This window comes from Chiloscyllium plagiosum, unplaced genomic scaffold (genome assembly GCF_037043375.1).
Source record: "Chiloscyllium plagiosum isolate Xiang-an unplaced genomic scaffold, Cpla_swu_hap1 HiC_scaffold_35, whole genome shotgun sequence".
In the NCBI taxonomy this organism is placed as follows: Eukaryota; Metazoa; Chordata; class Chondrichthyes; order Orectolobiformes; family Hemiscylliidae; genus Chiloscyllium; species Chiloscyllium plagiosum.
This window is the reverse complement of record NW_028270173.1, coordinates 35,438,933-35,583,111: the sequence shown is the minus strand read 5'-3', so window position 1 is coordinate 35,583,111 and position 144,179 is coordinate 35,438,933. Positions and strand designations below refer to the sequence as shown.

Sequence of the window (144,179 nt, the reverse complement as noted above, 5' to 3'; positions counted from 1 at the left end):
AACCAACATATTCCTGAACACTATGGGCAATTTAGCATAGCCAAGTCACCTAAACTGAAGGTTTTTTGAACTGTGGGAGGAAACCCGAGCGCCCGGAGGAAACCCATGCAGATATGGGGAGAATATGCAAACTCCACATATCAGTCACCCAAGGCTGGAATAGAACCTGGGTCCATGGCACTGTGAGGCAGCAATGCTAACCATTGAGCCATCATGCTGGTTATTTGGAGCCTAACTTTCTCTGAGGCATCAGATACTAAAACTGTTCAAGAGTTGATGGATTTATTGAAGGAATATTACAACACCAGGCTCCTCTAATTCTGAGATGCTATCAATTTTATTCATCTGTTTGAGAAATGAGGGAATCCATATTGAAACTTTTGACAAGGTTAAGATAACTGGCAGAGGTTTGTGATTTTGGATTATCCTGAATGAGATTCCGAGCGACCATTTGGTATATGAGATTAATGACATAACCATGCAAAAGCACCAATTAGCTAAAGCCTAATTGGCCTTCAAACAGGCACTACAACTAGCTTTATCATCAGAAAGTGCAGCAAGTGGAGCTTATGAGTTACAGGGTATATCAATGGAAGTGGGCAGCCTCACCCGTCCAACTGAGTCAGGGGAGCACCTTGAATGTAGGCAACCATATAGCCTCATACATGACATAACCTGATCAGGGGGCCCCTAGGTCAGGCCACAGCAAAACCCCAAAGCAAAGCCAAACCTTAGTCAAATGGTCATAATCTTCTTCAAGTTCTGGGCCAGCACGCCACAGCAGCTGCTGCCAGAATGTGGACTCGAGACAGGAATGAGGTCCTGTGATGTCTGACTTGAGTGAGAGAACTCTCAGGCTGACATTCAGGAGAATACACATTCTGGAAAGTCCCACCCACAGACGATTTGGAACAGTTACATTGCTTAGCAACATCCAAACCAGAACTCGTCAAATAAATGTCTGCTTAAATGGTCACCCTGTTCCCATGGAGGTCATTACCTGTGCAGCTGTATCAGTGATTTCAGAGCGTTTCTTTAACAAGAGACGCTCTTGATTCTAACCCTTAAGTTTGTGCAAGACCTTAGCTAGACTGAAAACATATACAGGGGAACCGTTACAGATTAAGGGTATGACTTCTGTTCCGGTCTCCTATGCAAAGAGCATTGGTTAGGCCACTTTTGGAATACTGCGTGCAATTCTGGTCTCCTTGCTATGGGAAAAATGTTGTCAAATTTGAAAGGGTCCAGAAAAGATTTACAAGGATGTTGCCAGGGTTGGAGGGTTTGAACTATAAGGAGAAGCTGAGTAGTCTGGAGCTGTTTTCCATGCAGCGTCGGAGGTTGAGGGATGAACTTATTGAGATTAATAAAATCATGAGGAGCATGGATTGGATGAATAGACAAAGTCTTTTCCCCGGGTGGGGAAGTCAAAAGCTAAAGGGCAGAGGTTTTAGGTGAGAGCAGAAAGATTAAAAGTGGGCAACTTTTTCTCCCAGAGGGTGGTGTGTGTGTATGGAATGAGCTGATAGAAGACGTGACGTAGCCTGGTACAATTACAATATTAAAAGGACACCTGGATGGGTATATGAATAAGAAGGGCTTAAAGGGATCTGGGTCAAATGCTGGCAAATGGCACTACATTAATTTAGGATATCTCATGAGCTCTATGACTCTGTGATTCTAAAAGACGTTACCACTTATTGTAGTAAAATGCTCGAGCCGAAGCCTATTGGTCCTGAATTGGTTGAGAATGATTCACCTTCATTGGCTTAACATTGATCAATTACAAAATGGCTGCCTGAGTGATGTCCTAGAAGCTTTTTAGGAAGGTCTCTGGATGAGCAAAGGAGCCAAGACAAACTTATATGTTGACCAGGAAGCAATGCTGCAATTTTGCAAGGCCTGCCCAATGCCATATGCCTTACAGACAAAAGTAGAGGCAGAAATCAGGAGGCTGGAAAGTGAAAGAACCTTCAAACCAGTATAGTTTGCGGAATGAGCAGCACCGGTCATACTGATTGTGAAGCCTGACGGGTTAGTTCTCCTTTTTAGGGATTTGAAGCAACAGTAATCTGCTTCTCACAGCTGAATGAATACCCAATGCCTTGCATAGAGGACTTGCATGCAATGCTGACAGGCAACCTGTCCTTCACGAAGCTGGATATGAGCCACACCTACCCATAAGAGTTTATACCAATATACAAGACAGCCATTCAGGGCACCTTCGGACTGCGCCTTTTACCAGCAGGCAAAAAAAACCCCAGGTCTACCCTGGTTTGCCAGTTATCCGGATGACGTGCTAATTACAGGGAAGACCAATAAACACTTGGAAGACTTGGACATAGTGCTTAAATGTTTCTCCCAGTTGGGCAGTCACCTTAGAAGGGGACAATGTATCATACAGCCACCCCAACTGACCTACTTGGTCAACAGAGTCAACAAGATTGGGCTTACATCAGAGTGATGCTGGAAAAGCACAGCAGGTCAGGCAGCATCTGAGGAGCAGGAAAATTGACGTTTCGGGCAAAATCCCTTCATCAGGAATAGAGGCAGGAAGCCTCCAGGGTGGAGAGATAAATGGGGAGGGGGGTAGGGCTGGGGAGAAGGTAGCAAAGAGTACAATAGGTGAATGGGGGTGGGGATGCAGGTGATAGGTCAGAGAGGAAGGTGGAACAGATAGGTGGGAAGGGAGGTTGACAGGTCATGAGGACAGTGCTGAGCTGGAAGGGTGGAACTGGGGTAAGGTCGGGCGAGGGAAATTAGGAAACTGGTGAAGTCCACACTGATGCCCTGGGGTTGAAGTGTTCCAAGGCGGAAGATGAGGCGTTCTTCTTCGAGGCTCAGGTGGTCAGGGAGCGATGGTGGAGGAGGCCCAGGAGCTGCATGTCCTCGTCAGAGTGGGAGGGGGAGTTGAAATGTTGGGCCACGGGCGGTGGGGTGATTGTTGTGGATGTCCTGGAGATGTTCCCTGAAGCACTCTGCGAGGAGGCGTCCAGTCTCCCCAGTGTCGAGGAGATTGGGCTTACGCCTGTTGGAAGATAAACTGAGGATGATCAAAGGTGCCCCAGTTCCCATGTCCGTGCTGGAGTTTAGGTCCTTCCTCGGATTGGTGAATTATTATGGAAAATTCATACGTAACCTGGCCTCCATATTGCAACCCTTACACTAATGTTGAAAAAGGGTCAGACGTGGAAATAGTCGTGTCACCAAAAAGTAGCCTTTAGGAAAGTGAAAAAGCAGCTATCATCATCTAAGGTGTTGGCCCACTATGACACCAAGTGAGATGTAGTGCTGACATGCGATTCCTCCCCATATCCGGTTAGTGTTGGCTAACCAGTGGCCCAAAGAAAACGAATTCCCGACAGCGTATGCTTCCCAGACTTTAGCTGATGCTGAATACAAATACACTCAGTGTCACAAGGAAGTTTTGGTGGTCATTTTTGGTGTGAGAAATTTCCACCAATGCCAACAGTAGTGGACCACAAACCCCTTTTAGAGTTACTTAAAGAAGACAAGGCCATACTACCTGTAGTTTCAGGTTGAATTTGACAGTGGGTCCTTATTTTCAATGCATACAATTACAAGTTGGAACACTGTTGACGAAGGCATGTGGCCTTGAACCGCACCCCCTTCCCCCACTGCCAACAACAGAATCCCTACAATGTGGAAACAGGCCCTTCGGCCCAACAAGTTAACACTGACCCTCTGAAGAGTATCCCAGCCAGGCCCATTCCCCTACACTATTACTCCACATTTACCCTGATTAATGCATCTAACCTTACACATCCCTGAACACTACAGGTAATTCAGCATGGCCAATTCACCCTGACCTGCACATTTTTGGACTGGAGAAGGAATCCGGAGTGCCTGGAGGAAACCCATGCAGACACAGAGAGAATGTGCAAACTCCGCACAGACAGTCGTCTGAGGCTGGAATCAAACTCGTGTCCCTCGCATTCAGTGCTAACCACTGAACCATCCGTCGTACAACCGCTGGAAGAATCATTTAAACTTTCTAGACACCCTTCCAGTCACCACTGACAATATCCAACTGTGGGAACAAAAGGATACCATCCTGACAAAACTAAAACAGCAGGTGGTGATGGGGAAAATAAAAGGGTATTCACAACCAGAAATGAAGCCTTTACATACCTGGCGAGACCAGACCACCGTAGAGGATGGGGAGCAAGTGTGATGGTCCTAAGTAAAGGTCACTGCCAAATACTGACTTAATTCCATCAGGGTCATTCAAAAATGAAGATGTTGGTGAGAAGGTATGTCTGGTGGCCAGGATTGGATACCAACATAGTTGTATTAGTGGGACAGTACCCAAAGTACCAACAAGGGCAAGACTTACCACCAACAGCTCCCCACATTCATGGGAATGGCCGAGTAAACCCTTGACTCAGTTAAATGTCGAGAATGGAAGAGCACAGCAATTCAGGCAGCATCCGAGGACAGGCAAAATCGACGTTTCGGGCAAAAGCCCTTCATCAGGAATAAAGGCAGAGAGCCTGAAGCGTGGAGAGATAAGCTAGAGGAGGGTGGGGGTGGGGAGAGAGTGGCATAGAGTACAATAGGTCAGTGGGGAAGGAGATGAAAGTGATAGGTCAGGGAGGAGAGGGTGGAGTGGATAGGTGGAAAAGGAGCTGGGCAGGTCGGACAAGTCCGGACAGGTCAGGGGATCGAGTTTCTGGAGGTTAGAAGCTAGGATGAGGTGGGGGAAGGGGAAATGAGGAAACTGTTGAAATCCACATTGATGCCCTGGGGTTGAAGTGTTCCGAGGCGGAAGATGAGGCGTTCTTCCTCCAGGCGTCTGGTGGTGAGGGAGCGGCGGTGGAGGAGGCCCAGCACCTCCATATCCTCGGCAGAGTGGGAGGGGGAGTTGAAATGTTGAGCCACTGGGCGATTTGGTTGATTGGTGCGGGTGTCTCGGAGATGTTCCCTAAAGCGCTCTGCTAGGAGGCGCCCAGTCTCCCCAATGTAGAGGAAACCGCATCGGGAGCAACGGATACAATAGATGATATTAGTGGATGTGCAGGTAAAACTTTGATGGATGTGGAAAGCTCCTTTGGGGCCTTGGATAGAGGTGAGGGAGGAGGTGTGGGCGCAGGTTTTACAGTTCCTGCGGTGGCAGGGGAAAGTGCCAGGATGGGAGGGTGGGTCGTAGGGAGGCGTGGACCTGACCAGGTAGTCACGGAGGGAACGGTCTTTGCGGAAGGCGGAGAGGGGTGGGGAGGGAAATATATCCCTGGTGGTGGGGTCTGTTTGGAGGTGGCGGAAATGTCGGCGGATGATTTGGTTTATGCGAAGGTTGGTAGGGTGGAAGGTGAGCACCAGGGGCGTTCTGTCCTTGTTGGGGTTGGAGGGGTTGGGTCTGAGGGCGGAGGTGCGGGATGTGGATGAGATGCGTTGGAGGGCATCTTTAACCACGTGGGAAGGGAAATTGCGGTCTCTAAAGAAGGAGGCCATCTGGTGTGTTCTATGGTGGAACCGCTCCTCCTGGGAGCAGATACGGCGGAGGCGGAGGAATTGTGAATACGGGATGGCATTTTTGCAAGAGGTAGGGTGGGAAGAGGTGTAATCCAGGTAGCTGTGGGAGTCGGTGGGTTTGTAGAAGATGTCAGTGTCAAGTCGGTCGTCACTGATGGAGATGGAGAGGTCCAGGAAGGGGAGGGAGGTGTCAGAGATGGTCCAGGTAAATTTAAGGTCAGGGTGGAATGTGTTGGTGAAGTTGATGAATTGTTCAACCTCCTCGCGGGAGCACGAGGTGGCGCCAATGCAGTCATCAATGTAGCGGAGGAAGAGGTGGGGAGTGGTGCCGGTGTAATTACGGAAGATCAACTGCTCTACGTAGCCAACAAAGAGACAGGCATAGCTGGGACCCATACGTGTGCCTTCACCAACACATTCCACCCTGACCTTAAATTTACCTGGACCATCTCTGACACCTCCCTCCCCTTCCTGGACCTCTCCATCTCCATCAGTGACGACCGACTTGACACTGACATCTTCTACAAACCCACCGACTCCCACAGCTACCTGGATTACACCTCTTCCCACCCTACCTCTTGCAAAAATGCCATCCCGTATTCACAATTCCTCCGCCTCCGCCGTATCTGCTCCCAGGAGGAGCGGTTCCACCATAGAACACACCAGATGGCCTCCTTCTTTAGAGACCGCAATTTCCCTTCCCACGTGGTTAAAGATGCCCTCCAACGCATCTCATCCACATCCCGCACCTCCGCCCTCAGACCCAACCCCTTCAACCCCAACAAGGACAGAACGCCCCTGGTGCTCACCTTCCACCCTACCAACCTTCGCATAAACCAAATCATCCGCCGACATTTCCGCCACCTCCAAACAGACCCCACCACCAGGGATATATTTCCCTCCCCACCCCTCTCCGCCTTCCGCAAAGACCGTTCCCTCCGTGACTACCTGGTCAGGTCCACGCCTCCCTACGACCCACCCTCCCATCCTGGCACTTTCCCCTGCCACCGCAGGAACTGTAAAACCTGGGCCCACACCTCCTCCCTCACCTCTATCCAAGGCCCCAAAGGAGCTTTCCACATCCATCAAAGTTTTACCTGCACATCCACTAATATCATCTATTGTATCCGTTGCTATCGATGCGGTTTCCTCTACATTTGGGAGACTGGGCGCCTCCTAGCAGAGCGCTTTAGGGAACATCTCCGAGACACCCGCACCAATCAACCAAATCGCCCAGTGGTTCAACATTTCAACTCCCCCTCCCACTCTGCCGAGGATATGGAGGTGCTGGGCCTCCTCCACCGCCGCTCCCTCACCACCAGACGCCTGGAGGAAGAACGCCTCATCTTCCGCCTCGGAACACTTCAACCCCAGGGCATCAATGTGGATTTCAACAGTTTCCTCATTTCCCCTTCCCCCACCTCATCCTAGCTTCTAACCTCCAGAAACTCGATCCCCTGACCTGTCCGGACTTGTCCGACCTGCCCAGCTCCTTTTCCACCTATCCACTCCACCCTCTCCTCCCTGACCTATCACCTTCATCTCCTTCCCCACTGACCTATTGTACTCTATGCCACTCTCTCCCCACCCCCACCCTCCTCTAGCTTATCTCTCCACGCTTCAGGCTCTCTGCCTTTATTCCTGATGAAGGGCTTTTGCCCGAAACGTCGATTTTGCCTGTCCTCGGATGCTGCCTGAATTGCTGTGCTCTTCCAGCACCACTGATCCAGAATCTGGTTTCCAGCATCTGCAGTCATTGTTTTTACCACCTAAATGTCGAGAATGCCAGTCCATTCATGGGCTCTGTGTTCCCAGACATTGTGGATGGATGAACACAGAGTTCATTTGTCAGGCGCAGGGATGATGATTGAAAAGCTTCAATGTTCACTTGCAATAAGCGGATTCCCGGAAGAATTGGTCACAGATAATCGGAATTACCTACCTGCAACGAGTTTGAATATTTCCTAAAGTCAAATGGCATTTGGCATATAAGGACAGCTCCATACCATCCATTGTCCAATGGTCTAGTGGGAAAGAGCCAAAAAGAAGCAGTTTACAAGCTTCACTCAATACCGAGCTCGAGAGTGTAGTGCTGGAAAAGCACAGCAAGACAGGCAGCATCCGAGGAGCAGGAAAATCAACCTTTCAGGCATAAGCCTGATGAAGGGCTTATGCCTGAAACGTTGATACTCCTGTTGTTCGGATGCTGCCTGACCTGCTGTGCTTTTCCAGCACTACGCTCTCGACTCTGAGTTCCAGCATTTGCCGTCCTTACTTTCCCTCAATACCAAACTGCCCTGTTGATTATAGGACTGCCCCTCATGCAACTATGGGGATAGCTCCAGCAGAGGTGCTGATGGGAGAAGACTCTGCACCAGGTTAACGTTAACTCGGGTTTCTCTCCACGGATGCCACTGAGCCTTTTTAGCAACTTTGGTTATTGTTTCTGATTTCCAGCATCTGAAGTCACTATTTTTTTTAAATTTGGTCTACTTCTGATTCTATTTCATATATTCATATATAGGTTTTAAGGCCAGTCTTAGGAACAGAGAAAGCTAAATATTTGGAGTTAGCTGGACAATTCAAAACCAAGACTGATACCATCTTATTTTCTGTGTATTTTATGCATTACAGAACAAAGGTTATTAAATGGAATTAGACTGCAGGTCAGCAATGAACAAATTGCTGAGGGGAGGTAATGGCTTTATCACTGGACAGTTAATCAAGAGTCCTAAGTAATGTTCTGGGGACCTAGTTTCACATCCTACCATAGCAGTTGGTGAAATTTGAATTCAATAAAAATCTGGAATTAAGAATCTAATGATGACCATGAATCCATTCCAATTGTCAGAAAACCCCATCTGGTTTGCTCATATCCTTGAGGGAAGGATACTGCCAACCTTACCTGCTCTGACCTGGATGTAACTCCAGACCCACAGCAATGTGTGGTTGACTCTCAACTGCCCTCTGGTCAATTAGGAATGGGCAATAAATACTGGCTTAGGCTGTGACAGCTTCATCCTGTGCATGAGTAAAGCGAATTGCATCAGAGATGAATGGCCTCCCCCTATTCCCATGCTCTGACGTTGTTAGTGGGATCTTGCTGTGCACAAATTGACTGCCATGCTTCCTATATCACCACACCAATAGCACTTTGTTTCCTCGTCATCGCTACATGGCTCTGTATAAAGAAAATGCAAGCCTTTCATTTTTTTTTAAATGAGAGAGGATTGCCTTAAATTCACAAACTTCACAAAATTCCCCAGTCTGTCGTTTTCAGCTGAAACCCTTCATTTTCTGACACTCAAGTGAATAGAAATGTATCTGTGGTTAAAATGTCAGATAGCTCTTTGTCATATTTATTGCACTTTTTCTGCACGGTGACTCTTGTGTTGGGAAACCTAAGAGACCGAATGGAATCTGTGAAGCTATTAATCCTGGGCTGACACAGTCTCTGAGCAGGTAATCGTCGCCCAGACCATAATACCAGCCTGAGATAACAGTCTCCCGTAAATAAACCGCAAAACTCATGCTGGCTGTTAAATAATGGAAAGGGTCATTAGAAACTGTGAAAGAAGGCAGAAACCAGCAATAATTTCTCCCAATTATTAAAGGGAAAGTTGTGACAAAAATATTAAAGATCTTGCACTCACTCACTGAGGAAAATAAAAGGTCGATCGCAGGAGAAATTGAATCATCAGTGATTTGACTCACAATCATCGCCTTACTGCTGTCAGCGTCTGGGTAGTTTAATAGAAACATGGACTCAGGCAGCAGAGGTACAGGCAGTTCGGCCCATTGTTCCTGTTTGAAACAGCTGTCCATTTGATCCCAACCACTTGCCCTTCAGATCCTTCTTCTCAAGTCCTGGCCTATTCCAAAAGTTATCTGACTTATCTTTCAGGTATTTTCTATGTCAATCCAGCTCAGAGATGTTATGACACATCTCTGAAACTGAGCTGAGGCCTCCCAGTTCAGATGTAGGGATACCACCACTGCACCTCAGGAGCCCACTCCTCAACCCCTGTTCTCTTTCAGATATTTTGCAATCAACTTGTTTAAAGATGTTACAACACAACCCTGGAGCAGGTAAGATTTTAACCGGCGCTTCCTGGCTCAGAGGTAGAGACATGACCACTGCCCCACAAGAACCCCTGTTTAGATTAGATTAGATTACTTTAGATTACTTACAGTGTGGAAACAGGCCCTTTGGCCCAACAAGTCCACACCGCCCCGCCGAAGCGCAATCCACCCATACCCCTACATTTACCCCTTACCTAACACTACGGGCAATTTAGCATGGCCAATTCACCTGACCTGCACATCTTTGGACTGTGGGAGGAAACCGGAGCACCAGGAGGAAACCCACGCAGACACAGGGAGAACGTGCAAACTCCACACAGTCAGTCGCCTGAGGTGGGAATTGAACCCGGGTCTCTGGCGCTGTGAGGCAGCAGTGCTAACCACTGTGCCACCGTGACGCCCCTCTAATTCTCTTTCAGTAATCATGTTTAGAAACAGCATTACACACAGCTAGAGTAGATGGGACTTGAACCCAGTTTCTTCTGGATCAGAGGTAGGGACACTACCAGTGCGCCACAACAGCCCCTCACATTCTCTTTCAAAATGTCATCATCAGACTGTGTTTGGCATCCTTTTCAGCTGATCACAATAGCTCACTGTATGCTTTGTGTCTCTTCTGCTCCTTTTGCTAATTAGATTCAATCTCTATCCTCTGGTTACTGAGCTTGTTACCATCCGGAAACAATTTCTCCATATTTACTCCTTAATAATTTTGAACATCTCAATTAAATCTTCCCTTAAGTATCTCTGCTGTCAAGAAAGTTATCCCAGCTTCTCCAGTCTCTCCACATTAGCTGAACTGCCTGCTCCCAGTTACCTCTTCACCCTCTCAAAAATTCTGCTATCCTTTGTACACTGGTCTGTAGCGTTGGACATAATCTTCCAGCTGGTCTGAACTAATGATTAATGGCATGTAAGAGAAAGGTACTGAATATTAACCCTAACAATGAATTCATAGCATGTAACAAAAACGGAAGTAGACATTAACCATCATTATTAATTCTAACTGGAGCAGTGCAATCACCCAACGCACTGGTTGTAAATCAATATTCACTAATGAGCCGTGGATCAGGCATTGTCAGAAACAACATTGTCTTTTACTGATCGATTCGGTGTCTGTGAACCATTATATAATCACACATGGGCACACACACACACACACACACACACACAAAAGGAGAGAAAGCTCCAGTAACCTTCATCTTCGTTTTTCTACACATCTGTGAGTCTGTCTCAGACTGAAGCTGCTCATGACATATTTCATCAACAATGCGCTCAGCCCCATTAATTGTTGCTTTATTGAGACAGCACAAGGCACTTACTGACTCTTTCAACAACATCAAACCTCCAGGTACCAGCTCTTTCCAACACAGGAATATCAGGATTGATTGGCGGAGCTGACTCGATGGGCTGAGTGGCCTATTTTCTGCTCCTATGTCTTATGGTCTTGTAGAGGCCATTCAGCCCCTCAAGCCTGTTCCACCATTTATGGGAACAATAGGAACTGGAAGAAGCCAAACCTATTAAGAATATAGCAATTGCTAATAAGCCAAACTAGATTTTAGGTGACACATCTTACTTAGAGAGCAGACAGAATGCAGAATTCATTACCACAGGGACTAGCTTGCATGAGTAAAATAGAAATACTTAAGGGGAAGCTGTATTAAAAAATCATGAGGGGCAAAGGAATAAAAGGATATGCTGATGGGTGAAATAAAGAGGGATGGGAGGGCATTCATGAGGAGCATAAGCCACTTGTGCTGAATGGCCTGTTTCTTTTCCGTAATTTCTGTTCTGTATATTTGAATGATTCAAGCACACCACTCATTCCCTAAGGTGTCTACAATCAGCCACGGAATGATGATTGGAAGTGGATTTATTCATAAACCATACTGGAGAATGTAATCAGCTCACACAAAATGCGGCTGAACATTGAAATATATTCACAGGAGAAAATGGAATCATACGTCAACTGGGGGAAGAAAGATTGTGCAAAGTATGTTCATTCCAAACTCCAGACACGCTCTGCAGCCTCTAATCAGTGCTCAGCCATGTAACATTATCCTGTCAGTGTTATTACATGGTTCATTTTAATGGATAAAATAGTGTTTTAAACTGCACTCCAAGATACTTTATCTTGTACTTGAAGCCAATGTTGCTACCTGCATCTTGAGATACCAGTCTGTTGTATCTCGGCTGTGTATATCTGCTTATACACTGTCTCTAATGCTACTTGTTCTTTATCATGAAGTAAGACTCTTCAACTTCTTATGTACAGTGACATTCCTTTATTTATGTATATACTCAGTAGGTTATCAAATATAGCTCTCTAGTGTAGTATCTAATAACTCTCCCTTCACATATTTATTCAAGACGGATAGTTTATCTTACAGATGTGAAAATCATATGGTTAATGCGGCATCATGCTTAACACAAACTTCATGAACCTGCATTTTCCCCCAAGTTTCTCTCCACTTGATCTATTTTCCTTCTACTTACTTCGATAGCTTTGTCGCCATTAAAATCACCACAAACTTTATCATCACATTTATCAATATTACTATCACCACTACAAGTGAAACCCATTCCCCTCCCAACCCCCACTCCCCTGAGTCTGAATCACACAGCTCGAAGCAGTCTAGAATTCTGACTGGACACCCTAATTTTGGTTCACTTGAGTTCAACATCAGAGTGATGATATCTGGAATAGTTGGACTGACTCTGTAAACTGTATCATGTAGTGTAAACATGGTAGCCCCACACTCCATCATTTCTTGGCTTCAGTAAGATCATAACCTTCCTGTTCCTCTGAAATATTCTTTCAGGCACTCTGGCAACATAAGATCTCAGCTGATTAATTTTGGCTGATGATTGCAGTTTCTGACTTCATGTCAGCCAGACACTGTATCCAGGTTTCAAGGCAGCAGAATTCTCTCCCTTCATCTAGAATTGGACCGACTCTGCAGATGTTTGCTGTGGTGCTTCTTTCAGAGTTTTATCTTTCTGTGGTCTTGAGAGGTTATTTTTGGCTTCTGGCTGTGTTCTCAACTTGTTTCCCTTCAACCCCACTGGCAAGCAACCACTAGTCAATGATATTGCCCTGGAAATAAGCAGAGCTCACTCCCAGGCTTGAATATTGTGCGTGAGTGACTTCACAATCTTGGCTTTTTCTGCCTGTCCATTTGAATGAGGATGAATTGGAGATCTTGACATTTATTTGATTCGCTTGCTGCCAAACTGAGCCTCATCAAATCTTCATTCATGAATTGAAGTCCTTCGTCTGATATTAATTCTTCAGGAAAATCATACCTTGCAAAGATTCTTCTCAACACTCAGGCCACTGAATCTGCTGTACTTGGATGGAGTGTCCCCAGTTCAATCCATCGTGGATAATAGTCACCTGGGCACAAATTAATTTTCCCTCTAAAATCAAAGAAATCTGTTGGTAGCCTTTCCCATGACCTTTCCAGAAATCTCAATGACACAATTGAAGAAGGGGGATCAAGGGCAATGGGGAAAACACAGGAAAGTGGTATGAGGAATGTCAGACTAGCCATTATCTTATTGAATGGTAGAGCAGGCTCAAGTGGCTGAGTGGCCTCCTCCTGTTTCTATTTCTTATGCTCTTATGGACTTTGTAGCCATTAGGTATGACAAAATATAACTATGTATGCGTTTCAAAATACATGGCCACCATACCTACTGTTGACCATTTGTTATGCATTTCCTAATATCGAGATGCTCCCCATGAAGTTTGTACAACATTTCTTTTCACCAGTCTTAGTATAAATAGCCTAAGATTGTGAACCACTACATCCTCCATGACTGTCAAGTATAGTTTTATAGAATCAATAAAGTGTGGAAAAAGGCCATTTGGCCTATCACATCCACACCAACCCTCTGAGGAGCATCCCACCCACACCCCTACCATTTCCCAATAACTCCACATTTCCCATAGTTAACCCACCTTGCCTGCACATCCCTGGGCACTGTGGGCAGCTTAGCATGGCCAAACTACCTTATCTGCCCATCTTCAGACTGTGGGAGGAAATCCACACAGATACAGGGAGAATGTGCAAACTCTACACAGACAGTCACCCAAGGTGGAATTGAACCCAAGTCCCTGGCACTATGAGGCAACAGTGAGCCACTGAGCCGCTATGCTGTCCTAGTTTTATTCTGTGGTGCTTTATCAAGACTTGGCCTGCTAGGTTATATTCCAACAGGAGAGAGTTGTCTGTCCTTTGTGAGCTCCTTGTCAGATTTTTGTGTTGCACAAATTTTGCTCACAGTTGCTGAGGAAGTGTTGATTGTAACCATGGATAGAACTTTGCTTCCTTGTTGAGAATGAAATCTTTTTCCTCTTCTCAAATCATTGCTGCCTCAAGATTGTATTTGCTTGTACCTTCCACAGAATATAAACTGCTATATAGTCATGTCTCATTATTTTAAGATTGTATCTTTTTTAGACTTTTTTTATCAATGTAAATAATATTGAGCAAGGCTCGTGTTCCATTCTGACTCAGTATTTCTGTTTGTCTGTGAAGCTTTCTTTCTCTATGGTTTCATATTTATGCTCAGTCTCCATCAAAACCCTTGACATAAAATAGATTGGTTTTCATGTTCCACCAATTTGTCCTCAAATAAGGATATCTCTTTGTCCTGTGGATGGTACATCTTTGGCTTCTACCTGCAGTGAATAAGACTGGATTGTCATGTGCTAAAACATTGTAGAAAGTAACTTCTCTGTGATCATTTTCAAAGCTGCAGTCTGTTCTTGACTCCAGTACAGTTGTTATTCTTTCTTCAAAATGTCTCCTACAGGTCATGTACTACATGATAGGTTGAGATAAAAACTTCCACTTGACTCGCATTCCTAAGAAATGCTGTACATCATTTACACACTTTGATGCCAGACATTCATTAATGGCCTTCTGTTTTTTTAGACTCTTTTCAATTCATCATTCTTGCATCATGTATTTTAGAAATGTAATGGTCATTCTAGAGAATTGATATTTATCATTTCGTGTAAGGTGTTGCCATGCCTTTAATAGATCACTGATGCTCTGGTAATATTCCTTCTTTCCTTTGTCGTAAATTTGGATGTTGTTCATATGATGAATGGTTCACAGTTTCCCTTCCAGATATCTCAACATTGCCCTTTGGAAACTCTCCTGGTTGAGAGGTGATTTCCATGGTGGATGGTTGAAACAATACATACAAATTGTGTATTAGATGTATTCAACAATCTCAGCCTAGGTGTAGGTGTATATGCCAGAACACCTTAGTTGCATCTAGTTTTAAGAAAAGAAATCCATCTTGCCAATTTTGCAAAGCTATCATTGACTGATCAAATTGAATGGATTTCCCTGCTACTTCTTTAGTTTAAAGGGGTGGCATGGTGGCTCAGTAGTTAGCACTGCTGCCTCACAGTGCCAGAGACCTGGGTTCAATTCCCACCTCGGGCAACTATCTGTGTGGAGTTTGCATGTTCTCCTTGTGTCTGCATGCGGGTGCTCTGGTTTATTCCCACAGTCCAAAAATGTGCAGGTTAGGTGAATTGGCAGTGCTAAGTTACCCGTTGTGTTAGGTGCATTAGTCAGGGGTGAATGTGGAATGGGTTTGGGTGGGTTGCTCTTCGGAGGGTTGGTATGGACTTGTTGGGCCGAAGGGCCTGTTTCCACACTGTAGGTAATCTAATCTTAAACTGAGGAATCCACATTAATTCTCTATTTATCTTGGGAACAGTTATGAGGCCTCAGCTCCATTGCGTCAGCTCTGTCACTGGCATTATCATCCCATTTCTTTCTAACTAAGATTTTACTTTTCCCATCAAAGGATTAGAATCTTCCTGGGAGCAGTTTAGCGAATGAGTTTAGATCTTCTTTCAGGTTAGTATGATACTCCTGCTTCAAGTTGCCTAATTCTTTGAACAGTTTTGGAAATTCTTGCTGAATTTTCTCTCCTATTTTCATTCTGAAGTATTGTATTCACTCTCTCGATGAGACTGAAAGAAATACATGTACTTCTGCTCAATAGTGAGGTCTTCTGATTTCTTGGCAGATGTCATGTATCTATCCTGAAGCTTTTGTGTTAATTTGCCCACATTACTTGCACCCTCCTCCAAATCTTGGAGTTTTATACTTGCTGGTTTAACTCCACAGACCTCAGCCATTGCAAAATATTTGACAGCATGGAAACAGCTATTGCAATGTCGAGTTTAAGTTCTATGTTAAAGCTGTGTACCTACATGATGATAGTCTAGAATATTTTAAACTGGTTGTGAACTCAATTATGAATGCAGTCTTCACATTTTGTTCTGGATTTTTAAATGGTTGCGCTTTCCCTCAGTTGTGTGAATCCCATTTCTCCGAAAAGTTTCCTTTTGCAAGACCTTGTCATTGTTTTTGAGGCAGTGAATGCACTGTTGATGTAATATATTTTCCAAATTGCCCTACCTGGCCACACTTAGACCACTCAGCTTCCCTCCCTCATGATTCTGTTTAGGGTATATCATACATCGGGTATAACCTAATTTGTTCAATTGCAATGATTCCAATTTGGTCGGCATTTGATCCATCTCTCGGGTGGGTCACACTTTGACATCTACCCATCCAACTGTGTCAGAAGACTCCCAGATATTTCCACACAGAACTGATTGATTTGGAGCCGTCATTTCTGCCAGCTCAGCAATTCCCTGTTCTGTCATTGCATCGTATTTGCATTGAAAAATGTCAAATGCATCCCCATCGTTCACATCAAAAACTATACAGATTCTAAATAATTTATCTTCAAAGCTCTGCACCCAAAGCATCCTGCATGACAATGCAAAACCATTACAACATCTTCCATTATTTTCCTGAGTGCTGATATCATTGATCAATTCTCGCCTATTCTATCAAGAATTACTTTTGGTGGTAATGTATGCATTGAGTGCATCATTCTACTTAGTAATTCCTTTCATGATTTATCGTACATGAGCAACTTCAGTTACTGGACATAAAGCACATCAAAACAGATTGACTTTATGGTGTTGCCCCTTCATTGATAAGCCTGGAACTGTTCAATTTGCAGTTTTGAGAACTCCCAATTCTGGCCTCAATTTGAAACTATTGCCTTTTCAAATCTCCCCTAACACTGGGCCTGCACTCCTCATGAGAGCACTCTCCCCCAATACTGCACCTGCACTCCCCCATGAGTGCAGTCTCACCCAATACTGGGCCTGCAAACCCCCATTAGAGCACCTCTCCCCCAACACTGGGCTTGCATTCCCCCGTTACAGCACTGTCTCCCCCACACTGGGCCTGCAATCCCCCATTACAGCCCTCTTTCTCCCCCACACTGGGCATGCACTCTCCACGAGAACACCATCTTCCCCCATAGTGGTCTTGCACTCCCCATGAGAGCACACTTTTCCCCAACTCCCTCATTAGAGGACACTCTTTCCCCCACACTGGGCATGCACACCGCATGAGAGCAGCCTCTTCCCCCACACTGGGCTTACACTCCTCATGAGAGCACTCTCCCCTCCCCCGACACTGGGCCTGCACTCCCCACAAGAGCACTCTCTCCCCTAACACTTGTCCTGCACTCCCCATGAAAGCACCCTTTCCCCACACACTGGGCCTGCACTCTCCATGGGACCACCCTTTTCATCGCTGTGGCCCTCAAAGCCATTCTGGCTCACCAGCCATTCGCCACCAACCACCCTCCAGATTATCTGTCCAGAGTCTCCAGCTGCTTTGCTGCCATGTGTCAAAGTCCAGCTCACCCCAGTCACTGCCACACCCTGTATCCTAATGCCATCATCTCCACTACCTCTACCACTGAGCTCTCTCCAGAAGAGATTGGAAAAAAGTCCTAAAACATTTTGAAAAGAGGAAATAGCCTGAAAGAATTGTGAAAAAAGAGGAAATTAGACAGCGTGGCACGGTGGCTCAGTGGTTAGCATTGCTACCTCACAGCACCAGCAACCTGGGTTTGATTCTAGTCTAGGGTGATTCTCTGTGTGGAGTTTGCACATTCCCTGCATGGGTTTCCTCTAGGGGCTCCTGTATCCTCCTACAGTCCAAAGATGTGCATTTTATGTGAATTGGCCATGCTAAACTGTCCATAGTGTTCAGGGATGTATAGGTCAGGTACATTAGTCAGGGGTAAATGTGGAGTAATAGGGTAGGGGAATGTTTCTGGATGGGTTTCTCTTCAGAGGGCCGGTGTGAACTTGTTGGGCCAAATAGCCTGTTTCCACACTGTAGGGATTCTATGAATGAACAAGCCCCAGGCTCAAAAGCCTGGATGCTGCCTACTCCATTGCTGCCATCTTGAATTTCAAGAATTTATCTCTTGCTGCTGCTATGCTTTATCTTTCTCTTTCAGTCAACACTGGTACCTTCACCGTAAAATGTTAGTCTGGAGTAACTCGGGCTATGGGTATCTGTATTCATTGTCCTGAGAGTTCTTGCTCCATTTCACTGTGTAAGGGTATCCAATTCTAAATCTTGTGTGACAATCCTTTGCATACTACTGTGTATGATAGTTTATCAAAAGCAAATTTCCAATGGAATCTCAAAGACCTCTCTCTCTTAACATGATGACTTTATAGAGTGTTGTTTTCTTTCTTACCGATGTCAGAGTAGTCTGATCAGTTTCACCATGATGATTTCCTTTGAATCTTAGAAAACCAAATTGACTTGTTCAGTTAAGGGTCTCAGAGTCACAGTGACAGGCCCAATAAGAACCTTACTTCTCGGATCTTATTTCACCCGTCGTCCTGGCCAGAGGCTTGAAGGATGCCTACCATTTCCAGCTCTGTTCAGAATCTTCATGTTTAACCAATGGACCTCAATCAGAAGCTTTGTGTAAAGGATAAAACAAATTGCCACAGAAGAGCAGAAGTTTGAAGTGAGCCAGAGATGAAGCCCACAGTTACTCTGTGCATGAATTTACTGTAATGTTAACTGCATTGAGAAATATGACATTGCATGCCTGGGTTTATTTTCTGAGTAAGATCTCAGCATTACTTCTAATGATTGGAATTGGCCACTCACAGGAAATAACATTTTATTTATAATTCTGCGTATAAGCAAAATTGTTTTTTTATCTCCATTGTAAGCTTTTAGGTTTGCAAGTTGGTAAAATGTTACATAATGTAATTGTAAGGTGATACAATTGTAATGGAAACTTAGAATCTTAGAATGATACAGCATATTAGGGGAGTATTCATTGCGGTGTCCTTTGCTTACTGACTCTTGTGCTGCCAAACATTGTTTTTCTTCTCTTTTACAAAGAATTCCTCATGATTTTGAACACCTCTGTTAAATCTCTTCTTTACCTTCCCTGCTCAGTGGGTGGCATGGTGGCTCAGCGGTTAGCACTGCTGCTTCATACAGCCAGGGACCCCACCCATGAGAGCAACCTCTCTACTGCACTGGACTGTGGAGTTCGCATATTTTCCTTGTGGATCCCCTCCAGGTGTTCTAGTTTCCTCCCACAGTCCAACAATGTGTAGTTCAGGTGGACTAGCCATGCTAAATTGCCCACAGTGTCCGGGGAATGTGTAAATAAGGTGGATTAGACATAGGAAATGCAGGGTTAAGGGATGGTCTTTAGAGAGTTGGTCTGGACTGAATGGCCTGATCCCATACTGTAGGGTTTCTAAGACATCAGCTCAGTGTTTTCAGTCTTTCTATACTAATTGAAGCCCCATATTCCTGGTTCCATTCTTATAAATCTCATTTGTAACCTCTTCATAAAGTGCAGCTCCCAGGATTGGACAGAATCATCCACCTGACATCTAAGTGTTGATTTGTAATTATAATCTCATCTAGTTTTAAAGTGCACAGCAAAAATAAGTAGAAACAGTTTCCAGTGGCAGAGGGTCAGTCGCCAGGGGGCACAGATTAAAGATGATTGACAAAATAAACATTAGAGTCACAAATTCATAGAGCCATACAATGCAGAAACAGACTCTTCAGTCCAACCAATCCATGCTGACCATAATCCCAAACTAAACTAGTCCCACCTGCTACGTTTGGCCCATAGCCCTGGGGGCTATGGCATTGCAAGTTAATTAGTAAACACTGCTTAAAAATTATGAGTGTTTCTGACTCAAGCATCCCTTCAGGCATTGAGTTCACCACCCGCTGAGAGAAATAAATTATCCCTCCAAACAGTTATTATTCAAGTATATATCTAGTAAATGCTTTAACTGTATCTGCATCCACCATTGCCTCTGGACGTTCATTCCCATATGAGCTACTGGCTGTGTAAAAAAAAATTGCTTCTCATGTCTTTTTTAAAAGTCTTTCTCCTCTCACCTTAAACATATGCCTGCTAGTCTTGAAGTCCACCATTTTAGGGACATGAGATCTGCTATTCACCTTAGCCATTCTTCTCATGATTTATAAAGTCATCTCTCAACCTCCTATGTTCCAGCGACAAAAGTCCCAGCTTATCCTTACAACTCAAACTCTCTGCTCCAGAGTGAGAGACTAAGAATTGTTTCTTTGCAGTGAATTGCCATAATTTGTATTAGGCTGCCTGAAAAGGCAGTGTAAGGAGATCAGTCGTAACTTTCAAAATGGAATGGGACAATTTATAAAGCTATATTTTTTTAAGTTATAGTTAAAATTACAGAATGTGGGACTAATTTCATCCTTTCTAACTGGCATAGGCAGGATCATCAAATGATCTCCTTCAAGCTCTGTCATTCAATGATTCCATGATAATATTTTTGTAATGTAATTGAATTATTAAACAGACTGTGGAGAAAGAGCAGTAATTGTTGAATTGGTTGCTGTGGCAGTGTGATATTTTAAAATCCTGTTAACACTGAGTTCTTGAAACTGAACAAAGCATTTGGGTGGCTCAGTGGTTAGCACTGCTGCTTCACAGCACCAAGGACCTGGGTTTGATTCTTGCCTTGGGTGACTGTTTGTGTGGAATTTGCACATTCCCCCCCCCCCCCCCCCACCCCCCCATGTCTGCGGGGGTTTGTTTCAGGCACTCTGGTTTCCTCCCACAGTCCAAAGATGAACAAGTTAGGTGGATTGGCCATGCTAAATTGACCATAGTGTGCAGGTCAGGTGGGTTAACCATGGTAAATGTGGAGTGAATCTGGGCAGGATGGACTTCAGAGAATTGTGCCTATTGGCTTCTTTTTGTTCTGGCAGGATGCTTTTAACATCAGGGGCTCATTTTCAACATGCAATCTAGGCTGAAGAGCTCACTTTGCATACCTGAAGCGTGTGAATTAGGTTGCAGCTTCTACTCCCTATGCTGGGAAAAATATCATCAGTTGAATTCAATGGAGCAGTGTTGAATTGTTTGTCGCTATGGATACTGGAACACTTGTGATAATATTGTTAAACACTCCCCCGAATCTAATAAAGCTCTCTCAGAGTCAAGTTTGTCTCCTCTCCTGCTTTTGTGCCTGGGGAATGTTTTGCTGTTTTCTGTGTTGTTTTGAGTGAGATTCATTCCCTCAGCTTGAACTGTCTGTCCCCACTATACACAGGGTGAGATCCATCCCCTCAGACTGTGCTGTCTGTCCTCTGTATATGCAACCTGTGAATCAGTTAATTTAATCCTCACAATGCTTCAGGAGAAATTCTCCCTGTCTTGTCTGGAATGTTTCAATAAACACAGATTACAGATCAAGTCAACACCAGCTATCAAGCCTGTGACTTTACTAATCTGCAAATATTTGAGCACAGAAACAAAGCCGGTTCAGGCCTAATTAGTAGTTGGTTGAGTGGCGACTTGGTAATGGCGACCCTGCACATTTTTAGGAACGTGGTATGCAGTCAGATTGTTCACATGCCTGGTGCAAAATAGTTATCTTTCAGTCCCCTTCCCCCACCACCGCTCACCTCTCCCCCCCCCCCCCCCCCCCCCCACCCCACCCCACCACATTCCTGATGAAGGGCTTAGGTCTGAAACATCAATTCTCCATCTCCTCGGATGTTGCCTGACCTGCTGTGCGTTACCAGCACCACACTTTTCAACTCTTCAGCACCTGCAGACCTCACTTTCTCCTGGACCAAAGTGTCACAGGTTCAACTTGCCCCCAGAGTAGGAGGTTGGAAGAACGCAGCATCAGGTGGTGGAGAAGTCAATGTTTCAAGTTTGACCTTTCTTCAGGACTGGGGATGGGTGTAAGGGAAGCTGCAGATAACAGGGATGGGGTGAAGCAGGGGAGTGAGGTGGGGATAGGGAGAGGGCACTGTTACAACATGCCCGGTGAGCCCTTCTGCTAATTAAATCAAAAGCCCAGAAAAGTTCAACTCGCCCCATAGTATGTTAAAATATGAGTGATAGAGAAATCTCAAATTCCACTATTTAAAGAAAAATAGTATCAATTTACTATTTCACTTGCAAAGTTAAAATTGAACAACTCTATTCACAACTCTAAGCCCCACTTTCTCTTAACTGCTTGTTATCTGCCTCCAGCTGTATAAAAATGTACTGTTCCAATAAAAATCCATATTAAAATTAAATCAACTTAATTTCAAAGCCACACAAAGGCTGTTGTCTCTGGTATCCTTCTGCTTTCGGCTGAAGATCTCTCTGTGTCATCTTCTGTCTTTGACTGCAAAGATGTGTCATATGAAAAAGATATGTTTAATAGAGAGTGTTTTTGAATGGCAGTCTTTCTTGATGGCAGTTACTCTCTGTCTGACTTTCAAAATGCCTGTGTTTTTTTATACCCCAAACATCGAATTGGTTCAAGGCTGGCAAAAACAATTGTTATGAAGGTGTAGGGGGTACTGTACCTTTAAGAGAATTGAAAGCTAGCAAGGACTTAAAGAGGCGCAGAGTGTATGGAACAAGTTAACAATGTAATGCTTGGTCAGAACAGCTGGCACTGGCTGGGTTGCTATGAGACAAAAACAATTCAAATTTGGCCAGTCAGTTCAAATTATGCCCTCATGAGACCGACCTCTAATCAAGTTTGAAATTGCTATTTTGACAATATTGAAAACCAGTGAAATGATCCAATGTTTCCAGGTATAAAACTGGAAAAAAATTGAACAGTTGAGAGAAAACTGCCAAAAGACCAACAGCTGTAAGCTTCTCATAAGAACTCTCTGAGAGGTACCTGTCTGGAGGAGGGGTTTGCACAGGAAAAAAACATCGGCACCGAGTTGGAGAGCAAATTTACAGGTGCTAGTAAGCCGTCATGCAAAACAGCATTCACTCTCTCCTAAAGGTACAGTACACGCCTTCAACTTCAGAACAGTATGACCTGGTTAGTCGACGGGAGGAATTAGTCCTCCTTCAATGCCACGATGAATCAAACTAAAAATTGGATGAACAATAGCTCATCTTCTACCTGGCAGCCGACAGCACAAAGGACTCGACATTGAGTTCTCCAATTTGAAGTAACCTCCCTTCCCATCTCCCGACTCCCTTCCCAGCCCCCCCCCCCCCCCCCCGCCCCCCCTTCTATTGCTCTCATTGACCCTTCCTTCCGGTGACCAACCAGATTCATTCTTCCCATCATCCAACAGGTTGTACCTTCTACCTGTTTTCACCTAAGCCCACTTCACCACCCTGCCACCCCATCACCTTTATCTGCAGCTCCCCTTACACCCACAACCCGTTCTGAAGAAGGGTCACACCCAAAACATTGACTTTTCCAACTCCTGATGCTGCCTGGCTTCCAGCCTGCTGCTTGTCTAGCTTGGATTACAGCATCTGCAGTTTTTTTGTCTTTACCTGAGTTAGGTCTAGTATTTTTGCGAAGTATTTTTAATATCCAAATATTAAAAATCATCAGGAGCCAACAATGACAGATTAATCGGGGCATAAGATACAACATAAATGCTCCCAGAAACAGTTATCTGATAATTTGACAAACAAGAGTAGAATAGATATGAAGGAGGTGTAATCAACTTGTTGAAATATTTTAATGGAGTAATGAAAGGGGAACCCTTCCCGCAGATGAACATGTCCTTGAAAGCTCACCTAACATTATCATCCAAAAGGGAGTCGAACAAATACTCGGAGAGGAAAGGATTTGCAGGGATGTGAGAAAATGGGGAAGGGTGGGACGCAGTACTGATTGCTTCAACATTCTAACATAATGGACTGAACGGCTTCTGTCCTGCATAGTTCTGTGATTTTCAGTCTCCACATAATCATCACATCAGTGAGCAGTTGATGAATGATTTCTGTAATTGCGTCTGCCACAGTTTGGGGTTTTTTTTTGACACAAAATACTGTCTGTTTCAGTGGTGGTACTGTCCCCTGAGTGGCATCGCTGCCCCCTACTGATCTGAGGGCAGTGTTCTGCTGAACATTGAATTGAATGAACAGCAGAACTTTGTGCTGGAGAAGAGATGACAACAGGCGAATGGATCCATTTTTAAAAGGGAGGAACTGAAATTGTCCATTATGAGGCAGCAGGCAACTTCAAACCACCACTTTGTTTAGTTTTCACAAAATATATGAATAAAAAGATTATTTTTACAATCAGGAAGAAGAGAGAAGGATGGAGGAAAAATCAGAATGGGAGACAGACAGTGACTAAGCAAAAATAGGGGGAGAGTTGAGGAAACAAAGGGAGGGACAGAGTAAGGCAGCAGGGCAAGGGGAACGGTGAGAGTGAGAGATAGATGGAAATAGAAGAAGAAAGGTAAGAGTGGACAGAGAGGCAGAGCAGGAAAAAAAAGATGAAGACTGAATGACAGGCATAAATGTAGATTGAGAAGGCAAGCAATGCAGAGAGGACTCTGCAAACTGCTGTCAGTTTGTGATTGGTGGCATTCAGCTGCCAACATTCACCACTGCCTTGAGTGATAATCCTCTCCACTGGTGTGGAAGAGCCACATCCCTAATTCTGTGGCACCTCCCTTGCTTCACTGGGAGACAATGTCATCAGGTGTCCATTCCCTCAGTTGGCCCTCCCCCCATCCAGTCTCTTGGCTGGTGATGTTACAATGTACCCAGAGGCAGGAAAGCCTGACTTGCCCCATTTCCTGTCACAGGATAAAGCGAAAACCATACCATTCTGTGTCCACTGATTCCAAGGTATTTCAAAAGCCACCAAAATCAGATTAATGATCTTTAAATCATTGATGTTGATGGTATCTTACTGTTCACATACTGGCCGTCAGTGGTTTCTACCTTATGACATTAATACACCTGTGAGGTACTTTGGGAAATTCTACCATCATCAGCACCCCACCTCCCCACACCCCTCCCCACCACCACCATCTCGGGGGATAATGGTGAGCAAAATTAGTCCAGTTGAAGGAATGAACAATCTTGTCATGCCAAAGAGTGGTCAACACTGTCAGGAATACAAACACAAGTTGCTGGAAAACTCACCATGTCCAGCAGCATCTATCAAGAGAAAATGGTGATGCAAACAGCCACAAGCATCAACAAGCATTGACTTCCTCCACCATCGACCCTCATACAAGATGCACTGCAGAAAATCAGCAAAGGTCCTGAGGCAGCCCCTTCCAAACACACACCCACTTCCATCTAGAAGGACAAGGGCAGCAGATACATGGGAACACCACTACCTGCAAGTTCCCCTCCAAGACACTCACCATCCTCACTTGAAAATATATTGCTGTTCCTTCACTGTCACTGGGTCAAAATCCTGGAATTCCCTCCCTAAGCGCATTGTGGACCAATCCACAGCAGGTGGACACAATGGTTCAAGAAGGCAGCCACCACCACCTTCTCAAAGGGGCAACTAGGGACGGGCAATAAATGCCAACCTGCCAGTAATGCCGACATCCCACAGATGAATAAAGGAAGTCTACTGACACTGTCCTGGCCAGTGATGCTTGAGTTCCAAGAATGAATGCTTAAAGTGCTCAAAACATTGAAAAAATTATCACATTGTGAATGTTGGCATGAAATAATTGATTCTGATTCCCAATTGACAATGAATATAGAAATGATTCTACTAACACCTGATAAATTTACTCTATATTCCAACGTCCAGGGAGGGAGTGTGTGAGAATCTTTGATCAGTCTACAGGAGTGGCACGGTGGCTCAGTGGTTAGCACTGCTGCCTCATAGCTCCAGGGTCGCAGGTTTGATTCCAGCCTTGGGAGACTGTCTGTGTGGAGTTTGCACATTGTCTGCGTGGGTTTCCTCCAGGTGCTCCGGTTTCTTCCCACAGTCCAAAGATGTGCAGGTCAGGTAAATTGCCATAGTGTTATGTGCGTTAGTCAGAGGAAAATGGGTCTGGGTGGGTTACTCTTCGGAGGGTCAGTTTGGGCTGAAGGGCCTGTTTCCACACTGTAGGGAATCTAATCACAAATATTTTACACACAAATCCAATGTTCAGTTTAATGGGTGGGTGAAAAATGTTCTGTTGAAGGTCTTAGCCTTGCCTTAGCCTTGCCTTAGTACATGTAGCAGTCTTATCTCAGAATGTAAAGACTGTGGGTTCAAGTCCCAGTTCACAGGCCTCAGCTGATGATTCAGCCATCATTCCAAGTGAAGTAATGAGGGAGTGCTGCATTGTCAGATGGTCAGTACTGGGAGAAAGTCGCACTGTCAGAGGGTCAGTACTGAGGGATTGCTGCACTGTCAAAGGATCAGTGCTGAGGGAGTGTTGCATGATCAGAGGGTCAGTTCTGGAGGAGTGTTGCACTGTCAGAGTGTCAGAACTGAGGAAGTGGTGAACTGAGGGTTACTATTGGGAGAGTGCAGCATTGTCAGAGGGTCAGTACTGAGGGAGTACAGTTCTGTCAGAGGGTCAGTACTGAGGGAGTGCTGCACTATCAGAGGGTCAGTACTGGGGAAGTGTTGCACTGTCAGATGTTCAGTACTGAGTGAATGTTGCACTGTCAGAGGATCAGTACTGAGGGAGTGCAGCATTGACAGAGAGACTGATGGAGTGCCATACCATCAGAGGGTTCAGTACTGGGGGAGTGTTGCACTGTCAGAAAGTAAGTACTGAGGAAGTGTTGCATTGTCAGATGGTTAGTAGTGAGGAAGTGCAGCATTGTCAGACGGTCAGCACTGAGGGAGTACTGCACTATCAAATGGTCACTACTGAGACAGTGCCGCACTGTCAGAGAGTCAGTATGGAAGGACTGCCGCATTTTCAGAGAGTCAGTATTGAGGGAGTGTCAAAATCAAAAGAGAAAATGCTGGAAAATCTCAGCAGGTCTGGCAGCATCTGTAAGGAAAGACAAGAGCTGACGTTTCGAGTCTAACTGACCCTTTCACACGGTCAAAGGCTCACTACTGGGGGATCGTTGTACTGTCAGAGGTCTGTACTGAGGGAGTGCTGCACTATTAGAGGGTCAGTGCTGGGGAAGTGCCGCTCTGTCGGAGCGTCAGTATTGGGGGAATGTTGCACTGTCGGACAGTGAGTACTGAGGGTATGCTACGCTATGCAATCATTTGGATGAGCGTTAGATCAATACCCCATCGACCATTTCAAATGTGTTAAATATTCCATTGTCACTATTTTGATGAAGAGCAGCAAAGATCTCTGCTGTGTCCTCAGACCAATATTTATCTCCCATTTGGCATCTCGCTAACAGTTACCTTTAGACTTAAATGTTACTCAACCAATCGACTGTATGGTGCTCCCTGAGCAATTAGTGTAAGGTTAAAATATTATGGTTGAGATAAATGGAGCAGACCGGATAATGATGTGATTTGATATATTCTGGAATATAAATTCACCATTATAGACTTTGAGTCCAATGGGACTGTGGAGAATAAAATCAGAGATAAAGTGATTGGCGCAGTTAAGTCAATCAGGAAAATGAAACTGGACTCTTACATAACTGCGGGCAAGAACGGATAGTACCCCACAGTGAGTAAGGGATGGGAAAATGCTCATGAGAGGTGGCACGCGTGCAATAACAACTGCGCTTCAATAATGTTTCACTGTTAGTGAATGCTTGGACCGGTCCTGCGGGCGTACGAAAGGCGCTAGATAAATGAAAGTTCTTTCTGTCTTTCACGACAAAAAGAGAGACGGGCTGGTCTCACATCTTGCCTCCCGCTCAGAGCGAAACTCTATGTGCCCTGGAAGGCGGGCAATTACGTGAAGCCGACTTCAAATTCCGCTGTGTCGATGGACATCATTCACCCGTCAGACTGCACCTGGATATTCGACCTTGAGGGGAATCACAGACGGAGATAGTGAGGACTGCAGGTGCAGAAGAAGTCAGAGTCGTTGAAATGTGGGACTGGAAAAATCACAGCATCTCAGGAACAAGAGAAGTCGCCGGTTCGGGCATAACCCTTCATCAATTTAGAATCACAGACGGAACCAATTCCGTCAGTCCAAGCAACCGATTAAACTTTTTAAAAAGTGCTCACAGAATCCAGGGATGTTTAAAAAGAAGCGGGGGTGGGATGGGTAGGGGCCCGAGGACTGATGTAAGCGACGTTATAATCAAACGTACACACACCACACGGGTATCTGGGTGGATAGGCCATCTCCGCCTCCTTTGTTCCCCATACACACACACACACACTGTCTCTCACCCCATCACTGAAGGAAGGCACACTGCAACAAAAAAGCTCTCCAGGCGTCAGTGAGGAGAGGGGCGGTGAGTGGGAGGGGGAGTTTGGGGCTGCGCGGTAGCTCGGTGGTTAGCGCTGCTGCCTCACAGGTTCGATTCCAGCCTCGGCCGACTGTCTGTGTGGAGTTTGCACATTCTCTCCTGTAGGTTTCCTCTCGGCGCTCCGGTTTCCTTCCTCGGCTTTCAGTCCAAAGGTTAGGTCGATAGATCCATGCTAAATTGCCCTGCTATGTTCAGGGATGCGTTGGGGGGGGGGGGGGGGGGGGGGGTCAGGTGGCTGAGCCATGGGCAACGCAGGGTTACTGGGATAGGGTGAGTCTGGGTGGGATGCTCTCCGGAGAGTCGGTGTGGACTTGGCGGGCCGAATGGCCTGTTTCCACTGTGTAGGGAGTTTGAGTTGCTGATTTATTCACTTCTCCACACTGCCCGGATCCCTGTCTCCTGCATTCCCCACAACCCCAAGTGTGTGTGTGTGTGCAGAGTTTTCCCCAGCCTCAGCATTTCCACTGAGCGAAAGTGATGTCCTCTCCCCAGTCTGCCGGGGAGCGCTGCCTTCGTGTGATTCACTCAGCGCCGACGCTGCTGCTGCTCTGGATCTGGGAGGTGTGGACGCGCCGAGCTCGGGGGAGGAGGGAACTTTCGGCCCGTCTCCAGTGACACACACACACACACGGGCTCTCAGCGCATCAAGGCGGCCTCCAATTGGGAGCTTCAAAATGGAGCTGGCTCTGTTCAATCGGAGATTGCAGTAACCCGGGGTAGGAAACCCCCTTCAGAAACAGCCGGTGAGTGAGAGACACACAGCGACAAGAGAGAGAGAGGGAGAGGTGGTGGGGATAGTTTCTGGTGACTAGAGACTACTGCAGCCCAAGATCACTGAGGTATTACAATCGGTGAACAAAGTTAAAAATCACATAACACCAGTTTATAGTACAACAGGTTTATATCAGGTTTGGACTATAACCTGGTGTTGTGTGATTTTTATTTTGACCACCCCATTCCAACACCGGCACCTCCAAAATATGTAGACAGTCCGCGTGGACAGCAATACATTGCATTAATATAGCGCCCTTTAACGAGCAACTCTGCCCCGAGTGCGTTGGAGGAGCTCGGAAACCTTTTCCGTTTGCTTTCAGTGACAGTGCAGCGAACCATTTCCAAGCTCGTTACACTGAAATCGCTTCCTTTGTCTTCAGATATCTTTTTATTTTAAACATTGAATCCAAAATAGGTTCACAGAGCTCTTTCTACCATTCCAATAAATCCCGAATCATTGCTGCTGGTGGTGCTGGGGTTTGTAAAAGCTGACAGATTTACGGCTGTCTCCTGTACATTGTAAAGAGCGTGGGGAGCAGAGGTTCCCGCTCGGACGTTTTACATCCCGCGATTACAAATTTCTTTTAACTGCTTTCCAAGAAAACAGCTTCCTCAGACGTTGCCTGACCTCGGTATGAAATATTGACTCTCGGCTTTTCTAACCTCTTCTATTTTACTTCCATGTCTCTGTGTCTGTCTCTCTTTGGTTAGTCTTTGTTTCTCTCTCTCTCTCTCAATGAATTAAACTGGATTGTACAGAGTCGTGCTGAGCATGTACCAGACACTCTCTGTGGGATGAAGGGAGTGGAGAGAAACGGAATTAAACCAGTCCAACATCTCTTGTTCTGAAAAGAGGCATTCGGGACTTATTAATTCGTTCATTCACAGGACGTGGGCATCGCTGGCTGCGCCAGCACTTATTGCCCGTCTCTGATGGCCAGAGGGCAGTTAAGAGTCAACCGCATGGATGTGGGTCTGGAGTCACGTGTAGGCCAGACCAGGTAAGGATGGCAGTTTCCTTCCCTGAAGGATTTTTGTGAACCCAGATGAGCTCCCTCCCTCCCCCACGACAATCGACAATGGTTTCTCTCCACAGTTTCCAGAGTTTCTCCGGCTCTTTCTCCTTTATCTAGATCAGACATGGAGGAAAGGTGAGGAGTGCAGATGCTGGAGATCAGTATCTTCTAGGAGAAAGTATCTCCTGAGGAAGGGCTCATGCCCGAAACGTCGATTCTCCTGCTCCTTGGATGCTGCCTGACCTGCTGCGCTTTTCCAGCAACACATTTTCAGCTCTAGATCAGACATTTCAACATTCGCGCTACTTTGTTCTTAAACAGTCCCCCGAAGAAGGGTTACGCCCGAAACGCACACTTCTCCACCTCCTGATACTGCCTGGCTTGCTGTGTTCTTCCAGGCTCATGCCTGTCTACTTTGTTCTCAGTGCACAGACTTGTGTCTGACTCTGCGCGGACTGGGGATGGTCAATCTACTGTTCTTAACCGTAACTCAACGAGACAATGAGGCGTGACCTAGAAAAAGGCAAACGCGCGCCCAGAGTGCTGCAGAAACGCAACAGGTCTGGCAATATCTGTGCAGAGAGAAAGCAGAGTCACTGACTCGGGTTCGGTGACCTTTCTTCAGATTCCCCTCCTCCCCACCCCCTCTGTTTAAATTTCCGGTCTTGCCTTCATAACTCCAATCAAATGGCGGGAGGTGGAGCTCCTCTTCTCCGTAGTGCTCCGACTGTAATTACTTCTCATTTCGTGTGTTGTTTTCTTGTGTAAATCTCTGTGGAACGCACACTGGGCGGTAAAGATTAGTGATTCGGGCAGAGGTGCTGGGAGATTATAGGTATAGGGCCTTTAGGACCATGCGGAATCCTCAGTTGGGGTTGTTCCTGTCACTCTCTGGGATTCACATTTTACTGCCCAATCCGTAAATCTCCGGCTTCAGGACCAGTTCCTCATCTCCCTAATTCCTTTCCAAATCCCTTTAACTCCCTTTGTTCTCTATTTCAACCTCTTTCTCCCGAATCCCCCTGATCCCGTCTCTCGCTATCCCTCGCTTTATTCCATTTCACGCTCTTTTCTCTCGCTTTCCCCAATTGTCTGTCCCACATTACTTTGTTTTCTCTTTTTGGACTTCTTTCTCTTCTTGACAACTCTCTATCCCCACGTTTCTCTCCAACTCCCACGACCCCTTTCTCCCTTCGTTGCTTATTCTCTCTATTTCATCCTCACTCTCTCCCCATATCCCTTGTTTCTCTCATTCCTTCTTCCCTCAGCTGTCCTCTCCCTTTCCTTACTTCCGTCCCCTCCATCTCCCTCTTCCTTCACGCCCCCTCAACTCTATCAATCCCTCTCTCCCACCTCCCCCTCCTACTGCCTCCTCGAATATTCCTCCCTCTTTCCCCTTTCTCCTTATTTCCCACCTTTCCCCTCCCCACTCCCTCGCCCCGCCTCCACTTCATTGTATCTCTCTCATTCCCTCCCCTCCCACCCCGCGCTCTTTCCCTCCTCCACCCCCGTCTCTCCCCCTCTGTCTCTGCCCAAAACTCTCCCATAACGTTGTAATTTCCTAGGACTTGAATTCTTCTCCATCGATCCCTTCTGTTGACCCGGGATCCAGTCCCCCTCCTCCCCTCCCCACGATGAGGCGGCCCCGCCTCGCTGTCCGCAAAAGCCCGTTCCTCCACCAAATCCCCTCGGATGCCGCTAAAGAGATCCCCGAACTCGATATGTGAGCATCCGGAGCTGGTGCCGGGATAAAAGTCTGTCCCAGGATATCATCCTTCCCAAACTCTTTACTACCTCTGCTCTTCACGCCCCCCCCCATTCACTCTCCCCCCCTGTTCCCGGAGCTCTGCTCTCCCCAGGCTGCCCTGGCATTAAGACACTTGTCCCAGTGGGAGCAGTGGCAAATTCCCGAGTGGATTCGACTGGAGGCTGGCAGATTGGAAGAGTAAGATTGTAGTTTAGCAGCGACGCGCCGACTGAAGGAGAGGCGTCTAAACCATTGGGTCTGAGGATAACAGGTACTGCACAGGAGATTCCTGAATCGTATGGGAGATTTTAAAATTGTGCATAAGATCTGAAAATTGTATGGGTGATTTGCGAATCGCATGGGAGATTTCGGAATTGTATTCGAGAGTTGAGAACTGTCGGGCAGAGTTGAGAACAAAAATAGAAATTGCAGGGCAAACTCAGCAGGTTTGGTAGTGTCTGTGGATAGAAAGCTGAGTTAATGTTTCGGGTCCAGTTCTGAAGAAGTCACTGGAACCGAAACTTGAACTCTGCTCCCTTTCCACAGATGGTGCTGGACCTGCTGAATTTTCCAGTCATTTCTGATTTTGTTTCTGACTTTCAGCATTCAGTTCTTTGCATTTTTGGGGGGGGGGGGGGGGGTGGAGAATTGAAAGTCGTGCGGGATACTTAAGAATTGTATGGGGATTTGGGGAATCGTATGGGAGACTTGGGAGTTGTACAGGAGGGTTGGGAATTGTGGGGCTGGCTTCGGAAATGTTGGGAGAGTCGAGAGTTAGAGGGGAGGTTTGAGAATTGTATGGCAGATTTGGGAATTGTATGGCAGATTTGGGAATTGAGTGGAGAGTTGCGAATTCTATGGGAGACTGGGAATGGAATAGGAGATTTGAGAATTGTACAGGATATTTGGGAATTGTATGGAAGATTTGAGAATTATAGGAGATGTCTTACCGCAATCGAAGATTTTTTTTTCGACCTTTCACTCTGGTTCATGACATTTGAGAGTTGTAATAAATCCAATAACTGACCTTGAAGAAAACATGGGAGTTATGAAGGTTAAAGCTTCCAAACTGCACGTCCTAATCCCCATCGAATGTCTGGGTTCTGCTATCCATGGCGTTGTGGTAAGTTTTGGATAGAATGGTGACGTCTCAAAAGACCCCTTCTATCTCAGGGTGACCCCTCCCCTCCCCTCCCCTCCCCTCCCCTCCACTCCCCTCCCCTCCCCTCCCCTCCCCTCCCCTCCCCTCCACTCCCCTCCCCTCCACCCATTGATGGGTGTGGACCGACTGGACCACTTCCTGGGGCCCAGTTGGAACTGAAGCTGAAAAGCCTGCCTTTTCCATACCTCTTCCTCAGCTTTCAACTCCCGTTTCCAACTCTAGCCCAACCCCCTTCACCACTCCGACAACCGGAAAGCACTGGTGTGGATATGGAGATTTAACGGTAGGGTAAGGAATATCCTGCAATAATTTATCGATGGACAATGTTGTTATACAACAACCTGCTGGTCGGTTTTTATTGAAAATATCATTCCATGGAACGCAAGCGCTATTGACCAGGCCAGCCCTTAATTTCTTCTGAATTAAGTGGCTTACTCAGCATTTCAGAGCAACCACATTACTGCGTGGTCTGGAGTCACAAATGGCTCATGCCACGTAAGGATGGCAGATTTCCAAAACAGTAGTGAAACAGATTGCTTATTGTAGCGATTGCTGACGGCTCCAAAGCAATTTTTACTGAGGTCAGCTTTTTTTTTCTTTAAAAAAAACCCTGATTTTTAACTGATTGATGTAAAGTCTACGAGCGGGCCCAGCGGGATTTGCAAAGCACAGTCCCAGAGTTTGGGTTGTGGAGTGATTAATCCATGCAGTTACCCCTGCATCACACCAAGCAAAGCTAACCAACTACAAGGAACGGGGGTTTGAGGCTTATTATAGAGTCAACTAGGAGGCAAAGTTTGTTGGGAGTTTGGTTGAAGCTCAGACAGTTATTCGGGAGAGGTGATGGAATGAGTTTGTGGCAGGGTCACAAGTAACAGCTTTCATCTTACCGATACTAATTTCCCAAAGGAAATTTCTGCTCATTGCAATACCGGGTGTATGCAGTCTGTACAGATGTGTTGTATATGAGCGCATGTGCATGTACCGGCTGATTTATGCTGCTTCCCCGATACTAACTTTTTCCAAAACTCAACACCTCACATTTCTATTCCCCCTTGAGTGAGGACACTGAAAAGTACCTCCTACTCGCCTCTCCCAGTGGGAGCTGGAATATAACAGCGCCTCCTGCCGGTGCAGCCCAGTCTTACTCTGGAACCGCACCCAGTCTTGGACAGTGCTGACGTTCACTCAGTCATTCATTGTCCAACTTGGAGAACCAATTCCAGACCCTGGAGAAACTTTCTCCATTTGACGGTTAATAATGAAATATCCCTGAAAACACAAACAGCCGAATTACACAAGCCATAAATCAGCGTTACTGGAAATGAGTTTTTGATGAACAGCCAGATTTTGGAATTGTTCAGCTTTGCTGTCGGGTATTTAATGCTCCTGTCTGGCATCAAATTAACTCTCCCCAACATTTCATTTAATGTTGAAATCAGTGTGAGGGCATTAAATAAGCGGACATTGCCGAAGCACAAACTGGGCAAGATTAAAACGGCCCTCAGCTTGAAACTGTCTATAACGTCAAATCCAATTAGCCTGCTCTGAAGGTGAAATTATTTATATTGATCGGCACTCTGTGAAGTTAAGGTGAAACTAATAAGAAATCTCCACTGAACTAGGCAGAAAATATCACAACCACATCAAACACCAATGATGTCTGGAATCGACAATATCTAGGCCCAACATTCTCCCATTTCTGCAGACTGCTTCAGCATTTACATCCTCCCCCTGCTCTGTAACCTCTTCCAACCCTACACCCCATCCTTGCAACCACCTCCAGCCCTTCAACCCTCCCTGCCTTTAGACAGTACACTGCTCCCCATCAGCGTAAACCAGGACCAATACCTTGACCCACCCTCTATCCCTTCCAGTGCCTGCACCTCGCTGTATCTCTTCAACCTCCTCCAGCACCTACGACTCTCTTTATTTTAGTCACATCTACCGGTACCTGCTCTCCGTCCTATATCAGTAAACTCCTCTTGACCTACTACCCTCCCAATCTCTAGGTTCTGTTGTCTGCCTTTCCATGTTCATTCATTTCTCTCCACTATTTGAGGTACTGCTTGCAGCAGACTCAGCACGAAACCCTGGAATGTCCTCCCCACGCCTGATGTCTCTTAAGCTCTGACACCTCCAACAAACATTCCAGAAAAGGCACATTTGGGCTACATCCTGATATCTCCGTCGAAGGCTCGATTATTGTCAGATCGCACTGATGGGAGGAGCCTTGAGACCTTTTCATTATGTTAAAGATGCTATTTAAACACGAGCTGATGTTGGATATTTAAGCGAGAGATACTGAGTGTGTGTTGGGGTTTGTGTGTAGATGGTGAGAGCGTGTTGAGGTGTTTAACTGGAGATGGTGGGTGAGTGAGTGAGTGCCAGCAGTTTGAGTAGAGATGGTAAGAATATATGCAAAACTTTGGAGATGGTGGGTACATGTTGAGGCATTTGCAAATAGTGAGTGTGTGAGAGCAGTTTGACTGGAAAAGATGAGCGTGTGTGTTGTGGGGGTCTGCAGCAGTGACGTCGTGAGACAGACAGTGACTGTGGATTGTGACGATTATGGCGAAGGGGAGTAGAATTGCGCTGGAGGAAATGAGAAATTCAGAGACTATTTCTGCTTATGGTGAAGAAATTTATCATATCTTGTAGTATTATTCTCAAGAATGTGGTATAAATATCTGAGTTACTAATCTGCATATTATTCACAGCTCAGAGTAACACCTTATGTTGCAATATAGGCTGTGGGTTGGGTCACCAAACGTTTTTCAAATCAAACTGACAATTTTTCTATTCCAGTGTGGGTTATTGCTGACGTTGAGGGGAAATTATTGAGGAAAGAGAACATTATTTGTTTTTTTGCAGTTCCTCCTGATAGGTCCCGACAGATTTGATTCAATCCCAAAACAGATTCAAAGGCAAAATCCAAGCTGACAGTACTGAGGAAGTGCTGCACTAAGAGGGAAAGAGAGAGAGACAGTGATTGTTGCAGTGTCAAAGAGATCAAACTCAAGAAGTGCTGAACTGTCAGAGGGTCGATACTGAGGGAGTGGTGCACTGTCAGAGGGTCAATACAGAGGGAGTGCTGCATTGTCAGAGGGTCAGTACTGAGGGAGTGGATCACTATCAGAGGGTCAGTACGTGGGCTGAGAAGTGGTAGATGGAGTTTAATTTAGATAAATGCGAGGTGCTGCATTTTGGGAAAGGAAATCTTAGTAGGATTTATACACTTAATGGTAAGGTCGCAGGGAGCGTTTCTGAACAAAGAAACGTCGATAGCATAGTGAAGAAGGCTTTCTTTGCTTTCTTTTATTGGTCAGAGCATTGAGTACACGAGTTGGGAGGTCATTTTGCAGCTGTACAGGACATTAATTAGACCACCTTTGGAATATTATGTGCAATTCTGATATTGTGAAACTTGAAAGGGTTCAGAAAAGATTTACAAGGATGTTGCCAGGGATGGAGGATTTGGGCTATAGAGAGAGGTTGAATAGGCTAGGGCTTTTTTCACTGGAATGTCAGAGGCTTAGGGGTGACCTTCTAAGGTTTATAGAATCATGAGGGGCATGGATAGGGTAAATAGACAAGGTCTTTTCCCTGGGGTGGGAGAGTTGAGAATGAAGGGCATGGGTTTAGCGTAAGAGTGGAAAGATACAAAAGAGACCTAAGGGGAACTCTTTCACATAGAGGGTAGTACATGTATGGAATGAGCTGCCAGAGGAAGTAGAGGAGGCTGGAACAGTTGCAACATTTAAATGTCACCTACATGGGTATATGAATAGGAAGGGTTTGGAGGGATATGGGCCAGGTGCTGGCAAGTGGGATTAAATTGGGTTGGGAATATCTAGTTGGCATGGATGAGTTGGACCAAAGGGTCTGTTTCCATGCTGTACTTCTCTATGACTCTATGCACTGATAGAGGGTCAGTATTGAGGGAGTGTTGCACTGTCAGAGGGTCAGTACTGATGGAGTGCTGCACTGTCAGAGGGTCAGTATTGAGGGAGTGTTGCACTGTCAGATGGTCAGTACTGAGGGAATGCCACACTGTCAGAGGGTCAGTACTGAGTGCATACTGAGGGAGCTGCACTGTCAGAAGGTCTGTACAAAGATAGTGCTACACTGTCAGGGGATCAGTGTTGAGGGAGTGTACTGTTAGCAGGTCAGTACTGAGTGAGTGCAACACTATTAGATGGCCTGGACCAAGTAATGCTGCACCATCAGAGGGTCGCTGCAGAGGGAGTGCACTGTCTGAGGGTCAGTATTGAGGGAGTGCTGCTCTGCCAGGGGGTCTGTACTGAGGGAGTGCCACCCTATCTGAGGGTCAGGACTGAGGGGGTGCACTGTCAGAAGATCAGTACCGACGGAGTACACTATCAGAGGGTCAATATGCGGGAGTACACTGTTGGAGGGTCAGTACTGAGTGAGTGCAGCACTGTCGGAGTGTCAGTACTGAGGGAGTGTGGTACAGTCAGTGAATCAGTTCTGAGGGAGTGCCGCACTGTCAGAGGGTCAGTACTGAGGGAGTACCGCACTGTCAGAGGGTCAGTACTGAGGGAATGCTGCACTGTCAGACTATCAGTGCTGAGGGAGTGTGCTACAGTCAGTGAATCAGTTCTGAGGGAATGCTGCACTGTCAGAGTGTCAGTACTGAGGAAGTGCTACACTGTCAGAAGGTCATTACTGAGGCAGTGCCGCACTGTCAGATGGTCAGTACTGAGGGAGTGCACTGTCAGAGGGTCAGTACTGAGGGAGTACCGCACTGTCAGAGGGTCAGTACTGAGGGAATGCTGCATTGTCAGACTATCAGTGCTGAGGGAGTGTGGTACAGTCAGTGAATCAGTTCTGAGGGAGTGCTGCATTGTCAGAGTGTCAGTTCTGAGGGAGTGCTGCAGTGTCAGAGGGTCAGTGCTGAGGGAGTGCCACAATGTCAGACTATCAGTGCTGAGGGAGTGTGGTACAGTCAGTGAATCAGTTCTGAGGGAGTGCTGCACTGTCAGAGTGTCAGTACTGAGGAAGTGCTGCACTGTCAGCAGGCCTCTGGAAACTGCTTCAGGAATCTGTTGAGGCCAAAACATTAAAGACTGTGAGGAAGGATGTAGATGTAGTTCTTAGGACTAAATGGAACAAAGGGGTTGGGAAGAAAGTGGAATCAGGTGCTGACATGGATGGTCAGTCGTGATCATATTGAATGACCAAGTCGGCCCACAGGGCAGAATGACCTTCTCCTTCTCCTATACTCTGTGTTTCTACGGAAAAACGATGCAAATTCAAATGGTCAGTGCTGAGCAGGCACTGCACTGTTAGATGTAAAATTGAGGGAGAATTGCATTGTCAACTGTGAAATCTTTTAGCTGAGACTAAAACTTCTTTCTCTCTCAAGCTGATGTAAATGATACCTCAGCCAGTATGTTGAAGAGCAACAGGATTTATTCCAAATCAACATCATTGAATAAAACAGACATATTGGCCTTTTGTCTCATTTGGGATCTTGATCTATGTCTTTCAGTCTCCTCTCGCTGACTGCTGTGAATCATATTATTTCTGTGCAACGCCACTGCTACTGGGAGACAAAGTCTGAGGTTGATTAAGTAAAGGTCGATGGTCTGCGATACCTGTTCTGAAATCCATTGATTTGATTTCTTTCCTAACAGGGAACAGAGGAAGAGATGATCTATGGGAAACAGTGTCTGGTCAGGCAGCAGTCACCACCTTGGTTTCAAGTACTGACTGATCATCTGCCTGACACAGTAAACAGCTGGGAAAGACAGCCCGAATCCCAAGTCCCAGAACATCTGCACTAACACTGGTATGTGTGGCTGGAATTGTAACACCTGGAATATCAGCAGCAGCAACTGAAATAAATAACTGGAATCCAAACATCTGGATGACTAACACCAATGTTGGGGGAGAAAAAAACAGCTGGAAACCAAGCAACTGGAATACATAAATCAACACTGAGAAAAGCAACCAATGTTCTAACATCCAGGATATTGACACCAACACTGGGGAATAACAGTTGGAATCCAAAACCCAGACATTAATGCAAACATAAGGAAAAACAACTGGAATTTGAACTCTTGGAATATATGGACAGACTGAAATAAGCTCTTGTCTGAGTGAACTTATTAAATGGTCTCTTGAATTACTCCCCAATGGATTGAGGTCACCCCTTTCTAATAGAGGACTCAGTGAGAGTGGTTACATCCTGAATCACCCCCCAGAACGACTGAGATTCCCCTGTCTCGAAGTGGGGTCCAGTCAGAGTGATGCATCTATCCAGCCTGCTGCCCCTTCATGCCCTCTATGTGACCCTGTCTCTCTCTGCACAGCACTTCCCATCCTGGGGACACTATGACCTGTGTAAGACCCGGGTCCACTGGGACCAAGGGATGAGTTGGGATTACATGGCCTGCCAACCTGAGACCACCCTGCTCACCAGGTTCCTGAAGATCAGTCTGGATCCCCCCAACAGCACATGTGGAGAGACCCCCGAGATGTACTGCACTCTGGTGAGTACAACCTTTTCTGAAGCAGCCTCTGTTGTGTGTGGCACTGTGAACAGAGGCTCACTGAATGGCCTCTGTCAAAGTGAATTCTGTTTGCACTCTGACATTGGATTCATTACCAGATGCATGGAGTACAAAATCAAGGAATCAGTGATTTAAAAACCTTTAAATCAGTAGATAGACCCAAGACAAAATATGTAAAATATGATAAAACTTTGGTACAGTTTTGGTATTACTAGGGGAAGCAAAGAGGCAATACATTAATCATGATTGACTTTAATCTTATTGTAGATTGGGAAAATCAAATTGCAGAGAGAGCTACAAGAAAGAGTTGATAAAGTGTATTCATCACAATTTCCTCAAACAATACATTGTGTATCCAAACATTTGGATGTAGTGGTGTGTAATGAAGGAGGTTTAATCAATTATGTCAGAGGTAAGGATTTCCCCCCTTGGGAACAGTGAGCATAACATGGTGGAATTTAGCACTCAGTCTGAGAGTGAGAAATTTGAGTTGGAAACATGGTGCTGAGCTTAACAAAAGTTAATTACGTAAAGATGAAGGCAGAGTTCGCTGGAGTGGATGAGGAAAATTGTGTAGCTGTAAAGACAGTTGAGGGACAATGGCAGACATTTATTAAAGTAGCTCATGGCTCATCGCATAGAAATAGCTGAGCAAGGAAGCGGGATTCAGGAAGTCGATAAACCAACCGTTGCTAACTGAGAAAGTGAAGATTCATAAGGAAAGAAAGTTAAGGAACAAAAAGTGAACTTGGCAAAGATTAGCAATGAACTGAAGAATTGGGAAAGTTTTAAAAGCCAACAAAAGATGACAAAAATAGAATAATTGAAGTATGAGGGGAATATAGAAGAACTAAAGGTTGAAATGTCAATAAGCCCCCTGGACCTGAGGGTTGGCATAATAGGATTTTAAAGGAAGCAGCTACAGAGATAATGAATGTGTTGGTAATAATATTGTGAGAATCCTAATATTTTGAAAAAGTCCCAGATGACTGGAAAACTGCCATCACAGACTGTCCTTATTTGAAAAGGGAGGGAGGGAATTAGCTTAACATCTGCCATTGGAAAAATATTGGAGTCTATTATAAAGGATGCAATAGCACCATATTCAGAACCACATAATATAATCAGGCAGAGTCAGCATGGCTGTTTGAAGAGGAACTCATTTGTTTGAATTATTTGAGGAGGTAATAAACAGTATAGATAAAAGGGAATCAGTATTATAAGAGAGTTGGATTTCCACAAGGTGCTTGGAAACGTACCACGCATGAGGGTAGTTAATAACATAATCTACTGTATTGGGTGTAGCACAATAGCGTGAAGAGAAGAGTGCCTAACTAACAGAAGACAGAGTAATCTAAGAATAGCAAGTTATAACTAATGGAGTGCCACAAAGATCAGCACTAAGGCTCTTATTTTCTGCAATAAATAACAATTACTTAGATGGTAGAAGTGAATGTACTATTTTCAAGTTTATGGATGACATAAAATTAGTTGGGAGGGTAAGCAGTTTAGATGATACAAAGACTCTACGGAGGGACATAGTTAAGTGAGTGAAAACACACTTGACAGATTAAGTATAATGTGAGTTATTATGAGGTTATACATTTGTCAGGAGTAAGAGAAAAACTGAATGTTAGTTAAAGGGAGGTAGGAACTGCAGAAAGCACAGCACAGAGGGACATGTGGGTTCTCATTCATGGTGGCACAGTGGTTAGCACCGCTGCCTCACAGCACCAGAGACCCGCGTTCAATTCCCGCCACAGGCGACTGACTGTGTGGAGTTTGTACATTCTTCCCGTGTCTGCGTGGGTTTCCTCCGGGTGCTCCGGTTTCCTCCCACAGTCCAAAGATGTGCAGTCAGGTGAATTGGCCACGCTAAATTGCCTGTAGTGTTAGGTAAGGGGTAAATGTAGGGGTATGGGTGGGTTGCGCTTCGGCGGGTCGGTGTGGATCTGTTGGGCCGAAGGGCCTGTTTCCACACTGTAATGTAATGTAATCTAATCTAGTTACAAAAAGACAATGTCCAAGTTCAGCAGGCATTAGGGAAATCAAATAGAAGGTTGGCCTTTATTTAATAGGGAATGGAGTGCAACAGGAGGGAGGTCTTTCTGAAACTGTGTAAGGCATGAATCCGATCACATCTACAACATTGTGAACACCTTTGGTCACTTGCTAAAGTAAGATAATGACATGGCAGGCAGTTCAGAGAAGGTTGAAGCTGAAACTTTATTGCTGGAACAGCACAGCAGGTCAGGCAGCATCTAGGGAACAGAAGATTCGACGTTTCGGGCACATGCCCTAGATGCTGCCTGACCTGCTGTGCTGTTCCAGCAATAAAGTTTCAGCTTTGATCTCCAGCGTCTGCAGACCTCACTTTCTCCTCCCAGTTCAGAGAAGGTTCACTCACTTGATTCCCAGTATCGAGTGATTTTCTTATGCTTGTACACATTAGAATTTTGAAGAATGAGAGGAGACCTTATTGAAATCTATGAATTTTTAGGAGGTTTTTCAGAGCAGGTGTGGAGAAGTTGCTACACCTTCTGAGAGAATTGGGGATAGAGAGAATAATCTCAGATTAAGGGGTTGCCTAATTAGTACTGAGATTAGGAGAATTTTTTCATGCCAAATGTGTGGAATGTTTTACCACAACCTCTTAGGGTTAGGTGATTAAGTATATTCAAGGTTGAGACAGACAGACTGTTAATCAGTATGGGAATTAAAGGCTGTGGGGAAAAAGCAGGAAGAAGTTTCAGGTCAGTAATGATCTCATTGAATAAAGGAGCAGACTTGATGGGCCGAATGGTCGAGATCTATTCCTGTGGCTTATAGTCTTATGGTCTTGAAGAGGTTACTGAGGCCAGTTACTGTAATAGTTCCAAGGATGAGGACACTCAGTTTGTATGGAGAGTCTGAAGAGACTAAAATGATGTCTCGAGTGGGGAATCAGACCAATTCTGTTTCTGCTCACTGATGTTTATAATGTGCACTCTCTTCAGGGCTTCTGTGAAACATTTCATTTGATGAAGTTCAGACATCAGCCAAAACACATGGTACTGGATTCTTGTAGATGTTGCAATCTCACAGTGTCTGACCAAATGATTTGATGGGATTTCAGCCCTATAAACTATCCTGCAATAAAGTCATTGAGATGTAAATTCACAATTGTTTCTAAGTAATAATTTTCCTGTCATTACTTTAATCATTTCCTCTGGATAATTGGTTTTGTCATTACTGTTAGAGGGGAAAAGCCCTGAATTAATAATCAGCCACATGTTTCAGCAATAATTGAACTGGATCTTTTAGTACAGGTTGTGTAGTTTGTCAGAGGGAATTCTTATGCAAGTTAATTAGTAATCTGGTGTAACTATCATGTAGGTCTTTGAAGTAAAACTTACAACTGTTCCGTATATTGCAATGTCAAAAATGGGTCTAAAACATTGGCTGGATCCAGTGAGACCAGACTCTCTATTACTGTTTCAGGGTATCCCAAAGTACTTCACAGTTAATTACATACTCCTTGAGCTGTGGTCACTCTGTAATGCACAAAACACACCCGTCAACCAGTGCACACACAGCACAATCTCACAGAGAGCAACAATGTAATGTTCAGATCATCTGTTTAAAATGATATTTCTTGAGGGTGACATACTGGCATTCTGTCTGCCCCATTGGGGTTTAATAGGCCAGTTAGTGACTGAAAGACTTATCCAAATTTTGAGACCTTTATCCCATAGTATTTTTTAAAAATTCTGTAGCTGTTTTTTGACACATACCCTTTTTCCTTCTTTCCCAATCTGTTCCATCTCCTGAATTTTGCGTCTCTGATTCTGTATTCAGTGTGAGTGGGTGAGTGAGACGGAAAGACTCCAGGGTGAGAATGCATTCAGACTGTGGCTGTGACGTCAGTACAAAGATGCTAATTCCTGTAGAGATGCTGTGATGATATAATATGCTGGGGGTAGGTACAGTGGTGTAAGAATTATGTTACTGGAGCAGTAATCAGAGAGAATGTTCCAGTCTCACAATGACCTTTGAGCTGGACTGAGTGAGATATTGTGAGTCTTGCTGTTGACCAGTCCCATTATTGATCTCCTTTTTACCACCTTATCTCAACAGGCAGCACAATTCAACAGAAACTCTGCTTGTTCCCTCGATAGCACTGGCAAAAGTTCACAGATCGAGTTCTCAACCTGTCACACTGCTCTTATCTCTCATTCCTTCACAATTCCAGTACACTCACTCACTCACAAATACAAGGAAGGAAACAAGTAGCCAGTCACTATTACCGTTTAATAAACAAAATTGAATGTAAGTGTAGCTGCCCCTCTCAGCTTTTCATGAAAACAGCAAAACCGCAGATTAATTTATCAATTGTATGTTTGAGTCAGAATGAAATGGAATGAACTTAATCTACTTTACATTTCAATAGATTTTTCTAACTGCAAATTAGATGAAATATAAATATAAATTAGAGATCAGTAATGGTAGCATAGTGGTTATGCTTTGGAACTAATAATCCAGACATCTTGTCTAATGACCACAGACATGAGTTCAAATTCCATGGAGCAGCTGGGGAGTTTAATTTCAGCTATTTAAATAACCCTGGAATGAAAGCATAATATCAGTGACGGTGATCATGGAACTACCAGATTGTCATAAAGCAAAATCTATTTCACAATCCTTACTCACTCTGGGCTATATGTAAACCCAGATGTACAGCAATATAGTTCCCTCTGAACTGCCCTCTCAACTGATTGAAATGAGATACTCAATGATCAAAGAGGTGGTTTGCCGTTACCTGAATAAGGGCAATTAGGGATGGACCGTATGGATTGAGAGAGACACAATAAAAGGTCACTGGACTCGAAATGTTAACTCTGCTTTCTCTCCACAGATACTACCAGATCTGCTGTGCTTCTCCAGCAATTTGTGTTTTTGTGTGTTTCAGTTCAGCTTCTGCAGTTCTTTGAGTGAGGAGAGAAATAGTTTGTGAATTGTTTAAAGGAGGGATGATTTGTAAATGGATTTGAAGCAGAGATGATGGTTTATGAATAGAGTTAATTTCCCTGTGGGTCAGCCGTGTTGTATTGAGCTCTGGTACTGCCTGCTGTTTTCTTCTTCGTGCTGTTGCAGTTCTTTAATCTTTCACAGTTTTGCTTCTTGTTCATTTTGTGGTCAGAGTTTGCCTTTTTTTCACTTTAGTTAAAAGATGCTGGGAGTATCGAGTAAGTAGATAAATGGAAAAAAGTGATGCAGGACTGTATGAATTCACACTGTCGCTCTGACATCTTCAATAATCATTTCCAATCACCACAGCTACTTATATTTATATAGTACTTTCAACATAGCAAGACATCTAATAATATAGGAGTGAACCAGATAGAGATTTTCAATTGAACCCCGTGAGATATTATGACATATGAGCAATAACCTGGTTAAAGAAGTCAGTGTTGTACAGAGTCTTGAAGGAGGAGAGGTCCGAGAAAATGTGGGGATGTTTTAGGACAGATCTGTTCACCATACAGTTCTGGAGATGTTCAAGAAAGCAAAACAAGATCAGCAGGAATGCCTTACTGAGATTTTGGAAATTGAGGATACAGAGACAAAGAAGTATGATAAAATGTGAACACAAAGATATAAATTTGAATATTGAGAAGTTCCATACTCAGAGAGATCAACCAGGAAAGAATTGGAATAGTGAACAGTAGAGGGGACGATGTCAGCAGTAGATCAGCTAACACAGGGGGAGACACTTGCGAATGCTGTGGTGGTGGAAGTGGACAGTTTTGCTGATGGAGAGGAGATGATCATTTTCTTTTTTTTCTTCCAGACTAAAAGGCGTCACTTAATTCCCATCGATCTCAACATTGTAAGTGGAATATTCTGCTGATTCTGTAATCCCCAATTTGATTAATCACTGGCACCAGTTCAAACTATTCACATCCAATTCCACCCTAGTGTCAATTTGTTCATTGATCTGAGTGTATCTCAGGCTAGTAATCAAACTCACGGTGACTCTGCATAAAATAATAGATCGGCAACATCTGGAATACAGTGTACAGGATGGATTCCTCACTGTACAAAGGAAATGGGACACTGGATGTAATGACACAGTTGTAATGTGACCAAGAGATAGATGAAAAACTGCACATGGAGACGCAATGTGACCCAGAGAGAGATAGAACACAGGATATAAAGATACTCAAGAGTTTGGTTTTCAGTTACTTGTCATTTAAAAGATTATCAAGTCACACAGTCAGAGCCAGTGAGAGATAGAACATTTGGATACAGTGAGACATAGTGTGGCCCAGAAAGAGATGGAACATTGTTTACAGTATGACCCAGAGAGAGATAGGGCACTGGATATAGTGAGACACAGCGTGACCCAGAGAGAGATATAGGGCACTGGATACAGTGAAACACGGTGTCACGCAAAGAGAGATGGAACACTGGTTACAATGTGACACAGAGAGAGTTAGGACACTGAACACAGTGAGACACAGTGTGATCCAAAGACAGATGGAACACTGGGTCCAATGCCACAAAATCTGTTTGAGAGAGAGAGAGATGGAGCACTCGGCAAGTGCAACACGGTGCGACCTAGAGACAGATGGTAAACTGGGTACAGTACAACACAGTGTGGAACATATGATCAAAGAAATAAAAGCATAGCGAGACCATTCAGTTCCTTGAGCCTGCCCTGTCATTGAATAGGATTTTGGCTGATCTGTTACATTTTGAAATCCATGTTCTCATCCACCACAATGGCCTTTGATTCCCTTGTCTAACAAGAGTCTACTTTCAACTCTGACTCTCCAGCATCTGCAGTCCTCACTTTCTCTGAGTCTATTTACCTCTGCCTTAAAATTATTCTATGACCCAGCTTCCCCTGCCTTCTGAGGTAGGAAGTTCCGAAGTCTACAAATCTCTTTGAAGAATGAAATCTCCACATTTCAGTCCAAAAAGACTGATCCCTAATGTTAAAGCTCTAACCTCCTACTTCAAGACTCATCCACAAGAGAAACATCCTTTCCAGGTCCAACTTGTCAAGACCTATCAGGATCTTAAACACTTCAATCGAGTCATCCCTCATTCTTCTAAATTCCAGTTGGAAAAAAACTAGCCTGTCCAAACTGTCTTCAGAAAACTATCCACTCATTCCAGTTATCAATCTAATAAACTTCCTCTGAACCACCAACATATTTACATCATTTCTTAAATAAGGAGCAATATTCAAGATGTGTGTCTCACAGATGCTCTGTATTACCGGAGCATAACACGCTTACTTTTACATACAACTGCAGCAGTGATAAAGGTTAGGATTCTATTAGCCTCCTTGATTAGGTACTGTACCTGCATACCAATTTTGTTCTGGCACATGCACTAGAACAACAAGACCTGTCTGGAGCTCAAAATTCTGCAGCCGTTCTCCCTTCAAGTAATACTTTGCTGCCCCATTCCTCTTGCTGAGGTGAAAACTTCACAAATTTCCTAACATTACACTGTATTTGTTTGATATTTGCTCACTTGACATATCCATAATCTGTCTGCAGACTCCTTATATTTTGTTCACAACCCTCTTTCTTTCTCATCTTGGCGTCATCTGTAAATTTAGCTACCATGTCGTCGACTCCTCGTTGGCAGAAAGTAGAAAAAGTTGAAGCCACAGCTTAGGCCCTGAGGGATTGCCGATCTGACAAGGATCCAGATCCGTTCTCACTGTTTTCTGCCAACCAGGCAACCTTCTTTTCAATATGTTACCCCCTGCACCATGAGCTTTTAATTTCCACAAAACCTTTTGATGTGGCACCTTATCACTTTGTCGCTATAAAAAGCAATGCTACTCCTTCAAAGAATGCTAATGAATTGTTTAAACGTCATTTTCATTCCACAAAACTATGCCAATATTTCCTGATTATCTTGAGATTTTCTAAATGCAGAGCTATAACCTCTTTAATAATGGGTTCTTCCCAAGACTGAAATCAAGCTAATCGTGACCTATATATTCCTGATTTTAGCCTCCTTTCTTCCTTCCAAATCCTGCTTGAAACGTATTACTGGAGAGTTTTTAGATCCACTATAGTGAAATACAAGTGCAAAATATTTGCTCAATTCATCCAACCTTTCCTTATTATCTATTATTAACTCCCCAATCTTGCTTTCTGGAGGAGCAATTTACACTTATTTTTAAATACCAGCAGAACTTTTTGCTATCTGTATTTTTTTTAAGCTCCTAGCTAATTTCCTTTATATCTGCTTCTTCCTGATTTACCTTGCACTTTCTACCATCCTTTATATTCTGAGCAATTATCTGACCTGCCACTCATTATTGTGTGGTTGTATCTCAGAATGGGCAGCATGGTGGCTCAGTGGTCAGCATTGCTATTTCATAGCGACAGGGACCCAGGTTCGATTCCAACCTCGGGCAACTGTCTGTGTTTCCTCCCACAGTCCAAAGATGTGTGGATTAGCCACAGGAAATGCAAGGTTACAGGAATTGGTTGGGGATGTGGGTCTGAGTGGGATGCTCTTCAGAGGGGCAGTGTGGATTCAATGGGCCAAATGGCCTGCTTCCACATTGTAGGGATTCTAAGAATTACAGAATTGTTAGGATGCATCCAGCCTATCATGTTTGCATTGGATCTACTATCTAATGCTCATCTCTTGCCTTTTCCCCATCTTCCTTCACACTATCGGTATCCAAACACTATCCAGTGCCCTCCTGAATGCCTCAATTGAATCTGCTTCCACCAGATTTCCAAGCAGTGTGGTCCATACCCTGACTACTCACTGTGTCAGTTGCTATCTCAAAATTGATGCTTTCCCTCACTCCTCCCTTCTCCCTTTATAACTGTTCATTACAATAGAAATATACTTTCTCTGCAATGTCTCCTTAAATATATGCCACTGTGTATGTACTGACCTGCCCCCCCAAGCCTCATATCACAGTTCACTTCAGCTGGCACAGCTTTCATTTCCAGATGGTTGCCCTTATTTAAGCTTAAAATACTAATCTTAAACCCTACATTGTCCCTTTCAAACTGAATGCAAAACTCAATCACATTGTAGCCACTGTTACCGAGAGGTGCCTTTACTCTGAGACCATTAATTAATCCTGTTTCATTACACAATACCAACATCGTATAATCTTCTCTCTTTCAGAGTATGCTACTGTAAAAAAAACTGACTTGAAAGTATTCTATGAGCACATATGCAGACTATTACTGGCAGTCTGATTTCTTTTAATTTGATTTGTACACCCTTGATTATTTCATTCCCATCATCACAAGGACCTAATATTTATTCTTGCATAAATATTCCAACATGGTGGAAGCTATGCCCTCCTGTTGACTACTTCCCACAGTGACTTATTTCCCCTTTTATTCCTCATCCAAGTCCTGATCTGCTGGGACAATATCATTGTTCAAAGAAAATTTGCACAAATACAGTTTGTGCAAAGGATCTTCTCTAACCAGTTGGAGAACGAGTGGGAAACCCAAGTTACGCCGCTCTGCTGCTATTTAAATGCAGTCAGCTGGGTAGACCGGCCTTCCACCTGATCAACAGCCGGTCTGGTGGAAATTCCAGTCCAAAGGAGCTGCCAGATAGATGGAACTAGCAGCTGTCCAATGCCAGCAGTGGGGGTCATTGGGAGCAGTGGCTAATGCCAGAAATGCTCCATAACCCTCACCAACGAAATGTGTTGGACTCCTGGACTTAGGTAAGTAAGCAGGATGGTGTTCATGGGGAAGGTATATTCCAGCCATAGGTGGAAAGGAGAACTTTCAGTGAGTGGGGTGGAGAATGGTTACCACTAAGTTTGGGGAATTAGGTTAGATAGAAGATGGGTATAGCGCTGGCTTTCAGGAGGCATCCAATATCAAGTACGCTGATTGCGTACCGAATGCCTATCAATGTGGCTTGCCTTGGAAGGACCTTGTAGAACAAAATGCCCCCAGCCACTATTTCTACCTCCTGCTCTCCAACCAATTCGAGCCACAGTCTCTGCACTAAGTATATTCCATCCTGTGTCTTACTGACCAGTGTTCCAATTCTCTCTCTCCCTCTCTCTCTCTGTCACTTAGTGTCACATTCTGCATTACTGTACTCATGTGTCCCATCTCTGTGCATCATACTTTAAGTCATAGTGACTCATTTCGGGGCCACAATGTGTCTCACTGTGCCCAGTACCCTGGAAGTGTTTGTTTGTCTGGTTTTGTGACAGTTATGGGTCAAGTTTTACCTGTGACCCAGTACATTTTGGTGGGGTGACAAATAATTTGACCTGTGTGACAAGCAGCGACTAGTGGGGTACTGCAGGGGATTGTCCAAGCACCTCAGCTATTCACAGTATACATTAATAATTTAGATGCAGGAACTATATCTCCAAGTTTGCAGCCAACACTGAAGCTGCATTGTGAGGAGGATGCAGAAACCCTTCAGTGTGATTTGGACAAGCTGAGTAATTGGGGAAATGTCCAGCAGTTTCAGTATAAAGCAGACAAATGTGAGGTTATCCACTTTGGTGGCAACAACAGGAAAGGAGATTAATACTTGAATTTGGAAAAGGGTGGTGTAACGAGACCTCATACACCGATAGCTGAAAGTAAGCTGAGGGCACAGCAAGTGGGAAAGAAGGGAAATGTTTGCCTTCATAGCGAGAGGATTCAATTACAGCAGGAGGAATGTCTTGCTGCAGTTGTACAGGGCTTTGGTGAGACCACACCTCAGTATTATGCGCAGTTTTGGTCTCCTTATCTGAGGAAGGATGGTCAAACTGTAGAGGAAATGCAGTGAAGGTTTACCGAACTGATTCCTGGGATGAAGTGAAGGTGAGGGTATTGTTTTGGGTTGGATAAGGTCAAAACTCACACAACACTGGGTTATAGTCCAACAGGTTTATTTGAAAACACTAGCTTTCAGAGCGCTGCTCCTTCACCAGGTGCTAGAGTGAAGACATTAGACACGGAATTCATAAAGAATAGATCAAAGGGTCATACAACTCATGCAAACAAATCGAACATACCTAAGATGGCTCTTAAGTTTTCAGTCAACTAGCATGGAGGTGTAGGCTTTGATTAATTAATGTGCAAATTCCAGAATTTCTTTCAAGTCACTGCCCTGAGATAATTTAAGGTTCCATCAGTATAAAGGAGGCAGCAAGGAGAGAAGGAGGAGTGAAGCGAGGGCTGCCGGGAAGGGTGAATTTTCCTGCATAAAAAGGGATTTACCTCAGGAGTTGGGCCTCCATTTTGCCAGAGCAGCGAGGAGAGAAGGAGGAGTAAAGCTGCTGGGAAGGTAAGGGATTAATTTATATTTTGGCAGTGGCTAAACATGAGATACTACACTGCCCACCCCCCCCACCCCCCACCTCCTCTAACCGGAAGAAAAATACTCTGTAAGGTAAGGCTTTTATTTCTTATCTTTCTTTTTCATTTATTTAAGTGCATTGTTTGGTTTTAGTTAGTTAATATAAAACTAAGCTTCCAATGGCAGGGGACATCAGACCCATAGCATTTGACTCTGACTTGATGTGGGAGCATAGGAACTTGTCTGGCATTCCTGACTCTTACACTTGCAAGAAGTATGTCCAGCTGCAACTGTTCTTTGACCACATGACGACTCTGGAGCTACGGATGGACTCACTGTGGAGCATCCGCGATGCTGAGGACGTCGGGGATAGCACATTTAGTGAACTGGTCACACCACAGGTTAGAATTGCTGAGGGAGACAGTGAATGGGTGACCAAAAGACAGAAAAAGACGAGGAAGGCAGTGCAGGTGACCCCTGCGGTCATCTCCCTCCAAAACAGGTATACCGTTTTGTATACTGTTTGGGGAGATGGCTCACCAAGGGAGGGCAGCAGTTGCCAGGATCATGGCATCATGGTGGGCTCTGCTGTTCAGATGGACGGGCAAAAGACTCGCAGGGCCATAGTCATAGGGGATTCCATTGTGAGGGGAGTAGATAAGCGGTTCTGTTGCAGAAAACGGGACTCCCGGATGGTTTTTTGCCTGCCAGGTGCTCGGGTCAGGGATGTCACTGATCGGCTGCAGAGCATTCTAAAAGGGGAGGGTGAACAGCCAGTTGTCCTGGTGCGTAAAGGCACCAACGATATAAGTAGAAAGCGAAATGAGGTCCTGAAAGCAGAATTCAGGGAGCTAGGAGAGAAGTTAAAGGGGAGGACCTCAAAGGTAGTGATCTCAGGATTGCTACCAGTGCCATGTGCTAGCCAGGGTAGAAATGAAAGAATAGGCAGGATGAACACGTGGCTTGAGAGATGGTGTAGGAAGGAGGGGTTCAGATTTGTTGGACATAGGGACCGGTTCTGGGGGAGGTGGGACTATTACAAAAGGGATGGTTTACATTTGAACCAGACCGGAACCAATGGGGGATTTTTTGCTCCTGTTGTTAGGGAGCTTTTAAACTAATGTGGCAGGGGACTGGGAACCAGAAAAAAAAACAAGTAGGCAGCGAGGTGGAGACTGCAGACTGTAAGAATTATGAAGATAGCACTAATAAAGAGAAGAATAGGCAGAGAGCAGGTGAGCGCAAAAGAACTGGTGGCCTGAAATGCATCTACTTTAATGCAAAGAGTATAGTGTGTAAGGCAGATGAACTTAGGGCTTGGATTGGTGCCTGGGAGTATGACATTATTGCCATCACAGAGACTTGGTTAAAGGAAGGGCGTGATGATTGGCAACTGAATCTTCCAGGGTATAGATGTTTCAGACAGGACAAGGAGGGAAGTAAAAGAGGGGGTGGAGTTGCATTGCTGGTCAGGGACGATATCACGGCTGTGCTAAAGGAGGACACTGGCGGTCTTTGGTAGTGAGGCATTATGGGTGGAGCTGAGAAATAAGAAGGGTACAGTTACATTGTTGGGACTATATTACAGACCTCCCAACAGTTAGCGTGAGGTAGAAGAACAAATAGGTAAACAGATTATGCATGGATGTAAAGGCAATAGGATACTGGTGATGGGAGATTTTAATTTTCTCAACATTGACTGGTATACATTTAGAGTCAGAGGTATGGAGTAGAATTTGTACAAAGCATCCAGGAGAGTTTTCTAGAGCAGTATGCCAATAGTCCGACGAGGGAAGGGGCCATATTGGACCTGGTACTGGGGGACGAGCCAGGACAAGTGGTAGAAGTTGCAGTGGGGGATTTCTTTGGGAACAATGACCACAATTCTGTAAGTTTTACAATACTCGTAGAGAAAGAAGAGAGTGGTTCTAAGGGAAGAGTGGTAAACTGGGCCAAGGCCAATTATATCAAAATTAGGCAGGAGCTGGGAAATGTGGATTGGACACAGCTATTTGAAGGGAAGTCCACATTTGAGATGCGGGAGGCTTTCAAAGATAGGTTAATGGCAGTGCAGGATAGGCATGTCCCGTTGAAGGCAAAGGTTAGGAAGGGCAAGATTCGTGAACCATGAATGACAGGAGAAATTGTACGACTAGCCAAGAGGAAAAGGGAACCATACATAAGGTCTAGGCAGCTGAGAACAGAACGAGCCCTGGAGGAATATCGCAAGAGTAGAACAAGTCTTAAACAAGGTATCAAGTGGGATAAAAGGGGTCATAAAATAGCCTTAGCTAGCAGAATTAAGGAAAATCCCAAAGCATCTTATTTTTATATAAGAAACAAGTGGGTAACTAGAGAAAGGATTGGTCCACTAAAAGATAATGAAGGAAGGCTGTGTGCCAAGCCTGAGAGAATGGGTGAGATTCTGAATGATTACTTTGCATCAGTGTTCACTGAGGAGAGGAACATGATGAATCTTGAGATTAGAGATAGAAGTTTGATTAGTCTGGATCATATTGCTATAAGTAGGGAAGCTGTGTTGGGTAGGCTAGAAGTTATTAAGGTGGACACATCCCCAGGACCGGATGGGATCTATCCCAGGTTGCTGAGGGAGGCGAGAAAGGAAATAGCTGGGACCCTGACAAATATCTTTGTGGCATCCTTAAATACAGGTGAGGTGCCAGAGGACTGGAAGGTTGCTCATGTTGTCCCTCTGTACAAGAAGGGTAGTAGGTATATTCTGGGTAACTACAGACCAGTGAGCCTGATGTCGGTGGGGGGGATGTTGCTGGAGAGGATACTGAGAGGTAGGATCTATTTATATTTGGAAAGGAATGAGCTTATCAGTGATGGGCAACATGGTTTTGTGCTGGGGAGATCGTGCCTTACCAACTTGATAGAGTTCTTCGAGGAAGTGACCAAGTTGTTAGATGAAGGAAGGGCTGTTGATGTCACATACATGGACTTTAGTAAGGTGTTTGATGAGAAGTCACATTGTTTGCAGGGTGTTCTAGCTCGGTGGATAAAGAACTGGTTGAGCAACAGGAGACAGAGAGTAGTAGTTGAAGGGAGTTTCTCGAAATGGAGAAAGGTGACCAGTGGTGTTCCACAGAGGTCAGTATTGGGGTCACTATTGTTTGTAATATACATAAATGATCTAGAAGAGGGCACTTTTGGTATGATCAGCAAGTTTGCAGATGACACAAAGATTGGTGGAGTGGCAGGAAGCATAAGGGACTGTCAGAAAATATAGGAGGATATACATAGTGTGGAGAGTTGGGCGGAAAAGTGGCAGATGGTTTTCAATCCAGACAAATGTGAGGTGATGCATTTAGGCAAGTCTAATTCTAGAGTGAATTATACAATGAATGGAAGAGCCTTGGGAAAAGTTGATGGGCAGAGAGATCTGGGAGTGCGGGTCCATTGTACCCTGAAGGTTGCTGCACAGGTGGATAGAGTGGTCAAGAAGGCATATAGTATGCTTGCCTTCATCGGACGGGGTATTGAGTATAAGAGCTGGCAAGTCATGTTAAAATTGTACAAGACATTGATTCGGCTGCATTTAGAATACATTTCTGGGTGCCACATTACCAATAAAGATGTGGACGCTTTGGAGAGGGTGCAGAGAAGGTTTACGAGGATGTTGCCTGGTATGGAAGGTGCGAGCTATGAAGAGAGGTTGAGTAGGTTAGGTTTATTTTCACTAGAAAAAAGGAGATTGAAGGGGGACCTGATTGAGATTTACAAAATCATGAAGGGTATAGACAGGTTGGATAGAGACAAGCTTTTTCCCAGGGTGAAGGATTCAATAAAGACAGGTCATACTTTCAAGGTGAGAGTTGGAAAGTTTAAGGGGGATACACGCAGTAAGTACTTCACACAGAGGATGGTGGGCGTTTGGAACGCGTTGCCAGCAGAGCTGGTAGAGTCAGGCATGGTAGATTCATTTAAGATGCATCTGGACAGATGCATGAGTAGGTGAGGAGCAGAGGGATACAGATGCTTAGGAATTGACCGACAGGTTTAGACATACATTTGGATCGGCTCAGGCTTGGAGGGCCGAAGGGCCTGTTCCGGGGCTGTAAATTTTCTTTGTTCTTTGTTCTTTGACATCTCCAGTCAGACAATGTATTTTAGGCATGAGCACCTGTCTGGAGTCTGTCTGTGTCTTAATGTGGAGTCAGACTGGTTTTATTTCTAAGGTAGGAATTTAGAAAATACCACATTACCTGACTGTCTACAAATTGTGTGCTTTTTGAATGACATATCTGCAAATACAAATTCACCCCACAGATTTATATGTACATGTGCGTGTGTGAGAGGGGGCAGGGGAGGTATGTATGTGTGTTTGCATGTGTGTGTGTACGTGTGTGTATGCGTGTGTGTTTAAAAATTGAAGAGCCATCTTAGGTGTGTTCAATTCATTCACATGAGTTGTATGACCCTTTTAAGGTCTTCTGCTTTCACTAGGATCTGATGAAGAAGCAGTGTTCTGAAAGCTTGTGTCTTCAAATATACCCATCAGATTATAACCTACTGTCATGTGATTTTTGATCGATTCCTGGCATGGAAAGACTGATGCATGAATAGAGATTGGATCAGTTGAGATTATTTTTCACTGAAATTTAGAATAACGAGATGGGATTTCATAGAACTCTCTAAAATTCTAACAAGACTAAGTTGGGCAAACACAAAAGACTGCAGAGTTCCAGAACCAGGGGTCACAATCTAAGGCTATGGGAGTAGGCTATTTAGAACTGAGATCAGGGAAGCTTTCTTCAACTATACCGTGGTGAGTCTGTGGAAATCTGTGCCACAAGAAAGTGGCTGAGATCAAAACATTGAATGCGTTCACGGAGTTATATATAGTTCTTAGCATGAAAGGGAACAAAGGTAACAGGGAGAAAATCAGAAGAGGGTGATCAGCCATGGTCATATCGAATGGCTGAGCAGACCAGAAGGGCTGAATGGCCTACTACTGCTTCTATTTTCTCTGTTGAATTAACTTCAGTGAGGTGGTTCGACAAGGTTCCTCATGATAGACTGGTTAGCAAGGTTTGATCTCATGGAACACGGGAGAACAAGCCTATTGCATACAGAACTGGCTTGAAGGTAGAAGACAGAGGGTGGTGGTGGAGGATTGCTTTTCAGACTGGAGGCCTGTGAGCAGAGGTGTGCCACAAGGTTCAGTGCTGGATCCACTACTTTTCATTCATTTATATAAGTGACTTGGATGTAAACATAGGAGATATAGTTAATAAGTTTGCAAGTGACATCAAAATTGGAGGTGTAGTGGACAGCGAAGAAGGTTACCTCAGATTACAATAGGGTCTTGATCAGATAGGTCAATGGGCCAAAAAGTGACAGATGGAGTTTAGATAGATGTGCAGTGCTACATTTTGGAAAGACAAATCAGAGCAGGACTTATACATTTAACGGTAAGGTCCTGAAGAGTGTTGCTGAACAAAGAGACCTTGGAGTGCAGATTCATAGTTCATTGAAAGTGCAGTCACAGCTCGATAAGATAGTGAAGAAGGCATTTGGTGTGCTTTCCTTTATTGGACATTGAGTATAGGAGTTGGGAGATTATGTTGCGGTTGTACAGGACATTGGCTTGGCCACTTTGAGAATATCGTGTGCAATTCTCGTGTTCCTCTTATTGGAAGAATATTGTGAAACTTGAAAGGATTAAGAAAAGATTTACAAGGATCTTGCCAGGGTTGGAGGATTTGAGCTATAAAGAGACGCTGAATAGGCTGGGGCTGTTTTCCCTGGAGTGTCGGAGGCTGAGGGGTGACCTTATGGAGGTTTATAAAATCATGAGGGGCATGGATAGGATAAATAGACAAGGTCTTATCCCTGGGTTTGGGGGAGTCCTGAACTAGAGGGCATAGTTTAGGACAAGAGGGGAAAGACATAAAATCGACCGAAGCAACTTTTTCAATCAGAGAATGGTGATCCTATGGAATGAGCTGCCAGAGGAAGTAGTGAAGGTTGGTACAATTACAACATTTAAAAGGAATCTGGATGGATATATGAATAGGAAGGGTTTAGAGAGATATGGGCAAGAGCTGGCAAATGGGACGAGGTTAGGTTAGGATGTCTGGTCAGCATGGACAAGTTGGACCAAAGGGTCAGTTTCTGTGCTGTACATCTCTATGACTCTATGACTATCAACCTATTTGAAATTGTTGCCATATTCCCACTCATTACCATCATCTCAAATTGCCGGACAGTTTTCCCATTGCAGCAAATTAAACCTGGGTACTCAGTGGAAATAAAATCTCTGGGTCTATAGTTGAATTCAGTGTTCCTTTCCCAAAGGAATCATATTTCTCATTTTTGAATCTTCTGTGATTTGTGTTGAATCTTCAGAATACTGAGTAAATCTCCTTTGAAACCTTTTGGAATTGTTTGAGCCTTGTTTCAGTGAACTCAGTACATGTGTTGTGAGGTTTGCTCACATTGTCAACTTAAAGGGAGGATCATCACTACTTCTGTCGAAACACAGTCTGTGACTTGCTCGGCTAAAGGTCTGACAGCCAATTATTTCTGAATCCCGGCACCAATTATAAAAATCCAAGTGAGTCGTGACAGCTGGTGAATGTTAATGTTGAGTTTCTGGGTCTCAACTTTAAAAATAAAGACTTGCATTTCTATCGAGCCTTTCACAGCCTCACAATGTCCCAGTGCTATTCACAGCCAATTAAACGCTTTTCAAATCTGGTTTCAGTTGTAATGTAGGAAAAGCGGCAGTCAGTTTAAGCAGAGCAAAATCCTCAAGCAGGTGAGATAGTAACCAGGTCCTCTCAGAATTATTCATATCAATACACATTCCTCTGTCAGATACTCAGAGAGTCTCAGCATGTTGGAGATGATTTCGTACATGTTTTTAATGGAGTTGCCAATTGTCCAAACCTCTCCCCATAACAGCAATTTCAGTTCCCTTTTAATGACATCTTTTCCCCTTTCAAGGGACATCATTTTAAAAGGATTCGAATATCACTTTGTAGAGCCAACAGCCAGGTGGACTGGTTGTTTTTCCTTTTAGTGCGGTGCAGTACAATCATTTTCCCCCATTTGAAGGAATGTGTTTGAAGCAGGTTTGAAGAGCAGACGGATTGTCAGTCGGATCAAGCCAAACATTTGCTCAGTAATATCGCAGTCTGTTCTTCTGTGACTAAGATTTTGATACTCAGATGTGAAAGTGGAAGGTTTGGAACGGGCAGCTTTAAGTAGAGTAAATCAGAGGCCACACATTTTCCCCTGCCCCATTGATACGCACGCTCACCAACATCTCACTCACGGACCACAGTCCCCAGTTAGCCGAGCTACATTTCAAATCTACAAACTCTTCGTTCCTGGATCAGACCCCCCTCACTGCACTGTTCCCTATGGGAATGTTCAGTTCACTTTAGCAAATTAGTCAGAGAATTTTTTAAGAATTATTTATTGGCTGATGTGACAGTGACTGACTGACCTCAGACCCTGTCATCAGGGATAGATTTTTTTTATCGACCAGTTTGAATGATGAGGAGTCTTGGTTCCTTATTCTACCACTCATTGTTTTCCATTCACTGTAATACTTACATATATTTTAAATGGTAAACACAGATAGAAACATACAGGCAAGGTTCATTCTTCAATTTTCAGTTTTACACTGCAAAGGCTGCGGCACATTATTGAGGGTAACACTGTCAGGGGGTCAGTACTGAGGGAGTGCTGCACTGTCAGAGGGTGAGTACTGAGGGAGTGCCACACTGTCAGAGGGTCAGTACTGAGGGTGTGCTGCACTGTCAGAGGGTCAGTACTGAGGGAGTGCCGCACTGTCAGGTGGTCAGTACTGAGGGAGTGCCGCACTGTCAGAGAGTCAGTACTGAGGGAGCAACGCTCTGTCAGAGGGTCAGTACTGAGGGAGTGCCGCACTGTCAGAGGGTCAGTACTGAGGGAGTGCCGCACTGTCAGAGGGTCAGTACTGAGGGAGTGCCGCACTGTCAGAGGGTCAGGACTGAGGGAGTGCCGCACTGTCAGAGGGTCAGTACTGAGGGAGTGCCGCACTGTCAGGGGGTCAGTACTGAGGGAGGGCCGCACTGTCAGAGGGTCAGTACTGAGGGAGTGCCGCACTGTCAGAGGGTCAGTACTGAGGGAGTGCCGCACTGTCAGGTGGTCAGTACTGAGGGAGTGACGCACTGTCAGAGGGACAGTACTGAGGGGGTGCTGCAATGTCAGAGGGTCAGTACTGAAGGAGTGCCGCACTGTCAGGGGGTCAGTACTGAGGGAGTGCCACACTGTCAGAGGGTCAGTACTGAGGGAGTGCCGCACTGTCAGAGGGTCAGTACTGAGGGAGTGCCGCACTGTCAGGTGGTCAGTACTGAGGGAGTGCCGCACTGTCAGAGAGTCAGTACTGAGGGAGCAACGCTCTGTCAGAAGGTCAGTACTGAGGGAGTGCCGCACTGTCAGAAGGTCAGTACTGAGGGAGTGCCGCACTGTCAGAGGCTCAGTACTGAGGGAGTGCCGCACTGTCAGAGGGTCAGGACTGAGGGAGTGCCGCACTGTCAGAGGGTCAGTACGGAGGGAGTGCAGTACTGTCAGAGGGTCAGTACTGAGGGAGCAACGCTCTGTCAGAGGGTCAGTACTGAGGGAGTGCCGCACTGTCAGATGGTCAGTACTGAGGGAGTGCCACACTGTCAGAGGGTGAGTACTGAGGGCGTGCCGCACTGTCAGAGTGTCAGTACTGAGGGAGTGCTGCACTGTCAGAGGGTCAGTACTGAGAGAGTGCCGCACTGTCAGAGGGTCAGTACTGAGGGAGTGCCGCACTGTCAGAGGGTCAGGACTGAGGGAGTGCCGCACTGTCAGAGGGTCAGGACTGAGGGAGTGCCGCACTGTCAGAGGGTCAGTACGGAGGGAGTGCCGCACTGTCAGGGGGTCAGTACTGAGGGAGTGCCGCACTGTCAGGGGGTCAGAACTGAGGGAGTGCCGCACTGTCAGAGGGTCAGTACTGAGGGAGCAACGCTCTGTCAGAGGGTCAGTACTGAGGGAGTGCCGCACTGTCAGATGGTCAGTACTGAGGGAGTGCCACACTGTCAGAGGGTGAGTACTGAGGGCGTGCCGCACTGTCAGAGTGTCAGTACTGAGGGAGTGCTGCACTGTCAGAGGGTCAGTACTGAGGGAGTGCCGCACTGTCAGAGGGTCAGTACTGAGGGAGTGCCGCACTGTCAGAGGGTCAGGACTGAGGGAGTGCCGCACTGTCAGAGGGTCAGTACGGAGGGAGTGCCGCACTGTGAGGGGGTCAGTACTCAGGGAGTGCCACACTGTCAGAGGGTGAGTACTGAGGGCGTGCCGCACTGTCAGAGTGTCAGTACTGAGGGAGTGCTGCACTGTCAGAGGGTCAGTACTGAGGGAGTGCCGCACTGTCAGAGGGTCAGTACTGAGGGAGTGCCGCACTGTCAGAGGGTCAGGACTGAGGGAGTGCCGCACTGTCAGAGGGTCAGTACTGAGGGAGTGCCGCACTGTCAGAGGGTCAGGACTGAGGGAGTGCCGCACTGTCAGAGGGTCAGTACTGAGGGAGTGCCGCACTGTCAGAGGGTCAGTACTGAGGGAGTGCCGCACTGTCAAAGGGTCGGGACTGAGGGAGTGCCGCACTGTCAGAGGGTCAGGACTGAGGGAGTGCCGCACTGTCAGAGGGTCAGTACGGAGGGAGTGCCGCACGGTCAGAGGGTCAGTACGGAGGGAGTGCAGTACTGTCAGAGGGTCAGTACTGAGGGAGCAACGCTCTGTCAGAGGGTCAGTACTGAGGGAGTGCCGCACTGTCAGATGGTCCGTACTGAGGGAGTGCCACACTGTCAGAGGGTCAGTACTGAGGGAGTGCCGAACTGTCAGTGTGTCAGTACTGAGGGAGTGCCGCACTGTCAGAGGGTCTGTACTGAGGGAGTGCCGCACTGTCAGAGGGTCAGTACTGAGGGAGTGCCGCACTGTCAGAGGGTCAGTACGGAGGGAGTGCCGCACTGTCAGAGGGTCAGTACTGAGGGAGTGCCGCACTGTCAGAGGGTCAGTACTGAGGGAGTGCCGCACTGTCAGAGGGTCAGGACTGAGGGAGTGCCGCACTGTCAGAGGGTCAGTACTGACGGCGTGCCGAACTGTCAGTGTGTCAGTACTGAGGGAGTGCCGCACTGTCAGAGGGTCAGTACTGAGGTAGTGTCGCACTGTCAGAGGGGCAGTACTGAGGGAGTGCCGCACTGTCAGAGGGTCAGTACTGAGGGAGTGCCGCACTGTCAGAGGGTCAGGACTGAGGGAGTGCCGCACTGTCAGAGGGTCAGTACGGAGGGAGTGCCGCACTGTCAGATGGTCCGTACTGAGGGAGTGCCGCACTGTCAGGGGGTCAGTACTGAGGGAGTGCCGCACTGTCAGGGGGTCAGTACTGAGGGAGTGCCGCACTGTCTGATGGTCAGGACTGAGGGAGTGCCGCACGGTCAGAGGGTCAGTACGGAGGGAGTGCCGCACTGTCAGATGGTCAGTACTGAGGGAGTGCCGCACTGTCAGGGGGTCAGTACTGAGGGAGTGCCGCACTGTCAGAGGGTCAGGACTGAGGGCGTGCCGCACTGTCAGATGGTCAGTACTGAGGGAGTGCCGCACTGTCAGAGGGTCTGTACTGAGGGAGTGCCGCACTGTCAGAGAGTCAGTACTGAGGGAGTGCCGCACTGTCAGAGGGTAAGTACTGAGGGAGTGCCGCACTGTCAGAGGGTCAGTACTGAGGGAGTGCCGCACTGTCAGAGGGTCAGTACTGAGGGAGTGCCGCACTGTCAGAGGGTCAGTACGGAGGGAGTGTCGCACTGTCAGATGGTCAGTACTGAGGGAGTGCCACACTGTCAGAGGGTCAGTACTGAGGGAGTGCCGCACTGTCAGGGGGTCAGTACTGAGGGAGTGCCGCACTGTCTGATGGTCAGGACTGAGGGTGTGCCGCACGGTCAGAGGGTCAGTACGGAGGGAGTGCAGTACTGTCAGAGGGTCAGTACTGAGGGAGCAACGCTCTGTCAGAGGGTCAGTACTGAGGGAGTGCCGCACTGTCAGATGGTCCGTACTGAGGGTGTGCCACACTGTCAGAGGGTCAGTACTGAGGGCGTGCCGCACTGTCAGTGTGTCAGTACTAAGGGAGTGCCGCACTCTCAGAGGGTCAGTACTGAGGGAGTGCCGCACTGTCAGAGGGTCAGTACTGAGGGAGTGCCGCACTGTCAGGGGGTCAGTACTGAGGGAGTGCCGCACTGTCAGGGGGTCAGTACTGAGGGAGTGCCGCACTGTCAATGGGTCGGGACTGAGGAAGTGCCGCACTGTCAGAGGGTCAGTACAGAGGGAGTGCCGCACTGTCAGAGGGTCAGTACTGAGGGAGCAACGCTCTGTCAGAGGGTCAGTACTGAGGGAGTGCCGCACTGTCAGATGGTCAGTACTGAGGGAGTGCCACACTGTCAGAGGGTGAGTACTGAGGGCGTGCCGCACTGTCAGAGTGTCAGTACTGAGGGAGTGCTGCACTGTCAGAGGGTCAGTACTGAGGGAGTGCCGCACTGTCAGAGGGTCAGTACTGAGGGAGTGCCGCACTGTCAGAGGGTCAGTACGGAGGGAGTGCCGCACTGTCAGAGGGTCAGTACTGAGGGAGTGCCGCACTGTCAGAGGGTCAGTACTGAGGGAGTGCCGCACTGTCAGAGGGTCAGTACTGAGGGAGTGCCGCACTGTCAGAGGGTCAGTACTGACGGCGTGCCGAACTGTCAGTGTGTCAGTACTGAGGGATTGCCGCACTGTCAGAGGGTCAGTACTGAGGTAGTGTCGCACTGTCAGAGGGGCAGTACTGAGGGAGTGCCGCACTGTCAGAGGGTCAGTACTGAGGGAGTGCCGCACTGTCAGAGGGTCAGGACTGAGGGAGTGCCGCACTGTCAGAGGGTCAGTACGGAGGGAGTGCCGCACTGTCAGATGGTCCGTACTGAGGGAGTGCCGCACTGTCAGGGGGTCAGTACTGAGGGAGTGCCGCACTGTCAGGGGGTCAGTACTGAGGGAGTGCCGCACTGTCTGATGGTCAGGACTGAGGGAGTGCCGCACGGTCAGAGGGTCAGTACGGAGGGAGTGCCGCACTGTCAGATGGTCAGTACTGAGGGAGTGCCGCACTGTCAGGGGGTCAGTACTGAGGGAGTGCCGCACTGTCAGAGGGTCAGGAATGAGGGCGTGCCGCACTGTCAGATGGTCAGTACTGAGGGAGTGCCGCACTGTCAGAGGGTCTGTACTGAGGGAGTGCCGCACTGTCAGAGAGTCAGTACTGAGGGAGTGCCGCACTGTCAGAGGGTAAGTACTGAGGGAGTGCCGCACTGTCAGAGGGTCAGTACTGAGGGAGTGCCGCACTGTCAGAGGGTCAGTACTGAGGGAGTGCCGCACTGTCAGAGGGTCAGTACGGAGGGAGTGTCGCACTGTCAGATGGTCAGTACTGAGGGAGTGCCACACTGTCAGAGGGTCAGTACTGAGGGAGTGCCGCACTGTCAGGGGGTCAGTACTGAGGGAGTGCTGCACTGTCAGGGGGTCAGTACTGAGGGAGTGCCGCACAGTCTGATGGTCAGGACTGAGGGTGTGCCGCACGGTCAGAGGGTCAGTACGGAGGGAGTGCAGTACTGTCAGAGGGTCAGTACTGAGGGAGCAACGCTCTGTCAGAGGGTCAGTACTGAGGGAGTGCCGCACTGTCAGATGGTCCGTACTGAGGGTGTGCCACACTGTCAGAGGGTCAGTACTGAGGGCGTGCCGCACTGTCAGTGTGTCAGTACTAAGGGAGTGCCGCACTCTCAGAGGGTCAGTACTGAGGGAGTGCCGCACTGTCAGAGGGTCAGTACTGAGGGAGTGCCGCACTGTCAGGGGGTCAGTACTGAGGGAGTGCCGCACTGTCAGGGGGTCAGTACTGAGGGAGTGCCGCACTGTCAATGGGTCGGGACTGAGGAAGTGCCGCACTGTCAGAGGGTCAGTACAGAGGGAGTGCCGCACTGTCAGAGGGTCAGTACTGAGGGAGTGCTGCACTGTCAGAGGGTCAGTACTGAGGGAGTGCCGCACTGTCAGAGGGTCAGTACTGAGGGAGTGCCGCACTGTCAGAGGGTCAGTACTGAGGGTGTGCCGCACTGTCAGAGGGTCAGTACTGAGGGGGTGCTGCACTGTCAGAGGGTCAGTACTGAGGGAGTGCCACACTGTCAGAGGATCAGTACTGAGGGAGTGCCGCACTGTCAGAGTGTCAGCACTGAGGGAGTGCCGCACTGTCAGAGGGTCAGTACTGAGGTAGTGCCGCACTGTCAGATGGTCAGTACTGAGGGAGTGCCACACTGTCAGAGGGTCAGTACTGAGGGAGTGCCGCACTGTCAGAGGGTAAGTACTGAGGGAGTGCCGCACTGTCTGAGGGTCAGTACTGAGGGAGCAACGCTCTGTCAGAGGGTCAGTACTGAGGCAGTGCCGCACTGTCAGGGGGTCAGTACTGAGGGAGTGCCGCACTGTCAGAGGGTCAGTACTGAGGGAGTGCCGGCACTGTCAGAGGGTCAGTATTGAGGGAGTGCAGCACTGTCAGAGGGTCAGTACTGAGGGAGTGCCGCACTGTCAGATGGTCAGTACTGAGGGAGTGCCACACTGTCAGAGGATCAGTACTGAGGGAGTGCCGCACTCTCAGAAGGTTAGTAATGAGGGAGTGCCGCACTGTCAGAGGGTCAGTACTGAGGGACGGCTGCACTGTCAGGGGGTCAGTACTGAGGGAGTGCCGCACTGTCAGGGGGTCAGTACTGAGGGAATGCCGCTCTGTCAGAGGGTCAGTACTGAGGGAGTGCCGCACTGTCAGAGCGTCAGTACTGAGGGAGTGCCGCACTGTCAGAGGGTCAGTACGGAGGGAGTGCTGCACTGTCTGAGGATCAGTACTGAGGGAGCGACGCACTGTCTGTGGGTCGGTACTGAGGAAGTGCCGCACTGTCAGAGGGTCAGGACTGAGGGAGTGCCGCACTGTCAGAGGGTCAGTACTGAGGGAGTGCCGCACTGTCAGGGGGTCAGTACTGAGGGAGTGCCGCACTGTCAAAGGGTCGGGACTGAGGGAGTGCCGCACTGTCAGAGGGTCAGGACTGAGGGAGTGCCGCACTGTCAGAGGGTCAGTACGGAGGGAGTGCCGCACGGTCAAAGGGTCAGTACGGAGGGAGTGCAGTACTGTCAGAGGGTCAGTACTGAGGGAGCAACGCTCTGTCAGAGGGTCAGTACTGAGGGAGTGCCGCACTGTCAGATGGTCCGTACTGAGGGAGTGCCACACTGTCAGAGGGTCAGTACTGAGGGCGTGCCGAACTGTCAGTGTGTCAGTACTGAGGGAGTGCCGCACTGTCAGAGGGTCTGTACTGAGGGAGTGCCGCACTGTCAGAGGGTCAGTACTGAGGGAGTGCCGCACTGTCAGGGGGTCAGTACTGAGGGAGTGCCGCACTGTCAGAGGGTCAGTACTGAGGTAGTGTCGCACTGTCAGATGGTCAGTACTGAGGGAGTGCCACACTGTCAGAGGGTCAGTACTGAGGGAGTGCCGCACTGTCAGAGGGTAAGTACTGAGGGAGTGCCGCACTGTCAGAGGGTCAGTACTGAGGGAGTGCCGCACTGTCAGAGGGTCAGTACTGAGGGAGTGCCGCACTGTCAGAGGGTCAGTACGGAGGGAGTGCCGCACTCTCAGAGGGTCAGTACGGAGGGAGTGCCGCACTCTCAGAGGGTCAGTACTGAGGGAGCGATGCTCTGTCAGAGGGTCAGTACTGAGGGAGTGCCGCACTGTCAGATGGTCAGTACTGAGGGAGTGCCACACTGTCAGAGGGTGAGTACTGAGGGCGTGCCGCACTGTCAGTGTGTCAGTACTGAGGGAGTGCTGCACTGTCAGGGGGTCAGTACTGAGGGAGTGCCGCACTGTCAGAGGGTCAGTACTGAGGGAGTGCCGCACTGTCAGAGGGTCAGGACTGAGGGAGTGCCGCACTGTCAGAGGGTCAGTACGGAGGGAGTGCCGCACTGTCAGGGGGTCAGTACTGAGGGAGTGCCGCACTGTCAGGGGGTCAGTACTGAGGGAGTGCCGCACTGTCAGATGGTCAGGACTGAGGGAGTGCCGCACGGTCAGAGGGTCAGTACGGGGGGAGTGCAGTACTGTCAGAGGGTCAGTACTGAGGGAGCAACGCTCTGTCAGAGGGTCAGTACTGAGGGAGTGCCGCACTGTCAGTGGGTCAGGACTGAGGGAGTGCCGCACTGTCAGAGGGTCAGGACTGAGGGAGTGCCGCACTGTCAGAGGGTCAGTACGGAGGGAGTGCCGCACTGTCAGGGGGTCAGTACTGAGGGAGTGCCGCACTGTCAGGGGGTCAGTACTGAGGGAGTGCCGCACTGTCAGAGGGTCAGGACTGAGGGAGTGCCGCACTGTCAGAGGGTCAGTACGGAGGGAGTGCAGTACTGTCAGAGGGTCAGTACTGAGGGAGCAACGCTCTGTCAGAGGGTCAGTACTGAGGGAGTGCCGCACTGTCAGGTGGTCAGTACTGAGGGAGTGCCGCACTGTCAGGGGGTCAGTACTGAGGGAGTGCCGCACTGTCAGAGGGTCAGTACTGAGGTAGTGTCGCACTGTCAGATGGTCAGTACTGAGGGAGTGCCACACTGTCTGAGGGTCAGTACTGAGGGAGTGCCGCACTGTCAGAAGGTAAGTACTGAGGGAGTGCCGCACTGTCAGAGGGTCAGTACTGAGGGAGTGCCGCACTGTCAGAGGGTCAGTACGGAGGGAGTGCCGCACTGTCAGAGGGTCAGTACGGAGGGAGTGCAGTACTGTCAGAGGGTCAGTACTGAGGGAGCAACGCTCTGTCAGAGGGTCAGTACTGAGGGAGTGCCGCACTGTCAGATGGTCAGTACTGAGGGAGTGCCACACTGTCAGAGGGTGAGTACTGAGGGCGTGCCGCACTGTCAGAGTGGCAGTACTGAGGGAGTGCCGCACTGTCAGAGGGTCAGTACTGAGGGAGTGCCGCACTGTCAGAGGGTCAGTACTGAGGGAGTGCCGCACTGTCAGAGGGTCAGGACTGAGGGAGTGCCGCACTGTCAGAGGGTCAGTACGGAGGGAGTGCCGCACTGTCAGGGGGTCAGTACTGAGGGAGTGCCGCACTGTCAGGGGGTCAGTACTGAGGGAGTGCCGCACGGTCAGAGGGTCAGTACGGAGGGAGTGCAGTACTGTCAGAGGGTCAGTACTGAGGGAGCAACGCTCTGTCAGAGGGTCAGTACTGAGGGAGTGCCGCACTGTCAGATGGTCCGTACTGAGGGTGTGCCACACTGTCAGAGGGTCAGTACTGAGGGAGTGCCGCACTGTCAGTGTGTCAGTAATGAGGGAGTGCCGCACTCTCAGAGGGTCAGTCCTGAGGGAGTGCCGCACTCTCAGAGGGTCAGTCCTGAGGGAGTGCCGCACTCTCAGAGGGTCAGTCCTGAGGGAGTGCCGCACTGTCAGAGGATCAGTACTGAGGGAGTGCCGCACTGTCAGGGGGTCAGTACTGAGGGAGTGCCGCACTGTCAGGGGGTCAGTACTGAGGGAGTGCCGCACTGTCAAAGGGTCGGGACTGAGGAAGTGCCGCACTGTCAGAGGGTCAGTACAGAGGGAGTGCCGCACTGTCAGAGGGTCAGTACTGAGGGAGCAACGCTCTGTCAGAGGGTCAGTACTGAGGGAGTGCCGCACTGTCAGATGGTCAGTATTGAGGGTGTGCCACACTGTCAGAGGGTCAGTACTGAGGGTGTGCCGCACTGTCAGAGGGTCAGTACTGAGGGGGTGCTGCACTGTCAGAGGGTCAGTACTGAGGGAGTGCCACACTGTCAGAGGATCAGTACTGAGGGAGTGCCGCACTGTCAAAGGGTCGGGACTGAGGGAGTGCCGCACTGTCAGAGGGTCAGGACTGAGGGAGTGCCGCACTGTCAGAGGGTCAGTACGGAGGGAGTGCCGCACGGTCAAAGGGTCAGTACGGAGGGAGTGCAGTACTGTCAGAGGGTCAGTACTGAGGGAGCAACGCTCTGTCAGAGGGTCAGTACTGAGGGAGTGCCGCACTGTCAGATGGTCCGTACTGAGGGAGTGCCACACTGTCAGAGGGTCAGTACTGAGGGCGTGCCGAACTGTCAGTGTGTCAGTACTGAGGGAGTGCCGCACTGTCAGAGGGTCTGTACTGAGGGAGTGCCGCACTGTCAGAGGGTCAGTACTGAGGGAGTGCCGCACTGTCAGGGGGTCAGTACTGAGGGAGTGCCGCACTGTCAGAGGGTCAGTACTGAGGTAGTGTCGCACTGTCAGATGGTCAGTACTGAGGGAGTGCCACACTGTCAGAGGGTCAGTACTGAGGGAGTGCCGCACTGTCAGAGGGTCAGTACTGAGGGAGTGCCGCACTGTCAGAGGGTCAGTACTGAGGGAGTGCCGCACTGTCAGAGGGTCAGTACTGAGGGAGTGCCGCACTGTCAGAGGGTCAGTACTGAGGGAGTGCCGCACTGTCAGAGGGTCAGTACTGAGGGAGTGCCGCACTGTCAGAGGGTCAGTACGGAGGGAGTGCCGCACTCTCAGAGGGTCAGTACGGAGGGAGTGCCGCACTCTCAGAGGGTCAGTACTGAGGGAGCGATGCTCTGTCAGAGGGTCAGTACTGAGGGAGTGCCGCACTGTCAGATGGTCAGTACTGAGGGAGTGCCACACTGTCAGAGGGTGAGTACTGAGGGCGTGCCGCACTGTCAGTGTGTCAGTACTGAGGGAGTGCTGCACTGTCAGGGGGTCAGTACTGAGGGAGTGCCGCACTGTCAGAGGGTCAGTACTGAGGGAGTGCCGCACTGTCAGAGGGTCAGGACTGAGGGAGTGCCGCACTGTCAGAGGGTCAGTACGGAGGGAGTGCCGCACTGTCAGGGGGTCAGTACTGAGGGAGTGCCGCACTGTCAGGGGGTCAGTACTGAGGGAGTGCCGCACTGTCAGATGGTCAGGACTGAGGGAGTGCCGCACGGTCAGAGGGTCAGTACGGAGGGAGTGCAGTACTGTCAGAGGGTCAGTACTGAGGGAGCAACGCTCTGTCAGAGGGTCAGTACTGAGGGAGTGCCGCACTGTCAGTGGGTCAGGACTGAGGGAGTGCCGCACTGTCAGAGGGTCAGGACTGAGGGAGTGCCGCACTGTCAGAGGGTCAGTACGGAGGGAGTGCCGCACTGTCAGGGGGTCAGTACTGAGGGAGTGCCGCACTGTCAGGGGGTCAGTACTGAGGGAGTGCCGCACTGTCAGGGGGTCAGTACTGAGGGAGTGCCGCACTGTCAGAGGGTCAGGACTGAGGGAGTGCCGCACTGTCAGAGGGTCAGTACGGAGGGAGTGCAGTACTGTCAGAGGGTCAGTACTGAGGGAGCAACGCTCTGTCAGAGGGTCAGTACTGAGGGAGTGCCGCACTGTCAGATGGTCAGTACTGAGGGAGTGCCGCACTGTCAGGGGGTCAGTACTGAGGGAGTGCCGCACTGTCAGAGGGTCAGGACTGAGGGAGTGCCGCACTGTCAGAGGGTCAGTACGGAGGGAGTGCAGTACTGTCAGAGGGTCAGTACTGAGGGAGCAACGCTCTGTCAGAGGGTCAGTACTGAGGGAGTGCCGCACTGTCAGATGGTCAGTACTGAGGGAGTGCCACACTGTCAGAGGGTGAGTACTGAGGGCGTGCCGCACTGTCAGAATGTCAGTACTGAGGGAGTGCTGCACTGTCAGAGGGTCAGTACTGAGGGAGTGCCGCACTGTCAGAGGGTCAGTACTGAGGGAGTGCCGCACTGTCAGAGGGTCAGGACTGAGGGAGTGCCGCACTGTCAGAGGGTCAGTACTGAGGGAGTGCCGCACTGTCAGAGGGTCAGTACTGAGGTAGTGTCGCACTGTCAGATGGTCAGTACTGAGGGAGTGCCACACTGTCTGAGGGTCAGTACTGAGGGAGTGCCGCACTGTCAGAAGGTAAGTACTGAGGGAGTGCCGCACTGTCAGAGGGTCAGTACTGAGGGAGTGCCGCATTGTCAGAGGGTCAGTACTGAGGGAGTGCCGCACTGTCAGAGGGTCAGTACGGAGGGAGTGCCGCACTGTCAGAGGGTCAGTACGGAGGGAGTGCAGTACTGTCAGAGGGTCAGTACTGAGGGAGCAACGCTCTGTCAGAGGGTCAGTACTGAGGGAGTGCCGCACTGTCAGATGGTCAGTACTGAGGGAGTGCCACACTGTCAGAGGGTGAGTACTGAGGGCGTGCCGCACTGTCAGAGTGGCAGTACTGAGGGAGTGCCGCACTGTCAGAGGGTCAGTACTGAGGGAGTGCCGCACTGTCAGAGGGTCAGTACTGAGGGAGTGCCGCACTGTCAGAGGGTCAGGACTGAGGGAGTGCCGCACTGTCAGAGGGTCAGTACGGAGGGAGTGCCGCACTGTCAGGGGGTCAGTACTGAGGGAGTGCCGCACTGTCAGGGGGTCAGTACTGAGGGAGTGCCGCACTGTCAGAGGGTCAGGACTGAGGGAGTGCCGCACGGTCAGAGGGTCAGTACGGAGGGAGTGCAGTACTGTCAGAGGGTCAGTACTGAGGGAGCAACGCTCTGTCAGAGGGTCAGTACTGAGGGAGTGCCGCACTGTCAGATGGTCCGTACTGAGGGTGTGCCACACTGTCAGAGGGTCAGTACTGAGGGAGTGCCGCACTGTCAGTGTGTCAGTAATGAGGGAGTGCCGCACTCTCAGAGGGTCAGTCCTGAGGGAGTGCCGCACTGTCAGAGGATCAGTACTGAGGGAGTGCCGCACTGTCAGGGGGTCAGTACTGAGGGAGTGCCGCACTGTCAGGGGGTCAGTACTGAGGGAGTGCCGCACTGTCAAAGGGTCGGAACTGAGGAAGTGCCGCACTGTCAGAGGGTCAGTACAGAGGGAGTGCCGCACTGTCAGAGGGTCAGTACTGAGGGAGCAACGCTCTGTCAGAGGGTCAGTACTGAGGGAGTGCCGCACTGTCAGATGGTCAGTACTGAGGGTGTGCCACACTGTCAGAGGGTCAGTACTGAGGGTGTGCCGCACTGTCAGAGGGTCAGTACTGAGGGGGTGCTGCACTGTCAGAGGGTCAGTACTGAGGTAGTGCCGCACTGTCAGAGGGTCAGTGCTGAGGGAGTGCCACACTGTCAGAGGGTCAGTACTGAGGGAGTGCCGCACTGTCAGAGTGTAAGTACTGAGGGAGTGCCGCACTGTCTGAGGGTCAGTACTGAGGGAGCAACGCTCTGTCAGAGGGTCAGTACTGAGGGAGTGCCGCACTGTCAGGGGGTCAGTACTGAGGGAGTGCCGCACTGTCAGAGGGTCAGTACTGAGGGAGTGCCGCACTGTCAGAGGGTCAGTACTGAGGGGGTGCAGCACTGTCAGAGGGTCAGTACTGAGGGAGTGCCGCACTGTCAGATGGTCAGTACTGAGGGAGTGCCACACTGTCAGAGGGTCAGTACTGAGGGAGTGCCGCACTCTCAGAAGGTTAGTACTGAGGGAGTGCCGCACTGTCAGAGGGTCAGTACTGAGGGAGCGACGCACTGTCTGTGGGTCGGTACTGAGGAAGTGCCGCACTGTCAGAGGGTCGGTAATGAGGGAGTGCCGCACTGTCAAAGGATCAGTACTGAGGGAGCGACGCACTGTCTGAGGATCGGTACTGAGGGAGTGACGCGCTGGCTGAGGGTCGGTACCGAGGAAGTGCCGCACTGTCACAGAGTCAGTGCTGAGGGAGTGCCACACTGTTAGAGGGTCAGTACTGAGGGAGCGACACACTGTCTGAGAGTCAGTACTGAGGGAGTGCTGCACTGTCAGAGGTTTAGTACTGAGGGAGTGACATACTGTCTGATGGTCGGTACATAGAGAGTGCTGTGCTGTCAGAGTGTCAGTACTGAGGGAGTGCCACACTGATAGAGGGTGAGTACTCAGGGAGTGACGTACTGTCTGGGGGTCAGTACACAGGGAGTGCTGTGCTGTCACAGGGTCAGTACTGTGGGAGTGCCGCACTGTTAAAAGGTCAATACTGAGGGAGTCGAAATAACTCTGCAGAGGCTGGTACTCTTTCACCAAATCACCCTTTGTTTGCTGGGTCTTTGACAATGATCACAGCTCCATCAGAGTGAACGGAACCTCAAACACTCCTCTTTGTTTTTTTTTATTTTATTAAACAAATTACAAAACAGTTTACAAAAAACATTGACAGCTGTACACAAAAGACAGCAGTTTTACAAGGGAGAGGAGCAGCAAAGCTAGGCCCCGAACCCTACTGTTCAACCAATTTACAGGGAGAGGAGGACAAACCTCAAATCCCAGTTCGACATATGACAAGACAGTGACAATGACATTCGTACATTAGACAATACCGTTACATACAAACGTGCAGACAATACAGACCCAACAAGCCCCCGCCCCTCCCACCTTCCGACCACTCTAAGGCAGCCCGCCCCTACCCACCTTCCGGTTCTCGGTCCACCCCATGCCCCTTCCAGTTCTCGGTCCGCCCTGACACACCTTTCGACCACCTCTAGGACAGCCCGCCCCGGTAAACACTCCTCTTTGTTTTTTTTTTATTTTATTAAACAAATTACAAAACAGTTTACAAAAAACATTGACAGCTGTACACAAAAGACAGCAGTTTTACAAGGGAGAGGAGCAGCAAAGCTAGGCCCCGAACCCTACCATTCAACCATTTTACAGGGAGAGGAGGATAAACCTCAAATCCCAGTTCCACATATGACAAGACAGTGACAATGACATTTGTACATTAGACAATACCGTTACATACAAAAGTGCAGACAATACAGACCCAACAAGCCCCCGCCCCTCCCACCTTCCGACCACTCTAAGGCAGCCCGCCCCTACCCACCTTCCGGTTCTCGGTCCACCCCATGCCCCTTCCAGTTCTCGGTCCGCCCTGACACACCTTTCGACCACCTCTAGGACAGCCCGCCCCGGTAAACACTCCTCTTTGTTTTTTTTTTATTTTATTAAACAAATTACAAAACAGTTTACAAAAAACATTGACAGCTGTACACAAAAGACAGCAGTTTTACAAGGGAGAGGAGCAGCAAAGCTAGGCCCCGAACCCTACCATTCAACCATTTTACAGGGAGAGGAGGATAAACCTCAAATCCCAGTTCCACATATGACAAGACAGTGACAATGACATTTGTACATTAGACAATACCGTTACATACAAAAGTGCAGACAATACAGACCCAACAAGCCCCCGCCCCTCCCACCTTCCGACCACTCTAAGGCAGCCCGCCCCTACCCACCTTCCGGTTCTCGGTCCACCCCATGCCCCTTCCAGTTCTCGGTCCGCCCTGACACACCTTTCGACCACCTCTAGGACAGCCCGCCCCGGTAAACACTCCTCTTTGTTTTTTTTTAAACTGAGGAGACTCTGAATCTCCTGTTTATATATATTTTTTTTTTTTATTTTATTAAACAAGTTACAAAACAGTTTACAAAAAACATTGACAGCTGTACACAAAAGACAGCAGTTTTACAAGGGAGGGGAGCAGCAAAGCTAGGCCCCGAACCCTACCGTTCAACCATTTTACAGGGAGAGGAGGACAAACCTCAAATCCCAGTTCCACGTGTGACAAGACAGTGACAATGACATTTATACATTAGACAATACCGTTACATACAAAAGTGCAGACAATACAGACCCAGCAAGCCCCCGCCCCTCCCACCTTCCGACCGCTCTAAGGCAGCCCGCCCTTACCCACCTTCCGGTTCTCGGTCCACCCCATGCCCCTTCCAGTTCTCGGTCCGCCCTGACACACCTTTCGACCACCTCTAGGACAGCCCGCCCCGGTAAACACTCCTCTTTGTATCTGTTAGCCACCTTGCCCTGATTAGACCAAATTAATGGCCCAATCAGGGAACTCATATACTATGAGATCAAATCAGGCTGACCTCATAACAAACATTGCATCCCTCCCCCTCTGAGCCTGAGGACACACACCAGTGTTTTGTTTTGTAGCTCCTCGTGGGGTGTTTTAGCACCAATTCTGCCTCTGATACAAATGGTGTGTTAGGCAAAGTATCTCTCCTCTTGGATGTGTCTCCGAAGAAATTTATTCTCTTCTTCAGGCAGCGGCATTCCGCTGTGTCCATCTCAGATTCTGAGGTTTCTTCAGTGCTTGACAGAGAGGTAGACTGCACAGGTTTCTGAACAGTTAGAAAGGCTGTCCAGGAGCCAGGTATGTTTTGCTAGTTTGCAGTTTTCACATGGTCCATGTGCTTGATCAGTAGCATCGCACTGATCTAAACTTTATACATCACTGGATCTGACCTTGCGTTGAAAACACCTTTTACCTACAAAGTACATTGTAGGACACACAGGGCCATTCCTGTGGGTCCTACAATATACTTTGTCCCCCAAAGTTAACTGTCTCTCTCGCTTCGCAGAGTCTTGTGTCCAGCATTGGTGGTCCTGAAGCCATTTCACTGTCATGTGCCCACCCCCCCCCCCACCCCACCAGATATGGGAAGATCAGTTTTAACCTGATGCAGAGTCTTCTCCCCATTTGTAAATCAGCTGGAACTCTGCCTGCAGTTGGGTGAGGGACGGTCCTATAATCAAGTAGGAACTGGGACAGTTTGGTATCGAGTGAAGTGTAGCCTGTTTCTTCGAGCCTGCCTTCAAAGTTTGGAAGGCTCTTTCTGCCAGACCATTGGATGATGCATGGTATGGAGCTGTCCTTATATGTCAAATACCATTTGGCTTCAGGAAATTCTCTGCTAGTAAATGATGGCCCATTATCTGTGAGCAACACTTTGAGGAGTCTGTGTATTGCAAAAAATGTGTACAGTTTTTCCATCATTGTCCCTGTATTTGATGAATGAATGCTTTAGTGGGATCCACAATGACTAAGAACATTGAGCCCATAAAAGCACCTGCATAGTCGATCATTCTCACAAATGTGGAGGAGCTGCCAGTGGTAATTTTTCTCCTTATTGGTCCTCTGGGTACTTTTGCACTATGTCTGCATCCAGTCCTGGCCACTAGACGTAACTCCTCAACATTTTCATTTTGAAAGCCCTTGGATGTCCCTGGTGGAGTTCAGCCAGTGCCTGTAGTGACCTGTGCTCGGGATAAACACTCATTGTCCCCATAATAAAATGCTGGTCTCTACGGTGATCTGGCCTCGCTGGGTCCAGAAAGGTTTCAATTCTGGTTGTGACGCTGTTTGGTTTTCCCATCACCACCAGCTGTTTCAGTTTTACAAGGACTGGATCTGTCAGCTGTAACTGGAAGGATGTCCAGAAAATTTAAAACCACTGTGGACTGTTCCAGCGAGAGGTGGCACAATACATCCGCATTTGCCACTTGGCCTCCTAGGCGGTGTTCCAACTTATAATTATACGTAATTAGAATTACAGTGCACCACTGAATTTGGTCTGAAGCTTTGGGTGGCACTGCCTTCCCCTCTTTCAGTTGACCTAGCAGGGGCTTGTTGTCCACTATTATTATAAATTTACTTCCTTAAAGGCATTGGTGGACTTTCCAGAGTGTGCACTTTCCCGGATATCTGTCTATGAACGCTCTTATTCAATTTAATCTCGCGAGACTCAATTGCTGTCTCGAGTCCGCACACCAGCAGCAACTACACTGGCTTACCAGCCCAGATCCTGAAGAAAATTTTTACTGTTTGGCTGTGATTCGGTTTTGTTTTGAGGTTTTGCTGTGGGCTGACTGAGAGTCCTCCTATTCAAAGTATGTCCTGAGTGAGGCTACGCAAATTACCTTCACTCAAGTGGTGTTCCCCAAGTTCCATCAGCCTGGCAAGGGTGACCACTTCCTTAGGGAGACCCTGCAACTCATATGCTCCACTTGCTGCATTTTCCATGATAAAGCCTCTTTGGAGTACAGTTTGGAGTACAGTTGGGCTTCAGATAGTGGTACATCTTTAATCCCACAGACCAATGGTCTCTCGACGTCTCATTAAGAGTTAAACCAAAGTCACATCCCACTGCCCATCATCTGAACCTAATCAAAAATACCAGGAGGGATTTCCCTGTTTCTCAAATTGCCGAGTAAAACTGACAACTTCTCAGAATTAGAGGACGCTTGGGGGTGTGGGTATAATAGTATTCCTTAACTGAATGGTCAACTCTTGAAAGGTTTTATTACCTGATACCTCAGAGAAAGTTAGATTCCAAATGACCAAAAAAGCTGCAGGTATACAAACTACCAGGTGAATTACTCATTGCTTTTCATCTGCTCTAATGTTATTTGCCCAGGGAAAATAATACACTCTTTCCACATACCAGACACAGTCTTCCATGGCAGGATTAAACAAGTCAAACTTTCAAAATAAACGGCAGGATGCTAGAAATGCTTACCTCAATTCAACCACCAATGTTGCATGTGATTTCTTCAGGAGCATGTTTTTTCTCACACCGCTATTGAAATAACTCCACAGACGTCGGTATCATGTCAACAAATCACACTTCATTTAAACTGGAAACTGCATGTCTCTGATCAAGCTCCCTCAAAGCCAGCTCTCAGAGTGAACATGATGTGTGACACCTCTATTCTTACCTGTCAGCCAGGGCTCCCTGATCAGACCAGATTAACAGCCCCAATCATGGACCTCATATTCTATGAGGTTCACTTGGCTGACCTCGTAACAATCAACAGGAGTTCGATACAATCAGACTGTCACTAATAAAGGAGTGCTGTACTGTCAAAGGGTCAGTACTGAGGGAGTGCTGCACTCTCACAGGGTCAGTACTGAGGGAATGCTGCACTATCAGAGGGTCAGTACTGAGGGAGTGCCACACTGTAAGATGGTCAGTACTGAAGAAATGCCACACTGTCAGAGGGTCAGTACTGAGGGACTGCTGTACCATTAGAGGCTCAGTACTGAGGGAGTGCCATACCGTCAAAGCGTCAGTACTGAGGGAGTGCCGCACTGTCAGGTGATCAGTACTGAGGGAATGCAATGCTGTCAGAGGGTCAGTTCTTAGGAAGTGCTGCACTGTCAGTGGATCAGTACTGGGGGAGTGCCACATTGTCAGAGTTAACATTTTGCATCCAGTTCTGTGGAAGGTGCACTCCAGCCAAAATCCAAACTGATTTCTTGCCAGATTTGCTGAGCTTTTCCAGGAACTTCTGTTATTGGTTCCCAAAATATTGTGTGCAATTTTGGTCTAAGAAAATATATTTTTGTCATCGAAGGAGTTCAGTGATGGTTCAGTAGACTGATAGCTGGAATGGCAGAGATGTCATATGAAGAGAGATTGGATTGACTGAACCTGCATTCAATAGAGTTCAGCACAATCAGAAGGGACCACATCGGATTGTATAAAGTTGTGTTAAGGTTGGACAGACTGGATGCAGTCTGATGTTTCCTGAGGCCAGGTGATCACAGTCTCAGCACATGAGATGGGCCATTTCAGACTGAGATAATGAGAGATTTCTTCACTCAGAGGTTGGTGAACCTTATGGAATTCTCTACTATAGATGACATTGGAGGCCAAGTCACTTACTACATTTAGGAAAGAAATTAGGTGGATTTCTAGAGGCAAAAGACATCGGGAGTCCAGGGAGAGAGAGGACAGCACTGAGATGGATGATCAGCCATGACCTTGTTGAATTGCAGAGTGGGCCAAATGGCCTCCTTCTGCTCCTATTTTCTGAGTTTCTAAAATGGATGATTTGAATATTATCAAATTGGTTTGCTGTGTGGAAACTCGCTGGCGTGTTTTCGACATCGGGACTGTATTGAAAAATACTGCACAGGCTGTGAAGCATTTTGAGACATGGTGAGGCACTGAAAGATGCAAGAAAAGTCCTCCCATTCTTTTATCTTCTCATGACTCCTATTCCTCTTTCCATCTGCCATTTCCTTTCTCACTCTGTCCCTCTCTTATCTTCCTCTTTGGTTTCTCTTTCTCTTTCCTGCTTTCTTTTTCCTACACATGTCGTTCACTCATTCCTCAGAAACACTCCTTGTGTTCTATCATTGATAGATTTTATTTCTCATTATGAGCTTCCATTTTATTTGCCACCCACACATCCCAAACGCTCCCCAACGCCTTAGTGATGGAGCAGAAATGATATTGAGATTAGTGTTTGTTTCAATCTAGTTTCAGGCTATCTGAGCCCCTGCTCACAGCTGTGAATATCAGTGGGACTGATCTACTGGGGAGATTAGTTTGGGAAGGATGCCATTTAATTACAAGAGGTCACCCATTGGGGAAGCAATAAATTGGTGAGTTCAGTGTTTAATGAAAGGCCTATTGAGACTGATCTTGCGTGGAGTCCAGATAATAACGTAGGATTTAAGACACTGCTTGCAGGGGGAGTGGGGATGTACTGAATATTCTCATTCTTTCTCCAGTCTGCTCTTGGATTTGAAATATCCCTCTGGTCTTCTCATTCCTGAAATGTTTAGACATAAATATCAGGTGCAGAGCTCTGGGTTTCATTAACTCAAACAAGCATTCATATCTGTCAGCTCATTTTCCTTCTAATTAAATTCCAGCACGGAGAATCTCATCAAGCTCCCTTACAAGATGTTGACATAAAGGCTCTTACCAATAGTAAGATCATTCTCAGGACATAAGCTCTCAGTGGCATTTATTCCTGTGTCCACAGTTATCCTGAGAAGGTGTTGCGAGAATTTTGTCTTGAAACACTGGTAATGGGTTTGATACAATGGAATCTCTCGGTGGATCACCTCAAAAGGGAATTATTGATGGAAGGTGGACACATGTACATAGAGTTATAGAGTCAGACAGCATAGAAACAGATCCTTTGGTCCAACCAGTCCACATTGAATATAATCCCAAACTAAACTAGTCCCACCTGCCTGTACTCCTTTAAACCTTTCAAGTTCATGTACTTATCCAAATGGCTTTTAAACTGCATCTGCATCCACTACTTTTTCTGGCAGTTCATTCCACACATGAGCCACACTCTGTGTAAAAAGGTTGCCTCTCATGTCCTTTTTAAATCTTTCCCCTCTCACTTTAGAAATATGCCCCACAGTTTTGAACTCCCCGATCAGAGGGAAAAAATCCTTTTGATTCACCTTATTTTTGCCCTTCATGATTTCATAAATAAGGTTACCCCTTAGTCTCTAGTGAAAAGAAAATGTCAGTCTTTCCAGTTTATTTTCATATCTCAAACCCTCCATTCCCAGCAACATCCTGGTAAATCTTTTCTGAACCCTCTCCAGTTTAATATTACCCTTCCTCTAACAGGGTGACCAGAAATGCACACAGCTTTCCAGAAGAGGCCTCACCAACATTCTGTACAACCTCAGCATGACGTCCCAACTTCTCTACTCAAAGATCTGAGCAATGAAGGGAAGTGTGCTAAATAACTTCTTAACCATCCTGTCTACCTGTGATGCAAATTTCAAAGAATTATGTGCCTGAACTCTGAGGTGTCTCTGTTCTACAACATTACTCAGAGCCTGACCATTAATTGCATCAGTCTCGGAGGAGAAAGTGAGGTCTGCAGATGCTGGAGATCAAAGTTGAAACTTTATTGCTGGAACAGCACAGCAGGTCAGGCAGCATCCAGGGAACAGGAGATTCGACGTTTCGGGCACAGGCCCTTCTTCAGGAATGAGCAGAGAGTGTTCAGCAGGAGAAGATAAAAGGTAGGGAGGAGGGACTTGGAGGAGGGGCGTTGGAAATGTGATAGGTGGAAAGAGGTCAAGGTGAGGGTGATAGGTCGGAGTAGGATGGAGGCGGAGAGGTCAAGAAGAAGACTGCAGGTCAGGAAGGCGGTGCCGGGCTGGAGGGATTCGGCTGAGACAAGGTGGGGTGAGGGGGGATGAAGAAACTGGTGAAGTCCAAGTTCATCCCCTGTGGTTGGAGGGTTCCCAGTCGGAAGATAAGACGCTCCTCCTCCGACCGTCGCGTTGTTGTGGTTTGGCGGTGGATGAGTCCAATGACCTGCATATCCTCGGTGGAGTGGGAGGGGGAGTTGAAATGCTGTGCTACAGGGTGGTTGGGTTGGTTCGTCCGGGTGGCCCAGAGGTGCTCTCTGAATCGCTCCGCAAGTAGGCGGCCTGTCTCCCCAATATAGAGGAGGCCACACCGGCTGCAGCGGATGCAGTAGATGATGTGGGTGGAGGTGCAGGTGAATCTGTGGCGGATATGGAAGTTTCCTTTGGGGTCTTGGAGAGAAGTGAGGGGGGAGGTGTGGGCGCAAGTGTTGCACCTCCTGCGGTTGCAAGGGAAGGTGCCGGGAGTGGAGGTTGGGTCGGTGGGGGGTGTGGATCTGACAAGGGAGTCGCGGAGGGAGTGGTCTCTACGGAAAGCTGATAGGGGAGGGGAGGGAAATATATCCTTGGTGCTGGGGTCTGTTTGGAGGTGGCGGAAGTGACGGCGGATGATGCGCTGTACATGGAGATTGGTGGGGTGGTAGGTGAGGACCAGTGGGGTTCTGTCCTGGTGGCGGTTGGAGGGGCGGGGCTCAAGGGCGGAGGAGCGGGAAGTGGAAGAGATGCGGTGGAGGGCACCGTCGACCACGTCGGGGGGGAAATTGCGGTCCTTGAAGAAGGAGGCCATCTGTGTTGTACGTATTTTGAACTGGTCCTCCTGGGAGCAGATGCGGCGGAGACGAAGGAATTGGGAGAATGGCCTCCTGGGAGCAGATGCGGCGGAGACGAAGGAATTGGGAGAATTCCTTCGTCTCCGCCGCATCTGCTCCCAGGAGGACCAGTTCAAAATACGTACAACACAGATGGCCTCCTTCTTCAAGGACCGCAATTTCCCCCCCGACGTGGTCGACGGTGCCCTCCACCGCATCTCCTCCACTTCCCGCTCCTCCGCCCTTGAGCCCCGCCCCTCCAACCGCCACCAGGACAGAACCCCACTGGTCCTCACCTACCACCCCACCAATCTCCATGTACAGCGCATCATCCGCCGTCACTTCCGCCACCTCCAAACAGACCCCAGCACCAAGGATATATTTCCCTCCCCTCCCCTATCAGCTTTCCGTAGAGACCACTCCCTCCGCGACTCCCTTGTCAGATCCACATCCCCCACCGACCCAACCTCCACTCCCGGCACCTTCCCTTGCAACCGCAGGAGGTGCAACACTTGCGCCCACACCTCCCCCCTCACTTCTCTCCAAGGCCCCAAAGGAAACTTCCATATCCGCCACAGATTCACCTGCACCTCCACCCCATCATCTACTGCATCCGCTGCAGCCGGTGTGGCCTCCTCTATATTGGGGAGACAGGCCGCCTACTTGCGGAGCGATTCAGAGAGCACCTCTGGGCCACCCGGACGAACCAACCCAACCACCCTGTAGCACAGCATTTCAACTCCCCCTCCCACTCCACCGAGGATATGCAGGTCATTGGACTCATCCACCGCCAAACCACAACAACGCGACGGTCGGAGGAGGAGCGTCTTATCTTCCGACTGGGAACCCTCCAACCACAGGGGATGAACTTGGACTTCACCAGTTTCTTCATCCCCCCCTCCCCCCACCTTGTCTCAGCCGAATCCCTCCAGCCCGGCACCGCCTTCCTGACCTGCAGTCTTCTTCTTGACCTCTCCGCCTCCATCCTACTCCGACCTATCACCCTCACCTTGACCTCTTTCCACCTATCACATTTCCAATGCCCCTCCTCCAAGTCCCTCCTCCCTACCTTTTATCTTCTCCTGCTGAACACTCTCTGCTCATTCCTGAAGAAGGGCCTGTGCCCGAAACGTCGAATCTCCTGTTCCCTGGATGCTGCCTGACCTGCTGTGCTGTTCCAGCAATAAAGTTTCAACTTGCATCAGTCTTGTCCTTGTTTATCTTACCAAAATGCGAAAACCTTACATTTATCCAAATTAAACTCCATCTGTCCCTTCTCAGCCCATTGACACAATTGATCATCTTAGATACCCTTCTTCACTGTCCACTTTACCAATTTTGGTGTCAGAGACAAACTCACTCACCGTGCCTCCTATATACTCATATTCACATATATAAAAATGAGAGATAAATTCCAATGTGAACTTTCAAGCTCAGTGTCAATTGAAAGATGACAGTAGTTAATCAACACTGACCTATGCAAGGGACCTGTCAAAACGTAAAGGGATTAGATCACATTTCTATCACTGAGAGTCAGGCCAGAGAAAATGTCAGACTGATAGGCTTGCCTTTCGCCTGACAAAACAAAAGCCTTCAAAAAGTTTCCCTTCCTAAAGGACATAAGTGAACCATTTGGGAATCGATAGCCGTTTACAGACTTTTAAATCCAAGATGGAATTGCAAAACTTCCCCAAACAGCATTTGAACTACGAATTTCTGGCTGATTGATCCAGCAACAATCTCACATATACTCTGCTGCTGTATCTGACTGGCTTACACTGACTTGAAATCAGCTCAGGGAAGGTTTGACAAATACAGACTGGAAAGGCTGAGGTGGTATAATAAATTGAAGGTTAAAAAGTTATGGAAGAGTTTGATTAGGTAGATGTAGAATTCCCATATGTGGGTGAGGCCAAAGCTAGGATATTATAAGATAGCCACTCATTAAAGCAACAGAAAATTAGAACAAGATTATTTTCCTGGAGAGTGATGATAACAAGAAACTCGTTATCAGAGCAAGTGATAGAGGCAGCAATAGAGATACAATTAATAAGCATGTAGTTAAAGGTATGGAGGAGAAACAAAGAGTAGGATTTACTAATATGATCAGAGGTCTGTTTGGGGGAGACTTCATGGAAGAGAATCACGATAGTGTGGAAACTGGCCATTTAGCCCAACCAGTCCAGACCAACCCTCCAAAAAGTATCACACCCAGACCCATTCCCATATTACTCTACATTCCCCTAACTAATGCGTGAAACCTACACATCCTTGAACACTATGGGCAATTTAGCATGGCTAATCCACCCAAACCTGCACATCTTTGGACTGTGGAAGGAAACTGGAGCACCCAGAGGAAGCCCACCCAGACACGGGGAGAGTATGCAAACTCCACACAGACAGTCACCCGCGGCTGGAATCAAACTCGGGTCCCTGGCGTTGTGAAGCAGCATTGACTAAACCACTGAGCCACCGTGCCACCCTTGTGTGGATCATGAATACAAGCATGGACCAGTTGGGCCAAATGGTCTATTTCTGTGTTGTAAACTCAGTGTCATTCAACGTAGATTTCAGAAGTAACAAGGTCTTGATTTCCATTCACAGTGGAATGCCCAGATAGCTCTTTAAAAATGAAACCACAAACTCCCCATTTTCAGTCCGGTGCTCAGGCCAGATTGGGAAACGGGTGAGTTCACATGGAACGGGCTGAGGAAGCTTACTAATTACTGAGGAATGATGACAAGAAAGCATGCTTCAGGGCTTCACCAGTCTGTTCAATAAATAAAATTGCAGAATAAACTTTGAATATTGCTGAGAAAAAAAAAGATGCTTTTTATTTTGATTTTGTATGCATCAGGACATTTTGTGAGAAAAACATTCCAAAAGCAAAACCAGCAATTATACTTCATGACAGGATTGAAAAGAAAGCTTTGATTAGTATGGAATTGCCAATTAATGACCACTGACATTTAACACTGTGGTTTGTTGAAATTTTAAATCAGAGCGTTGACTCTTGTTGATCAGGTCAGTCCTCTGGGAAATGAATCCAAAAACTAGTTACCAGTGTCACAATCAGGATTATCTATCCAATGCTATCCAATTGCATAATCAGTCCTCATACTGGACACTATGTTGAACTTTTCGCAAGCACAGACTCGTCATCATGGTCAGGGACTTGATTGTTGAGCAGCTCATGAGAAATCATAACCGAACAAAAACAAAGAATTGTGGATGCTGGAAACCAGAAACAAAAACAGAAATTGCTGAAAAATAAAGTCAGAAGGTCTGGCAGCACCTGTGGAGAGAAAGCAGAATTAATGGTTCCGGTCCCATGACCCTTCTTCAGAACATAAAGAAGGGTCCCTGATACCCAAGATATTAACTCTGCTTTCTCTCCACTATTGCTGTCAAACCTGCTGAGTAATTCCATGAGAAATGTGGAACAGTGGCTCAGTGGTTAGCATGATGTGGCAGAGCGCCAGGGACCTGGGTTCAATTCCACGCTTGGGCAACTGTTTGTGTGGAGTTTGCAGGTTCTCACTGTGTTTGCATGGATAGCTTGTTCTGGTTTGTTCCCACAATCTGAAGATGTGCAGGTTAAGGTGGATTGGCCATTCTAAAATGTCTATGGATTGTGCAGGCTAGGTGAATTGGTCATGGAAAATGGCAAGGTTACTGGAATGGGATGGATCTGGGTGGGCTGCTCTTCAAAGGGCCAGTGTAGACTTGATGGGCCAAAAGGCCTGTTCCTGAACTGTAGGAATTCTATTCTAAAAGCTGCTTGACATCCCACACATGTCTGAACCTATGGAATCCCCCCACCTCTGCAAAGGTGGGAAGCATTATGCTTGACTTTAAACTTTGACTCGATTCTGTTATTTTTGCCAGGTCAGAGAGCGTCTCAGCCATGACAGAAATCTGAGTCCAAATGTCTCATGAGGAGGCTGTTTATTGTTTAACTTCAAGCAATAAGTTTTTCAGTTAAAAGCTTAAATTTCACGCAAGGTCAGGAAGAAAATTGTTGCCTTCCTATTGCATCTTTTACCAGCCCAGGATGATGCAAAGCTGACTCCAGCTTTGCATTACCACCCACCCCTCCAAACCCCAGCTCCACCAACCCTGGCCTTGCCCCCTCCTGACCCGACCCTCGTAAAACCTCCTTCATAATCCCCTCCTTTGGGTCAGCTGTCCTAACATCGAGTGGCTCATTACCGGTTGTTTTCTGTGAAGTGGCTTGGGACCTATCCGAGGCATTTACGTGAGCTAACTCAGACAAAGGGCTAGATTCCCCGCTGCTGGGAAGTGAAAGGTTTCCATGGGGGATTGAATTTTATGCAAGCTCTCTCATCTGTCCTGAATAATCTGCTGGTGAATATTGTTAGCCGGGGGAATGAACCATGCTGACAGCAATGTTGACTTTTTGAGAACGACAGGATCTCAGTCAGGCAACATATTGTAAATCCAAGATAACAGCACTTAAAAGTTTTGAAATAAACATCAAGGACTGAGTGGATGGTAACAAGGATGGGGGAGACAAAATGTTGTGCTAAAGACTTCAAAGTGACAGGAGCAGCCTCTCGAATGTGTGATCCATTACTATGTGTCATCCATTCCCAAGTTGATAAAGTCTCACGCAAAACAGGTACCTATTGTGTCTCTCTCCCTGTGCTGTGTTGTAATCTTTGGTTAAAGTTGCAACAACAACATACATTTCTATTCCACGTTTAACCTAATGAAACATCCCAAGGGGCTACGTTGGTCAATAAATCCAACTAACCTTTGATGCTGAATCGCACAAGGCGAATTTAGGACAGTGCTCAAAAATCTGTCTAAGGCACAGTCATTAGCAAGTGTCTGAAAGCAAGAGATGGAGGGAGAGACCATAAGACATAGGAGCAGAAATTAGGCCATTCACCGCATTGAGTATTCTCAGCCATTCAATCATGGCTGATAATTTTCTCAACCCCATTCTCCCGCTTTCTCCCCTTAACCTTTGATTTCCTTGACAATCAAGAACTTATCTATCGCCATCTTAAATACACTCAGTAACTTGGCCTCCACAGCCTTCAGTGGCATTGAATTCCATAGATTCTCCACTCTCTGGCTGAAGAAGTTTCTCCTTATCTCCATTCTAAAAGGTCTTCCCTTTACTTGAAGACTGTGCCATCTGGTCCTCATCTCACCTACCAATGGAAACATCTTCCCAGCGTCTACTCTGTCCAGGCCATTCAGTATTTTGTAAGTTTTAATTAGGTCACCCCTCATCCTTCTAATTGCCAACAAGTATAGACTCAGAGTCCTCAAATGTTCCTCATATGTTAAGCTTTTGATTCCTGGGACCATTCTTGTGAACCTCCAGGAACAGTACATCCTTCCTGAGATATGGAGCCCTATTCCAAATGTGGCCTGACCAGATCCTTATAGAGCCTCAGAAGTACATCCCAGCTTTTATACTCCAGTCCTGTCATTACAAACGCCAACATTATATTTGCCTTCCTAACAAATGACTCAACCTGCAAGTTGAGAGAATCCTGGACTAGAACTCCCAAGTCTCTTTGCACTTCAGACTTCTGAATTTTCTCCCCATTTAGAAAACAGTCCATGCTTCTATGCTGCCTACCAAAGGACATGACCCCACACTTTCCCATGCGACAGTGGGAGTGAGAGATCTAAGGTGGAACTTTCAGAGCTTCGGCCTGAGACAACTAAGGGCAAAGTCACTCGAGATGGAGCGAATTAAATCAGAGAAACCTACTGACCCTAAAGTAGAGGCCATAAAATTCTCGGAGGGTTGTAGGCTGAGGGAGATGAAAGAGAGAATGAGGTAAGGCTAGGAAGGATTTGAGAAACAAGCACAAAAAAATTCAAAGTTGAAGTGTTGGCAGACTGAGATCCAGTGTAGGTCAGTGAGTACAAGAGGTGTTGAGGTACAGGACTTGAAAAGAGAGAATACAGACCATTGAGGTGATAAATGGCCCTGAATATCTCCAGCAGAGTGCTGGAATGGTTGATTCTGGAGGTACCAAGACAGATGTTCGGTGATAAGGCAGCCAGAAACAAGAAATCTCGCAGAGAAATGTGTCTCGATATGGTTGAAAATAAGAAAAATCTCAAGGGGTTGTTAGAGTGAAGCACTCTCTGTCTCACTTCACCCCCGCTGCAGTTTCACACTGACATCGCACCAGTGATTGGCCCTCAATATTCTGCACTGCTTAAAAAGCATCATTATCTAGAAGCTGCAGTCTTAGAGCTGGGGCACAGTGCTGTTAATGATGTACCAAGAAGACAGCAATTTTGGAGCAAATAACAGCAGTACTGTTCAAGTCTTCTGTCATACCTTACACAGCTCGAGGATTAGGTGACTACAATTCACGCGATTCGATCAGCATAGTGAATTAACAGGAACCGATCTCATTAAGCAGCTTTTGTTAATGCCTTCAATCAATGCACTGACAATTGTAGATTCATTCATCTTGATTTTCTCTCTCTGTTCATTGCCATATTTATACCATAAGATCATAAGATATAGGTGCAGATATAGGCCATTCTGCCCATCGAGTCTGCTCTGCTATTCAATGTTGGCTGATAAGTTTCTCAACCTCGTTCTCCCGCTTTCTCCCTGTAACCCTTGATCCCCTTGACAATCAAGAATCTGTCTATATCAGTGACATGACCTCTACAGCTTTCTGTGGCAATGAATTCCATAGATTCACCACTCTCAGGCTGATGAAATTTCTCCTTATCACTATTCTAAAGTATCTTCCCTTTATTCTAAGGCTGTGCCCTCAGGATCTCATCTCTCTAACCAAGGGAAACATCTTCCTGACATCCACTCTGTCCAGGCCATTCAGTATTCTGTAGGTTTCAATTAGATACCCCCTCAACTTTCTAAACTCCATTGACTATTGTCGTGGAAATTAAATCGACTTGACACAACTGTTAGCAAGAGCAAATAAAGGAGTTTTATTTAAATTCTGCAGAATTGACCCAGTACATTCAGCTAGATGTCTCAATGTAAGGGGTACCTGAGCATTGTTCAGATACTCGTCTTATACTGTTTCTTATCATGCTCTCAAGGGCAAAGACTGGGAAAACTCAAGTTGTTATTCTCTCATCCCCTGGTCATGGACATAACAGTTCTTCAGCTTTCGCTGAGTTCGACTGTCGCAAGGTCGAGTTGAATGTTTACAAAGTTCAAACAGAGACAAGCTGGCTGCAAACCTCATCAAGGTATTGTTTACAAAGCTCTGCACAGCATTAAATTTTAGTAAGGCATTCTCTTTCAAATTTCACAGTAAATGTAAAATTTCTTGATTTTCCATTACACTATAGACCCAGAACCCGCAAACATTCCTCATATGTTAAGCTTTTCATTCCTGGGACCATTCTCGTGAACCTCCACTGAACATTCTTGAGGGGCAGTGCATCTTCCCTGAGATATAGGGCTCAAAACTGCGGACAATTCCCGCCTTTCGTGACACACCAGTAAGAGTGACTTGTCCTGATATCAAAGCAGTATTTGACCAGGTTTGCCATTAAGGCACCTCAGCAATTGTGATTGCCTAGAAACATCCACTTTATACACATTCCTTGTTGGACCAAATGGCGTGTTTCTACACTGTAGGGATTCTATGATTCCACCTGAACAGCACGAGTTGTGTGATCATTTGCCAAAGGAGGTGGGGATGATTTGGAATTCTAAGATGGCGGTGGTGGCTGGGCAGGAGGTATTCGGGCTCTGTGCATGTACACATCCACTCACCTGACCGGCCGCATTATTTATGTTTTGGTTTATTTCTTTATTTATCTTTTTTTTTAATCAAAGTTCACCTTTTCTTCTTTACTGTGGTAAAGGAAGGTGGTTGCAAGAGCCTGCCTGCAGCAGTGTGGTGGATCCAGTCCAGAAATCCTTGCCCTGGCATCCTCAGGAGCAACTTCAGTGGTGACAGCCCATAGCCACGCCAGAAACCCAGGAGCCATGGAGGGAACAAAATATGAACTTTCTCCTAACTTGGTCTAAATTACTCCTTACTACAATATTTGCAATTAAAATGCCAACCAATTGTGGCTACTCGTGCACATCCCGCTGTATTTTCATCAATACAAGTGGCAATGAGTTGTTATTCCTATTCAATATTGCTGATGTGAGGGAGAGCAGCTGTTTCTTCAGTCACCAGGATCCATGCAGCAATTCTACAAGTACCCTGTACAACAGACTCCCTCCTAATCCACTCCCGTTGCCAGCGCACTGTGATTGCAGTGTGTCCCATCTACAGGGATTCACAACAACAACTAACCTTCAACAGGACGTCCCAAATGTACTCCCTTCTGAACCTGAAACTACAAAAGGAGCAGGTGCAAGTTCCCTTCTGAGTCACAAACTACCCTAAATTATACTCACATAATCAAAGAATGAGACAATATGGTGGACGGCATGGTGGCTCAATAGTTAACACTGCTGCCTCCCAGTGCCAGGGACCTGGGTTCAATTCCTTGGGCGATTGTTTGCGTGGAGTTTGCACATAACTGCATGTGTTTCCGTTAGGTGCTCCAATTTCCCTCCACAGTCCAAAGATGTGCGGGTTAGGTAGATTGGCCATGCTTAATTGCCCCATTGTAAGATTAGATTCCCTACAGTATGGAAACAAGCCCTTCAGCCAAACAAGTCCACACTGACCCTCTGAAGAGTAACCCACCCAGATCCATGCCCCTACCCTATATTTACTCCTGACTAACACTATGGGCAATTTAACATGGCCAATTCACCTGAACTGCACATCTTTGGATTGTGGGAGGAAACTGGAGCACCCGGAGGAAACCCACGCAGACACGGTGAGAACATGCAAACTCCACACAGGCAGTCACCCAAGTTAGGACTCGAACCCGGGCCCATGGTGCTGTGAGGCAGCAGTGCCACCCACTGAGCCACCATGCTGCCCCTCAGGCTAGGTGGGTTAGCCATAGGAAATGTAGGGTCCCAGGGATAGGGTCGATCTGGTGTGATGCTCTTTGGAGTGTCAGTTGGATGCAATGGACTGAATAGCCTGTGTCCACACTGTGGGGATCCCAAGAAGATCACTCAGTCCGCAATTCATGCGCTTTTTAAAAGACCTATCGCATTATTCCGAGTATTCCTGCTATTTCTCCAGTTGCCTGCAGCCTTCTCAGCAAGTATCATGTGTTTCCCAAATCTTGTGCTGTTTTATAACTCATGTCTTTAAATATTTTAGTGATGTGAAGCTATTTTTAGTTAGACAGTGAACATCATTCTTCAGCACAACAGTGATATAATTATCCAGCTGTCTGACTGGCCTGCACAGAATGCAGTGTGATGGAGCGCTGACAGATTTATTAAAAACTTCTCCCAGAGATTATTAAAGTTTGTGGATATTCCTTATTTCAAAATAGGGGCAGTGTTCAGGGAGTTTTACTTTCAGTTCAAAAGAATAGTGAAAGCTTTACTCTGTATCTAACCATGCTGTACCTGTTCTGAACAGTATAAAGGGACCTTTACTGTTTATCTAACCCTGTGCCTGATGGGGACAATGTGGAGGAAGGCCTAGTCTGTATTTAGCCCTGTGCTGTACCTGCTCTTGGAGTATTCAATAGGGAGAGTGTAGAGGAAGCTTTGCTCTACATCTAACCCTGCGTATACCTGTCCTAGCAGTATTGGATAGGAATAATGTAGACAAAGCTTTACTCTATATTTGACCCCGTGCTGTGTCTGTCCCGGAACAATGCAGAGGCAGCTTTACTCCATTTCTGGACTGTAACTGCCCAGGTGTATTTAATAGGAAAATGTCGAGAGAACTTTACTCTTTCTCTAACCCTGGACTGTAACTGCTCTGGGTGCATTTGATAGGGACAATGTAGAGGGAGCTTTACTCTGTACCTAATCTTGGACTGTAACTGTCCTGGGAATATTTAATAGGAACAATGTAGAGGAGCTTTACTCTGTGTCTAACCCGTGTCGTTCCCCTCTCTGTTCCAGGAGAATCCATACATGTGCAACAATGAGTGTGATGCTCACACACCTGAGCTGGCCCACCCTCCCGATCTAATGCTGGACGACGAAGGCAGGATTCCCACCAGCTTTTGGCAAAGTGTGTCCTGGAGGAACTTCCCCAAGCCCCTGGTGGTCAACATCACCCTGTCCTGGGGGAAGAGCATTGAGCTGACCGAAGACATCATCATCACCTTTGAGTCTGGCCGGCCGGAGCAGATGGTCCTGGAGAAGTCCCTGGACCATGGGCGGAGCTGGCAGCCCTATCAGTTCTACGCAGCCGACTGCCTCAACTCCTTCGGGATGGAGCCGAGAAAGGCCCGGGATCTGAGGGCCGCCTCAGTGCTGGACATCATCTGCACTGAGGAGTACTCCAGGGGCTACGTGTGGAAGGTGGACAAGATGGTCCGCTTCGAGATCCAGGAGCGTCTGGCTCTGTTCGGGGGTCCCCGCTTTGGGGACATGGCCTCACTGTACGGCCAACTGGACACCACCAAGGAGCTGAGAGATTTCTTCACCCTGACTGACCTGCGGCTCCGGCTGCTGCGGCCGGCCACTGGACCCACCAGCGTCGACCCCCACAATCTCTCTAAGTACTTCTACGCCATCTCCAACCTGGACATCCGTGGCCGGTGAGAGCTCCACAGTCCTTCCTGGGCAAGGTCACAGCCCACGTTCACATCCAGGGAGCATGGGGTCAGGGTCCACATCTGGGGAGCAGCCAAAGTGCCAACATCTAGAGGTGAACTAGCAAAGAGGGCTTCTGGGGAACACCTTTGGGAGGAGGCAGTAATGTAATAACAATATTGCGGGGCTCGTAATCCCAATTCTGGATCTCATGGTCTTGGTAGGTTAAAATCTTCGAGGAGAAAGTGAGGGCTGCAGATGCTGGAGATCAGAGCTGAAAATGTTTTGCTGGAAAAGCGCAGCAGGTCAGGCAGCATCCAAGGAACAGGAGAATCGACGTTTCGGGCATAAGCCCTTCTTCAGGAATGAGGAAAGTGTGTCCAGCAGGCTAAGATAAAAGGTAGGGAGGAGGGACTTGGGGGAGGGGCGTTGGAAATGCGATAGGTGGAGGGAGGTCAAGGTGAGGGTGATAGGCCGGAGTGGGGTGGGGATGGAGAGGTCAGGAAGATGATTGCAGGTTAGGAAGGAGGTACTGAGTTCGAGGGATTTGAATGAGACAAGGTGGGGGAGGGGATATGAGGAAACTGGAGAAATCTGAGTTCATCCCTTGTGGTTGGAGGGTTCCTCGGCAGAAGATGAGGCGCTCTTCCTCCAACCGTCGTGTTGCCATGGTCTGGCGATGGAGGAGTCCAAGGACCTGCATGTCCTTGGTGGAGTGGGAGGGGAAGTTAAAGTGTTGGGCTACGGGGTGGTTGGGTTGGTTGGTCCGGGTGTCCCAGAGGTGTTCTCTGAAACTTTCCGCAAGTAGGCGGCCTGTCTCCCCAATATAGAAGAGGCCACATCGGGTGCAGCGGATGCAATAGGTGATGTGTGTGGAGGTGCAGGTGAATTTGTGGCGGATATGGAAGTGTCCCTTGGGGCCTTGGAGGGAAGTAAGGGGGGAGGTGTGGGCGCAAGTTTTGCATTTCTTGCGGTTGCAGGGGAAGGTGCCGGGAGTGGAGGTTGGGTTGGTGGGGGGTGTGGACCTGACAAGGGAGTCACGGAGGGAGTGGTCTTTTTGGAACGCTGGTAGGGGAGGGGAGGGAAATATATCAATGGTGGTGGGGTCCGTTTGGAGGTGGCGGAAATGACGGTGGATGATACGTTGTACATGGAGGTTGGTGGGGTGGTAGGTGACCAAATCCTACCCAGGTAAATGATTTATAAATTAAGAATCTGTAACTTATAGCATGTCACATGTTGAACATGTAACCACCTTCAATTGTTGTAAAAATCCATCTGGGTTTACTGAGGCCCTTTAAGCAAGGAAACCTGCTGACTTTACTTGGTCTGACCCACATGTGACTCCGGACCCACAGCAATGTAGTTGACTCTTAACTGCCCTTTGGGCATTTAGAGATGGGCAATAAATGCTGGCTCAGCCAGTGATACCCACATCCCATGAACAAATAGTAAAGTAAAGCACTGGGGCTAACTTTTTCCATGCAAACAATCATTTTGCCATCTGGGGTCAAGTTGCCTGCTCATCTCTCAGGAGATAGCTGGACACTGATGGTTATGGAAATGCTACCATGCAGAAGCAGGCTACTTGCACCATTGACCCTCCGAACAGCATCCCACCCAGACTCACCCACCTACCCAATCCCTATAACTCTGCATCCCCAGCGCTAATCCACCTAGCCTACATACCCCTGGATACTGTGGCCAACTTGACACGGCCATTCCACCTAACCCGCATATCTTTGGACTGTGGGAGGAATCACACACAGACAATGTGCAAACTCCACACAGACAGTTGCCCAAGGGTGGAATCGAACCTGGGTCCCTGGTGCTATGATGCAGCAGTGCTCAGCACTAAGCCACTGTGCCTCCCATCCCTCGGTACTTCCTTGACACATTGATGTGAACACTCAGTGACGCAGCAGTTCAACAGCAATAGATGAGGATCCCTCCACCTGACCAGCTCCACACTGTCTGCTGCTCCTGCTCAAGCTGAGAAACCTTCCCTGAAAGGCTACATAACCATGTGTGTAGACCAGCCCTGTGAGAGCTCCCCCTGTCCTTGGTGATGAGTTTGTGTGTTAGTGTGCAAGAGATTCAGGATCCTGGAGCAACCTTGCAATTATTGTAGAATCATAGAATAATAGAATCATATAATACAGTGCCCACCATATCTTCACCCATTCCAATATAGTATGACCAACACTAGATCCACTTTCCTGAACTAGACCCATTGCCTTGAATGTTATGACATTTCCAGTTCTCACCCAGGAATATTAAAGATAGTGAGGTTTCCGATCTCAGCTAGCCTCCTAAGCAGTGCCTTCCAGACCCCCTGTACCCTCTGGGTGAAAAAGGTTTTCCTCAAATCCCCTCTGATGTCCCACCTTTCACTTAAGCCTACTGTCCCCTTGTTATTGACCCTTCGCCTCAGGGGAACAGCTGCTTTCTATTCACCCAATTTACAACAAGGCTCTCCTCTACATTGGGGAGATGAAACAGAGACTGGGATACCGCTTTGCGGAACACCTACACTCTGTCTGTAAAAATGACCAGTTGCCTGCCACTTCAACACACCGCCATGGCCAACGTCTCTGTCTCAGTTCTGCTGCAGTGTTCCAGCGAACCTCAGCATGAGTTCAAAGATCAATACCTCATTTTCCACTCAGGAACCCTGCAGCCTCTCAGACTCAGCATCGAGTTCAATAACTATAGCGATAGATTCCATCCCTCCATGTATTTTACCCGCCCCATACCTGGCCCTGTTATGACATGGGTTGCTTTAAGCAGAGTCACCCATTCTCATGTACTCCTAGGTCCATTATCACATTACATGGGTTGCATTCAGTACAGCTAACCCAATCTCTCATTGTTAGGTCTGATTATCCCTTATACAGCTTTTCTTCTTTCCTGGCCTGCTATTCATTATCCTTGTTTTCATTTCCCTTTTATAACTCTCTGCCCTGGGCTCCATTTCCATTCTAATGCCAATTTCTCCTAGCCTTCTAACACTTATTTATTCATTCGCGGGGTGAGGGTGTCACTGCCTGTGTCAACATTTATTGCGCGTCCCTAATTGCCCAGAGGGTAATTGAGAGTCAACCAAATTGCTGTAGGTCACATGTAGACCAGATCAGGTAAGGAAGGCTGTTTCCTTCCCTAAAGGACAATCGATAATAGTTTCATGGTCATCACTAAACTCTTAATTCATTATTTTTATTGAGTTCAAACTTCACCACCTGCCATAACAGGATTCAAACACAAGGTCTCCAGAGCATTACCTGGGTCTCTGATTGAAGGACTTATGTCCAAAACATCAACTGTACTGCTCCTTGGATGTTGCCTGTCCTGTTGTGCTTTTCCAGTGCCACACTTTTCATCTCTGGATAAACACTCCAGTGGTAATACCACTAGACCATCACCTCCCCCAGTTCTGATGAAGAATCAGTAGACTCAAACATTAATCCTCTATATGCTGCCAGACCTGCTGAGTTTCTCCAGCAATTTCTGTTTTTGTTTCAGATCTCCATCAACCTCAGTTCATTGTTTTGTTTTAATATCCTGCTGAATTTCCTTTGCATCTCCAGTAATGCAATCACATCCTTCGTATAATTTGGTGATCAGACTACACACAATATTCCAGCTGTGGCCTAACTTAATGGTGGCACAGTGGCTCAGTGGTTAGCACTGCTGCCTCACAGCACCAGGGTCTCAGGTTTGATTCCAGCCTTGGGTAACTGTCTGTGTGGAGATTGCACATTATCCCCATGTCTGCGTGGGTTTCCTCCCACAGTCCAAAGATGTGCAGATCAGGTGAATTGGCCATACTAAATTGCCCATAGTGTTAGGTGAATTAGTGAGAGGGAAATGGGACTGGGTGGTTTACTCTTCGGAGGGTCGATGTGGACTTGTTGGGCCGAAGAGCCTGTTTCCACACTGCACGGAATCTGATCTAAATCTCTGCAGAGAACACAACATCTCTGCTCTTATAATCTACCCCATGACTACTAAAAGCCAAACTATGCATCACTGGACATAAATATTACAATGTGTGCAAAGGTAGAAGACTATAGAATGAGGAGTGTTGGCAGCACATAGACATGAGAACACAAAGGAAAATTATTCTTACATAATGTAAATATAAGTTCAGAGCCTGGTATATCTATGATAACCATGCATAGCAGTGTTTAGTATGAACAAATACTAAATGGTGTTACATTGACATCCAAGCCGGAACTTAGTTCTTAACTTTGCATTCTCAACAATCAATTTGTCATACACCCAAATTCACAATGTGGCATCAACTCGCATGCTAAACAATCAGCGAGTGATCAGACTCCTGCTGACTGGTTCACCATGACGAAGTGATTTTCCCCTGTGTTCGGTCAATTGACCAACATGGAGTTGAACAGATCAGTCCCTCTCCTCTCAACACAGTCACCCCCAGTCTCATCATGATTAAAGAAAACTCAGACAGCACAGAAATGGGACCATTCAGTTCATCACGTCAAATGCTGACCTCTTGAAAAATCTATCCATTTCATCCGACTGCCCTGCTCTCTTTCACACAGCCCAGCCAATGTATTCCCTTCAAATATCTGATTTACCCATTTGAAAGGTGCCATTGACTCCACTTCCAGCGCGCTGACAGGCAGTTTATTCAAAGCAAATGAAAACAATAATCCTCATCTTCCCTCGGATCTTTTGTATTCAAATTCAACATATGTCCTTGATTGATTGACCCTCGTACCACTTGAAACATTTTTCTCCTCTTTACCCTGTCAAAACTATTCATAGTATTGTGTACTGTTCTGACTGAAAACTTCCTTCCTGTTCAATCTCTATTCACTGTCATGCAGCGAGGTCATATTCGCCCATCACGTAATCTCCATAACTCGGAGGCGTTGCCTGATTATTCTACACTCAGCTTCTGGGAGACTCACATGAGCTATCAGTCCAAGCGAATCTTCAGACACTAATTAGAGAACAGGAGCCGGAAAATGTTTACGCTGCCATTCACGTGTCTCCAAGGAACTGTCTGGGTTTTGCTTACTTTAGTAAAACGTTTGGAGAACTGGGAATTGTGAAATGTGCATAGTAAAATCTGCAGAATTTGAAGCTTTCCCTTGACAATAACTTAAAGTGAATACACGAAGATAATGTCAGAGGTGGGGATGTTCGCTGATGATTGCACAATGTTCAGCACTGTTTGTGACTGCTCAGATACTGATGTAGTCTGCTTACATATGAAGATATACCTGCGCAACATCCAGGCATAGGCTGATAAGCGGCAAGTAATGTTGGTGCACATAAGCGCCAGGTTATGACCATCTCTAACAAGAACATACAAAACAATAAATTAGGAGTGAAATAGGCCATTCGGGCCCCTCAAGACTGCTTCATCATTCAGTAAGATTATGTTTATCCGTTTTGAATTCCACGTTCCCATCTATCCACAATAACCCATGATTTCCCTGCCCAACAAAAATCTACCACTCTGCATTAAAAATACACAATTAAAGAGCAGCACAGTGGCACAGGGGTTAGCACTGCTGCCTCCCAGCGCCAGAGACCCGGGTTCAATTCCCGCCTCCGGCAACTGTCTGTATAGAGCTTGCATATTCTCCCCGTGTCTGCGTAGGTTTCCTCCGGGTGCTCTGGTTTCCTCCCACAGTCCAAAAAATGTGCAGGTTAGGTGAATTGGCCATGCTAAATTGCCCGTAGTGTTAGGTAAATGAATGGGTATGAGTGGGTTGCTCTTCAGAGGGTCGGTGTGGACTTGTTGGGCCAAAGGGCCTGTTGCCACTCTGTAAGTAATCTAATCCCACCTTCACTGCCTTCTGAGGTAGAGTGCTAAAGTTGCACTTGGTGAGAGAAAAAAAAAAACAGAATTCTCTGTTCTGTTTCCTAAAAGAGCTACCTCTGATTTTCAAATGGAAACCTGCCCCCAGTTCTGAATTGACCCACAAGAGAAAACAACCTTTCCACATCCACCATTTTAAGACCCATTCATGATCTGGTACAATTCAATCAAGCCACCTTTCCTTCTTCTAAATTCCAGTGGAAACAAATCCAGCCTATCCAACCTATCCACCAAGAGCAATGTGAACATTCCAGGTATAATCTGGTAACCTCCTCTGAACCACCTCCATTTAGAACATAGAACATTACAGCACAGTACAGGCCCTTCGGCCTTCGATGTTGTACCAACCCTTTATCCTACTCTAAAATCAAACTAACCTACATACCCTACATATTACAATCGTCCTTATGCCTAACCAATAGTCACTTAAATGTCCTTAATGTATCAGACTCTACTACCACCACTGGCAGTGCATTCAATGAATCCAGCACTCTGTGTGTAAAGAATCTACCTCTGCCATCTCCCCTATACCTTCTTCCAATTACCTTAAAATTATGTCCCCTCATGATAGCCATTCCTGCTTTGGGAAAAAGTTTTTGGCTGTCCACTCTATCTATGCCTCTCATCATCTTGTACACCTCGATCAAGTCACCTCTCGGCTTCCTTCACTCCAATGAGAAAAGCACTAACTCCCTCAACCATTCTTCATAAGACATGCCCTCCAGTCCACGCAGCATCCTCGTAAATTTCCTCTGAACCCTGTCTAAAGCTTCCACATCCTTCCTATAAAGAGGCAACTCGAACTGACCAAGTATAGTCTAACCAGGGTATTATGGAGGTGCAGCATAACCTCGCTGCTCTTAAACTCAGTCTCTCTGATAATGAAAGCCAACACACTATATGCCTTCTTAACAATCCTATCAACCTGGGTGGCAAATTTGAGGGATCTACGGACGTTAACCCCAAGATCCCTTTGTTCCTCCACACTGCCATGAATCCTGCCATTAACCCTGTAATCTGCATTCAGATTTGACCTTCCAAAATGAAACACCTCACACTTTTCCAAGTTGAATGCCATCTGCCATTTCTCAGCCCAGCTCTGCACCCTGTCAATGTCCCATTGCAACCTACAATAGCTCTCCACACTATCCACAACTCCACCAACCTTCATGTCATTAGCAAACTTATGAACCCACCTTTCCACTTCCTCATCCAAGTCATTTATAAAAATCACAAAGAGCAGAGGTCCCAGAACATATTCAAGATTAGAGTGGTGCTGGAAAAGCATAGCCGGTCAGGCAGTATCTGACGAGCAGGAAAATTGATGTTTTGGGCAAAAGCCCTTCATCAGGAATCAGGCCATGGAATGATGAAGGGCTTTTACCTGAAATGTCGATTTTCCTGCTCCTCGGATGCTGCCTCACCTGCTGTGCTTTTCCAGCACCACTCTAATCTTGACTCTGATCTCCAGCATCTGCAGTACACACTTTCGTCCCAGAACAGGTCCCTGTGGAACACGACTGGTTACCAAGCTCCAGGGCTGAATATTTTATATCATTCCTTAAACGCGAAGACCAAAACTGCACACAGCATTTCAGATGTGGCCATACCAATTTCCTGTACCATGGAGCACACGTCCTGACTTGTTTGTTAATTCCTCTGATAATATAGGACTGCATCCCATTACCACACTTTATTATGTGTTGTCCTGGCATCTTAATGTTCTCTGATTCATGCACCAGAACATCCAGATCCCTCTGCATCTCAGAATTCTGCAGTCATTCTCCATTTAAGTGATATTCTGGTATTTTATTCTACCTGCCAAAGACAACAGCTTCATATTTTTTCACTTTATATACCATGTGTCAGATACATGCCCATTCACTTAACTCATCTATATCCATTTGCAATTTCATTCTGTCTTGTTCACCACATACTTATTAATTTTACTCAAATTTCCTTATTATCTACTACCAATCCCATTTTCACACTGTAGGAGACTTTATGCATCTTTTTCCATTTTTGTGTCCATTTTGACACTCCTGGCTAACTTACTCTCACACACGAATTTCTTCCATCCAATTAACCCTTCAACTATTCTCTCTTCTCTTCATTTTCTGACAATTCAGCTGACCATAACAGACTTCTCGTATGCTTTTTCCTACGACTGATGCTTTCCTTAACTTGTTTAGTCAGCTAAGGATGTTGGGTCCTATCTGAAGAACTTTACTTCACTGTGGGAATTTACTGAGTTTTCTGAAACAGTACTCTGAACTCTGTCTCTATTGATCTGCCTGAAAAATGTGTTGCTGGAAAAGCACAGCAGGTCAGGCAGCATCCAAGGAATAGGAGAATCGACGTTTCGGGCATAAGCCTGAAGGAATCCTGAAGAAGGGCTTATGCCCGAAATGTCGATTCGCCTGCTCCTTGGATGCTGCCTGACCTGCTGCGCTTTTCCAGCAACACATTTTTCAGCTCTCATCTCCAGCATCTGCAGTCCTCACTCTTTCCTCTATTGATCTGCCCTCGAGCATAGAATGCCAGTTCACTTCCAAATGTTAAGCTTTCATATCCACATAATCATAGAGTTACAGAGATGTACTGCACGGAAACAGACCGTTCAGTCCAACTCGTCCATGCCAATCAGATATTCCAACCCAATCTAGTCCCACCTGCCAGCAACTGGCCCATATCCCTCCAAACCCTTCCTATTCATATACCATCCGGGTGTCTTTTAAATGTTGCAATTCTACTAGCCTCTACCACTTCCTCTGGCAGCTCATTCCATACATTTACCATCCTCTGCGTGAAAAAGGTTGCCCATTAGGTTTCTTTTATATCTTTCCCCTCTCACCCTAAACCTATGCCCTCTAGTTCTGGACTCCCCCATCCTAGGGAAAATATCTTGTTACCCTATCTATGCCCCTCATAATTTAATAAACTTCTATAAAGTCACCCCCCCAGTCTCCAATGCTCCAGGGAAAACAGCCCCAGCCTATTCAGCCTCTCCTTGTAGCTTGAATCCTTCAACCCTCGCAAAGTCCTTGTAATGTCCTTGGGGATATTTAAGCGACTGCTGCACGTGCACATGGATAGCAGTGAATTGAGGGGTATGTAGGTTAAGTTGCTATATTTTACATTAGGATTAAATCTCGGCACAACATCGTGGGCCAAAGGGCCTGTTCTGTGCTGTACTTTTCTATGTTCTATGTTCTAAATCTTTTCTGAATCCTTTCAAGTTTCACAACATCCTTCTGATGGGAAGGAGACTGTAATTGCGCACACTATTGCAAAAGTGTCCTAACCAATGTCCTGTAAAGCTGCAACATGACCTCCCAACTCCAATATTCAGTGCTCTGACCAATAAAGGAAAGCATTCCAACAACTTCTTCACTATCCTATCTACCTGCGGCTTCACATTTATTTCTTCTTGGGAATTGTGTCACGCATTGTGGTTACTGTTAGGTGGCCTGTAGATCACTCCCACTCCAAGTTCTTTCCCTAACCCTTTCTCATCTCCACTCACACCAATCCTCCACCATGATCTCCTGAACCAAGGTCATCTCCAGTAACAGTATCTCCATCTGCAGTGCTGCATGTCCAGCTTCACCTAGCTTCCTCATTCCTTGAATATTACATACCTCTCAATATTCAGGACACAATTCCCATCATCCAGAAGCCATGTCTCCACAACTGTCAGATGGTATTCATTTACTTCAGCGTGTACTTACAATATATTTATTTTGTTATGATTGCTAATTACATTCAAATGCAGCGCTTGTAACATCTTTGCAATATCTTTTTTGATTGTTGGAGGTGCATTCCTTAGCTTTTTCTTCTGTGCCCATTCCTGCCACTTTCAGATCCTTATTTCCCATATTACTATTTTCCTTGCATAACTTCACTCCATCCCTCCAGTTCTGAAGAAGGGTCTCTCAATGTGAAATGTTGACCCTGATTTCTCTCCACAGATGCTGCCAGGCCTGAGCTTTTCCAGCAACTTCTGTTTTGGTTCTATCCTTTAATATCTTTCTGCATTTTATGCCATGCCCGTACTTTTTAATTTGAAATTGTCTCCATTTCTCCAGTTATGTAGTTCACAGTGATATTGGCCCCAGCAGGTTTGGCCTATCTAAAGATTAAGCCCCCAGATTCCTTGGTACTGTGTCAGATGCCTACTAACTGGAACCCATTTTTCCAGCACAGGTCTTTGAGCCACATATTCATCTTCCTACTTTTAGGGATCCCAATCCAATTTGCAGTAGCTCAGGCAATTCTTCAGAGATTACAACCTTTGATGGTCTTCTTCTGTGCAGAAACACTTTCCTGATTCTACCTGTGTTGCTGGTATTTGCATGGATCATGACCCCTCTCTCTGCATAGAAAGGTGTCAAGTTCCTCACTATGTTATTACCTCATCTACTACAGGTCTGGTTGATCCCTCCACTTGAATGTCATCCTGTACCACAGCATGATAGTCGGTTTGCACATTCACTACAACCCTCACTCTCAGTCAACAGGCTGAGAGATTCTCAAAGGTAAAAACAATGACTGCAGATGCTGGAAACCAGAGTCTAGATTAGAGTGGTGCTGGAAGAGCACAGCAGTTCAGGCAGCATCCGAGGAGCAGTAAAATCGACATTTCCGGCAAAAGCCCTTCATCAGGAATACAGGCAGAGAGCCTGAAGGGTGGAGAGATAAGTGAGAGGAGGGTAGGGGTGGGGAGAAAGTAGCATAGAGTACAATAGGTGAGTGGGGGAGGGGATGAAGGTGATAGATCGGGAGGGTGGAGTGGATAGGTGGAAAAGAAAATAGGCAGGTAGGACAAGTCATGGGGACAGTGCTGAGCTGGAAGTTTGGAACTGGGGTGAGGTGGGGGAAGAGGAAATGAGGAAACTGTTGAAGTCCACATTGATGCCCTGGGGTTGAAGTTTTCTAAGGCAGAAGATGAGGCGTTCTTCCTCCAGGCATCTGGTGATGAGGGAGCGGCGGTGAAGGAGGCCCAGGACCTCCATGTCCTCGGCAGAGTGGGAGGGGAAGTTGAAATGTTGGGCCACAGTGTGGTGTGGTTGGTTGGTGAGGGTGTCCAGGAATGTTCTCTAAAGCGCTCTGCTAGGAGGCATCCAGTCTCCCCAATGTAGAGGTGACCGCATCGGGAGCAACGGATACAATAAATGATATTGGTGGATGTGCAGGTAAAACCTTGATGGATGTGGAAGGCTCCTTTAGGGCCTTGGATGGAGGTGAGGGAGGAGGTGTGGGCGCAGGTTTTGCAATTCCTGCGGTGGCAGGGGAAGGTGCCAGGATGGGAGGATGGGTTGTAGGGAGGCCTGGACCTGACCAGGTAGTCACGGAGAGAACGGTCTTTGCGGAAGTTGGAAAGGGGTGGGGAGGGAAATATATCCCTGGTGGTGGGATCTGTTTGGAGGTGGCGGAAATGTCTGTGGATGATTTGGTTTATGCGAAGGTTGGTGGGGTGGAAGGTGAGCACTAGGGTAGTTCTGTCCTTGTTACGGTTGGAGGGGTAGGGTCTGAGGGCGGAGGTGCGGGATGTGGACGAGATGCGTTGGAGGGCATCTTTAACCATGTGGGAAGGGAAATTGCGGTCTCTAAAGAAGGAGCCATCTGGTGTGTTCTGTGGTGGAACTGGTCCTCCTAGGAGCAGATACGGCGGAGGCGGAGGAATTGGAAATACGGGATGGCATTTTTGCAGGAGGTAAGGTGGGAAGAGGTGTAATCCAGGTTGCTGTGGGAATCAGTGGGTTTGTAAAAAATGTCGGTGTCAAGTCGGTCGTCATTAATGGAGATGGAGAGGTCCAGGAAGGGGAGGGAGGTGTCAGAGATGGTCCAAGTGATCTTAAGGTCAGGGTGGAATGTGTTGGTGAAGTTGATGAATTGGTCAACCTCCTCGCGGGAGCACGAGGTGGCGCCAATGCAGTCATCAATGTAGCGGAGGAAGAGGTGGGCAGTGGTGCCGGTGTAATTACGGAAGATCAACTGTTCTATGTAGCCAACAAAGAGACAGGCATAGCTGGGGCCCATACGGGTGCCCATGGATACTCCTTTGGTCTGGAAGAAGAGGGAAGATTCGAAGGAGAAATTGTTAAGGGTGAGGACCAGTTTGGCCAAATGAATGAGAGTAGAAGGGTACTGTTGGGGACATCGGGAGAGGAAGAAACGGAGGGCTTGGAGGCCCTGGTCATGGCGGATGGAGGTGTAGAGGGATTGGATATCCATGGTGAAGATGAGGTGTTGGGGGCTGGGGAAACGGAAGTCTTGGAGGAGGTGGAGGGCGTGGGTGGTGTCTCGAGGTAGGTAGAAATTAGTTCAGTGGGGCAGGAGCATGCTGAGACAATGGGTCGGCCAGGGTGGTCAGGCTTGTGGATCTTGGGAAGGAGGTAGAACCGGGCAGTGCGGGGTTCCCGGACTATGAGGTTGGAAGCTGTGGGCGGGAGATCTCCTGAGGCGATGAGGTTCTGTATGGTCTGGGAGATGATGGTTTGGTGATGGGGGGTGGGGTCATAGTCGAGGGGGCGGTAGGAAGAGGTGTCCTCGAGTTGGCGTTTGGCTTCAGCGGTGTAGAGGTCAATGCTTGGGAAGGAGGTAGAACCGGGCAGTGCGGGGTGCGAGAGAATCTCAAACCTATTGGGCAATTGCAGAGATTGTACCTCTGCCCTCTCTCTTGTTACTTGCCTCACTCACGGTCACACTTTCCTATTCCTGACCAAATCCGGGAGACCTTATCCCCAGTGGTGTGACTACCTCCCAGTGCAAAAATCCAGGCGACATTCCCTCTTCCTGATACTCTGTAGTGTCCATAGTTCAGCCTCCAGATTATAAACACTGAGCCAAGCTGCTTGGATTTCAAGCACTTACTGCAGATGTTCTTGCCGTGGATCACAATGGCATCCTGCAGCTCCCAAATGCTTCAGTCTTTTCGCATCAGCTGTCCTGCCATCTTTAATTGGTTTTAATTATTCAATTATTTACTTACTTGCGTTTTACATATTTAATTAACTTTAATACCAATTTGTATAGTGTGCAAAAACGTAAGAATAAAACTTAACATTTACCAGAGATTCATTAAACAGTGCTCTACTTTCTCTGTAATGTAACAAGAACCAATTCCCATCTTCCAAAACCTTGTCTGAAGTGCAATAAGACTTGGCTGACCTCGTGCAGGATTCTCTGAAGGCTAACTTGCCGGTTGAGCCAGTAGTTAGGAAAACAAATACAATGTTGGCATTTATTTTGAGAGGATGAAAGTATAAAAGCAGGGATGTACTTCTGAGGATTTTTAAGGCTCTGGTCAGACCACATTTAGAATGTTATAAGCAATTTTGGGTCCCATATATCAGGAAGGATGTACATGCCCAGGAGCAGGTCCAGAGAAGGTTCATGAGAGTGATCCCAGGAATTCAAGGTTTAACATGTGAGGAGTCGAGATTAGAGTGGTGCTGGAAATGCACAGCAGGTCAGGCAGCATCCGAGGAGCAGGAAAATTGACGTTTCGGGCAGGAGCCTTTCATCAGGAATATGTGAGGACTCTGGGTCTATGCTCAATGGAGTTTAGAAGGATGGGGGGTATCTGATTGAAACTTACAGAATACTGAATGGTCTGGATAGAGTGAATGTTGGGAAAATATTTCTATTTGCATAAGAGTCTAGGACCCAAGGGCACAGCCTTAGAATAAAGGGAAGACCCTATAGAATGGAGATGAGGAGAAACTCCATCAGCCAGAGAGTGGTGAATCGTTGGAACTTATTGACACAGAAGGCCATGGAGGCCAGGTCATTGAGTATACTTAAAACAGAGATAGATAAGAGGATTGTTAAGTGGATCAAAGATTATGGGGAGAAGGTGGGAGAATGGAATAGAGCAATTTATCAGCAATGGCTGAGAAGACTCAATGTGCAAAATGGCCCATATATTTGCTCTTATGTCTTTTACAGGCCTCCTAATAGTCCTAGAATCATTGAAGAAAGGATAGGGAAGGTGATTCAGGAGATGAGTGACAGTAATAGGGTGGTTGTTATGGGGGACTTTAACTTTCCTGATATTGATTGAGAAAGCTATAGCTCAAGTTCGTTAGATGGGTCAGTGTTTGTTCAATGTGTGCAGGAGAGTTTCCTGACACAATATGTAAACAGGCCAACAAGAGGTGAGGCCATACTGGATTTGGTTCTGGGTAACGAACCAGGCCAGGTGTTAGAATTAGAGGTAGGTGAGCACTTTGGGGATAGTGACCATAATTCGGTGATTTTTACTCTCGTGATGGAGAGGGATAAGTGTGTACTACAGGGCAAGAGTTATAGCTGGGGTCAGGGAAATTATGATGCGGTGAGGCATGACTTAGGATGTGTGGCTTGGAAAAGTAGACTCCAAGGCAAGAGTGTAAATGATATGTGGAGCTTGTTCAAGGAGCAACTATTGAGTGTCCTTGATAATTATGTACCTGTCAGGCAGGGAGGAAAGGGTCGTGCGAGGGAGCCGTGGTTTAATAAGGAATTGGAATCCCTTGTTAAATGGAAGAGGGCGGCCTATCTCAAGATGAGACGTGAAGGTTCAATTGTGGCGATTGAGAGTTATAGGGTAGTCAGGAAGGACCTGAAGAGAGAGCTAAGAACAGCAAGGAGGGGACATGAAAGGTCCTTAGTCGGTAGGATTAGGGAAAACCCTAAGGCTTTCTATAGGTATGTTAGGAATAAAAGAATGACTAGGGTAGGAATAGGTCCAGTCAAGGATAGTAGTGGGAAGTTGCGTGTGGAGGCGGAAGAGATTGGGGAGACACTGAATGAATACTTTTCTTCAGTATTTACTCAGGAACAGGGCATTGTCGTCGATGTGAATACTGAGTCACAAATAAGTAGAATGGATGGCTTTGAGGTATGTAGAGAAGAGGTGTTGGAAATCCTGGAAAAGGTGAAAATAGATAAGTCCCCTGGGCCTGATGGCATTTATCCTAGGATTCTCTGGGAAGCAAGGGAGGAGATTGCAGAGCCATTGGCCTTGATTTTTATGTCCTCGTTGTCTACAGGAGTAGTGCCAGAAGACTGGAGGATAGCAAATGTGGTTCCCTTGTTCAAAAAGGGGAGTAGGGATAACCCTAGTAACTATAGGCCGGTGAGTCTCACTTCTGTTGTGGGCAAAGTCTTAGAGAGAATTGTAAGGGATAGGATTTATGCACATCTGGATAGGAATAATGTGATCAAGGATAGTCAGCATGGTTTTGTGAAGGGCAGGTCGTGCCTCACAAACCTTATTGAATTCTTTGAAAAGGTGACGAAGGAGGTTGATGAGGGGAAAGCGGTAGATGTGGTATATATGGATTTTAGTAAGGCGTTTGATAAGGTTCCCCATGGTAGGCTACTGCAGAAAATACGGAGATATGGCATTGAGGGTGAGTTGGAGGTTTGGATTAGAAATTGGCTGGCTGGAAGAAGACAGAGGTTAGTAGTTGATGGCAAAGTTTCTTCATGGAGTGCCGTCACTAGCGGTGTTCCGCAAGGATCTGTTTTGGGACCATTGCTGTTTGTCATTTTTATAAATGACCTGGAAGAGGGGTTAGAAGGTTGGGTGAGCAAGTTTGCGGATGATACGAAAGTCGGAGGAGTTGTTGACAGTGAGGAAGGATGTGGCAGGTTACAGCAGGATATAGAGAAGCTGCAGAGCTGGGCAGAAAGGTGGCAAATGGAATTCAATGTAGCTAAGTGTGAGGTGATTCACTTTGGGAAGAATAACAAAAAGATGGGGTACTGGGCTAATGGTCGGATACTTGGTAGTGTGGATGAGCAGAGGGATCTTGGTGTCCATGTACACAGATCTCTGAAAGTTGCCACCCAGGTAAATAGTGCGGTGAGGAAGGCATATGGCGTACTGGCTTTTATTGGTAGAGGAATTGAGTTCCGGAGTCCTGAGGTCATGATGCAGTTGTATAAGACTCTGGTGCGGCCGCATCTGGAATATTGTGTGCAGTTTTGGTCGCCATACTATAGGAAAGATGTGGAGGCACTGGAACAGGTGCAGAGGAGGTTTACCAGGATGTTGCCTGGTATGGTAGGAAGATCGTATGAGGAAAGACTGAGACACTTGGGGCTGTTTTCATTAGAGAAAAGAAGGTTTAGGGGTGACTTGATTGAGGTGTACAAGATGATTAGGGGGTTAGATAGGGTTGACAGTGTGAACCTTTTCCCGCGTATGGAGTCGGGTATTACAAGGGGGCATAGCTTTAAATTAAGGGGGGGTAGATATAGGATTGAAGTTAGGATTGAACTTGAACTCAGCGAGTTGTAAGTTCATGGAATGCCCTGCCAGTAGCAGTGGTGGACTCTCCCTCTTTAAGGGCATTTAAGCGGGCATTGGATAGGTATATGGAGGATAGTGGGTTAGTATAGGTTAGGTGGGCTTGGATCGGCGCAACATCGAGGGCCAAAGGGCCTGTACTGCGCTGTATTGTTCTATGTTCTATTATGTCTTATGGTCTCTTGCCTCCATAACTATCAGATCATATTCATTTATTTCAATGTACACTATCAGTTGATTTACTTTATTATGATTGCTATTTACGTTCAGATACAGAGCCTTCAGCTTTTTCTTTAATATCTTGACTTGATTGTTCGCTAGATTCTGCTAACTTGGAGTTACTCATGGGCAGCTTTCCTACATTTAGTGCCACAGAACAAAAGAAATGATACAGCACAGAAGGGATCCATTCAGCTCATCTCAGCAAAGCTGACCCAAAGATATCCAGATGCCCTTTCTCATTCCATCGTCCTGCATAGCCCATAGTCCTGCAGCTTATTGCGATGTAAAGTGCCGATCTGGTGGGTTTTTTTTAAAGAGTTTAGGGTCATTGCCTCTACCACCAAATTGAGATTATATTATATTAGATTCCCTACAGTGTGGAAACAGGTCCTTCGGCCCAACAAGTCCACACTGACCCTCTGAAGAGTAACTCACACAGACCCATTTCCCTCTGACTAATGCACCTAACACTATGGGCAATTTAGCATGGCCAATCTACCTGACCTACACATCTTTGGACTGTGGGAGGAAACTGGAACACCCAAAGGAAACCCACGCAGACACAGGGAGAATGTGCAAACTCCACATAAACAGTCGCACAAGGCGGGAATCGAACTCGAGTCCCTGGCGCTGTGAGGCTGCAAATTCCAAGTATCTCTGTGTAGTAATGCTTTTCCTCATACCCCTCTAATTCTTCTGCCAGTCGGCTTGAATCTATGACCCCTGGTTTGTGAACTCCCCAACAGGGAAAACAGGCTTCACCCGTGTACCCTATTTCCTTGCAGAGAGTTTGTGCAGAAGGTCCACCCTTTCCAAATTTAATGAACAGCATTTAGATAATGCCCTTACCACCCCTGTGGTAGTGAAATGGGCTGAAGTGCTTCATGGGAGTCTTAACCAGACAAAATGTGACACCAAGACACAGAATTGGGCATTGTCTTAAAGCTTGGCCAAAAGAAGGCAGTCTTGATAGTCGGACGAAAGAAGAGAGAGCCTTGGAATTAGAGAGGTAATTCCAAATCTTAGGGTCCAAACTGCTGAAGACATGACAACTAATGGTCATATGGGTGGTGTGGTGGCTCAGTGGTTAGCACCAATGCCTCAGGCACCAGGAACCCGAATTTGATTCCAGCCTTGGGATGACTGTCTGTGTGGAGTTTGCATGTTCTCCACGTAGGTTTCCTCCGTGTGCTCCAGTTTCCTCCCACAGTCCAAAGATGTGCAGGTGATGGGAAATGTGGGATGGGTCTGGGTGCCATGCTCTCTTGGACAGTGGATGTGATGGGCTGAATGGCCTCTTCCTACACTGTAGGGATTCCATGAGAGACTGTTCTGTACTCTCCCAGTAAGCTATGGATTACTGCCTCAAAGGTGCTAGACAAATGCAAAGTGTGATGATGATTTTTAAGGGAAAAAATACAATAACCTGGCAGTTCCAGAAACCTGAGGGTATCCCAAAGTTTTGGGCAGGCATCAAACAATGAAGCGCTGATGTTGCAGATCCTTGCTTTAAAGGTCTGAGGATGGCTGAGCTGATTGTAAACTCTATCTCTCGCTCTCAACCAACCTGTCCTTGCTGCTGCTGCTCTCTCACAACCAAAAGCTGCGAATTTCAAACACACACTACCCGGGATGAAAAATGTGACTGTTTGCAGAGTGAAGTTGATGAAGGAGGAGCGGACTTCTGGGTTATTTTTTTAAACAGAGCTGACCGGAGTTTTGCTGTTGTGTGTTGTCAGGTGCAAGTGTAACCTTCACGCCAACAACTGTGTCATGAAGAAGGGGAAGCTGAGCTGTGAGTGTGAGCACAACACCACGGGGCCGGACTGCGGTCGATGCAAGAAAGGTTTTCACGGCCGACGGTGGAGAGCGGGCTCGTACCTCCCCATCCCCAAAGGGACGGCCAATGTCTGTGAGTAATGAACATCTCTCCAGCTCAGTCTAGCACCTGTGGGGGGAGGGGGTGTTTCACTTCATATTTCGCGTTGTCAGCCCTTTCCCTCCGGCAATGCATCAATTCCAAACACAATGCGGTGGGCATTTGTAATTATGTTAATGTGTAAACAGAGACTTAGAGTGTGCACTTTCACAATTACAGAGTCAGAAAGCTCAGTCAGAGACCAATCAGCCCATCATGATTCTGATAGTTGATTAGATTCCCTGCAGTACAGAAACTGGCCCTTCTGCCCAACAAGTCCATACCAACCCTCCGAAGAGTAACCCACTCAGACCCATTCCCCCCATCCTATATTTACCCCTGACTAGTGCACCTAACAATCCAGATCTCCTTCGAATCCTCCAACTTCTTCCAGACCAAAGGGGTAGCCATGGGCACCCGTATGGGCCCCAGCTATGCCTGTCTCTTTGTCGGTTACGTGGAACAGTCCATCTTCCATAGTTACACCGGCACCACTCCCCACCTCTTCCTCCGCTACATTGATGACTGCATTGGCGCCACCTCGTGCTCCCACGAGGAGGTTGAGTAGTTCATCAACTTCACCAACACATTCCACCCTGACCTTAAATTCACCTGGATCATCTCTGACACCTCCCTCCCCTTCCTGAACCTCTCCATCTCCATCAACGATGACCGACTCAACACTGACATTTTTTACAAACCCACTGACTCCCACAGTTCCCTGGATTGCACCTCCACCCACCCTACCTCCCGCAAAAATGCCATCCTGTATTCCCAATTCCTCTGGCTCCACTGCATTTGCTCCTAGGAGGACCAGTTCCACCACAGAACACACCAGATGCCTCCTTCTTTAAAGACCGCAATTTCCCTTCCCATGTGGTTGATGATGCCCTCCAGCTCATCTCATCCGTGTCTCACACCTCCGCCATCGCACCCCACCCCTTCAACTGCAACAAGGACAGAAACCCCCTGGTACTCACCTTCCACCCCACGAACCTCCGCATAAATCGCATCATTAGCCGACAATTCCTCCACCTCCAAACGGACCCCACCACCAAACATATATTTCCGTCCTCACCCTTATCCACTTTCCATAAAAACTGTTCTCTCCGAGACTACCTGGTCAGGTCCACGCTCCCAAACAACCCACCCTCCCATCCTGGCACCTCCCCCTGCCACCGCAGGAATAGCAAAACCTGCGGCCACACCTCCCCCCTCACTTTTGTCCAAGACACCAAAAGAGCCTTCCACATCCATCAAGGTTTCACCTGCACTTCCACACATGTCATTTATTGTATCCATTGCTCCCGATGCGGTCTACTCTACATTGGGCAGACTGGATGCTTTCTCGCAGAGCACTTCAGAGAATGTTTCCAGGATACCCGCACCAATCAACCCCACCACCCCATTTCAACTCCCCATCCCACTCTGCTGAGGACATGCAGGTCCTGGGCCTCCTCCATCGCCACTCCCTCACCATCCAATGCCTGGAGGAAGAACGCCTCATCTTCTGCCTTAGGACCCTCCACCCCATGGCATCAATGTGGACTTCACCAGTTTCCTCATTTCCCCTCCCCCGCCACCTTACCTCAATTCCAACCTTCCAGCTCAGCACCATCTTCATGACCTGTCCCACCTGTCAATATTCCTTCCCACCTATCCACTCCACCATTCCCTCTGACCTATCACCTTTACCCCCACATCCATCCACTTATTGCACTCTCAGCTACCTTCTCCCCAACCCTATCCCCCCAGCTCCCATTTATGTCTCCAGCCCCGAGGGTCCCAGTCTCATTCCTGATGAAGGGCTTTTGCTCGAAACATCAATTTTCCTGCTCCTCGGATGCTGCCTGACCTGCTGTGCTTCTCCAGCACCACTCTATTTTTGACTCTAATGCATCTAACATTACAGGCAATTTAGCATTACCAATTCACCTGACCTGCACATCTTTGGATTGTGGGAGGAAACCAGAGCACCCGGAGGAAACTCACGCAGACACAGGGAGAAATTGCAAACTCCACACAGACAGTCACCCAAGGCTGGAATCGAACCTGGATCCCTGGTGCTATGAGGCAGCATTAAGTCTTAGTCCCCTCATTGAGTCAGCATGGAAACAGACCCTTTGGTCCAACCAGTCCATGCCAAACATAATTCCAAACTAAACTATTCCCACCTGCCTGCCCCTGGCCCATATCCCTCCAAATCTTTCCTATTTATGTATTTACCCAAATGTCTTTTAAATGTTGTAATTGTCCCCATCTCCACGACTTCCTCAGGAAGTGCATTCGACACCAGAACCATCCTCTGTGTGAAAAAGTTGCCCCACATGTCTTTTTAAAATCTCTCTCCTCTCACCTTAAAAATGTGCCCCTTAGTCTTGAGATTCCCCATCCTTGGGAAAAGACAACTGCCATTAGGTCTATCCATATTCCTTATTATGTTATAAACTTTGATAAGGTCTTTCATGACAGCCTTGCAATTGCTTCCTTTGTCAAGTATTTTTCTAAATCCCTTCTGAAAGCTATTATCCAATTTCTTTCCACATTCTTTCAAACATTTGTATTGTAGATCAATCATAACTCACTATGTCAAAATAAATCTTCATTCTGATGTTTATGTAATGAACTACAATTAATCTGGCTTCTCTGGTTATCAACTCTCCTAGAACATAGAAAAGTACAGGCCCTTTGGCCCTCGACATTGCGCCAACCTGTGAAACCAATCTGAAGCCCATCTAACTTACATTATTCCATTATCATCCATATGTTTATCCAATGACCATTCCCGTCAGTGGAAACATTTTAGCCTGATTTACTCATTCAGAATCTTCCTGATTTTAAAGCCCTCTGTCAGTGTAATGTAGAGATAGTGACCAAAGTGAAATTATGAGGGTGAGGTCAAAATTGTTACACACACACACACAAACACCAGAGAGATAGCTGCTGGTAAAATACATAGAGATCTGTAAAAAAAGATAATGACACAACTAAACAGCCAAGCATTCTATGTGACACTCTGAAATGCTAACCTTATGCACTTACACATTATTCATATCTCATGATAATGTGCTTACCCACTAACCTCACACTTACAAATCAACCTCATCTCACCAAGGGCATTCTGCTTCACATGTGAATACCAGTGGCCATCAGACAAAAATGGCCATTCAGCCCATTGAGTATGTTCCACCATTCAGTGAGGTCATGGCTGATCTGATCATCCTTGACACTACTTTCCCACTTTTCTCCATTACTCTTGATTTCCCCACAAAAACAACTATCTCACCATTGTATATACTCAATGACCCCTGGCCTCAACACCCCTCTGCAGTAAAGAATTCAACAGATTCACTCATCTGCCAGAGAATGAAATCCACCTCACTTCTTAAATGTGCAACCCCTCACTCTGAGTTAATGCCCTCCGCTTCCAGACTCTCCCACAAGGGGAAACAACCTCTCCACATCTCTTCTGTCAAGTCCTCTAAGAATGTTTATGTTTCGAAAAGGTCACCTCTCGTTCTTCGATACTCTAACCAGTACAGGCCCAAACTGATCATGCTGTCCTCATGGAACCCTCTGAAGTTGTCAGGGCATTTGAGAGGTCAACTTCAACCTCATACAATATTTGTTATATTTGTTTGGTTTATCAATAAAGATTCTTAACCATTCAACTTTCTAATTCTTTTTGTTTCTGTTTCACTCTCCAGGTATCCCTGACAATGACATCAGTGGCTGTAAGTTGTAAATATGACTTGGATCTCGAGCCCATTTCCATATCAGGAACAAACTGATGCCCTCAAACTTCCCACATCCCTTACTGACTGAGAAATAGGCGGAGGATTGAAGAGGGTGTGATTGTGTAAGAAGTATAGGAGTGAGCAGGGAGTGACTGTATCACAGTTGTAGGAGTGAATAGGAAGTGACTGTGTAAGAGGCATAGAAGTGAACAGGGAGTGACTCTGCACAGCTGTAACAGACTTCTCCGAACACAGGAATAGTGCCTGAGGACTTGAGAATTGCAAATGTGACACCACTATAGAGTCCTAGAGTCATACAGCATGGAAACAGACTCTGCACTTCAAGTCATCCGTACTGACAAGACTTAGTACCAATCTGACTTAGTCCCATTTGCCAACATTTTGCTCATATCCCTCTAAACTCTTCCTATTCATACCCCCATGCAGATTGTAAATGTACCCACCTCCACCACTTCCTCTGGTACCTTGTTCCGGACATGCACCATCCTTTGCATTAAAAAGTTACGTCTCAAGTCCTTTTATAAATCTTTCTCCTCTACCTTAAACCTATCCCCTCTAGTTCTGCACGTGTCAATGCTAGGAAACAAACCTTAGCTATTCACCCTATCCATGCCCCTCATGATGTTGTAACCTCTTTATGGTCATCCCGCAGCCTCCGATACTCCAGGGAAAAAAATCCCCAGTCTATATTCAGCCTCTTTCTGTGACTCAAACCCTCCAGTCAAGGCAACATCCTTGTTAATCAAAGTTTGTGAGAAGTTTGTAGCTCGGGTGCTCATTGTGGTTCTGTTTGCCAAGCTGAGAACTTGTGTTGCAGACGTTTCATCCCCTGTCTAGGTGACATCCTCAGTGCTTGGGAGCCTCCTGCGAAGTGCTTCTGTGATGTATCCACCAGCATTTATAATGGTTTGTCTCTGCCGCTTCCGGTTGTCAGTTCCAGCTGTCTGCTGCAGTGGCCGGTATATTGGGTCCAGGTCGATGTGTTTGTTGATGGAATCTGTGGATGAGTGCCATGCCTCTAGGAATTCCCTGGCTGTTCTTTGTTTGGCTTGTCCTATAATAGTAGTGTTGTCCCAGTCGAACTAACAGACAGCTAATGATCTGTATCCATGAACACCAACTAGCCACGAAATGACACGACCAGCTATCCTTAGTAGCTACACACGCAGATGACAAGCAACATGAGTTCGACTGGGACAACACTACTATTATAGGACAAGCCAAACAGAGAACAGTCAGAGAATTCCTAGAGGCATGGCACTCATCCACAGATTCTATCAACAAACACATCGACCTGGACCCAATATACTGGCCACTGCAGCGGACAGCTGGAACTGACAACTGGAAGCGGCAAAGACAAGCCACTATAAATGCCAGAGGAAACATCACAGAAGCGCTTCACAGGAGGCTCCCAAGCACTGAGGATGTCACCTAGATAGGGGACGAAACGTCTGCAACACAAATTCCCAGCTTGGCGAACAGAACCACAACATCCTGTTAATCTTTCCTGCACCTTTTCAATTTAACAACATCTTTGCAACAGAATTGAACACAGTATTCTAAATATGGCCTAAACAGCGTTCTGCACAATTGAAATATGACATCTGAACCCCTACACTCAATGTTCTGACCAGTGAAGTTAAGAGTGCCAAACACCTTCTTCACCACCCTGTCTACCTGTGGCACTACATTCAGCGAACTGTGCACCCAAGGTCTGATTGTTGTTTAAGAAAGAGGCAAAGGTTAACCCAGGACACTACAGATCAGTCAGCTTGGCATCCGTAATGGGAAAACTGATGGATGTTATAATACAGGATAAGATAAATATACAGTTCAAGAAAAATCAGTTAATACTAGACAGTCAACATTGCTTTGTCAAGTGCAGGTCATGTGAGACAAATTTAAATGAGTTATTTGGTAAGGTGACACAGGTCATGGATGAAGCTAGTGCTGTGAATGTTGTACATTTGGATTTACAGAAAGAATTTGATACAGTGCTACTTGGCAGGTTGATAAGCAAGTTGGAAATGTTTGGGATTGATGGGTCATTGGCAACATGGATTAGAAGTTAGCTAAATGATGGGAAACCATGTAGCTTTAGCTGGACATTTCTCAGATTGGAGACAAATTGAAAGTGATGTTCTCCAGGGACTCAGGTTGAGACCCTTCCTTAATCTGATTTTATGGTAAGTTTATAAATGGGGGTTGAGGGCAAAATCTTTAAATTTGCAGATGAAGCTAAGTGAGGGAGCATAGTGAGAATGACACTGGGCGACTTCAAAGAAACATTGACAAGTTATCCAAATGTGCAGACACCTAGCAGATGAAATTCAATGCAGAGAAAATGCGAGATAATACATTTTGATAGAAGAAACATTTAGAGAAAATACACGCTCAATGGTATAACTTTGAGGGAAGTACAGGAGTAGAAAGACTCACGTGCATATTCTCTGAAGGTGACCAGTCAAGTTGAAACAGTTAAGAAGTTTTATAGAGTCATAGTGATACTTTATAAGTAGAAGCATAGTGACACTACAGTTCCACAAATCATTGGTCAGACCATATTTTTAGTATTGTGTTCAGTTGTGGGCACTGCAAAGGAGTGACTGCAAAGGAGGTTTACTAGAATGACAGCACGAGTGAGGGATTTTGATACAAGAAAAGATGAGAGAAATCAAACTTATTTGCCTTGGAGCAAAGAAGACTAAGAGGTGACCTTATTGAGGTGTTCAGAATTTTGAACAATTTTGTTAGAGTAAAGAAGGATATTCTGTTTCCACTAATTGGTATGTCAGTGACTAGGGGGTCACAATTTCAACATTGTCAGCAAGAGAGCTAGGAGTGAGATATGGAGGAACTTCTTTATTCAGAGTTGTGAGATTTGGAGAGCACTGTCGAGTATGTGGTGCTGGAAAAGCACAGCCAGTCAGGCAACATCTAAGGAGCAGGAGAATCGACATTTCAGGCATAAGCTCTTCATCAGGAAGGTGCCCAAAACGTCGATTCTCTTGGTCCTCGGATGCTGCCTGACTGGCTGTGCTTTTTCAGCACCACACTGCTCTAATCTTCAGCATTTGCAGTCCTCACTTTCTCCCTTTCGAGAGCACTGCCTGAGAAAGTGACAGAGGTGGATTCCACAAGACAGCTGGATATATAATGGATTTAGAGGATTACAGAGATAGGACTGGAGAGAAGGTCAAGATGGATAGCTCTTTTGGCAATCAGTGTAGACACAATGGGTTTAATGGCCTCCTGTCCTGCAAAAGTCTCTGATTCTAGGTGTAAGAGTGAAGAGGAAGTGACTCTGTAACAGGTGTAGAGGTGAACAGGGAGTGGCACTGTGACAAATGTACAGGTGAACAGAGATTGACTGTGTGACATAGAGTAAGAGAGATATACAGCACAGAAACAGATCCTATGGTCCAACACATCCATGCTGACCATATATCCTAACCTAATCTAATCCCATCTGCCAGCACTTAGCCCATGTGCCTCCAACTGCTTCCTGTTCATATAACCATCCAGATAACTTTTAAATGTTGTAATTGTACCAGGCTCCACCACTTCCTCTGGCAACTCATTCCATACATACATCATTCTCTGCATGAAGAAGTTGCCCCTTAGGTCCCTTTTAAATCTTTCCCCTCTAACTCTAAACCTATGCCCTCTATTCCTGAAGTCCCTTGTCACAGAGAAAATTGTCTATTTATCCGATCCATGCCTCTACAAAGTCACCCCTCAGCCTCCGGTGCTCCAGGGCAAACAGCACCAGCCTACTATCCCTTCAACCCTGGCAACATCATTACTTTACCATTAAGTGTATTAGTTCTCTCCTGGTTTGCCTTTCCAAACTACAGCACCTCACTTTTATCCAAATAAAACACCATTTCCTACTCCTCAGCCCATTGGCCCATTTGATCAATATCCTGTTGTAATCTGAGGTAACCTTCTTCACTGTCCACTACACCTCCAATTTTGGGTACAGGCATAAACAGGGAGTGACTATGTCACAGGTATAGAGGTGGAGAGGGATTGTGATGAACAGAAGAAGGTTAATAGACACTGGGATCAGAAATCTCTTTATTTGATGTATCTCAATCATAGAATCCCTATAGTATGGAAACAGGCTATTTGACCCAACAAGTCCACACCAACCCTCCAAAGAGTAACCCACGCAGATCCATTCCCCTACTCTATTATTCTATGTTTACCCTAACCAATGCATCTAACCCACACATCCCTGAGCACCTGGACACTTTAGCATGGCAAATTCACCTCACCCCCATGCAGATATAGGGGGAGAATGTGCAAACTCCACACAGACAGTTGCCTGAGGCTGGAATCAAACCCAGGACTCTGGTACTGTGAGGCAGCACTGCTAACCACTGAGCCACCAGACCACCCTGTATCTGATATAATTTCTTCGAGTAATGGAGGAGTGAATTTGTGATATATGATGTATGTCTCTGCTCAGAAGAAAGGACTTCTTAACCATCGTAGTGAGAACAGTGAAAATGAAGTAGGGGGAGTTTTTGTAGAAAGTCTGATACCAGGACCAAAAGGAGCCTGTTACAATCCCAGCTTCAGGGCTGCAAAATTGATCAATTCTACCTGTTCACATTTTTTCCAAGAGTTTTCCAGGCTTCACCTGTTTGCAACCATACATCACTTCAACATTCAAACCAGCACCCACTCTGAGAATGACCCATAACACTCCACACTGACAGGGTGACCATAGCTCACCACACTAGCCTTGATTCCCCAATACTGATTGGAGTGACTATAACTCTCCACTCATACCCAAAGTGACCATAACTACACACACTGACCATGAAGGAGCCACAATAACTGAGGATGGCTCTAACTTCACATACTGACAGAGAACAATTATAACTACAAATGACCTTAACTCATCACACCGACAAAGTGTACAACATGGGATCAGAAATACATCTAGAAACTGTGTGGCCTGACCACAAAACCTTTGAATTCCCTCCCTCACCTTCACAATCTCTTCACCTGTTTCAGCTGCTCAAAGAAATTCCTTCAAATTTCACTCTTTCACTGAATTTTGATCATCTGCCCTAATGTTGCCACTGATTTCTCAGTGTCAAGTCTGATTAATTGATTGATTGATCATTGCATGTTTTTCTGTGCCTGTGTTTGTCTGTGTGAGCACATCTTTGTCCTTGTGTCTGTAAGTGAATATGTTTGTCCATAAATATGTCTGTCTATCATGTGTGTTTGGGTATGCGTGTCTCTGTGAGAGATGCTGTACTGAGGTCAGACATTGTTCTCCATCTGTGACTGATATTGCTGATTTCTCCTGATACATGCAGCAGATCCAAAGCTGACTCACACAAGGCCAAGTATTTCATCACTTGAGGGCACCAATTCAGAGCAAGGTAAGATCTCTCAAACAATTTGATTGAGTTTTCAGAAGAAATAGAATGCATTCAAACATCCAGTTTGTACCTCAGCACCTTCAAACCCAGGTTTTTTTGGTCACCAATCTTATTGTCTCCTTGCAGTAGCTTTCTATCTGACCTGTCCTCAGAATCTTCACTCTGTTTGTTTAGTCGTGAGTCCACCCAAGTAGTAATTCATCAAACATAATTGAAAAGTCCAAACGCGTTCTATCTACCAACATTTTCTACATATAGTACACATTTTCTTCTGAAACATTTGCTTTAAAGGTAGTGCACTTATGATACATGACAACAAATCAAACCAGGATTTCTTTCGGCTGGTGGGCAGTGCCATAATTCAATCTAGAAATATTGGCAGAGTTCTCTCATTTTCCGATAAAGCAGTTTGCCCAGTGAGCTTCCTGGCACCCAGTCCATCACGATTCAAAACAGCATTTCTGTTGCAATCCTCAGCCCATCACAGCGTTAATTATGCAATTGTACTTTTGGGCACCTTTCTCTGTGAATCGCACAGCCAGAGAGGGTGGAAATGCTCACCACTGCACATAACCTTTGGCTTCCCCTACTCCGTGCTATATTTACAGCCCAACAACAACACCACTTCAGAGACTGCAAGTCAGGAGCTATATCCCTAGCACTGGGGTATTGCAATTTCAATCTTTGACTAGTGGCTCAGAGGAAGGGAAAGTTTGTCTGACTGCTTCATGAATAATGGTGATGGTAGCTGGAATAGCCAAGGTCTTTTCCCCAGGGCACGGTTTTAAGGTGAGAGGGAAAAGATTCAAAGGGGGACTTTGAGTGGCAACTTTTTCATACAGATGGTAGTACATTTATGGAATGAGCAGCTCAAAGAAGTGGTAGTGGCAGGTACAATTATGACATTTGAAAGACATTGGATAGACACATGGTTAGGAAGGGTTTAGAGGGATATAAGCCAAATGCAGCAAATGGGATGGTTCCAGTTTAGGAAATGTGGTTGGAATGGATAAATTGAGATGAAGGGTCTGTTACATGACTTTGTGACTCTATGACTCTAAGGCATGGAGGGAGAAGGAACCTGTCCTTTTCCCAGACCACCACCACAAAGATCCACACCTATATCCACAACCTGCCTCATACTTGCCAGCACTACCTCTGCCTTTGCATTTCCAAGTCACCAAGGCTCACCCAGACTGCAGCTCTCAGAACTGTACTGTATGCGTCATGTTAATGCAACAGCTCACCTTACCTCATCCTCCAGAATGACTTATTATTCCTGCACTTCCCACTCACTCACTGAAAACCACTGATTGACCCTCTCCTGCACTGACACCACCACAAATGTTTCATCTCACTTGCATCATAAACATTTCCTTCAGTTGTCTCATTGCCTGAATAAACTGGCTCATGGTACTGTACAGCTAATTCTCTGTACTTCCCGGAGTCCTCCCATTCATTGTGTGTTTGTGTTTTTAGTCCTCTCAAAATGCATCATCTCTTTTTTTTTTCAGGATTAAATCTACAAGTCATTTTGTTTAATATAACCAGCCTATCTCTAACACACTGTCATCTAAGCCTTTCCTTAGGAGTCCTGAAGAAGGATTACACCTGAAACAGTGACTTCTCCTGATGATGCCTGGCTTGCTGTGTTCTTCCAGCCTCCTGCTTATCCACAATGGTACCACATTAGACGTCCTCCAGTTCTGTGGTGTCTCTCCTATGTCCCAAGAGGATCTGAAAACTAATATAATTCTTCCCTTGCCTCCCACAGCAGCCTGGATACATTTCATCTGGGCCTGGCAATTTATACAATCTTAAACTAGCTATAACCTCCTTCCTATCAATTGCAATTTGTTCAAGCATAGTGAGTTTTGAGAAGAACAAGCACAAATTACCGTGCAAGGACTGTAACAAACACTACATTGGACAAACAGGCAGAAAACTATCTAGCAGGATACAAAAGCTTCAACTAGCCACAAAATGACATGATCCTCTCTCACTAGTATCCTTACATACAGATAAGGAAGGACACCACTTCGACTGGGACAACACATCCATCCGAGGACAAGCCAAACAGAGACACACACAAAAATTCCTAAAAGCATGGCATCCCAACCGGAACTCTATCAACAAGCACATTGATTCAGACCCCATCTACCACCCCCTGAGACAAAGAACAGGAAATGACATCGCCAACCTAAAGAAACCCAAACATATAAATAGAAAGTAGGAATCAGCAGCAGTGCTTTGCCCGGAGGCCCACTGAAGGTGTTACCTAGTAGGGTGATGAAACATCTAAAAATGTACCTTCCAGCCCAGCGAGCAAACCTGCATCCAGTTGATCAAGCATATCACAGTCTTCTTCTCTGATTTCTATATCTACATCATTCTTCTCTATCAGATGAACACAGATGTAACCATTTAAAAATCTCATCTACTCCACCACTGTCTGGCACTTAGGTGCCTAATGGGCACTATTCTTTCCCAGGTTATTACCCAATATACTTATGAAATGCCTTTATATTTTCCTTTATATTACCCACCAAGACTTAGAGGTGCCGCTGTTGGACTGGGGTGGGCAAAGTAAAAAAATCACACAACACCAGGTTATAGTCCAACAGTTTTATTTGGAGGCACTAGTTTGCAGAGTGCTGCTCCATCATAAGGTGTTTGCCACAACCACCTGACAGAGGAGCAGTGCTCCGAAAGCTAGTGCCTCAAAATAAACCTGTTGGACTAAAACCTGGTGTTTTGCCATTTTTAACATTACTCAACAATGTTTTCTCACACTCCTTCTTCACTTTCAATGTTTTGTTGTGGGTAACCTCTCCCCATTTTCTGAGCCCTCAGCATCTACAGGGATTCTCTGGAGTTTTTGGTCCCACTTTTCATCTTCACAATTGGCCCTGCACTTTCAATATTTTCTTTTTTGAAAGACTCCCACTGGTCCAGTGTAGATTTTCCTGCAAGTTGTTGCTCCCATTTCACTTTGGCGAGATTCTCCTTTATTGTATTAAATCAGCCTCTCCTCAATTCAAAAGATTTACTTCTGGTCCATGTTTCACCACTTCCATCACGACCTTACATCATAATGAGTTATGATCACTATCTCCAAAATGCTCCCCTGCTGACACTTCTACCATCGGCTACCTCGGAGTCCTAGGTTCAATCCCACCTAGGGTGGCTGGCTGTGTGGAGTTTGCACATTCTCCCCTTGTCTGTGTGGGTTTACTCTGGGTACTCTGGTTTCCTCCCACATTCCAAAGATATGCAGACCAGGTGAATTGGCCATGCTATATTGTCCATAGTTGTTAGGTGCATTTGTCAGAAGGGGATGGGCGACTCTTTGGAGGGTCGGTGTGGACTTGTTGGGCCGAAGGGCCTGTTTCCACACTGTAGGGAATCTAACCTAAAACTGTTATGTTCAGCGTTAACGCATCTCTTATCGGCTTTTCACCATGTAGGCATTTAAGAAAAACACTCCTGGACGTATTTTAAGAATTCCACCTTTTTCCGAACCTTTAAAACTTTGTCAATCCACTTCTTCCTGACCTTTCTCTTATTTGCTGGAGTTTACTGCTTATTCTTTATTATATTCACCAGTGTGTGTTCTCGTTAATAAAAATCTTGCTGTAAAGTATAGGTCTTTAATGTGGGCAGATTTTCAACGGCCTGACCTTATTGTGTGTTTTGTTTTGTTTTCTCTCTCGCAGGGGGAGTGTGCGATAACTTGCTAACACGGTGTGAGAACGGAGGTGTGTGTGAGGAGAACGGGAGGTGCCGGTGCCCCGCTCCCTACACCGGGCTCCTGTGTGAGAAAGTCCAGTGCAGGAAGGGAGCGGAAGGCTGCGTCTCACAATCGGCCCGGGAGCCCTCCTTGCACCGGGCGCTGCTCTCGCTGACCGCGCTGCTCACCGCCGCCCACGGCCGCCCGCTGCTCTGAGCCGCTTCCAGCGCCACCGGAAAGCTGAGGAGAGCGGCAGGACAGATGCAGCGTTTACTGCGGCGCCGTTCAAACACGCTCCAACCTTCCCTCTCCCCCCATCCCCCATCCCCCCAGAAAGGAAAACTGCAGCTGAGGTCTGAGCCTGCCCAGTCACCCAGGCCGACTGAGGTGTCGGTGTTGGACTGGGGTGTACAAAGTTAAAAATCACACAACACCAGGTGATAGTCCAACAGGTTTATTTGGATCATAGAAAGGAATGGACAGTCAGTGGGGAAATTGGACTCTCTGTGTCTCCTCACGGGACTCGGGCAGCACCTCATAATTCATCCTCTCTAATGTCAGCCGATTATTCCAGGTTTGTAGTTTGGGACAAAGAAAAAAGGACTGAGATTTGGCCACCTCAGGACATTTGCAAAGTGCATTTGTCGACATTGAAAGACCTTTGGAACAAGCAGCAAAAATGTGACAATGACCAGATAACCTGCTTTGTGTTGTTGTTGTTTGAAGCATAAATATTGCTCAGAATGTCTGGGGTGAAGTCCCCAATTCATTGTTGACAGAGTGGCAATAGTTGACATCCAGTCGAGAGGGCTTCAATGTCTCGTCTGAAAACAAAAGATCACGTGACACAGCACTCATTGCCTTCAATAGTCTTGCCTCTCTCTATCTATCTCTTTCCCCCCCCCCCCCCCCCCCTTTGCTCCACCTATTGCTCTTCCTTCTCCCTGTCTCACTAATACCTTGTCTTTCCCTTGCTGTGGACAATGCCTGCATGGAAACCCAAGGAGAAGGACAGTGTTTGGGAAGAATCTGCTCAGGGCTTCTGCAGTACTTGGAGGCTTTTCTCATGGGGGTGAAAGGGGGAGGTTTCTGGCCAATTTGCACATTCTAGGAGGCCATGAAAGGTTTTTCCTACAGTTTCACGTGGCGGAGAAGAATTTGTTGACCATCTCGCTTTCCGTACTTCAGAACAGCAGAAGTTTGTGTGAGTGCTGGGGCAAACAACATTAATGAATCATTGCTATTCATGGGATCCTGGTTTGTTCAATCTGGCTGCAATGTTTCCCACATTATAACAGCGACTACACTTGTTAAGTATTTAATGGCTTGTGAACCACTTCTCCATCCGCCGTCGCGTTGCGCTGAGTTTATTTTCCACTGAGGGTTTAAAGCTTTTACTGCAATAAATAGAAAAAAAAACATTGATCTGAAAATATTCCAGTCGATTGTGACTTAGACAGGGACATTAATCATCATTTATTTCTTGCTCAAGAGCATCTCCTCCTTACCTGTTGTTGGAACTCCTGTCAAATATTTTCTGGTTTCAAAGAATTACCATCAAAGCTCATTTATCTGATACTTCGGATGATTACATTTTGTAAAATCACTCAGCAGATTCTGAGACTCTCCGCCAAGCACCTTTATCACAATTTAACCTTCCACACTTGGTTAAAAGATTCCTTAAAGATTTATTAGACTGATTTAGCATTTGGTTACTGCTCAGAGCAAATGATTTTCCAATTCGAGTGCAATAACCCACATTGACTGGGACTGGAAGTCATTGTTTGTGGGAAATTATTTCCCTTTGGTTGTTGGATTTGAAAGTCAGCGTGTATTTAGTGGGTTTACGTAACAGGGTTTAAAGTCTCCAAACGCAGAAGCACATTCTATTCACTCAACACTCTGTCTTTGGCTCTCAGTCCAGCAATACCTTAATTTTGAAATACTCGTTCAAGAGTTCAGAATCCTCTTCACCAATCTGCTGCTGTGTCTTTGTAAACTCCTCTAGCCCCTAAAACCCTCCCTATTCCTCTAAACAAGTGGTACATATTGGCACCAATGATATAGCCAGGAAAGGGATTCAGGATCTGAAAAGTGACTACAGAGAGTTAGGTTGGAAGCTGAAGAGCTGGATGAGTAGAGTAGTGATCTCAGGTTTGCTACCAGTGCCACAAGATAGTGAGATGAGGAACAGTCAGCGAATGCAGCTTAACACGTGGCTGCGAGGCTGGTGCAGGAGGGAGGGCTTCAGATACCTAGACCTTTGGGATATCTTCTGGGGAAGTTGGGACCTGTACATGAAGGACGGGTTGCACCTGAACTGAAGGGGCCCAAATGTCCTGGGTGGGAGATTGGCTTGTGTGATTCGGAGTGTTTAAATTAGTTTGGCAGGGAGATAGTAATCAGAACCACATGTCTGAGAGGGGGTCAGTTGCAGATGGAGCAGTGACAGGATGTATTGAATCTATCAGTAAGGTTTCTCATGCGATGAAACAAAGGGGTCGGTTAAAGTGTGTCTGCTTTAATTCAAGGAATGTCCAAAATAAGAGTGACAAACTACAGCATGGATCAGTACTTGGGGCTACAATGTTGTGGCCATAACGGAGACGTGGGTTTCACTGGGGCAGGAATCATTGATTGATGTTCCAGGGTTTAAAACGTTTTAAAAGAACAGGGAGGGTGGAAAAAGAGGAGGGGGTATAGCATTGCTAATCAGAGAGTGCATTACAGGTACAGAAACATAGGTTGTTGAGGAAGGTTTGTCTATTGAGTCAGTATGGGTGGAAGTTAGGAACATCAAGGGAACAGCCACTGCATTAGGGATTTTCTACACATCACCTAATAGCAGTAGAGAGATTGAAGATCTCATAGGCAGGCACATTCTGGAAAAATGCAGAAGTAGCAGGGTTGTTGTTATGGGTGATTTCAACTTTACCAATGTCGACTGGAACCTCCTAAGTGGAGATGATTTGGATGGAGCAGTTTTTGTCAGGTGTGTTCAGGAGGGTTTCCTTACTCAGAATATAGACAGACCGATGAGGGCAGAGGCCATTTTGGATCTGGTGCTTGGCAATGAACCAGGACAGGTGCCAGATCGCGCAGTGGGAAAACACTTTGGTGAAAGTGATCACAACTGCCTCACATTTAGCATAGCCTTGGAGTGAAAGGAGCAGTTACTGATGGAAGATATTTAATTGTGGAAAAGGAAATTTTGACGCTATCAGACAATAGTTGAGAAGTACAGACTGGGAGCAATTGTTCCACGAAAGAGCACAGCAGACATGTGGAGACTATTAAAGGAGCAGTTTTGCGAGTGATGCACAAATTTGTTCCTCTGAGACAGGTAAGAAGGAGTAAGATTAAGGAACCTTGGATGATGAAAACCTTCTTGTCAAAAGGAAGAAGGCAGCTTATGTAGGGTGGAGGAAGCAAGGATCTAGCACAGCTTTAGAGGATTACCGGCTTGGTAGAAAGGAGCTCAGAATTGGACTGAGGAGAGTCAGGAGGGGACACAAAGAATCCTTGGCAAGAAGGATTAGGGAAAACCCAAAGGCATTTTACTCATACGTAAGGCATAAGAGAATGATCAGGGAGAAGGTAGGGCCGATCAGGGATAGCGGAGGGAACTGGTGCGTGGACTCTGATCAGATAGGAGAAGCCCTAAATGAGTTTTTTGCTTTGGTTTTCACCAAGGAAAGGGAACTTGTGATAAATGAAAACTTACATGAGCAGGGATACAGTCATGAATAGATCAAGATTGATGAAGTTGATGTGCTGGAAATTTTGGAAAACATTAAGATTGATAAGTCCACCAGATTTATCCTAGGCTCCTCCGGGAAGTGAGAAAGGAGGTTGCTAAGCTGCTGGTGAGGATATTTGCCTCCTCACTCTCACAGGAGTCATACCGGAGGATTGGAAGGAGGTGAATGTTGTTCCTCTTTACCAGTCAGTCTTACGTCTGTGCTCAGCAAAGTTTTGGAAAGAATCCTGAGGGATAGGATTTATAACTATTTGGCAAAGCATAGTGTGATTAAAGGCAGTCAGCATGGCTTTGTGAGGGACAGGTCATGCCTCACAAATCTTATTGAGTTCTTTGGGGAGGTGTCAAGACAGATCGGTGAAGTTCAAGCAGTGAATGTGGTGTATATGGACTTCAGCAAGGCATTTGATAAGGTTCGCCATGGTAGGCTCATTCATAAAGTAAGGAAGTATGGGATACAGGGAGGTTTGGCTATCTGGATTCAGAATTGACTGGCTGACAGAAGGCAGAGAGTGGTTGAAGATGTTAAGTATTCTGCCTGGAGGTCAATATTGAGTGGGGTCCTGCAGGGCTCTGTTCTTGGGCCTCTGCTCTTTGTAGTTTTTATAAATGATTTGGATGAGGAGGGTGAGGGGTGGGTAAGTAAATTTGCAGATGACAGAAAGGTTGGAGATGTCGTTGATAGTATAGAGACCTATTGCAGGCTGCAGCGCGACATGGACAGGATGCAGAGCTGAGCTGAGAAATGGCAGATGGAATTCAACCTGGATAAATGCGAAGTGATGCATTGTGGAAGGTCGAAGTCAAATGCTGAACATAGGATTAAAGACAGGATTCTTGATAGTGTGGAGGAACAGAGGGATCTCGGTGTGCAAATACATAGATCCCTCAAAGTTGCCACCCAAGTGGATAGGGTTGTTAAGAAAGCATATGGTGTTTTGGCTTTCATTAACGGGGGATAGAATTTAAGAGCCGTGAGGTTTTGCTGCAGCTCTACAAGTCCCTGGTGAGATGACACTTGGAATATTGTGTCCAATTCTGATTACCCTAATATAGGAAAGATACAGAGGCTTTGGAGATGGTGCAAAGAAGGTTTACCAGGTTGCTGCCTGGACTGGAGGTCTTGCCTTATGAAGAAAAGTTGAATAAGCTCAGACTTTTCTCTCTGAAGAGAAGGAGGAAGCGAGGAGACCTGATCGAGGTATACAAAATAATGTGTGGAATTGATAGAGTTAATAGCCAGGGACCTTTCCCCAGGGCAGGATTGACTGGTACGAGGAGTCATAGTTTGAACATATTAGGAGGAAGGTATAAAGGAGGCGTCAGAGGCAGGTTATTTACACAGAGTGTTGTGAATACATGGAATGCATTGCCAGCTGTGGTGGTGGAAGCAGAGTCATTGAGGACATTTAAGAGACTGCTGGACATGCACATGGGGTGCGTCGGTTAAGTTACTTTATTTTACATTAGGATAACGCCTCTGCACAACATCGTGAGCCAAAGGGCCTGTTCTGTGCTATACTTTTCTATGTTCAATGTTCTAAGTCCAACCCTGCATCTCTCGAACCTCCTCTAGCCTCTACACCAATCCCAACTCCTTAATTTCCTCAAGACCTCCTTATCTCTGAAAATCCTTCTAGCCTTTACAAGGAGAGGGAATTTATACTCTCCTCAAGCCCATCCCTATTTCTCAAACCATCTCCAGCCCTATTCCCTGCATCTGCCTAATCGCCTCTAGCCTCTACACTAAACCCAACTCATTCAAACTCCACCAGCCCCTCAAACCACCCCTCTTTGTCGCCCCTTGCAACTGCATGCCCCTCCCTAACCTTTTCTAGCCTATACTCCAGTCTCAACTCTTTAAACTCCACCAGCCCCTCAAGCCCTCTATGTAAACTCCTCCAGCCGATACACTACTCCCCTATGTCTTACACCTCCTCAAGCCCCTCCACCCCTCCCTATATCTAACCTCCTCTATTTCCTACAATTGTTTCTGTCTCTTTAACCTTCTCTAGCCTCTCTACCCTCTCTATGTCTGTAACCTCCTTAAACCTCCCCACCCCATCATTACCTATGCAAACTATCTCCCATTCCTTAATCTCAGTAACCTCTACTTGCCCTACACTCCTTCGTAGAACTGTAATCCCCTCCAGACCATGTATATCTCTTGATTTCTGTAAACTCTGCATCCAAATAACCCTCAGAAATTACTGTGCTTCTCAAATACTTTCGAGCATCCCTAATTTCCATATTCCACTGTTGGGTTTCTTCAGCTGCTTAGGGCCTAGTCTCTAAAATGTTGTCCCAAAATTATCTCTACTTCCTCTTCCTTTAACACTTCCTAAAACCAGCCTATTCAATGAAACTCTTGATCAACTGACTGACCAGAACCTTTCTCAGTGTCAGTTTTAGATAATCTCAAAAGAACTGCAATGAATTTAAGAATTCTGACAGTTAATTCGTTTACAACAATCACTGTCAGCAGCATCATGCTCCTGCCCAGACAATCTGCTTTAACAACATTGAATGAGGGATATGTTTTGGCTCAGACACATAATAATTTGAATCATGTGTTTCATGTTCAACTCCTTAAAAGGGATTGATAGGGCCTTGATTTATCATTCACCTGAAAAATGGTATCTCCAGCTATGTATAATACCTCAGTACTGACCCTCAACAGTGCAGCATTCCCTCAGTACTAACCATTTGACAGTGCACCACTCCATCATTGCTTTGGTTCTGTTCTCTCTTCTCTGGAACTGGAATAGAACCCATGGCCTCTCACTATCTCAGCAATGGAAATATGACCCACTCAGCCATGACTGACAGCTCCTTGGTGTACAAGTCCCATCCTGTTAAAGCAGCTTCAGGAGCAAGTGACCATTAACCCCCTCATAGGAGGTTCATTCATGAATAATGATGAATTCAGAATTTTTCCCAGCCCTAGTGTGGCGAGTGTGTGATGGAATACTCCCCATTGCTTGGACGTGTACAGGTGCATGTGAGAGGGACCCAACCCCCGAAATAGGTCAGACCATTGACAAACACTTCTCACAATTTTACACATTTTCTGGCACTGATTCATGACAGTGCACTGAGGACCAGTAACCATTAAAAAATCTGAGTGCTTTGTTCAGGGAACGGATGGAGTGAATATTGTGAAGTTAATCGACAGAAGTCAGAGTTTGTTTCTGATATTCATTGCTTGTCACGACATCAAACAACAACCTTCACTGTTGACCTTTAGCAGTTTTGATGCTGACAAGTTTAACTCAATGCCTGGCCTCCGAGCTCTGTTTTAAAGGCCCTTCGTGAAGCTAGCTTTTGAAATTTAAAAACGAAACCTTTCCCTATCACTGAGCTCGGAGCTCATTGTCAGTATTTTCCTGTCATTTCAGTCCCTGAGCATTTCTGACAGAAATGGCACCTCACCAGGGACAGGTCGCACTTTCATGGAAAAGATGACACGACCTTTCTCTTCACTCAAATGAACAGCAAAACACTGCAGATGCTGGAAGTCTGACAGAAAGTGGGTAAAACCACTCCGCACAGCAGAGAGAAATTGAGTTCGGGTAAAACTCCAACAAGCTGGGACATTATCTTTGGGTGGCACAGTGGCTCAGTGGTTAGCACTGCTGCCTCATAGCACCCGGATCCCACATTCAATTCCAGCCTTGTATGGAGTTTGCACATTCTCCCTGTGTCTGTGTGGGTTTCTTCTGGGTGCTCCGGTTTCCTCCTATTATCCAAAGATGTGCAGGTCAGGTGAATTGATCATGCTAAATTGCCCATAGTGTAAGGTGCATTAGTCAGAGGGAAATGGGTCTGGGTGGGTTACTCTTTGGAGGGTCGGTGTGGACTTGTTGGGCTGAAGGGCCTGTTTCCACACTGTAGAGAATCTAATCTAATTGCCTCTTGTTATTTTCTTTGAAATACACGTGGCCTGACCAGTGCCTTGAATATCTTCCTGAAGTCTTTGGATTTGTTCCTGGCAGAACTCATTTTCACATCACCTACAAACTTCTTATTCATGTCCCTTACATGTAAATCTTCAAAATTAGTATTTATGTCACAAATAGGAAGGGGCTTTAACTTCTTTCATTCCTGCAAAGCCAGCCTGACTATAACTTAAAATGCTCACTCCATCCCAAACCTAACATTATAGTCTAGATTCTACACACCCTCTGTGGCAATTTTAAAGATGGGAGGGCTCACAACATCAAGTGGGTGTCTTAACTACTAGCGCATCCACATTGAAAAGGCATCTGGATGGGTACATCAACAGAAAAGCTTTAGAGGGCTATGGGCCAAATACTGGCAAATGGGCTCGATTAAATGAGGATATCTGATTGGCACGAATGAATTGAAACAAGGGATCTGTTTCTGTGCTCTACAACTCCATGACTCTATGACTATATATCCCCACAGCCAGCCTCAAGTTTAGTGGGGCCATTGATGGCATTAAGCAGACCACTTGTATTTAAGGCTCAAAGGTAGTCAGCTCAAGGCCATACCACCCCCCACCACAATCCCAGTGTCCTTTAAAACCCACTTCCAACCCCCTCACCCCCTTCACAGGGACCTGCCAATCTGGACCCAAGAAGCTTACCTGAAGTATCAGTTCCACTTTATTGGGAATAAGTCTAGCCCCAGCATTAGCCTCTGTTCCCTTCTGGTGCTGCTAGGAGCACAGAGATAATTGTTATCTGATCAGTCAACCTGGGAATTCCTCCTGAGAAAGTGGTGAAAGTCCCATCCTGAGCCAACCAATGCTACACTTGGCAATAAGTTGCTCTAAGGCTGACTGTCTCTCACTCAATCAGTCTTTACTTCTCTTGCTGTTACCCTCTTAGTTTCTCCTATTGTTGAGCTTCATGTTCAATGTCATCCAGGTTCCCTTGAGTACAAAGTATTCCCCTGCCATTGCTCTGTCCTGGTTTTCCAAACGAAAAAGAAAATTTCATGCTAAGTCTTTTTGTCTAATTCATTGGCATAGAAAGTAAGTACCTACAGCTCCTTCACTGATCTTTGTAGAGACATGCATTGGATCAAAGTCCTGGAACTCTCTTCCCAATAGGAGTGGGAATTCCTGCATCTTAGGGATTGCAGTTGTTGAAGAAAGCAGCGCACCATGATGTTCACCAAGTTGGACAATAAATGCTTCCCAGGCCAGGAATGCTGACACACCATGAAAGAATGGTGAAAAACAGCTTTCCAACTCAAAACTGCCCATTTTCACCTACTCTCTGTTTTCCATCCATTAACCAATCCTCAATCCATGCTAGTATATCCCCCACAATCCATGGGGGGGAGGGGAATACACTAGCAATTATATCCCAATTTTTTTGTGTTTTATTGAATGTTCTGAAAAATCTAAATACTGAGTTTCTCCTTTATCTACCCAGCCAAAGTACAACTGCAAAGGGGACCATCATTCCTGTGAACACGCTGTTTCTCTGAATATACCAGTAAAAGATTTCAGTCTTCTCCTTCAAATCTTAACAGATCATTTAACGTTTTGCAGCTCTTTCAATGTTCTTTGTTGAGCTTTACATTTCTCTGCTGAGCCCTATCTTTTAGCATGATTGAATCCCTCACTCTGCTTTGTGGCATTAACGTAAGTTGTTGTTGTTGTTGTCTTGGTGGGTTCACTGAGCCTAAATGAGGAATATTAGACTCCAGCTGGAAATGTGTTGCTGGAAAAGCGCAGCAGGTCAGGCAGCATCCAGGGAACAGGAGAATCGACGTTTCGGGCATAAGCCCGTCTTCAGGAACATCGCTACTTATTGATGCACAAGAACCAGTGAAATTGTGCAATCCTTTATCATTTGAAATTTAAATGGCGGGGTCAGACTAGAGACCATATCTCTCAGTAGGTGGTGATATGACTTCTTGCAGATTCATCAGTCCCTGATAGAAATGGACACAGTATATGATGAGTGTGGGCTCACCGAACAATTTTCAAAGGGAACTCGATGAATGCCTGAGAAAATCTTTCCAGTAACAGCTAATCAGTGTTTAATTTAGACTGTGAAGTCTCATATCTGGAGTCTCGTGGAGTGGGAGAGGAATTTTCCAGAGGTTTTCCTGAAGGGATGAGCTTCTTTTGCCTGCACCAAGACACAATATATTAGGAGGTTGGAGGATGGCAATGAGAGATTATACTATTTACTGGATGTAGCAAGCTTAATGGAACTGATAATCTTTATCATTGCTTCTCTGTGTAGGTTTGTGCAGATGGAATGGTGCCAGATTAGTGAGCGAGATTGATAAATGAATGGCATTTGCAGCTCATTAGTTTATCAACAGTAGTGTTTAGTATTAGCTAAGGTGGAAGATGGGCAGGCATCCAGAAGTGTATTTGAATAGTCAAGTTCAGAAGTAGCAAAATAGAGGTAGCATTGGCTGACTTTACAGAGGTAGCAATAAGTCAAGAGAAAAATTACCAACACAGACTAGTTGAGTCATCTGGCCTGACATTGTGATGTATTGTGTGTAACCTTCGCTAATTAACAATTCAGCTCTACCTTCCTTAGAATGAAGGAGACTGTTACTCTGGAAGATGCAAATTAATGTCTCCACTAAATATTTGAAGTACCCTTTACAGCAGTGCCTCAGTTCAAACACAACAAACTAGACATCCAATCCTGGAAAGAAATTTGAGAGCATCAGTCAGAAATAGTCTGAAGCCCTAAACACAGTGATTGCTCCCAAAGCAACAGAGTATTCCCAGTGATTTGTGGTATTATTCAGCTGATGGAATTCTCGGGATAAATATGAATGCTGAGCTGCTGGGAACCATGTCTGGGCTGCTGTCAGTTGGTTTATTTATTAATTGATTGAATAATTGATGTAACCAGATATTTCACCGCAATCTTCAATTACTGTCTGAACTTGGACTTCACCCCAAATGTGAATGCATTTTGTGCAGCAACTGAAATCGACCAATATAAATCCTTCTTCTCAAAAGATATAAACAGAGTCATTACAATATTCCAAACCATGCACCATTCTGACTTGCAAATATACAGTTGTTCTTTTAGTGCCAAAAGCTCAAAATCCTGGAATTCCCTCTGTCATGGCATTACGAGTGTCTATATAACAAATGGACTGCAGTGGTTGAAGAAGGGAATTCATTTTTTCAAGGGCAACTAGGAATGGGCAATAAATGCTGGCCCAGCCAGTGATATCGAAGTCTCCTGAATGATTTTTTTCAAAAAAGATTAGGATCAGTGTAATGGCTTGTCTTGAAATTACACAACCAGAGAGCACTGTCAGTTATCTCTGCAGCTTTGAACATAAGGTCGAAATAGGATGTCTTCAAAACAGAGCAGAAAGCAGGTTGTTGCTAGAATCACAACCATAGTTTCCTCAGTGTAATACTTTGTTTTCAACTTCTGGCAACAACTAACCGCACATTGATCAAAGGAGAAAGTGACAGCAAACTAGACAGGACATCCTGTGGCTGCATAAAACAGGACAACATTGACAGTGTTGATGTCTAGGAAAGAAAGTGAATAACAGTAGATGCTGATCCATAACAGTATGACTCCACCGATAATGACCATTGAACCCAGCAAAGAAATAACTCACAGATAGTGAGCGGTGCAAATGTAGAGGTCACAAGTTCTGTGGGACATCACTACAATCATCATTAAATAAACAACAAGGGAAGGAAGGGATAAAAAATACGTTTAAACCTTCTCCATGTCTAAACTCAGATTATAAGGGCAGAGTTTTAGCTTTGACGTTTGATGGGCTGGGAAAAGTTATAGCTCATTCTGAGTTCAGCTGAATCAGGGAATGCAACAGACAAGTCACTGCCCTCAAGAGATAGCTTGGAAAATTAAATATTTTCTAATGCTGGAACTCAGTGATTTAACCCAATTTACAAGTTAAACTGTTGCCTGCCAGATTTCCAGTGTTTAATCCCACATGAAGGCACCGGGGATCAATGGTTTGAAGCATTTATTCATTATCACCCTCACCCACTGTCCCTGAATCAGAGCCTTTCCAAGGCTGTAGTGGGGGGTTGGGGCAACACAGACCTTCAGTGAATGCACCCCCTGTGGACATAAGTGAACAACTGAGCTGCATACATTAAGTACATGAGTTGCAGAGGAATGTATGGCAAGAACGAATACAAAGACATTAGTAGAAATGTCTGAAAGACAATTAGGAAGGCAAAGAACTATGTAATTACATTATTAAGGATCACAAATTTTAAAATATAGTCTATTTTCAAGCACATCCATAAAAGGAAGGAAGACTGTGATAGGGATAGTGCCATTAAAGGATAGGCATGTTATGACAGAGAAATGACAGAAACAATAAAGAATTGTTTGTTTGGTTTTGGTATTTACCTGAAAGTTAGACATATAGAGACAATTAAGAATGATGAGATGAGTTATGTGATCATTACTTATTTAAAAATCTAATCATTTGAAAAGGTGGAAGTGTTAAATAAACTCTATAAATTCAGACAAGCTAAATCCCCAAGTATGGATGAATTGCATCCTCTTAATTTAAAAGAATCAAGGAGGAAGACAGCAAAGGTAATCCTACCCATATTTAATAAAGCATAGTGCCAGAGGATTGGTGGATAGCTAATGTAATTCCTATATTTAAGAAGGGTGGCAGAATATATCCAACTAATTATCGGCCAATCTGCTTAACATTAATAATAGGAAAAATAATGAAATCCCAACCAAAGAAGAGATTGGAAGAACATTCTCAAAGTATTAACATACAATAATTAATGTTCAGCACAAATTTAAAAAGGGAAAATCTTCCTTGACCAGACACATGGAACTTTTTGAGTAGGTAGCGGAGAGAATAGACACTGCTAATAGAATAGATTTGATTTTCTGGATTTTAAAAAGGCCTTCATTCAGGTGTCCTATGACAAACTAACAAGTAAAGACAATGGGAGGTGAGTGGGCAAGGGGCAGAGTGAATTACTGGCTGACTTCAAGGTAGAAAGCAATACCTGGGAATTAATAGTGGCAGAGGATTCAGAGTGGCAGAAGGTAGAAAGTAGTGTTCCACTAGGATCAGTGATGGGACCGCTGCTTTACCAGCACAATTTATATTAATTGTCTGGAAAATAGAACCAAAACCTCCATTCTTAAATTTATGGCTGATGCTCAATTGAGGGATATAGTCAATACTGAGAAAGACTGCAACAAATTACAGGAAGACAATAATGAAATTGTCGGTGGTAAATAATCAGCAAATACATTTCAACAAAAGTAAATGTGAGGATCTAAATTTTTATTACATTTAGTTTGCGTCACATAAAGTCAGGGTGGTTAAAAAAGTGTTTGGCACACTTATCTTTATTGCTCAGTCCTTTGAGTATGGGAGTTGGGACGTCATATTCAGGCCTCTCCTGGAAAGTTTGAGTTCTTAAGAAAGGCTGGATAGGCTGAGACTTTTTTCACTAGAGTGTAGGAGGTTGAGAGACAACCTTATGGAAGTTCATAAAGTAATGAGGGGTATAGATAGGGTTAATGGTAGTTGGTCTTTCCCTAGGATTGGGGATTTCAAGACCGTAGGGCGTCTTTTTAAGGTGAGAGGAGAGAGATTTAAAAACGATGAGAGACAGATTTTTTTACTCAGAGAGTAGTTCGTGTATGGAATGAACTTTCTGAGAATGTGGTGAATTTGGGTTCAATTACAATGTTTAAAAAATATTTGGTTAAGGACATGAACAGGAATGGTTTGGAAGGACTTGGGACAGGAACAGGCAGGTGGGACTAGTTTAGTTTGGGATGATGTTCAGCATTGACTGGTTGGACCGAAGGATCTGTTTCCACACTGAATGACTCTATGGCTCGATGACTCGATTACATGGAAGGTGTGAATCCATGTGAGGGAGAGAAATAAAATACAAATAAACCAATCATTACAAGTTGCAAGACATTTTAGTTACAACACAAAAAGGCAAGCCAAATACCAGTTCTGAAGGACATATTTATCGGCATGATCTGCTAAACTTGTTTTTAACAAAATAAACCACAAAACTGTTGATGCTGGAAGTCAGAAACAAAAACAAAGATTGCTGGAAAAATGCAGCAGGTCAGGTAGCATCTGTAGAGAGAAAACAGAATTAACACTTGAGGCCCAGTGACCCTTCTTCAGAACTGCTTTGAACCTTTGTTAGCTCACACTTAGATTGTATGCCAGTCTGGTTGCCAAATTATATATAAGATATATATAGGCTTGAGAGGTTGTGGACAAGATTTACAAGGGATGCTACCATAAATGGGTGCATGTATATCACAGAAAATAATTGACAGGCTGGGTCTTCTTTATCTTGAAAAAATTAACCTGACATGGCATAATAACAGAACATTGGAAACATTAATAGGTTTAGATAAAGCAATGATGGGTTTATGAAAAGTACGTCATGCCTAATACATCAATTGGAGTTTTTTGAATATGTAACTAGTAGAATTGATAAGGAAGAAACAGTGAATGTGGTTCATTTAGATTTACAAGAGGCTTTTAATAAGGTAGCTTATAGGAAGTTAGTGGGCAAAATTAAAACGTGGAATGGAGGTTAAATATTAACATGGATTGAGAATTGTTTGACAGATATGAAACAGTAGTGACAAGTGGAGTAGCATAAGTGCTTGGACCTCCACAATTCATGATAATGAATATATTAATCACCTGGCTGAGGGATTGAATGCAATATTTCCAACGCTTACTGACAACACAAAATTGGCTGGGATTGTGAGTTGTGAAGAGCATGCATAGTGGCTTCAAGGTGATACAAGTACTAAAAGTTGCTGTTTAGCAACTTTCATGTTCCCCTGCAACCCACACCCTCTTCCAACTTTGAAGAGTATTATCATCATTCACTGTTGCTGTGTCAAAACCTTGGAACTCCTTTCTGAACTTAAACCAAGTAGACTGCAGCAGTTCAAGAGGTCAGCTTACCCATCACCTTCTTAAAGGCACTTAGAGAGGCACAACCTTGTTGGCCTCAACTGTGTTGCATACATTACATGACAGAATTAATGATAATTTTATTGTGATTGTGAATTAGTTTAAGAGGTTGTATTCAATAAAGTACTGAATAGATTTGATGGAATGTGCCAGTTTGGGGTTCCATCAACATGAATTTATGAACTGAATGATTTACCTTTATGCCCATAATTACTTAAGTGGATAGCCACAATCCAGACTACAGTATCCCAGTTCTGGGAGAGTACTCCGAATTTGGAATTTAATTGCTCAATGAACACAGCAGTTTGAAGTAATTGCCAAAACAGTATGTGATCTAGAGATGGTACTTGAGTAAACATCACCGCTGGGTGTATGCAACGACCAATTTCAATTAGTTAATTCATGTGATCAAAATTTGTTTAATATTTGCAGTCTTCTAATTCAGTCTCAACCTCAAATACATTCTTTCACAACAGGGAACTCACTGCCTCTTGTAATCTCTTTGGTCTTAAACTAAGTTGAACGATGGCATTACCTCAATATTCCCATGGAGTTCCCACAGGGAATAAATTAAAGATGCTGAGAACCTATCGCCTCAAACTTTAATTTGAGAGATTGCCTGCAGTACCTAGGGAAGGATCATTTCACACAGAAAACCATGGAAACAGTTCACAGCATCAGGAATATATACTCCTTGATTCTTCCCAGTTCTGGTGTTCCGAGTAAGTGATGATAACGATTGAAGTTGTGTGAAGCTATGCGTGTTTTGCAGTCTCTAGCTTCGAGCTGTGACTGGTAATACTATATGCTGACCTCATAATCAGCATTAAATATCCGATCAATGAAGCGACTTTAAAAACTATACTGAATTATTCTCTACAATTTATTTTCCTTACCTCAAATGAAAATAAACCTGTTGGTCACTTACTGTCTTTCGTTATGGTCAAAGCTTTGCATTCAGTAGAATTTTGTATGCAGCTGAATCAGACTCAGGCAATTCTCAGGTAGGGTAGGAATTACTGAGAGTATCTGGGGTTACAGAATTGCATTGAATGTGAGTGACCAACTGGACTTAGTGTTCATGAGGCTTCATTTACCATCCTCGTACAGATGGAAGGGTGGCAATGTAAGCCCACTGGTTAAAAAGAACAGAGAATTGCAGACCAGGTCAGGAGTGGGGAATGAGCCGTTGCCACTGTGGGTTTATGGAAGGAATGCATTGGTAAAGAAATGGATGTGGTGCTGATCAAGTGACTTTTGTCATTTTGTGGATAAATATTGTTGGAATTTCACTCATTCAGCGAGAGAGTATTCAAGCACATCACTGACACAAGCCATCTAAATAGTGGACAGAATTTGGAGGGGCAGGAAATGAGTTACTCGGCACATTTTTTTTCAACTTCTGACCTAATTTGTGACCTCCTGAAGTTATAAACCTGATCCAGTTCTTTTTTGTATAAAAGAACTGTTCCACAATATTTAAAATGGGGACTCAGCAGTGATAATTTCATTGAATCTTAAGGGGAGAGGGCTAAGATCTGAAGATTCTTGGCACTTGAGGCCGCAAATATCAGCAATGACCCACGATGAAAACCTTAGCCTTCTAGGTCACCAACTGCTTCAGGATTTGAAATGTTACAAATGGTTCTGAGTGAAGGGCAATCATCGATAAACATTCTCACTTCAGAACTTATGATGGAGGGAAGGTCTGTCTGCCTGAACTGCTCGCAAACAAAGCTTTGCACTGCACTTAGGTGCACATGAGGGTAAATCAAATCAGATCATAACTAAACATCGGAAGATGGCTGAGCCAACAACATGCCTTGAGGAATTCCTGCAGAGTCCTGCAGCTGAGATAACTCGCCTCCAACAACACAACCACCTTCCTTTGTGCCAGGTATGCCTCCAACCAGTGGAGTTCTCTCCCTGGTTCCTATTGACTCCAGTTTCACTAAAACTACTTGTTACCACAATCAGTGGAGCATGGCCTTGATATCAAGGGCTGTCACTCTCACCTCACTTCTGCACTTCAGCACTTTTGACCATGTATAAATCAGAACTTTCATTGTTCTGTTCAGGGACCCAAGAACTTGATAACCTTTGTAACAAGCCATATTCCATTTGCTATCCCGTTCTACCAGATTTTTAATAATCATATTGCATCTAATCTTGTTATCATTTTAAAAGTATTCCTCATTTTCTTTCTCAGGCCAAACTTCAGGAAAACAGGTCTCCTCAAATATGATGATTTAGAACATTAAAAAGTCATCTTTTTCTCCCAATGGCCATTAATGGGGAGATCAAAATCTCATGTAGACTAAGTTGAAATCCTCACTTACCCTCAATGGATGTACCAATATAAAAAGACTAATGACCTGCATCTATGCTGCACCTTTGAGGTAGTGATATGTTGCTAGGTAATTCACAGGAAGAATGAGGAAAGAAAATTCATCACCAAACCTCATAAGTAGCCAATGGGACAAGTGACAAAAAATGTGATCAAACAGGTAGGTTTGAAATAATGTCTTGAAAGAAGAGAGAAGCCAATGGAGTTTAGTAAGGGAATTCCGTAAGTGTAGCCAGCTGTGGCAGAATTATTGAAATCTGGGATGTGGCTGTGGTTTGCGGAGGGGACAATACACAAAACGACAAAATTGGAATGTTGCAGATGGCTAGGGATTGGAGGAACGCCCAGTAATAGAAAAAGTTGTCGGAGCTGCACAGTGTAACTGGTGTACGGCAAGGAAGGGTTACAGCGACATAAAAAGTTGCAAAGGTTAGGGGAGGCAGAGTAATGGAATGATTTGATTATGAAGATAGGAATTTAAAGACTGAGATATTGACAGAGAATGCAGATGAAGGAACATGGGTGAATAAGATCTGTTGCAAATTAGTCATTGATTTATCAAAGTTTGGATGGGCTGAAGTTGACAGAGGGTAGGAATGTGATTTCAGCGGGGGCACTGTTAAAGTAGACAAAAACAAAACAAAGAATTGGGGATGCTGGAAATCTGAAACACAAAAACAGAATTTGCTGGTGTAAGTCAGCATGTCTGGTCGCATCTGTGGAGAGAAAACTGAGTTATTTCGGAGCTGATTGCAGCTGGGAAAAAGGTGGTATTCAAATAAGTGAAGTGTTAACTCTATTTTCTCTCCACAGATGCAGCCAGACCTGCTGAGTTCGTCCAAGCACTTTCTGTTTTTATGTGAGGTGAATTGAATCATTTTATTGACCTCGGCTTTGTCCGTAACATAGGTGATCTTTAAAGTTCTGTTTTATTTCTTCTCTCTTTCCAAGTGAGTTTTGCCCCCTTCTCGCCCCACACTCATCAAATCCTCTGTTTATGAAACCCCTTTATTTAATGACCCATAACAAACTGTCTTCAGGATTAAAGGAAAAGGTCAAACTGGAGGATAAATTTTCATAACTCTGACACACTCACTGACTCATGGATGTACATATACACACATGTGCACACACACACAAGCATGCAAGAATGAAAGAAGAGAAAAGAAAGAAAACAAATAACAATCACAAGTAAATTTAACAGAAAAAGATATAGACATCTTTCACTTGAAGTAGAGTCCACTAAAATAATGTCAAGTGAAGGTTCTTGCAGTTGGCTGTTTTGGCAGCATTGCTTTTTATAGGAGCTGGATGCACGAGGATGCAGTTGAAAACGTGGCAAGATCATTCTGGGAAAGTAGGAATTAGTCAATGTTTCAGGAAAAATAAAGGATCTTTCACAGAAATCAGGTTTCAAGTGTGGTCAAGATTAGAGGCAGGCTTTTAGTTGAGACTCAAGCTACTTGCTGCTATTTAGCCTCATGCAAAAATGTCGACATGAGTAAGAGTTCCACATTGTATCATTAAAACTTGAAAAAAGACTAGACTATGACGACATCTCACAAAGGGAGTCATTTGGAATTGGTTTGTCCTTTGGACAACACATTGAGTCCTTTTAAAGATGTGAAAATTCAAAAGCTTCTGAGATTGAAAGGACTCTGCACTGTGCATCCACTCCAGCAAAATCCAGGTTAATTTGTTTTTGCTTTATAGACCAATCATTCATGGAAAGTTAATGAAGCGGTCATCTGAATTTTTAAACCGAATAAGACAGATACCATTGTAAATAGAACTCTCAGAAAGGACTCCGACACATGCCCTGAGAGAGAAATTTCTCAGTCAAAAAGAGCTCGAGGAAAGGGATTTTTCAGAAATCCACCACAGTTTTGGTTAAAGAGATTATGCAATTTGTGGAAACTATAGTGAGAGAGCTCATGAAGATCAACAAACCTGCGCTCTCTCTCTCTGTCTCCCAGAAAGCCTAGTCTATCTACTGAGACAAGCAACCTCCACCTTTTCGACTACAAAATCTATCACATCTGCTGAACTTGACTTGAAGTTTCAAATCTTTCATTTCAGAAAAAGAAATCATCAAACATGCTGAAGGGGTGACATGCTGGCTCAGTGGCTAGCACGGCTGCCTCACAGCACCAGGAACCCAGGATTGATTCCAGCCTTGGCTGACTGTCTGTGTTTGCCCATTCTCCCTGTGTCTGTGTGCATTTCCTCCTGGTGCTCCGGTTTCCTCCCACAGTCCAAAGACGTGCTGGTTAGGTGGATTGGTCAAGGGGAAAAGTAGAGTGATAGGGGAATGGGTCTGGGTTGGTAACTCCCCCTCCCACTCCGCCAATGACATGCAAGTCCTTGGCCTCCTCCATCGCCAGACCCTGGCCACACGACGCCTGGAGGAAGAGCGCCTCATCTTCCGCCTAGGAGCCCTCCAACCACACGAGATGAATGTAGATTTCTCCAACTTCCTCATTTCCCCTCCCCCCACCTTATCTCACTCCCAACCCTCAGATTCAGCCCTCTTGACCTGCAATCTTCTTCCTGACCTCTCCGCCCCCACCCCCTCTCCGGCCTATCACCCTCACCCTCACCTCCTTCCACCTATCGTATTCCCAGCGCCCCTCCCCCAAATTCTCTCCCCCCTACCTTTTATCTCAGCCTGCTTGGCACATCAGCCTCATTCCTGAAGAAGGGCTTATGCCCAAAACGTCGATTCCCCTGCTCCTTGGATGCTGCCTGGCCTGCTGTGTTTTTCCAGCACCACATTTTTCAATGCTGGTCTGAAGGGCTTGTTTCCACATTCTAATTAATAACTTCAAAAGCAACAGGACTTCAGAAACAATATACTAGTGTGCTTTTCATCTGTATAAGCATATTTTATACAAATCTATTTCTAATCTATTTCTCTGTAATTTAGCTAATAACTGTATCACCTTTGTTTACTCAGCTGCTTACAGCAAAAGTTCCATCATCAACTAACCTTTTTTCAATGGCTAAGGTTTTGATGAAAAACCAAAAGACTGCTAAACAAACAGTATAACTTCAGCTTTGTGTATGCTGGAGATCTGAAATAAAACAGAAAATGTTGAAGAAACTCAACAAATCTGGCAGAATTTGTGGAGAGAGAAACAAAAGTTAACTTTGCCAGTGCAATATAACTCTAAGCCTGCACTATATTTTTATTCCAAAGAAGAGTGATATTTGAATCAAACCGTGAACTCTGTTCTTTTCTCTCCATGGATGCTGCCAGATCTCCTGAGCTATTCCATACCTTTCACAGTTCATGAACCTGTCTGTGGTCAGGTCTGTTGTGATCATGCCATGATATATAGACAAAACAAATTAAGTGGAATTCATCTAACTGGACAACCTTAGTGAAAGAGAGAAGCTACGAAGCCCAGTGCAGTACAGCAGTCCTGAGAGAGCCCTTCAAATTTGAAATGTAATTGCATAATAAATAAAGCAGAACAAAATGATCTCTGAAACTGCTTGAGATTTAGAGATTAACTTGATGATTTTGAATGATCAATATAATTACTGAGAGAATACAACTTCAGATTTTCCTTATTTGATTAATGTAATCAGAAGCATCCACTCTTTAGTGTCCTCCAACTCAATCTCAGCATGAAATATATTCTATTCAACACGGAGTTATCTTGGTTGTCTGTTTGTTTGTTTTTTAAGTAGAGAAACCAAGTTGAAAAATGGTGAAAATTCAATGACACGTGGATTTCCCACAGGGTAGATGTTACAAGCTTTGAGAATGTCATTCAGAGAGACTGATTAGAATTGAAAGGACAGACCATTTTATGCAGAAAAGTATGAAAATGTTTTATAATTTCAGAGAAATGTGTAATTCTGGCTCTCATTAGCTTCCCTGGTAAATATGACCATAAAACTTTGTATCAGCTGGTCTCTGGACTGACTCTTTCATAAATGATAGTATTACATGCTGATCTTGTGATATTGGATTATACAGACACCCAATCTATGATATCATTTTGTTCAGTCAAATGTCCTCAATTATCTCTGCAGTTTCATTCCACAACAGCCACTGAAAACAAGTCTATTTGTAACTCACAGCCTTACAGACTTATCATTTTATTGCCTTTAGTAAGACATTGTGTACCGTTGAATGAGACATCAGGACAAGGAACCTGCAGACAGGGAATTTCTAACTGTGAGTCTCTGTCAATGTGAAATTGGACTGAGTATGGGTCACTCATCGAAGTGTGAACACTTAACTCCAGTGACCATGGATTACTAAGGTTATCTGTCACTGCAGAACTGTACTCTATTTGCATCAGTAACTGGAGTAAAACAAATTGGCTCTATTTTTATAGCATTGTTTTAGATGACTGATCTCTCCATTACATGAAGCTGTTTCCACGCTTAATTAACATAATTAACAGCCAAGAGGAATATTTGTATTGTTGAAGGTGTTTGAGAAAAAGCAGTAAAGTGAAACATATTGAAATGATTTTGTTTTCTACTGAACTGCAGCAGCAAAAGAAGATGTTAACTGTTTAGTGACAGATAAACTGCAGAGCACCATTATTGCATTCAAGGTCTCTGGAGAATGAACTGTTCTGACACTGAGTATACCACTGAGTATGCATACTTTATTTATTTTGATGCTGATTAGTCCCGTTTCCCCAACATCATCTTGAGACGATGTGGGCCACAAGTGTTGTGTTTTCCTCTTACAAGGGCTGAATATTGAATTGTCTACTTCTGTAAAAGATTGATGTTTCATGGATTTGTGATTATCTGTGCTTCAGATTCTTGACACATGTGACCTATGTGTCTGCTATTTGCTGACTGAATTATGCCCATTCAAGAAAAGACAAATAAAGATGAAGAACATAGATTCAGGCTTTCAATTAAAACATAGATCGTGATGGGGTCAGTAAAATATGAACATGATTAAATTGTTAATAAGAAAGAAATAGTGGTCTGCATCAATGAATAGATCACCTCCATATGTGCAAGGTTATGAAGAAACTGCTGATTGGAATTAATTGATACTCAATTT

At 45.9% G+C, this 144,179-nt stretch overlaps 1 protein-coding gene and 1 pseudogene across 7 annotated transcripts; one reads left to right on the top strand and one right to left on the bottom strand.

Annotated features, from left to right (window-relative positions):
* Positions 1–28,743: 28,743 nt before the first annotated feature.
* LOC122541315 (netrin-G1-like) lies at positions 28,744–123,919 on the top strand. 7 transcript variants are annotated; one of them, XM_043677952.2, is made up of 8 exons: positions 28,744–28,880; positions 38,497–39,354; positions 45,206–45,244; positions 90,235–90,878; positions 109,001–109,173; positions 112,887–112,913; positions 118,277–118,342; positions 122,059–123,919. In XM_043677952.2, the coding sequence occupies exons 2-8, from the start codon at positions 39,112–39,114 to the stop codon at positions 122,286–122,288; spliced, it is 1,422 nt and encodes a 473-aa protein (XP_043533887.1). In that variant the 5' UTR covers positions 28,744–28,880; positions 38,497–39,111; the 3' UTR covers positions 122,289–123,919. The 7 variants fall into 7 exon arrangements, with proteins under 7 accessions (XP_043533887.1, XP_087835636.1, XP_087835637.1 ...); XM_087979510.1 differs by lacking the exon at positions 28,744–28,880 and adding an exon at positions 29,813–29,912; XM_087979511.1 differs by lacking the exon at positions 28,744–28,880 and adding an exon at positions 31,742–31,945 and having other exon boundaries at positions 118,280–118,342.
* On the bottom strand, positions 60,066–75,537 carry LOC148140644 (uncharacterized; annotated as a pseudogene).
* Positions 123,920–144,179: the final 20,260 nt, after the last annotated feature.

Bases quoted from the DNA above. Each gene is read 5' to 3' on its own strand.
- LOC122541315 (XM_043677952.2), top strand. From the start codon at position 39,112: ATGCATCTATCCAGCCTGCTGCCCCTTCATGCCCTCTATGTGACCCTG. The intron at 109,174-112,886 runs GTGAGTAATGAA...TTCACTCTCCAG, and splicing joins CAAAGGGACGGCCAATGTCT to GTATCCCTGACAATGACATC. The intron at 118,343-122,058 runs GTAAGATCTCTC...TCTCTCTCGCAG, and splicing joins GGGCACCAATTCAGAGCAAG to GGGGAGTGTGCGATAACTTG.